Source organism: Talpa occidentalis, unplaced genomic scaffold (assembly GCF_014898055.3).
Source record: "Talpa occidentalis isolate TD23 unplaced genomic scaffold, MPIMG_talOcc4v2.1 talOcc4.16, whole genome shotgun sequence".
Lineage (NCBI taxonomy): Eukaryota > Metazoa > Chordata > Mammalia > Eulipotyphla > Talpidae > Talpa > Talpa occidentalis.
The window spans coordinates 50,514,438-50,658,616 of NW_023601653.1; the positions used below are offsets into that span (position 1 = coordinate 50,514,438).

The 144,179-nt window shown below is 39.5% G+C and overlaps 4 protein-coding genes across 7 annotated transcripts; 2 read left to right on the forward strand and 2 right to left on the reverse strand.

Moving 5' to 3' along the window:
* Positions 1-14,642: 14,642 nt before the first annotated feature.
* MED21 (mediator complex subunit 21) lies at positions 14,643-19,749 on the reverse strand. The gene is made up of 4 exons (XM_037515268.2): positions 19,690-19,749; positions 16,293-16,407; positions 15,723-15,823; positions 14,643-15,114 (listed from the first exon to the last, which is right to left on the reverse strand). Exons 1-4 carry the CDS (start codon positions 19,729-19,731, stop codon positions 14,938-14,940), a joined length of 435 nt encoding a protein of 144 aa, XP_037371165.1. The 5' UTR covers positions 19,732-19,749; the 3' UTR covers positions 14,643-14,937.
* Positions 19,750-22,039: 2,290 nt separating this feature from the next.
* TM7SF3 (transmembrane 7 superfamily member 3) lies at positions 22,040-53,842 on the forward strand. The gene is made up of 12 exons (XM_037514194.2): positions 22,040-22,209; positions 27,839-27,993; positions 31,733-31,883; positions 33,082-33,202; positions 33,892-34,063; positions 39,126-39,303; positions 41,967-42,053; positions 43,473-43,553; positions 45,864-46,016; positions 48,854-48,951; positions 49,486-49,648; positions 51,290-53,842. The coding sequence occupies exons 1-12, from the start codon at positions 22,128-22,130 to the stop codon at positions 51,550-51,552; spliced, it is 1,704 nt and encodes a 567-aa protein (XP_037370091.1). The 5' UTR covers positions 22,040-22,127; the 3' UTR covers positions 51,553-53,842.
* On the reverse strand, positions 53,516-78,579 carry FGFR1OP2 (FGFR1 oncogene partner 2). 3 transcript variants are annotated; one of them, XR_008552242.1, is made up of 7 exons: positions 69,050-70,057; positions 68,134-68,282; positions 65,812-65,929; positions 64,555-64,697; positions 59,415-59,528; positions 55,402-58,071; positions 53,516-54,603 (listed from the first exon to the last, which is right to left on the reverse strand). XR_008552242.1 is itself a non-coding variant. In XM_054696342.1 (7 exons), exons 3-7 carry the CDS (start codon positions 68,266-68,268, stop codon positions 57,934-57,936), a joined length of 648 nt encoding a protein of 215 aa, XP_054552317.1. In that variant the 5' UTR covers positions 68,269-68,282; positions 69,050-69,179; positions 69,759-70,057; the 3' UTR covers positions 53,516-57,933. The 3 variants fall into 3 exon arrangements, 2 of the variants coding, with proteins under 2 accessions (XP_054552317.1, XP_037370092.1); XM_054696342.1 differs by having other exon boundaries at positions 53,516-58,071; positions 69,050-69,179; positions 69,759-70,057; XM_037514195.2 differs by lacking the exon at positions 69,050-70,057 and adding an exon at positions 78,385-78,579 and having other exon boundaries at positions 53,516-58,071.
* A 194-nt stretch (positions 78,580-78,773) lies between these two features.
* On the forward strand, positions 78,774-116,742 carry INTS13 (integrator complex subunit 13). 2 transcript variants are annotated; one of them, XM_037514197.2, is made up of 17 exons: positions 78,774-79,249; positions 80,173-80,408; positions 82,323-82,397; positions 90,512-90,714; positions 91,128-91,208; positions 92,789-92,879; positions 94,663-94,791; positions 96,557-96,641; positions 98,899-98,988; positions 99,126-99,233; positions 100,161-100,339; positions 101,297-101,467; positions 101,737-101,891; positions 102,175-102,405; positions 104,594-104,733; positions 115,397-115,532; positions 116,390-116,742. In XM_037514197.2, exons 2-17 carry the CDS (start codon positions 80,184-80,186, stop codon positions 116,427-116,429), a joined length of 2,139 nt encoding a protein of 712 aa, XP_037370094.1. In that variant the 5' UTR covers positions 78,774-79,249; positions 80,173-80,183; the 3' UTR covers positions 116,430-116,742. The 2 variants fall into 2 exon arrangements, with proteins under 2 accessions (XP_037370094.1, XP_037370095.1); XM_037514198.1 differs by having other exon boundaries at positions 99,144-99,233.
* The last annotated feature ends 27,437 nt before the right edge of the window (positions 116,743-144,179 follow it).

The window sequence follows — 144,179 nt, forward strand, 5'->3', positions numbered from 1 at the left end:
CAGGGTGCAAATGAGAAGGGCCCCCTCAATCTGGGATTGCTCGCGAGGGTTGAGCTCTTGGCAAGAACCGCTGGGTTCTTGGGTTCTGGTCCTCTGGGCTCAGGTTTTCTGGCCAGATGCCGGGGCCGGGATTGCCTTGGGTTGCGCAGCGACTCTACAAACCACTTTCGGCTTTGCCGGCGGCCGCCCTGCTAGGCGCTGACAATGGGGGGCGCTCGAGGGAACTGACGGGTTGTAGCAGGTCCAGGGGGCTTGCTCCGCCCTGGGAGCTTCCTATTGGCGGTGATTTTTTGCCAGCCGTTCCCCAAGAACGCAGGTTCAGCTGAGCTGCAGCTACATCCGCTTTGCATTTATGTCCACACCGCCAGCGTGGGATGCGCGCGCCCAAGCCCCTCCTCAGAGGTGGGCCCCGGCTCCCCGGGACCCCGCCTCCAAACTCTGACAGCTCAGCACCTGCTGAGGAGCACCCGCTCCCCCACTTGGTTGTAGTAATTCCAACCTCTTGACTTAATTCTCTTAACCATAGGGTTAAAGAACAAGTCCCTGCACATGCTCCCTCCAGGACACAGGAGATTTCTCTTTGCACCTTTAAGGTTACCAAGTTGACAACTTCATACTTCGACAATAGTGGCTTATATATTAAATTCTCTTTGCGCAAATAACGGTGTGGTTTCTGTCTTGACCCTGACTGATACAAAGAAAAGGATGAAATCGAGCAATAAAGCATCACAATGACATACATGGTGTTTTTTCAGGCACTGTTTGGACAAGGCGAACAAGCAAACCGCTCAAAAAGAGGGAGCCATCTTCCACCAGCCTCGAGAGTGGGGATTACTGGCCATGGCACACCCAAGAACTAGCTGGCTGAATGGGCAGTCTCTCCTAAGGGACTCCTGGTTGAAGAAAAATCCACCCTAGGCCTTCCCAAAGGGGATATGTCCAGCAGAATCAGGTTATTTGCAGTAATAAACAACCCAGCAATTAGCGATGACAAACAATAAAGCTTCATCTACCTTGTAGGGTCTGGGCTGCCTGAGGCTCCCCTGCAGCTGTCCCATGACTGCTAGAATTGGTTCTTCATTTAGGGACCCCCTGGGGGGGTCACCATTTGGGTGTCATTCCCTCTTCTTGTCTGTTGGCAGTCTTCGGCTGGGAAGAGGCAAGTCACCCAGACTTCATCCTATTGGTCAGAGCAAGTCATAGCGACACAGTCAGCTCTGGTTTTGGGGCCTGAGGTGCAGTTTGGGCAAAGGGTTAACAAAATCTTTCCCTTGCTCTGTAGGAATATGACCTTCAGTTAACTCACTAGCTCTGTTCCTCTGGAATCAGATTACTGTTCAATGTCAACCATGTGCCTCAGCAAGGATGCTTACAATAAAAATGGTCTCTTAAAGGAAACAGTATCTAGGAGAGGCATTATGCAAAATGGATACCCCAGGGATGCTGTGTGCATTCTGAGCGTGGGTGCTTTTTTTTTTTTTTTTTAAGGTTTATTTTTCATAAGATTGCATCTTATAAAGACTGGACTAAAAAAAAAAAAAAGGCTGGACTTAGGAGAAATCAAAATGAGAAGGTTTTGGTTCGTGGTTTTTTTTTTTATTGAAGTGGTTTATAACACAGTGTATGGTTTAGAGGGGCAGGTTCACACCTCCTCAGATGTATGTTCTCAACCAGCCCCACCATTTAAGCACCATAGATAATCCTTTACCCTAAACCATTGTGTCTGCTCCCCACTTCCCACTTCGTGCCCATCCTTTTCTTCCCTCCCCCTCTAGCAGTCTCAATTCTGCAGTCATCTGTCTAGGTTATTTTGGTTACTTTTTTTTTTAAGATTTATTTAATTTATACAAGAACCAGGGTACAGGCCAGATGTGCAGGAGGGTGAGAGGATTCACCAGAAAAAGAGTGGGGAACAGAACAGGCAGACTGACAAAATACACTGCTGAGGGGAGCAGCAGGCGAGACAGGAGAGGTCTGCCTAGCCATGTGGGTTGCTCTGTGGCTGGTGGGCATAGAACCAGCACTGCAGAGGCTGCAGACAGCTTCACAGCGGTGCACTCAACCACCTGTGCCACCAGGGAGGCCCTATTTTGGTTTATTTTTGTCAGTTCCTTTGTGTTTTGTTGTTGTAGACTGTGTTTTCTCTATATTCCATGAGTAAAATCATCCAGTGTTTCTCTTCTCTTTCTGATTTCACTTAGCATCATCTCCAGTTTCATGTGTGTTGTGATAAATGGCAAGAGGAGTTCATCTTTTTTTTTTATAGTTGAGTAATGTTCCATTGTGTATATACACCACATTTTAATCCAAACATTTGCCTTTAAACACTTAGGTTGTTTCCATAACTTGGCTATTGTAAGCAGTACTGCAGTGATTGGAGGGCATAGATTATATTCAGATTAGTAATTTTGCATTCTTCAGGTAGATACCAAGGAGTGGAATTGCTGGGGCATATGGTAGATCTATTATCAATATTTTGAGGAATTCCACACTGTTTTCCATAGGAACTGCCGCATTCCCACCTACACTGTGTGAGGTGCAGCAGGCTGCGCCTCCCATGCTGTCTCTTGACATGGTCCGGGCATTGGGGGAGACTCCCGAGAAGCGGGGAGTTTCTGTGCTCCCCTGAAGAGGGAAAGATGTACTTCCCAGAAGAGGGGAGTTCTTGCACTTCCCAAAGAAGATCTGAACTAGGGAGTCTCCATGGCAATGCCTGCTAAAGCTCTCCTCTTTGTTCTTGGTTAATGCAGAAGTTAGTCATTAATTGGCATGTGAAAACCCAGTTTGGACCTAGATGTTAATTGATTTGTTATTCTTGCACTTGAATTAGTATCATAGAAAGTAAATAATGCAAAAGAGGGGGGGGTGTATGTTTGCACCAGCAGTACATTTCCTGGTGTTTGCAAGAGGTCAATGGTTCGCAGGCCGTGTGGAGGTTAGGAATTTCTAGTTAGGAGTTAGACTTCAGTGGAATTTACTTAAATTTGATGAGTTGTTTCAGACCACTTTGAAGTAATCAATATATTAACTGAGTAAATTGAGTGCTAGGAGATAGATTGATTTTAGTAATTGAATATAGAATAGGAATTTTACACCCACTTTATAACTGGGAAAGTTTAATTGCTGACAAATGTTGTGCTGTCATATATGATTAATCATGTTAGTAAATGAGCTGTACCTAGGAAACTAATTGTTCTTAAGGTTATCAGAGAATTGCTCTTTAGGTGTGAGACCTAGGGAGTCTTTGCATGGTCATGAGAAAATATGCCCCAGCAATTCCACTCCTTGTTCTGCCTTGATGCTTACACTGATGTAAGCTCGCCTTAAGGTATAAATAAAGACCCGCTGAGACCCTCAGCAGGAGATACTTGCACGAAATAAGGTGTCTGTGTCTTCCTCATTCTTACCTCGCTCCACTTCCCCTCAGCCCTCCGAGAGAAAGATAAGAAAGAGAAAAAGGAAACTTTCACCGACTCCGTCCTGTCCTTTCTGAGATCCCTGACACGACTTCTAGCTGGGGCGGGTCTCCAGCAGTGAGGGTTCCTTTCTCTAGGCGTGCCTTGTGGAGATACTAAAAGCGAGGATTCTTGAGTTGTACAAGAGATACTGGCTGCTGTGGGGCATGAGTTCCTTCATCTGACATGGATGGAGCTCATTTTCTTGCTTTTGAGTTGACCCTGGGCTGCTGTGTGGCTTGATGTCCTGCAGAAGAGGCATGTCAGATGCTGTACTGCTGGCTAACTGTGTTTCTTGTCCCATGCTCTTCTGATTCACCTGATGCCAAAGCTGTCTATGGGAGTTTTGTGTGTTTGAAGGCCAAGCTGGACCTGAAAAATACCCCGTGGTGGGTGCTGTGGACAGAATGGCATATTCTCCCACAAGGATGTACGTATGCTCTTCTTGCTGAGAGAGGAGCTGATAATTAGAAGCAGTAATAAATCTGCATAGCAGATTCTCCTACAGGACCCTGGGGCCTCTCAGTGGTCAACAGATTGGTAGAAACTATTGATTAATAGAGGCAAAATGGGGAGAGAAATAGCTTTGTGGCTCAGTGAGATCTCGGAAGACTATAAGTCCTTGTAACTTGAGAGAATGTCAGAAGCCTCATCTGTGAATTTATTATTTTTCATGTCTTTTTATTAAGAAAAAGGATCCTGTGTAACTCAATGACACACAGGAAAGAAGACTGGTTTGTTCAAGTGATTAAAAGGCCAGGGCTGAGGCTCCAACATATGGGACTTGGGTCGCTAAGAGTTTTTGTCCCCATCTCCAATTGTTTCAGCCTCTTGGCTTCATTCCCTCCTCCAGGCAGGGAATTCTGCTCTTCATAGAACAGAGCTGAGTCTTTTATTCATTAATTAATGATTTCATTTAAAAATGTGACTGGGTATTCTCATTATCTTACTTGTCTTGATTGCACTGCACTGTCTCGTTTAGGCTTGATGTTCTGCCATTTTACAGATGGAAGACAGCTCTTTCCAGAGTAGCTGAGGAAAAACAAGACCCTGAGTAACACAAAAATGGTAAGTTCTATGTATGGCGGGGACCAGAGTGAGCACCTTTTCTGTGCTTCTACCTTCATCTAACCCTGTCTTTGCCTTCCCAGGATGCTGCCCTGTCTTTAACTTGTTCACATACTGGCTTGTTTCATAAAGAATATGCACACATTTAGCCTTATTCTGCACTTTGATCCTCAACTAAGACTGAGGTCCCTGGACCAAGTTTGGGATGAGGAGTTTCATGCTGGAGATTCCTCAGAGCGTGATCTCAAGAGATACACTTGTAAGGAAGCGAGGAGGGCAGCACCAGGTAGAAGGAGACGTGATGGTCATGGAGGCCTCAGCTGGCCCTACAGCTTGCTCTGGAGCTGGAGGGGTTCTGTAGAGTTTTCCCAAATTGGGGTAAAGGGTCAGGCTTTTTATATTCCTGCATCAGGCACAGGTGGGATGGTCTGAAACTTCAGATCTGGACAGTGTTCTGTGGCCAAGGGTGAGTTCATGTGAAGGATACAGGTGTGAACCATCAATATAAATTCCCAGCAGGAGGGGAGTACACTGGCTGTGAAGATGGAATCCTGGTGGGAACCACATCCTCTTCTGCAGGCAGACACATTGGTAGTTGGGATAATCCTTTCTTTCCTTTTCTGCTCATTTTTCTGTATCAGAAACAGTCAATGAACTCTTCATTGCTGCCTGGGGAGTCTCGTTATATGGATCTCCTACTTCCTTTTCTTTGGAATTATTCACATATATGCAGTCAGATATTTAGAATTTTCTTTTTTCCCTTATTACTTATGATGTTTCTCTGAAGCTCTGTAAGTCTTTTTCTAAACCTGTCCATTGTTAAAATGCAATTTTTTTTTAAGATTTATTTATTTATACATACAAGAACTGGGGTATAGGCCAGAGGTGTGGGAGGGTGACAGGATTCACCAGAGACAGAGCAGTGCGGACTGAAAACACTGCTGAGGGGAGCAGTGGGCAAGACAGGAGAGATCTGCCGTGCCATGTGGGTATCTCCCTGGCTGGCCGGGGATTGAACCCATGCTGCAGAGGCTGCGGACAGCTTCACACCACTGTGCTCAACCCCTGCACCACTAGGGAGGCCCTAGAATGCAATTCTTTCAAAGCAACTTTCTGACGTAAAACCAATCTTTTCTTTCTTATGGGCTAGACAAAATATTAGACTATTAGTTCCCTCTTGACTTTGTCCACACTCTAAGAATGTTTTAGATAGAGTTCTTAGTTGCAAACAAAAGAAAGCAAATCTAGTTCAGCTAAGGACTGAACTTTCCTTTCCCTTTGGGAAAGGTTAAAGTTTGCGTAATAGGCAAGAAGGCTGAATAGGGCCTTCCTGGTGGCACAGGAGGTTAAGACGCAACCTATGAAGCTGTCCACAACCACTGCAGCATGAGTTAGATCCCCGGCCAGGGAGCTACCCACATGGCACAGCAGACCTCTCCTGACACATCCACTGCTCCCCTCAGCAGTTTATTTCAATCAATTTCTGCCTGTTCTGTTCCCCACTCTGTCTCTGGTGAATTCTCTCACCCCCCACACCTCTGGCCTGCACCCCAGTTCTTGTATGCATAAATAAATCTTTTTTTTTTTAAAGAAGGCTGAATAAACGGATGTACAGGAACCCAGACGGAAAGACTACAACCAAGATCCTATTAAAGGAGCTACCTGCATAGAACGCTGCACTAGCACCAACACTGCTGAACAGCCTGTCTGTGCTCTGGCTCTTCCACCCTGGTCACTCTCTCCCGCCTCCCAACTCATGGTGACTCTGTAGATACAGTGACTTCTCTGCATGATCAGAATGAGCTATTCATTACCTTTCATTTCCATGTTGTGAGTCCTTCATTTCTTATCTCACCCCTTATGATCCTCCTCAAAAATGAAGACATGCTACCAAAACATCAAATGGCCTTTAGAAAAAGATCCAAGAAATGTAAATACCCAAAAAATGACCATTAGAAAAAATATAGGAAATATAAGTGGTATTCCTTTAGCATGATTCATTTCTAGAATGTTGGTGTATGTGGATTCCTACACCACTCTGGTCTCTCTGCAGTTTCTAAATCTCCATTAGGACCACTTTTACATCATCCACCTGCCTCTGTCTTTATCATATTCCAACAGCAATTGTCTGTTTTCATCCTAGACTGTGGTCCTAAGAGTTGTTAAAAATGTGTTCTATGGAGGCAAATAGCTCTTTAGGCACTGTATAGGGAAATGCACCACAAATGACTGCTTTTTGAAAACTTTCAAAGCACAGTAGTGTATTAATGGCTTGGGGGAATCCTAAAGTGAAGAATGGATTACCTTAAATACAGTTTTGACATTCTCATTGGAGTGCTGCGCCATCTATTTGGCTGTTGGGACTTCACATTCTGCTTCCTCTCTGAATCTTAGGGACTGGGAGCCTCACAACATTACCTGGACTCTCATCAGCTGGTTTCTGATTTGGTCCTGATGTGGAAGGCCCTGACACATGGGTGGACAGCAGGGGGAAGACAGAAGCCTCAGTCTCCTGCTTATGCTGAAGCTTCGCAGGCCATTCCCAGCAACTGGCTGTACGGTGTGGGCAACAGCAGCAGAGGACAATGCTCAACTCCAACAGCTGCAGCCATAGCAAATGTGGGACTGTGGCTTCCAGAGTCCAGAACTGTCTCTGGAGTTCCTGGCTGTCTACACAGCTGCTGCAGTGATTGCTACAGCAGCAGGGATACTGGGTGTCCCAGGAGCCTGGTGACAGAGAGCTCATGGGATCGCCTCCCTTTTGCTGCTCCAGCCAGATCTTTGCTTTATTGTCTTCTTATTTCTTATCTGCAGTCTCCAAAATGGCTTTTACATTTTAAAAGGACAGACTTATTAGGAAAAGAAGAAAAAGAGAAGCACCTGCATAGGCACAGGTGGGCAGGGCAGCAACCACTGCTGCTTTGCAAAGGGAAATGTTTATGAAAAGAATGACCTGCAAAGTTACAGGTGGGCAGATCTCCGAAATTACCTTTTTAATGTACTTGTCAGTTGTTCCTATCCTCCCTCCATAATGTAATCTCTGTAAGAGCAAAGAACTTGTCCGGCTTAATCACTGCTGTATTCCAGGGCAGTGCCTGCATACAGTTCAGGTGCAATGAATATTCACTGGATGAATTAACATAAAAATGAACTCTCCCAGTACAGTACAATCAATCGTCCATGTGACTGTGCTGAACCCTCTACAATGTCCTGCCCCACAGAACTCTGAGAAGCCACAATGTCCAGTGTGAGTCACGATTCCTAAGTGTAAGCTTTGGTCCATCAATAGCTACTGAAAATGGCATAGATTTTAATAGTGTGAAGGTAACAGAATGCCATATAGTCGATAGGAAATTAAACTCAGTAATAATGTATGCTTTGTTTACAAAGGTTCAAAGTTCAAGGTTACATATGTATCTGAACTCCCTAAGTCCTCTGAATTTATTAAATGAGGTATAAGACTATGTAAGAGATCAAGCATGTGTAGTGCTGATTGCTTCATTTATAAGAAATGAATACAATTTGCAGATTTTTAGGCTGGAGTACTGGGAAGTACCGTGAGTTTGTAATGAGAAGGCCAGTCACAGGCAGGCTCTGGGTCAATGGACAATTAGCTTCTGAATCTCAGTGTATTCTTAGAGATAATCATATCTACCCTGCAATAACCACCGGGATGCTGTAGACTCAAGAAAAAAAGCAAACCAAGTATAAATAACATTCACTGGTTACTTGCCATTTTACATTTTATTTACATTTTTATTCATACAACCAAATAAATGTTAACTTATTAGTGTTTTTTAGAGAGAATGGTGATGTGACTTAACCAAGGTCATATGACTTGTGAATGATAGAGGTAGGGTTCAAACCCAGAGCCTGTGCACTAAAACAGGCCTAATATCTTCTAAACAGAGTTGCTTAAAGGTGACATGTCAATAATCTTTTGACAAAGTTTTGCAGCAATAATCAGGAGGCTGCACAGTAAGATTGCATGTTTTCTAAGCTCAAATTATGCCTATGGAACCTAAAACCAGTATTTCTTGTATCCTCAGCAGCTACACCTAACTTCCAGCAAAATCATGGGAGTACAATTCAATGCTGAGTTACCCTATATGCCCTGGATTCTGAATAGTGTGCTTTAGTTGGCAACTATTCCTTTGTTTTGATTTAGCCAAACTGAAAAAAAGCTGACAGTGAAATAGCAAAAAATAGAAAAAGCCTTTTTGAATTTTTATGTAATAGCATTGTTAGAAAGAGTAAGTACAAATCAAGTTGTAGCCCATAAATGTAGCTCATAAATGAAGAGGGCCTCAGCCAGGGTTAGGGAGAAATTTCTTCCAGCAGTGCTCTAGGAAAGATAGGCCTTTCATGTACTGCTTTGTGTTACCGGCTGAAGCCTTCAGAACAAGCCACTGTCTCAGGGTAAACACGTCAGGACAGAGTTTTACTCGTCTAAAGTTAAACTGCATATTCTATCTCTTACTGGATTTTTTGTTGCAAAGAACTCACTTTCATTTATTCATTGTGGGTTGAGAAGAATTATTTCAAGATCATAAATCTGACCACTTGTCTGGGGTATTCTTAAATTTCTAGCTCTAACAGAAGAAAATTGTAATTTAAGAATAATCTTTCAATCTTAGGCAATTCTGGGTCCAAAAAAATAAGTAAAATAGGTGTAGACAGTGTGGCAAACTGACAAGGAAATGCTTCACTTCCCTCGCATATAAGCAGTGACTCATGGGATGTAGGAGGGTCTGACATATAGTCAGAATTCTTCTGGCCCTGATAAAACAAGTAAGATAAAATACCAAGTCATAACAGACCTCAACCATAAAGATGTACAAAGAAAAAGAAAAAATGCTTCACATTTTCAATGATGGCACACCTGAAATTTACAGGCAATGATACTTCAATTTAAAAAAATGTAACAAGTTGTTCTATCTGCTTGATCACTATTGATGTGAGTCTCCTCCTTTGTCCCATACTTTGAACCAATCGAGCAAAATAAAGTCAGCTATCATGCTGGCTTATCTTTCTTTTGGGGCACCAATTCTCACTTTTAGGCCGCAAGATAACTTTATATTCTTAAAAATGATGGATGGCACCAAAGAATTATTGTTCATGTGGATTACATCTACCAAAACTGATACATTATTGGATTAAAGTCAAAGGATTAGCTGCACTTACACACCCACTATAAATTTTTTTTTACTTTACATTTAAGTAGCAAATTTCCCTCTTCCCATGTCAGTAAATTGTTCTTGCAAATATTAAGTCTTTTCATTTGATATAAATACATTTTTTAAAAGATTTATTTATTGGGCTTCCCTGGTGGTGCAAGGGGTTAAGACATAACCTATGAAGCTATCCACAGCCTCTGCAGCACGAGTTCAATCCCTGGCCAGGGAGCTACCCACATGGCACAGCAGACATCTCCTGTCTCGCCCATTGCTCCCCTTAGCAGTGTATTTCAGTCATTCTGACTGTTCTGCTCCACACTCTGTCTCTGGTGAATCCTCTCACCCACTGTACCTCTGGCCTGTATCCCAGTTCTTGTATGCATAAACCTTTTAAAAAATGATTTATGCAGGGCCTCCCCAGTGGCGCAGTGGTTGAGCGCTGGGTTGCGAGGCTGCCCACAGCCTCTGCAGCGCCGGTTTGGTCCCCGGCCGCTGGGAGAGGGTCCCACATGGCACACAGACCTCTTTTGCCGCCCGCTGCTCCTCTCAGCAGTGTACTTTGTCACTCTGCCTGCTCTGCTCTCTGCTCTGCTCTGGTGAATTCTCTCACCCTACTGTGCTTCTGACTGTACCCAGTGCTTGTATAAATAAATCTTTAAAAAATATGATTTATGCATACAAGAACTGGGGTGTAGACCAGAGGTGTGCAGGTGAGAGGATTCACCAGAGACAGAATGGGGAGAACAGGTGGATCTACTGAAATACACTGCTGATGGGAGCAGCGGGCGAATCAGGAATGGCCTGCTGTGCCATGTGGGGTAGCTCCCTGGCTGGGGATCGAACTCATGTTGCAGTGGCTGGTGATAGCTAGCGCTATGTCTTTTAACCCCTGCATCACCAGGGAGGCCCTAATTTTATATTTTAAACAAATCGGTCCAAAACTAACTTTTGGAAAGATTTTAAAATAAATCAGTTTTGAGAGATAATTAAATGTTTAGACAGAGTTTTACAAATTTCATCAATCATTTTTGTTAAAAAAAAAAAACCCCAATGCCATAAAGATGGAAATATTTCCAAATACCTACTATCAAAATGACTTCGAAATCTGGAGTTCTTTGAGAATGTACAGCCTATTTTAACTGATTTGTAAATGTACCCCTTCCCTTCAAATGACAGAAGATTAAATGTGGTTTTGGGCCAGTTGTGTTTCTTATTCTCATTTCCATACTGCCAGTTTTGCTGATTCTTAAAGAGTTCAACAAACCTCTATCATATGGTGAGCCATTTCACTACTTAACTATTTATCTAGAGAAATTGAGTGTGTGTTTGTATAAACATGGGCACATTTGCTGCAGTTTTGTGTTAGACAAACACTAGAACCCACCTGACTATTCATCAGCAGGTGATGTGATGAACTATAGTACACCCATGCAGCAGAGTAAGACTCAGCAATTAAGCTAAAATGAATTAAGCTGCATCATGCACCAATCTCAAAATAACTGAGCTGAGTTAAAGAAACCATGCCAAAATCATTCCACTTTCAATTCTGGAAACACAAACTAGAATCAGAAAAGTTTAAAACTAGATAAAACTACAGAGCTTGAAATTTTTTTAACTATATATTTTTAAATTTTTATGTAATTTATTTATATATATTTTACATCATTGTTCACTTTTGTACAGTTTGCTTTCTCCTCTCAGGTGTAGTCCCCATGAATTCCCACCACCAATTCACCCGTGAACCATTGCCAGAGTATGAAATTCTTAATCATGGGTTCAAGACCCATGGCAGGTGGACACATAATTATCAGTTGAGTAGAGGACAAGAGCAGGGGTTGATAAACATCAGTGAGATCAATAGAGGAGCTGGATGCACATATCATCTCCACTTAATGATACATAAACTGAGGGCTAGATGGAGCTGGTCCAAGTGTACTACTCACTTTTGCTGAAGGTCTGTCACCAAGCTCAATTTTCTTTCCAGTAGGCCAGTGGGGTTTCCCCCACAAATGCACATTAGAACTAGTAAGCTGGGGGGCTCTCAGGCCTCTTCATTTTCATTTCTTTGTCTGATTTTAATTTGGAGTGCTTTTTTTTTAAAAAGATTTATTTACGCATACAAGAGCTGGGGTACAGGCCAGAGGTGGGGGGCGGTGTGTGAGAGGATTCACCAGAGACAAAGTAGGGAACAGAACAGGCAGAGTGAGCAAAGCACACTGCTGAGGGGAGCAGCGGGGTGAGTCAGGAGAGGTCTGCTGCGGCATGTGGGTTGCTCCCTGGCTGGTCGGGAATCGAACTTGTGCTGCAGTGGCTGTGGACAGCCTCACAGATTGCATCTTAACACTTGCACCACCAGGGAGGCCCCTGGGGTGCCTTTTTAATTGAGGTCACATTGGTTTACAATACTGTATGATTTAGGGAAATAAGTTCACACCTCTTCTGCACTACCATTTCTTAAAAAGTTGCTCACGTGATTCTAATCTGCAGCTAGAGTTGAACACTGCTTAGACCATGTTCTGGCTGGCCAATCCTCATGGATTGGCCTGAAGCTAAACGTAGCTTCAGAATTTGCAAAGTATAATGAACCCTTGAGCAAAGTGGGGGTTAGGAGTGCTAACACCTCCAGATCTCAGCCATGCCCCATCCCCATAGTTACAACATGACATGATGTGCCAATCATAGTCTCAGCCCTCTGACTCCACAGATTCCACACACCTTGATTCAGTAGAATCCATGCATGTAGAATCTGGGAGATGAAGAGCCAACAGTATTTACTGAAAAATAAACAACCAAGAACTTTGCTAGTGAAACCCTTGTTGTTCGAGGGTAGAATGAACGCCAATCCAACTGGCACCCTCTGAGATGAATGTGTGTGTGTTGGGGGGAGACGGGGTGACATCCTTTTCTTCCAGATGGGTCACAAGATCCAGAAGTTATGACTAACAGCAGGAAAGCCTCCCTACACACTCAGCCCTCTGGCAATCAGCCACTGTTCTTTGGACTACAAGGAAGTCAGTCCCAAAATCACTTCTCCAAGACTCCAAGTCCATGTGAGTGCCTCACACTCACATGGACTGTTCTGAGATTTCCCACCCTGGCAACATAAACACATTTATAGACAGAAATCACTTAAAAGGTGTGATGGAGACGAGACAGGTGAGAGTTGGGGCCTCAGCAACATGTCTTCAGAGGGGATTTCAAAGTCAAGCCCAAGTTGAGTTCATGAGGCACTTTGCATCTAACTTTCTGGCTAGACTTGGGTGACAAATGGCCCACATCAGATCACGTTTGAGTGCTCACTGGCACACAGGCTATCAGAGTGAAGGATCCCTGTTAGAAAGAACTAGGTTGGCAGAGCTATTTTGTTATTGCAATTATCAGGGCAGCTATCATTTTTTTATCAATAATCAGAGAAAAGTAGTCACATTTCAGTGACTTGGTGTCATCGGTTGAAGGTGTAAAAACAATACCCCATACAGTTCATATACTAGGTGATCACACAACCACAACTTCATAAAAGATGAAGGCCCAGGGCAAGGAATCCAGAGTCTCTGGTGTGTTCCTGGCTAGCTTACTTGGAGGAGCATAAGATCTTCATCTTAGGATTGTGGATTTTACCTCCATATTAGATGGACAATTTTTCAGTAGCTGTGGAACATGGAAGCAGGGCGGGGGCCTAGGGGGAGGCCTAGAGAGTGTAGGAGGTTATGGAATGCATCTTGGCATCTGAAGCATTCTCATGAACTCTTTGTAGAGGAAGGTATGACAATAATGAAAATGGGGTTCTGGCCATGATCCCACTTGAAACAGATCCACTAATTCCATGATCCATCAGCACAATCATCTCCCCAAACATTGAACTTTGAGGTGGTAGCTCTTCCATTTTACTTTCTCAACATATAGTACAAGTCAAAAAGTGGAAAAAGTAAAGTGAAAGCACTGAAACCGGCCCTCCCCATTTGCCTCAGCCAAAATAACTAAAAAACAATATTGTGTAGAAGTACGGTAGAGATTAAATTTGCTCTTAAAGACCCAAAAGCTGCAGGTACAACTATCCCTATCATATTACTGTTTCATTCACTAGTCTGGTATCTACCAAACCAGGCAGGTCTTGGAGGATGATGCTGGAATACCACATGTGTGTGATAAACTCATTTACCCTCTATAATAACCCATGAAGTAATTAGTAGTAACACCCTTATTTTTGTAACTACTGAGATATCGCTAACGTGCCCACAAACCTGGCAGGGTGGCACATCAGGCTATAAAGAAAATGCAGTTCAAGATACTGGTGTAAATGCAGCTCAGGAGATTGAACCAGTTTACAATGTAGAATACACCTGAACTCCAGTTTTCTTGAGGAGATACTCAAGGGATTCAAGGAGATCTAAGAGTGTGATATTAAATGGTACTTATAATGCTGACACAAATATTAGCAAATATGTTCTAGTCAGATTAGAATGCAACAATAGACTGAGAGTGTAACAAGATCAGAAGACAGAAACTTAAATAAAAAAGGAGAAGGAACTGACTCAGGAAACATACTTTGCAAATTAAGGAGAAAGACAAAAAATGGCTCATGGAAAGTATAGGAAAAAAAGTTCAAGATGAAAAAACATTCTCTCACAAACTTCTTAGTGTAAACAAATGTGGATATGAACTACAATGGGTTGGAAGTTCTGAAACAGAGGGAATGGTTTCCATAAAACCAACCTCATTTCTTAGCCGGCCACACTAACCATCTTTCTGTTTCTTAAAAGCCAATGGCTTCAGAACATTTCCTTGCTCAAGCTCTGAATTTGAACCATGTCACCTCAAAAAAACCTGAAGGACACCAACCTAAATTGAAATGCCCCATCTCTGCATCTGGCTTGAGGGGTCTTTTGATTTGTAAAAAGACTGTAGAAATATGACAAAAATAAAGATAGAAATTGTCACAATAGACTTTTATATTTTATAGTACATCTGTTTAATTAAATTATGATTGTTGATACAATATCAGCTCAATAATTTTATTCAGATAATTAAAAACGAGGGTCTAACGATGGATTAAAGCTGGTTCAATCCCAACTTTACAATTTTTTATCAAGAGTGAAAATAGAATACTATTAAAAAATACCTAAAAAGATAGCATGTCATAGTGCTGAGAAGTTGGTAAGGCTTACATCTTAATCTGATGCAAAATTTGTAGTGGCACTGAAAGAGTTCCTCAGGCACACAGCAGGCACATTCTGGCACTAGGAATCTGGGAGGGAATGGTTATGGGTGCCACTTCTCGTCTTCAGCTGTGACTGTGCGATGTCAGCAAGTGCACTTTGTATCTTTTCCAGAAGCATGTCCCCTCGATAAACTACATCCTCCAAACATGCAGCAGCTTCGTGATTTTCTTCTTCTAGCTTGTACAAGCTAGCAGCCTTTATAAGACACAGATTTAAAAATCTTTTGAGAAATGTCAAACTTGGAGATTTGTAAGAGTTGAACAGAAACTGTAGTAGAAATCTTTGTTTTTAAGGCTAGATGACTATGCAACCATTGTTGATAGTGATAGATTTTTCAGTCAGATTTTGCAGAAATTCTAAAATTTGATAACCTTTAAGAGTTTTTCCCCATGTGAAATAGTTACAAGAATTAATTTTCCTTCATCTTTGGATGTTTACATGTGACTCACTTCCAAAGTGCTTTTTGGATACCACTACTCTACTCCACATACAGAATGCCACTCTCCTCTTGTTTCCTGCTAGGAAAAGAGCCAAACCGAGAATAATTTGTTATAACTTGAAATTAGACAACTCTCTCTCTCTCTACACAGATAGATGGTAGATAATAATCAATACAGTCTTCAACACACAACAGTATTTCACAATTAATACAACTCCCATTTTAAAATTTAATCTTAAAGTAAAGTAACTTTATTATAACAAAAGGCATCACATCTGCCTCTTTTATTATTACTTTTAAAAATTTATCCACTTTAATTCAAAGTTCTCTGCTGGCAAAGTTCTCAGAGGAAAGAGTTAATTACCTGTAAAGCAGCTGTAGATTCTTCACTGGGTAAGGAATCTATCAAAACATCAATGTCTTTTGCTGTTCGTGCAATCAAGGCTGCAAAGAGCTGGGCATACTCTAAAGAAAGATATTACTAATTTAGGGCATCTGAGAATCTCATGTTTTTAGAAACAGAAATTAAATTTTAAATTAATGAAACCAGAAAACTTTAAAGTTCTTTCTGTACTAGATGTCTAATAATTAAAGTATAATTTTAACACATCAATCCTATTACATGTTTGAGAAGTAGCCATCATATATCTCAAATTGGGAATTACACGTTTACCATTTCATTTACTAAGACAATATGGTGGACACTTGAATAAAGGAATGTGCAAATAGGATGTCTTTCTTATTAAGGCGTTTCAACTAAATTCATACAGAATCCCTTCTAAAGGAATGCCAATGTTATTTGACATAAATTTGACAGAATTATGAGGTGTCATATAAATCAACTTTAAGAAATTAATTTATTACAAACAAAACTTGTAGTAATAGCACAAAGTAATAGGGGTCAAAATAAGACAAACCAAGAAAATTGATTTACCTTCTGTAGGATTAGCTGGTTGATCTTTGTTAATTGCTGTCTGAATATTACTGAAAGAGGCAGGAGGACCACACTGCTGCAACACTCCAATAGCATTACAAAACTGATCTGCAAGCTTGAGGCCAAAAAAATGTATCAGAGTAAGAAAGGATTTAAGAATTTTAATGGCAAAAATCCAGTAAGTTTCTATAATAATATCTCTGAACAAGAGAATAAACAGAAAAGATTAATTTGGGATAAAATATGTAATTCATTATTAATGATTTAATGTTTTAACAATATAAAAGAAACCCAATAGGTTTGGTATCAGTCCAGTGAAACAATTTAAAATAAATACAAAATTATCTTTTTATTCCCAAGAATGATAAGAGAATATATGCTAGTATTTGCTGAAAGCACAAGTAAGTGGGGGGTGTTGGGCAATACAGGGAAGAGCATTTTTAGTGGTAATAAATATCTAAGCATGACTCCAGGTTAAAAAAGGTGTGATTCTTGTGAAAAATACATGTTCCTTTTTTTGAGAACAGAGTAGTTACAAGTAGAAAGAAACACTGGGTAAAAACTGAGACTACAGTGTTTAGAAATGGTTGAAGTTGCAGACTCCTGGTGCTCCCAATGCAATGCTGAAGCAGCTGAGAACACTGAGCAGATCAACTCCTCACCATCTCCAATCTTGAACACACCCATTCTCCCCACCAGCTTCTCTAGACAGTCCTGAGGTCTCTAAACCCAATTCCTTCTTTATCAGCGAATACATTTCTCTACCATTATTTGAATGACAGAACTCAAAGTCAACGGTTTCCTTTAACATCTAATTGTACTGAGAATCTTCTAACTAACCAGACTAACTTTAGACTCTCCTTTCATCTTCAAATTCTGTTAATCCTACACATCTTTCCCTTTTCCTCCCATCGTGACTGCACTTGTCTTAGTTCAACCAATTACCTCACATTACAACAGTTACTAGAAGCTCCTCATGGTTTTCTAGTTCACAATATTATCTTACCCTGCTTAAAAAATATGAGCTCACCCTGACGTGGTCTTCAAGATAAATTTCTAACTTTTCAGGCTGTTTCAAAGCTTTCTATAATCTAAGTCAACTCTACTTGTTTTTCTATTATGTCTTTCCATATATCTGACCAGTGATAAATTTCTGACTATACCGTTCTGTTCACATTTTGCTACTTGTGATGGAGCAATAGCTAGCTGCACAAATATGTATTCTAATTCTGGTTCTAGCAATTTAAGGGTTTTTTTTTTCCTTTCTCATTTTTTAAAAATTTAATTTAATTTTTTTATTTATACAAGCACTGGATATAGTCAGAAAGAATTCACCAGAGCCAGAGTGGGGAACAGAACAGGCAGACTGACGAAATACACTGCTGAGGGGAGCAACAGGTGCGGCAGGAGAGGTCTGTCACACCATGTGGGACCCTTGCGACAGCGGGGATCCAACTTTGCAGCTCAGCGCTCAACCGCTGTGCCACCAGGGGAGGCCCCTTTTAATTTTTTAAAAAAGATTTATTTATGCATACAAAAACTGGGGTACAGGCCAGAGGTGTATGTGTGGGGGGTGAGAGGATTCACCAGAGACTGAGTGGGGAGCAGAACAGGTAGATTGACTAAAATACACTGCTGAAGGGAGTAGTGGGCGATTCAGGAGAGTCTGCTGCACCATGCGGTTGGCTCCCTGGCCCGGGATTGAACTCATGCTGCAGCGGCTGCGGTCAGCTTCATAGGTTGTGTCTTAACCCCTTGCACCACCAGGGAGGCCCTCTTTTCTCATTTTTAACTTGGGAACATTCTCACATTACAGCATTGTTAAGGAATAGAGAAAATTTTTTAAAAATACGCAACAGAGTGGCTACGTGCTGTCCAAAAGCCCTCAAGATCCATTTATTTAACAAACATTTATTGAAAACCTACTCTAAGACAACTATTGTATGTAAGCCTTAGAGAGAAATAAAGAACAAGACATAGTTTCTGCCTTTATGGCGTTGTCAATGTTATATTAATAATTTCAAAAATAGTTACAATTCAGATAAAGGCTAAAAAGGTTCCTTCTAGATTACTCCACATTCCAATTTACTTCCGCACCAGTTCATTATAACGCCCTAACCACACACTGCTTCTGCAATCTTTAAATGTCTCTTGGGCATATGACACCTTTCTGGTACTCTTTATGGAGTACATCTCTTCTGTAAACATGACAGTATTTATGCACACAGCAGCCACTCTTACTAGTTAACCTATAGATTTCTCCTCCAAATCAATTATCAAAATGCCTAACTTAAGGCATGCTGTTATGTATGTTAAAGCTACACATATTCATTTTGTCCTTACTATCCTGGCTACAAGATATGTGTGACTATGCAGCATTTCCCTTAACGAACATTTCTTTCCAGCAGCATATAATAATAAAATTTGATTTTTCAAACCCCCAAAGATTATTTCCCTGAGGGAGCTGGCTGTCCACCCAGGCAAGTCACCATTGGGTAAAATTTATCTTGGTGAATTCATCAACATTGAGGGGCTGGCCCTCTCAGGCTGAAAGCCTCATTTTATGCACATGCCGAAATCAGTTTCTTACAAGTAGATTCACTCTCTTCAAGAACACCCAGACTGATTAATAAGTAGGTATGCCAACCAATTAGCCTCTAAAAGGGGGGGAGGGATGAAAACAACTGGCAAGGGATCAGGTGCTTACATTTTCCTCATTTTCTGTAGCATCTTAACTAGGGCATCAAATTATAAGTAGAATGACAATGAAACTCTAACTACCAACGAAAACTAACTCTTAATAGTAACAAGTATAAGAACCCTTTGGTTGACATATTCTTCCACTTAGCCATCATTGGAAAAATAAATCTATAGGATTAAAGAAAGAGAAGCTCCTTAGAGGACCTGAACCTTCACAGAGAGTGGTCTCTTGGGGAGACATTAAAGACCCACGAGGATGAGAAGATTCACGATCATAACTGATTTATGAGGCGTGGCCAAGAGGCGGAAAGAGATTCTGCAGGAAACCAAGTAGGCTGAAACAATACTTCTCACATCTAAGGACAGGAATCCCATCACCAAGAGGGGAGAGTCACCTCCTGGATGTAAACTCACTGGGGGTGGGGACGTTCCCCTTTTCCCCTTCTCCAACAGAAGAGGGCCCGCAAGCACCACGGACACCATCGCCCCCGCGCAGAGAGGGCACAGGCCCGCGACGCCCAGGGGTGCAAGCGGGGAGACCCCGCTTCTCAGGCTGCAGGCCGCGCTCCTCGGCACTTTCCGCCACATCCGGGTTCAGTCCGCTCCCCACTCCCGGGTTCTGTCTCTCAGCCCCCTTTCCGCCCTGGTTTTGCCTCAGAGAAAAGGAAGACAGAGTCTGGCGAGAGAAACCGCTCACCGAGTTCACCGCATCCTGCAGCTGCGTGAGCCGATCCGCCATGTTCCTTCAACAAGGGGAGGGACGTCGGGGCAGCTGCTTGTGCGCGATTGGGCAGCGCTGGTGCACATCCCAGCCAATCCTAGGGCCATTTTCCTGGAAGGGGTGGAGCCAGGCGGAGCTCCCGCCCCTCGAGAAGGGGGTGGGCGGGCCTTTCCGAAGCGTCCTTTTGGACTAGCTCCACCTTGGGGACTGTCTCAGGAACCACTTGTTTTGGGGGCTAACGGTAGTGCTTTGAGGTTTTCAGGTGTTAAAGTCTATATAGAGACTGTTGGATTCTGCGGTATTTAAAATCATGCCCCCCCACTTGAATTCGTTTTTATTGTTTTAAAGATTGATTTATTTATGCATACAAGAACTGGGGTACAGGCCAGAGATGCGGGGGTTGGGGAGAGAGAGGATTCACCAGAGACAGAGCGGGGAGCAGAACAGGCCGACTGACCGAAATACACTGCTGAGGGGAGCAGCGAGGGAGACAGGAGAGGTCTGCTGCGCCATGTGGGTCACCTCCCTGGCCAGGAATCGAACTTGCGCTGCAGTGGCTGCGAGCAGCTTCATAGGTTGCATGTCAACCCTTTGCACCACCAGGGATGCCCATGTATTCGTTTTTAAACTCGGTCTTGAAAACATCTTGTTTTGCTTCCCAGGTAGATGGTGCGGCACAGAAGTCTCAATACCAACTTTAACATCCACAGATTTAAATTAAAATTTAAGTGATGTAACAACGATAAACTGCAGCGATTCCATAGGTGTAAATCAATTGTATTTTTTTCAGAGACTATAGAGATTGATTTCATTCACTTAGTAAATGTCGCGTTAGCACATCTCACAACATAGTCCCTCACTTGGCGGATGTTGGGGGCGGGGAGGAGAGTGAATAAAATCAGAGAAAAAGGAAGAGGGAAAGTTTGAACGAAAAAACGTCACTTTATTTCAAGCCAAATTTAAACACATATGTTATTATTCCTATATCAAAAAGAACTGCTAAGCAAATAAATCTTTCCGGTTTCCTACTAAAGAGTCTTGGTGCAGTAAATAATTATTTACTGGCGCAGTAAATAATCCAATTGTAAATTGTAAATAACAAGTTTGCTTCCCTAATAAGCATACCTAAAGGAGGTGACATTCTAACATTGTAGGACCACTGGCCAGTTTGATTGATGTCCAACTGGCCAGGCTGATTGATCTCCCAGGCCAACCTCGGATATCTACAATTTTCCCCCTTTTGTCAAGAACCTTTGTGATCACTGACCGATGTTATCAATGTATGATGGTTATGTATAAAAGAGACCCTTTGTCTCTATGTGGGTGCTCAGACCTTACAGGACTGCCCAGGTCTGAGTCCTCATGCCTGTGTAATAAAGCTTCTCCTGACCGCACCATTCCTGAAGTACCGCTTATTCTTCCCCTGCCAGGGTAAAAGGCTAGAACTAATTCTGCAACATCAGCATCATAAATATTAAAATAGGAAATTCCTGGTGAACAGAATACAGGTGAACAGAAAAAAATCAAACTCTAGAAAAAATTTTTTTTAATTCACCAAGCAGCCCAGGACTACTGGGTTCTGTGCCTTCTGCGTTGCTTTGGTTTTGAAGGGGCAACTCCAATTGGACGCTGCTGTGTGCTCTAATTCTGAGTGTGGGCTTGCTGGTGAAGCTGAGAAAGGAGAGATGCAAGGGGAGCTTGGAGACGTTAGGCCGCAACAGACTCTAACCGTGGTTTTCGCAAAGGAGAAACAAAAAAGCGCAAGGGGTTGAGCACCGCACTATGAAGCAATAGCAGCCTCTGCAGCAGGAGTTCGACCCCCTGCCACCCAGGGAGCAACCCACGTGGCGCAGCAGACCTCTCCTGTCTTGGCACGGCTCCCCTCAGCAATGCATTTCAGTCAGTCTGCCTGTTCTGCTCCCCACTCTGTCTCTGGTGAATCCTCTCACCCCCTGCATCTCTGGCTTGTACCCCAGCTCTTGTGTGCATAAATAAATAAAATAATCCTTTTTTAAAAAAGGAAATAAAAAACCGAGAAGTACACGTTGCATCAGTGAACTAGCTAGAACGTCTAGGTGCCTGCGCTAGGGTGGGGCGGTGTAGGGAGGCCGGCCCCTCTGGACACGCCCCTCGCCCCGGACACGCCCCTCGCCCCGGACACGCCTTCCGCTCACCTGGTCACGCCCCCACGACCCGCGTGCTGACGTCAAGGGGCGTGGCGTGGCGTGCAGTCCTGACGCGAAAGGGGACCTGCCTTGGGGCTTGTTGAGCCGCTGGCTGGCAGGGGCGCGAGGCGTGCACCTGGTGGGCCATGGCGCGCGGGGCCGGGGCCCCAGGGTAGCGTTCTGGAGGTGGCGGGGTCCCGCGCGCACCCTCTCGGGCCCTGCAGTCGGGCGTGCGGGATCCCGGCCGCCATGGGGCGGCTCGGGCTCCTTGTCCTAGCGGTGCTGGCGTCGGAGCTGGGCATGGCTGGTGCCGCCGGGAACTCCAGCGAAGGTAAGGTCGGGGGCGGCTTAGTGCCGCGGCCCGGAGCGGCTTTCACATGTCTTGCAAGGGCAGAATCTACCCTGGGGTCTGTGCACCTAGAGTTCAGAAGCTTCTAGAGTGCGTCAGGGTCCTTTCCTGCAGAAGGAAATTCCCATCTCTCCGTCTCCTAATTCAGCAGGGGAAATGGGAAGAGATTAGTAACTCCTGGGCACACCCGTTACGGGCTCCCTTCGGGAGCAGCCATGTTAGTGGGTTTGATTTAACGCCCAGAGCATCCCTTTGCTGCCAAGTGGTGTGTGTGAGCCTCTGCGCAGCGAGGCTCTGGGCAGAACCCGGGGCTTTGGGATTTAGGGCCCTCCGGGCTGCAGCGGATGTTCATACTCCGAAATCCAAATACATTTCAAATTGTTACTGTTCTGCAGAGCTTGAGAGGAAAAGTGAACGTAGACTAGGACTTGACATCGTAGGTTATGAGCCTGGAGAATGGGTTTGAGCACTAGTTCGTGGTTTGTTACTGTCGAATTGTAAAAAGCATTAATTCTGTAGGCTGACGGTCATGTGTTTTTCCGTGAGCTTAAGCACATTCCTAGTTTTGTTTTACGCTTAAAAGACCAGATGCAGTTCTGAAACATAATATTTTCTGAATAATATGATTGTGCTCCTAAGTGCTTATCTTTGAAAAGCTTTTTGCAAACTGAACCGTAGAATCATTGACTTAAGGCTAAAGCTGAAAGGGCAGTTTTATGTTTACAGAAGAAAAAAAAAAAAAGGTCCTTGTTTATGGCCGGGCGCTTACAGTGGAGTTTGCCTGGTGCGTGCTTTCACAGCAGCGTTATCTAATCCTCTCTCTTATCAGATGGTTAGCTTCCTCATTTCACAGAGGAGGAAACTGAGGGCAAGATCATGCTTATTTCTAATTCTGTGTTTGAGCACTTAATATCTAGAAATTTTTACACAAAAGTCAATTTTTCTAATAATTTGAGAACGCAACTCAAATTACTAGTTTTCAGATACTGTTTCTTGACCGTGATTGTGCCCACCATAGATATGGTGGAATAAAAATTAAAAGGGGGGATTGCAACAGGGTGGTCCCCAGGAAAGGGGGAGGTTCCCTGCCCCACCCAAGGGAGGGTGGAGCTGAGCAGGGAGAGGAGAAGCTGGAGAAGAGACTGAGGAAGAAAGCAGGATGGAGCCAGGAGACCTGGAGGAGGTGCATGGAATCTAGAGACACGTAAAGAAACTGCGCTTGTCTTTTGGTCGTGGACTGGGTGACACAGATGTGGGTGAGACCTGTGGGGAGGTGACAATGGCAGCTTTTATCTTGATGTTGATTTTGCTCTTTTCCTTCCGGGCTTGTCCGGTTGTTTGTGACCCTTTTCTGTGGGTCCCCACTGGAAGATGCTTTAGACTTGTAGCAGGCTTTGGGGCCTTGTTCTGGGCCGATCCCATATGGATGGACTTTTACCCACGAGGGGACGGGTAACTTTGGGTGCTTCATTTAGAAACTAGACTCTTTGCCTTTCCTGTATTGTTTCCTAGTTTTATTAAAGATCCTTCCCATTAGTCTCATGTGTTTTGTGTTGATGCGGCGGATGGCCGAACCCATTTAGAATAGGCAGGTTTGCGGGGTTTGGGCTGCCCCTCTCCCTGTCCTATAACAATTGCAGCACTGCTATCTCCTCATTATTCTTTTTGCCTCGCTTTAGCAATCTTGTGCTGTATGGAAATGTGGGAACTTAATGCTCGTGATAGTAAAAACTGACATTCTCAACGTTTGTCAGGTTAAATGCATGAAGAAACTAAGAAAACCTTGGCTTAAGACTTGCAGGATCATCCTGCAAAATGGCTGAATTTCTATGGAAGGATTCTGATAACTACAAACGGAAGAAATCGAGCAACTGCTGTAATTTAGGAGGATTTACCCATCTTTAGCTAACTTGCATAATATTGAAGTGGTTTGAAAGCTCAGTGAATCTTGGAGGTTAGCTGACCCAGTTGCCGGAATGTCTGATGTGACCAGCAGGGATAGGAGAGAAATCTCACATGCAAACTGTTTTCCTTTGTCTTGGAGCCCCTGTTCTCTTTCCATCCTTGGCTATTTCAGATTTTTACTCACTAATTCACATGGAATTACATAGTTGAGTCCAGTGTCACTTAGGCCTGCTAAGGTGTGTGCCATTGATAGAGCTTTCAGTAAGAGAGCAGATCAAGAGTATGTGAAGAAATATGAAACACCTGTTTTTGCATTTCCTTTCAGCTCTTAGGGTAAGGAAAATGAATAAAAGACACATGAGAAACTAGCCGGTTGTTGGCAGACCTGCCCAAGCAACTGAGCTCTTCTTGTTTTCCTATTCCATCACACAAGCAATGGAGGCCCAATAATAAAAAGGAAGAGTTAGAACAGTGTAAGGTTGCAAGTTTAGGAACTCATTGGGAAGGGGGTGGGCAAGTATAGGGTTGGGCAGCTCTTTTAATGGAATTACTAGAAAGAAAAAGTGACTGTGTGGAAATGGAAGAAGGGCATGCAAATTAGAAAAAGAGACCCCTACTGTGTGTCAGAGCACAAAAAATATTTGTGTCAGAAAAGAGGAGAGAAGAGCAATAGCTTGTGTAAGACCTGGCTCCCTGTTAGCCATTTGCCCTGTAATCTTTTTGTTTTGTTTTGTTTTTTTAAGATTTATTTATTTATACAAGAACCGGGGTACAGGCCAGATGTGCGGGAGGGTGAGAGGATTCATCAGAGACAGAGCAGGGAACAGAACAGGCATACTGACGAAATACACTGCTGAGGAGAGCAATGGGCGAGACAGGAGAGGTCTGCTTCACCATGTGGGATTCTTGCCGGCCGGCCAGCGGGGATTGAACCCATACTGCAGAGGCTGCGGACAGCTTCACAGTGTGGCGCTCAACCTCCTGCGCAACCAGGGAGGCCCAAATTTTTTTTTTTTAAGGTTTATTTATTTATGCATACAAGAACTGGGGTACAGGCCAGAAGTATGGGGAGTGAGAGGATTCACCAGAGACAGCGTGGGGAACAGAACAGGCGGATTGATGAAGTACACTGCTGAGGGGAGCAGCGGGCCAGTCAGGAGAGGTCTGCTGTGTGCCATGTGGGTAGTTCCCTGGCTGGCCAGTGATCAAACTCGTGCTGCAGAGGCTGCAGACAGCTTCATAGGTTGCGTCTTAACCCCTTGTGCCACCAGGGAAGCCCTGCTCTGTAATCTCTTGATGTTCTTCCTGTTTCCCTCCTACTCCCCAAATCATAAGATCTCATTATGCCTCATAAAATATTTCTAAAGAATCCTTTTCCAAATGACTTAGAGGTGAAGTTAAGTTCCTGCTAACTTCTTCAAGATATATTTTGGATACAAGTCTTCTTTTGCCAGGTCTGTTTTTAGGAGTAGAACTTTGAAATGCAATTTCTGTCAGGCTGGACTGTTAAAAGTTGTCTTTTTAACTTTCAGTATTTTTCCTTCTCATTCTATAGAAACTTCTTTCCCACCTTGATACATACAGTGAATGTTCTGGGCATTTGTACTTGTTAGTCCTCTTCCTTCCTTCCACTCTTTTATTTGTAGGACTGTACTGAATATCTACCTGACTTCTTATTTTAATAAGAAGGTGAGACTGAAACCCTGGAAATTTCATGGAAGTTACTAGTGATACTTATTGTGTGTCATTGGACAGTTTACAGAGCTTTCCCCAGTTTGTTAGATACTTGGAGTACTTTGCAAACTAGTTCTTGCCACCCTACCAGGAAGGTACTAGGCCTAGAAGAAATCAGTGACTTGCCTGAAGACACAAAGTTCAACCGTCATTTGCTAAACATTCACCCTGAGTTAACTAGGTGATTGGCCCTGCGGTAGGAATGTCAGGGATCAGACCACAACTGGCTTGGTTGTAATCTTCTATGAATACTGTTCTATAAAAACTGTGAAATGGCGATTGGCCAGCCAGGGTATAACATTCACGAAGTATTGTCACACAGAAGTTAGGTTAATAGTAACTAAGAATGGCTCTCATTCATCTTCTTCATCAAGCATTGTGTTAGGAATTCTTAAACCTGGATATTAGAATAATCTTTAGAATTTTTTTAAAAGGCTTATTGGTGAAGAGACAGCTAGAGAGTGAAATTTAAAAAGAAAAGGTAATTTTGCAGTAGCCCCAAGGAACATTAAATAGTGATGACTATAATGGGATATGTAAAGGCCTCTACCGAGCAAACTATACAATGTTTTTATGATAAATTGAGAAACAATGTATTTCTATTTCTCTGGTCCTGTCTCTCCTGACTGTCTTTTTAAAGCCCTGAAAAGCTTTGGTTCTTCAAGTATATCTGATTGGTGGTTTATTTTCACTTCCATGTGGGAAGGTTAAGAAAACGGAAGGTTAAGCAAACTTTATGACCAAGAGTTAATGCGTTCATAACTTCCTTGTCTTCCAGGACTTTTTCATTCAAGGCCCATGGGATGGGACATTGACAAAAGTTTAGTTTCTAAGATGTACTGCAGGGCAAATCTAAGTGGTAATTGTCTTGGATAACCTTAGAATTTGCTTGTGCCATTTTTGACACGATACCTGGTAGGCAGAGTGAGTAGTCCAATAACACTTAAACATTTACGGAGTAGGAAGAATGGGGGGAAAGGAAACAACTTAAAAACTGAACAGGTAGGGCCTCCCCGGTGGCACAGCGGTTGAGCGCTGGGTTGCGAAGCTGCCCGCAGCCTCTGGGGCGCCGGTTCGATCCCCGGCTGCTCCCTGGCCACCGGAGAAGGGTCCCACATGGCATGCAGACCTCTCCTGCCGCCCGCTGCTCCCCTCAGCAGTGTACTTCGGTCCTTCTGCCTGCTCTGCTTCCCTAACTGGCTCTGGTGAATTCTCTCACCCTCCCGCGCTTCTGACTGTACCCAGTACTTGTATAAACAAAAAACAAACAAACAAATAAATAAATAAAAAACATGCCTCTATTAAAAAAAAAAAACAAAACTGAACAGGTAAACTAGAAAAGGCAGGAAACAAACTGTGCGCTTTGGAAAGCGAAGTATGGAAACCCCCTTAATTCCTGGGAAAACAAACTAATATTGCTCTTTGGCAGACTTTGTGGATATTTTTAAGGCTTGATTGGTGGAGGATTGATGGCGCAAAGTAAGGGACAATTCATGAAATGTTTTTAGTGCCATTTATGGAGAACTAGCAATAGTTTTATATATAATGTGGTTTCCAGTTCAAGATAATCTTGGTGGTGGGACAGTCTGAAAAATGAAAAAGTGTTTTTCTTCAAAATTCCCCACATTTTCCAGCTTCACTACCTGGATTCTATTAGCAATGCCCTAATATTCTCACCTCCATTCAGCTGGAGCTTTATTCCATATAGAATTAAAATGTCTTTCTGCTTACATAAATAGGAATGACACCATTTTCATTTAGAACTATTAAAATTTTCTCCGGATTTTTAGAAATCAAATTGTAACTACCAATAACTTTTTTTCTATCAATTTTACAATAAAAAATATTAAATGAAGATTAGATAATATAACTGGGGTTCTTATGAGGATTGCATTAGTACCTTCATGTATGTGATGTCTACAAGTTGATATTAGAGGATAATGGTTTTAATGAAACATTTCTCCTTTTGTAGGTATTCTTGAGTTTTCTGTGGGAAGATTTAGCTACTTCGAGCTCAGCAGGCCCTTTCCAAAGGAAGCTATTCTGCGTCATATTTCCAGCAATGTGACTTTTCTTATTTTCCAAATACATTCACAGTATCAGAATACAACCATTTCTTTTTCTAAGGTAAGTACAAAAAATTCCATATTTCTGGGTCTTGTATTTAGTATAAACATTGCAATTTGATGTCCCTTTATGCTTGAATTTATATCTTAAAGGAAAATTTTGTCAAGGTAATGGAGAGTAGCTAAGAGACTAGTGTTTTCGAGCCTTTCTTGAGCATGGTGACTTCTGGTTGAAGAGGGGGTGATAGGCTGCTGAGCTGTAGGGGAGAGCAGGGCGTCCTCTGCCTCCTTTTCTTATACTAATAGGTTGTTAATGGTTTTTACCAATTTAATAGCACTCCATCCTTGTTCTGCCATTTAGATGTTCAAGTTTACTAAGACCACTGTGGGATCAGCTTTTTCTTTGGAGTCTTAGGGAAACAAACACTCAGGTCCTCCACCCCTGTGCTGGACTTTAGCAGCTCATCATTGCTGGACCTCTTTCCCCACCCTCAGCTTGGGGAGATTTGCAAATGCTCTCTGGATTAGCTTAAGCTAAGAATCTGCCATTTATCTTAACCTTTTACAAATCTATTTATATGTAGCCTATATGACCCCACCCCCAGGCTAATAAATGTATTTTGCTTTGTATGAAGTAGTGCTTCTTTTATTTGTCCTCAGATGATCTTATAATATTTTGGAATTTGCTGTATATTGTATAGGCATCGGTCATATTATTGTCAAACTAAGCATTTTGTATTTATTTCTGTCTCCTGTCCCTACCATGGTTTTAAAATTCTGTGTGTGTGTGTGTGTCTGTGTCCATATCCATTTCATAGACTAGAAGTGAAAAGTCTGACCTTTTTGTCTAGGCTCTTTGCAGGCAGAGCAAAAAAGCAAAGCATGTTTAATCTCACAGCTATCTTCAAAGCAAGAAATATGCCCATTCCTCAGAGGAAGCCAAATATTTTCTGGCACAAAATTAAAAAAGAAACTTCTTTTTTAGGCTTTTACCCAGGAGACATGGGGAAATTGTGCATGGATTTCCTTGTTATTAATATCACAGCAAAGACGACATTCAAAGGAAGCGATAGAATGGAGAAAAAGTCGGGTATATTTATTGCTTTCTTATGCATAAGTCCAGTCATTCTTAAGCTCCTGGTGCCACAGACTTTGGGTCCACTGAAATCTCTGGACTCTATCCATGGATGCAGCTGTACTATTTCATGGGGACTTCTGGGGCCCCTGGGCAGGAACTCCTATATTTAATTTTACATCTGGAGAAACGGAACTTGGAGGAAGTGAAGGCAATGTAACTTCCGTGACAAGTGGCCTAGACCATGTCTTAGGTCTAAATTTTCATGCAGAAAGAATCTTAGTTATTAAACGTGGCACTTTGGGTTTTCTGGATCATCGGGACAGTTGATTCTTTTTGTTTTTTTTCTCATCCCTTATATCCACTTCTCCCTCTCCCCTCCCCCTTCCTCATAACCTCAGACCCCTCAAGGATGTTAATTGATGTTCACTGGTTTTTTGAAGTGTTCTACATTATTGAATTGTCTGCTATGTAAATGCATTTATCTTTATCATCCCAACTTACTTTGCTGCACATAAATTTTCTTATATTCTTTCCATTTTGTTGAAAATGTCTGCATTTCATCCTTTCTTATGGCTGTGTAATGTTCCATGGTGTGAGCAGACCACATTTTCTTGATCCAGTCCATTGCTGGACATTTAGGCTGTGTTCATGCCTTGGCTATTACAAGTAATGCTGCTGTGGACATTGAGGAACATGTGGGGTTTTGTGTTGATGATTTCATATTCTTTAGATAGATGCCCCAATATAGGATTGCTGGGTTATACAGTGTTTCCATTTTTAGTTTTTTTAAGGTAATTGCATATTGCTTTCTACAATGACTGCACCAGTTCACATTCAGTGTAATAGGGATCCTTTTTTCTAAATCCACAACACTTCTTATGGGAGGCATTTTTAATATGGGCCCTTCTCAGGGGTGTGGGATGATATATCTCACTGTGACTTTAATCTGCATCTCTTATTAGAAGCGACGATGAACATATTTTTACACGTCTTTTGGCCTTCTGGTGAATTGTCTGTTCATTTCTGCTGCCTGTTTATTAATCTGATTTTTTTTAATTGTTGAATTGTATGGGTTTTTTTTTTTTAAGATTTATTTATCCATACAAGAACTGGGGTACAGGCCAGCGGTGTGGGGGGGGTGAGAGGATTCACCAGAGACAGAGTGGAGAGCAGAACAGGCAGATATACTGAAATACACTGCTGAGGGGAGCAGTGGGGGAGACAGGAGAGGTCTGCTGCTCCACATGGGTCACCTCCCTGGCCGAGGATTGAACTTATGCTGCAGTGGCTGCGGATAGCTTCATAGTGCTGTGTCTTAAAACCTTGCGCCACCAACAAGGCCGCAGAATTGTATGTTTTTTAATCTATGTTGGATATTGATCCCTTATCAGTTATATATTGTGTAAATATTTTGTCCCTTTCAATAGAGTGTCATTTTAATCATCTTGTGTTTTCTTTTGCTGTGTAGCTTTTTATTTATTTTTTTTTTTTTAAAGAGTTGAGGACTTTTTTTTTTTTTTAAAGATTTATTTATTTATTTATACAAGCACTGGGTACAGTCAGAAGTGCGGGAGGGTGAGAGAATTCACCAGAGCCAGAGCGGGGAGCAGAGAGGCAGAAGGACCGAAGTACACTGCTGAGGGGAGCAGCGGGCGGCAGGAGAGGTCTGCGCGCCATGTGGGACCCTCCTCCGGTGGCTGGAGAGCAGCTGGGAATCAAACCAGCGCTGCAGAGGCTGCGGGCAGCTTGGCAACCCAGCGCTCAACTGCTGCGCCACTGGGAGGCCCTGCTGTGTAGCTTTTTAACTTGAAATAATCCCAACTGTTTATTTTTGTTTTCAGTTCCCTTGCCATAGCGGTCTTGTCACCCAAAATACCTTTATCGCTAATATCATGGAATATATTGCCAATTTTTTTTCTATGTGTTTTATTTTTGCAAGTCTTATATCTATGTCTGTAATCCATATGGAGTTTATTTTTGTGTATGGGATTAGTGAGTGATCCAGCTTCATTCTTCTGTATGTGGCTTTACAATTTTCCCAGCACCCAGATAGAATGTGGGTCATTCTCCCTTATGTTTGTTGAATTGAAACCCATCTCACCCTTTTTTTTTTTCCCATTTCCTTAGTTTAAAGAAGAAATTCTGAAACTTTAACTTTTTAAGCATTTCATTATTCCAAAATGTTTCCAAGTTTATGGGTTTAGGGATTGGGAGAGCAGAAGAGTATGAGAAAGGATTAGGAAGGGCAGGAAGTGGGGAGCAAGTGCCCGCAGTCTTGTTCGTGGTGATGGCTTCACAGGTCTCTACATATAGCAGAACTTAGCACATGGCACACTTAACTTGTAGTGTAACATATGCCAGGTAAGGCTCAGTTTTTAAAAATGATTTCTGAAAATTGAGCTCCTTGGGAGCAGGAACTAAGTGTTGGTCTGGGAGTCTTTATTATTTGACATAGGAAATGTTAATTTGGGGGGATTGAACAGTTTGGGAATCTCTTTGCACCCACCCACTATTCCTGATCAAAGAGCGTATATTTGAAATGTCCGTGTGTCGCGCACGCACACACACACAGAGAGGTGACAGAAACTCCAGTATCTAAGGGAGGGCTGTGTTTATTCCTTTTTGTTTGGGGAGATCCTTTAGGACATAGCATACAAGGTAAGTTCTGGAATTTAAATATTTTGCTTCCTATTCATGATGACTCTCTTTTTCTTTACTACAGACTCTCCTTCCCAACACTTCCAGCACAGGCACTGACAAAGGACTGGTTTTCATTCTTAGACCAGAGCAGAGTATGTGCACTTGGCATTTGGAGACTCTCGATGCTGAGCCTGTCCACAATTTAGCCATTGCACTGTCCTACTCAAAGAGAGGTAACCTTTCTGTCTTCAACTCCTTGTTACTCTCCATACGTGGGGCTTGTTCATGAAAATTTAGGGAAAGCTATTATCCTATTGACAGTGTTTATTACAAATATAGTTTATTGCATCAGAAAGGTTTTTACAGCAAGGAAGTCAGGGAATTGTTAGTATGGTAATTGAAAGTCCAGGTAGGAGCTAGGAGAATACATTTTTTGTTTGAAAAACATTGAAGGAGCCCATAGAGAAGCAGTAACAGAAAGGCAAGACACAGACCTTAATGCTTTAGTTGGTTACTCTAGGCAGAGGCAGCAGTAAGGTTCAGTCAAGAAGGTATGGAAAAAGAATGGAGTTTGGGGGGAATGGTGAGCAGTGGGGGAGACTGGCGCTGGAGCCCAAGTGCCTGTGCACACTTGGAGGTTTGCACTCTGTTGTGAAGTCGGCTCAGAGGATGCATAGGGAGTTGGTAAGCAGAGACATGAGGCCATAGATTTCATGTCTTAGAAAAATAACTAGAAGCTGTAGGGTGAGTAGATTGGAGAAGGCATTGCTGAGCTGGGACTTGGGGGGTGAAATGGGGATGGAGAAGAGGGGCTGGATTGGAACTGTTTTGAAACTGTTTTGACCAGTGTGTCCTGTGTGGGAAGCACAGGTTTCCATTAGGGGTCTTAGATCCCTGAATCCAATAAAAACCTCTCTCTCCTTAGAAAATACGCACACCCAGTATTTAGTATACAGTTTCAGGGTATACCTGGAGTTCCTCCTTGGAGCCCAGCTTATGAACCTCTGTCTCCTCTCACCTTTCTAAATCTAGAGCAGAGCTTGGCAAAGCACAGTCCCTGAGTCAAGCCCACTCACTGCCTGTCTTATACATCGAGTCTTATTAGAATCCAGCCATGCCTGTTCCTTTGTCTGTATTGTCATGTATTGTCCATGGCCTCCTCCCTGCCAGAGACCAGCAGGTCACCAACCTGAAACATTCCCTAGCTTGCCCTTTATAGGAAGGCTTTGCTGACCCCTCTTCCAGAGCCCTTCACCTCAGGGAACTTGACCACTTTTAACCTCAGTCCATGAGGTAGTATAAAACTAGAAGCTGTATATTTATATTTGTTAAACTTCTGTATGGGAAGGTCTTACATATACTCTGTGTTTCTGCATGCATTTTGAGTAGGTAAGAATTCTTTGCTGATTAACTTCCATATTTTTCATCCAGATCCTATCCCCGGAGGCTGCAATTTGGAGTTTGATTTAGATATTGATCCCAACATTTACCTGGAATATAATTTCTTTGAAACAACGATTAAATTTGCCCCAGCAAACCTAGGCTATGCGAGGTACGTCCATCTCCCACGCCCTCAACTTACTTTTAAGGCCAGCCTGACTAGCTGTTGTGCAGATTCAATGAACACTCTCGAAAACCTTAGTTCTTATTAGTAAAATTGAGTTCCTTTTTTTAAAAAAAAAAAAAAGATTTGTCTTATTTATTTATGCATACAAGAGCTGGAGTCTAGGCCAGAGGTGTAGAGGGTGAGAGGATTCACCAGAGACTAAGTGGGGAGCAAAACAGGTATATCCACTGAAATACACTGCTGAGGGCGAGACAGTGAAATACACTGCTGAGGGTGAGCAGCGGGCGAGACAGGAGAGGTCTGCTGCGCCATGTGAGTTAGATCCCTGGCTGGGGATCGAGCTCAGGCCACAGCGGTGATAGTATGCTAGCGCTGAGACTTAGCCCCTACGCCACCAGGTAGATCTCCTAATCATAATAGTCTTAGGAAGAAAAGGCATTCGTTCCTACCTTTAGGGAGGCTACCTGAAAGTTACCACAGTTAATGACTTGCCCATGTGCACCCAGCTAGCAATGGCAACACTGGTAGTGGACTTGAGGCCTGACTGACACAAGCACCTGGCTCTTTAACTATAGTGCCTCTCATTGGGTGACTTTTCTTGGCCGTGCATTAAGCTCTTGGTTCCTTTTGGACTTACTCCACCATTGATGCTTAGTTTTGTTGGTTGACTTTAGAGGCGCAGATCCTCCACTGTGTGACGTTGGGATGGGCCCGGACTCTCGGTGGAGGCTACGGTATGATGTCTTCCAATACTTTCTACCCGAGAAAGATCTCACACAGAAGGGCTTGCTACAACATCTGCAGAAGATGGCCACAGTGCCTGAGGTGACTGCCAGTGGTGTCAAGGTAAATCCAATTCTTGTGTGACCAGATTAGAGCCCCTTCTTAAGACCCGAGAAGGGGAGAAGCTCCCAGGAGCTAGTTCTTCACTGTACTCTTGTTCTTCCTGGGACCATCACTTACTCCCTTTCATTTTATTTTCATCTTGGGAGTCTTTTCTAGTGATAACTCAAGATGCTGTTGACCTTTGAGGAAATGTATGTCAGGTTTGTTACATTTTAGTCATAGTCGCTTACGTGATCAGCTGCTCTTGAGGTATGGATGGAAGCAGTGGTCATCTTTTATCTATTTCCATAACTTGTTAGATACAAGTTTTTGCAAAGGTTATGTTTTTGTTTTTAAAGATTTATTTATTTATTTATTTATACAAGCACTGGGTACAGTCAGAAGTGCGGGAGGGTGAGAGAATTCACCAGAGCCAGAGCGGGGAGCAGAGCAGGCAGAAGGACTGAAGTACACTGCTGAGGGGAGCAGCGGGCGGCAGGAGAGGTCTGCGCACCATGTGGGACCCTCCTCCGGTGGCTGGAGAGCAGCTGGGAATCAAACCAGCGCTGCAGAGGCTGCGGGCAGCTTGGCAACCCAGCGCTCAACCGCTGCACCACTGGGGAGGCCCACAAAGGTTATGTTTTGAGACAAGATAATGAGAAACTTTTTAAGGATAATCATATTGACATTAACATTTGTACTCTAACTCAAATTTTCTCTGAGCTTTTGAAACTGTAGAAATTCTTACTACTCTGCCTGTGGGCTCTGAGCCAGCAGCATTAGCATTGCCCGGGGCTTTGTCAGAGTTGCAGACTCTTAGGCGCCTCTCCAGACCTTCTGAATCAGAATTGGCATTTTATGAGATCCCCCAGGTGACTCCTATGCATGTTAAATTGTGACTCACTGCTACACATCCTTTTTTTGTGTGCGGAAGTAGGATGTTATCTTGTGTCTCAAAAGGCGCTGACAGCTATCTCATATGAGATGAAACTGTCCTGCAGGCAAGTGGTGGGGGAAAGGGTGGTGTGTCTGGACTGCTCTGACTCTTCTTGGGAGATCTCCAGATTATGTGGAAAGAAGCTGTTGGAGCAGGGTCTCTTGATGCTGCTAGGGGCATGGGCTGCCGCAGAGCAAGACATCGTTGTGTGGTGTCACCTAGCGTGGCACTGTGCCGTGTGGCGAGGGACCTCGGACCAGAAAGCTCAGTCTGATTGTTCATAACTTAGGAGGCTGATGGAAATATCTGTTGGTTACATTTTGGGGTAGGAAATTTTCAAGACCATTTTGACACTTGATCTTAGCCAAAAGGCCGGGAAGCGATTCAAGACCATTTTTATTCTCAGGAAGAATGTAAGAACTCCCTTCACAGGGCCTTCTTAGTTTACTGTTCAGCTTTTAGTTAAGTGTCAGAATGTGCCAGTAAGGCAAGACTCAGTGACCGAAGAGGCCAGGCCAAGGCGACCCTCAAGCGGGTTTGAAGGGGCTCGTACTGTCCAACTTTGGGGGAGTTCAGTGATCAGAAAGACTAACGATCAATGACAGTGTTGACTAAGTAGAAACATGACTATCCTGATACTGAAAAAAGAAAGAAAAAGGAAATTTCTCAGTTGTTGCCATTTGGAGAAGATTTTTACACCAAGTTACTTATGAAAATTGATAATTAAGATTGGATTGATTCTGCCTTTTGTGAAGGAGGTAGTGAGCCAAAATGTTTCCTTTTTTAATTAATTATTTTAAAAATATATATTTTACATCATTCTTCCTTTTTGTACAATATATGCTTCCTCCTCTTGATACCGGAATTGTCAGGCCTAGTCTCCCAGCCAGGAACAGATCCCAGGCTGCAGGGCAGCGCTGAGTCCCAGCCACTAGACCCCCACGGGTTGGTGTCTCACGAAGCCGCAGCAGGAACTTCGCAGACGCTCAGGCAAGCAAGCGAGAAGAGGCAGTTTGTTTATAAAAAGAAAAAGTTTATTGAGGAGAAAAAGAACAGAAATAAAGTGGGACTCCCAGGCCAGGGAACCAGGCCTGGGACGGGCAAGGAAGCCAAAGTGGAGTCGTGTCTCAGGGAATATATACCTTTTTTCCCTCATTATTCTAAAGCTCCACCAGTCTCTTTGTGATTGGTTGGTTCTCATCTGTCTCACTTAATTTGCTACTGAGTGGGGGATCTTCACATTCCTAATCCAACAGCTTTCTCTTTCCCCATTTGTTGCATCTTTAAATTTATGGCCCAGTCTTCTGGATGGGCATCCCTGCTTTGAAGTTAAACAGCTGCCCTTCTAATGTGTCCATAAATTAAACCACTCTCCATTTCTCCAATCTCCGCCTCCCTTTACCACCTGAAGGAAACCAGGACTAGCATTAACAATGTTGTCCTTGGTCCTGGGATGTTTGTTTTTCCTAGTGGAATGGGTTACTTTCCCTTGGTTGTCCTTATCTCTGAAGCCTCCCTAAATTCTTCAGAGGTCCCCTCCTGCACTGTCCCTAAAACTGCATAATTCCTAGCTTGCCCTGTGTCTCATTCTCAGGTGGAGTCCCTGTAAAATTCCACCACCAATTCACTGTGCACCATCACCATAGTCCCTTGTGCTCTTCCCTCCCTGTTTTGATCCCTTTCCTTCCCCCTCCCCTGCAGAATGTCTCTGATTTATAGTTGCCTGTTAATTTTGCCAAAACTCTTCTTTACAAAGGAAAGCAAACTATTAACTCTAGAAAGAACAATAGAAAGTCACCTCTTTTGTTGCTGTCAGTGAAATAATTCAGTTGATTTCTTATTTATTTATTTATTTATACAAGCACTGGGTACAGTCAGAAGTATGGGAGGGTGAGAGAATTCACCAGAGCCAGAGCGGGGAGCAGAGCAGGCAGAAGGACTGAAGTACACTGCTGAGGGGAGCAGCCGGCAGCAGGAGAGGTCTGTGCGCCATGCGGGACCCTCCCCAGGTGGCCGGGGAGCAGCTGGGGATCGAACCAGCCCTGCAGAGGCTGCGGGCAGCTTCCCAACCCAGCGCTCAACCGCTGCGCCACCGGGGAGGCCCAATTCAGTTGATTTCAAGTAACTAAATCATGTGAAAAATAGTTGAGGTCAGGATAGTACCTAGATGCCTAAATAGTACCCTTGGAGTAATTCTTTTTTTTTTTTCTTTTCTTTTTTTTTAAGATTTACTTACTTATGTATACAAGAGCTGGGGTGTAGGCCAGAGGGGTGGGGAGGTCAGTGAGGGAGATGAGAGGATTCAGCAGAGACAGTGGGGAGCAGAACAGGCAGATCCACTGAAATACACTGCTGAGGGGAGCAGTGGGTGAGATAGGAGAGGTCTGCTGCGCCATATGGGTCACCTCCTTGGCCAGCCAAAGTGCTGCAGTTGCTGGCGATAGCTTGATAGTGCTATCTTTAACCCCTGCGCCACCAGGGAGGCACCGCCTTGGAGTAATTCTAACTGCAAAAGTAAAATTGCTTTCAGAGTGGAGCTGTTCATGTTCTCCCCATTATACAGGTGACAAGTGAGTGTCTCCAATGGTGTGCAGGCCCATCATGCATGCCTGGGGATGCAGGCTGACCTGGTCATCATCACCTATGGGCTTTCATCTGAATTCAGTCCTCAGGAGTCCCTGTTCACAGGAAATACAGATTTAAATAGCATAATCTGACACGTTGTGAGATATTCTTATATTAAACAATTGCCCTTAGTCTCCTCTGAAGTGGGTGGGAGATCTTGCTGAGAAGGATTGTTCTGGAATACAGAGCTTGGAGATGAAGACCAGGATGGGACATGGTTGGACTTTAAGGGGGAGAAAGGCCATAAAAGACATTTGGAAGAATATGAATATGTGTATTGGGTAATAAGAAATTATTAACTTTCTTGGGTGAGCTAAGGTATCATGGGTAAGCAGAACATTCTACTCAGTGCCCTATGACTCAGTGTTTTAGGTAGGCACTCAGCTTTGGCATCCCCAGAGAACTTGCTAGAAAAGCAGAATCTCAACTGCCCTTTGAGCAACAGAATCGGAGTCTGAATTTCACCCAACTCCACCAGTGACTCATATGCACATGAAGTTTGTGAGGCACTGTCTTAGGACACATACATTGCACTGTTCAGAAGGGAAATGTCATGATACCTGTAACTTATTTAAAATTGTTCATCAGGAAAAAAAAAAAAAACAGAGATGGGAGTGAAAAGGAGGAAGGGATAGAAAAGCAAGTATAGTAAAATATTAACTGCTGTTAAATCTCAAGGGGTGGAATTTAGTCTACTTGTATTTTTATTTTGACATTTCTGTAAGGTTGACTGTTTGGTAATACAAACCTGGGAGAATAAGAGATAATGTTAGTATTTTATTGAACTTGGCCAATCCTTGGTCCAGAAAACATTTTTGAAGACTAAGTAATATATTTCTAGGTAGTAGAAGAGGCTTGTACTTATTTACTCTTGAAATGCTAATATTTAATTGAATTTTCTGTTAGTAGGAACACATCGATATATTAGGGCTATACAGGGCTTGTTTGTTCTGTTGTATGTATGACCCTTCTGAAAAATAATCTGGAAGAGGGAATTTTTGAAGTTAGGACTATTGCACAATACAACTTCATGTTTTCTTATTTTCTAAATAAGACAGAATGTGCAAGCACTCATGGGATGTTCCCAGTCTTGGTTGGCTAACCGTCCAGCTAGCAGTAATAGCTAATACTTGTTGGCCAGCTACTTTGGGACAGGCATGGTGCTAAGTACCAGAAAAGTAGTGATCCGTATAAATATTGCATCTGCTCTCATCTAGCAGATGAGAAAAGATGTTTCGCTTTGTCCTGACTAGCCTTTACACATTATTTTTTTTAACAATCATTTCAGTTATTAATGTTTAATACTCTAAAAGAACTTTAGAAGCAATTTGTGTAAGAGCTTGTTGCACATACAAGCTATAGGATGATCTTTTGACAAAGTCAAATGGGTTGGTGTATCTTTGAAGTAAGAATTATAATTTGAGTATTTCAATTTAAGACACATGGAGGTGGGATATGATAGAATAGCTTATTTGTTTCTTAAAAATCTAAACACTAATTATCCATTATTTTTGGCTTCAGGTGGCTACCCTAACAGCTAATGACAAGACAAGTGTTTCCTTCTCTTCCCTGCGGGGCCAAGGTGTCATTTATAATGTCATAGTCTGGGACCCACTTCTCAATACATCTGCTGCTTACATTCCTGCACACACATATGCCTGCAGTTTTGTGACATCAGAGGGTAACTGTTCTTCCCTTGGTGAGTATGTGGATTTGAACTTTGAAAAATTCTTCTTTGGCTTTGCAGATCTACATCAACTAATACGAATTTAAGAGTATTAAAATATGCGTTAGTCCAGTCTGAATTCATTCATTCAACCAATGCCTTTGGAGCAGTTCCTGTTCCACCACTGAGACAGTGAAAACTTACAGAGGAAATACCTGCCCTCCTGGAGCTTAGGTTTTAGTAGGGGAGATGAGACAGACAAGAAAAGCACATGTATCTAACTGATATGTCTTTCCCGGAACAGTTCCTCCTCCTGCTTTCTTTCAGTCTCCCCTTTGTCCTCACTGTCCCCCAAGTTACTGCATGTTTTGTCTCTGGGTTATGTGTCACGTGGACGCTGCCCTAGTCTCTGGTGTTCCTTGCAAAGTGTTTTCTCCTGAAGCTTCTTAATCCCTAGATAGGGGATTCTGTGTGGTTCTTCTGTGCAGTGGCATGTCCTGCCCATGGTGACCTGCACATGTCACTTTGTATCGTGTTGGGTCACCTTGCTGTCTCTGTGATGGTACTTGATAAAAGTTTACACTTGATCTTCTTTTGAAACAGTTATCATGGAACAGCAAGTTACCACAGGCCTGAACTCAGCAGAAAGTGGCATTTTATTTTTGGTTTCATCACTCTGTTGGCTCCTCATTCTTACAAGCATTGATATGTTAGCCTGTATTATACCTTGCACATTCTGGCCTTCTGGCCTATGTTCCTTACTGAAAGGCAGGTTTTCCTGGACTCTGTATCTGAGAGCTGAAGTAACTTATGTATTTAGATGTATAGGTTTATAACTTTGCACGTGAAATTATATAGGTTTTTCGTTTTTAGTTCACATATTATTTTGTGTTTATCTCGCATCAGTCGTGATGGTAGTGAATTCAGTGAGTATATTTTACTTTTCAGAATGCTGTATCTCTATATATTTAAGCTTGTGGCAAAACACAGGATTTGGATTCTTTGACTCATGAGGCATATTGTGCTTTATTGTTCATTGTAACACTGTACTTTTCCCCACAGCAATATATAATGGATAAGATATGTAGTAATTTGTTTGATTTATAGTGTAATACATTCTCTTTTACTTTAATATGTGTATGTATATTTAATTTTATCATGGAAAATTTTACTGACCCTCCATATACCAATTATTCAACCTTAATATTGATTCATAGTCATTGTCTTAAACATATACTTTGTTGTCTTTACCTCCTTGCCCTCCTTTTTCACTGTATTCTTTCAAAGCAAATCCCTGACAGTCATTTTGTTCCCAGAAATTCAATGTGTTTATCTTAAAGAGAAGCCCTGTTTTAAAAAACTTAAATAAGGGACCAGGAAAATGAATAACTATAAGAAAGTGAAAATCAAAATCAACAAAAAACTATGAACCAGAGACACTTTTTGGGGGTGGGGGGTGGGAGGGGAGGGATTGGGGTCAAAATGGGGGGGTTGCAATTGTATGGGGAATATAAAAATAAAATTTATTATTAAAAAAAAATAAAATACAAAAAAAAAAAAATGTAACTGGGGCCTCCCTGGTGGTGCAGGGGTTAAAGTCTCAGTGCTATCAAGCTATCACCAGACACTGTGGGACGAGTTTGAGCCCCGGCCAGGGAGCTGACCCACATGGGGCGGCAGACCTGTCTTATCTCGCCCGCTGCCCCCCTCAGCAGTGTATTTCAGTAGATCCACCTGTTCTGTTCCCCACTTGGTCTCTGGTGAATCCTCTCACTCTCTATACTTCTGTCCTTCACCTTAGTTCTTCTGTGCATAATAAATAAAATAAATATTAAAAAATATATATATAACCATGGTATCATTAACACAGATTTCAATTAAAAATACTAGCATTCCTTACTGGCATCAGATCAAAATATGGTCTTACATTTCCCTGTCATCATCCCAATTGTTTTTCCTTTTCTTTTGGTTTCAGTCAGGCTTCAAATGAGGTTTGTATATATGGTTTTTAGTTGGTGTGTTTCTCTTCAATCTATTTTTTTGTTAAAATTCATTTTTTGGGTTTTTTTTAAGATTTATTTATTTATTTATACAAGCACTGGGTACAGTCAGAAGCGCTGGAAGGTGAAAGAACTCACCAGAGCCAGAGCGGGGAATAGAACAGGCAGACTGAAACACACTGCTGAGGGGAGCAGCGGGCTAGACAAGAGAGGTCTGTCGCACCATGTGGAACCCTTGCCGGCGACCGGGGATCGAACAGGTGCTGCAGAGGCTGCAGGCAGCTTCACAGCCCAGCATTCAACTGCTGCGCCATCAGGGGAGGCCCGTTAAATTTCTTAATCCATAGTTCCCCCACCCTTTGCTCCCTTTTTTTTCTTGCAGTCTATTTTGTGAAGAAACAGAAAGGTTTTAGACACACATGCTCTCCTCTTTCCCACTTCCTCTCCCCAGTACCTGTCACAGCATAGCTTCTTATCTTTCTCAGGAAGCACATACCCTCTGTTTTCTGTTTTTGCTATAGCAGCAGCCATTGATATTCCTATTCCTATCGGTCAGGGTGTTTAAAAAATAAATTTGTGATGTCCTTGTGTGGAACAAATCAGTCAGTTCATTTTGCATTTGTCATGTAACTGTATTGTATTAAATATACAGCCTCAAGATGGATGTATTAGCCACTGTCTTTTTGTTACTTTTAGGAAGAGTATCTACCAAAGTATTGTTCACTCTTTTTGCCCTCCTTGGTCTGTTCATCTGTTTCTTTGGACACAGATTCTGGAAAACAGGTAATATGTCTGGTGTGGTTGCTGGTCACTCACTTTGTGGTCTTCTTTCTTAAATGCTGCTGGGGAACTTCTTACCTGTAAGGAGTGTGTAAGGAATAAGCAGTTGCTTATTCCATTCTTTTTACAGATTTGTGGCTAGGTTCTTTCAGTAAAGATTCTGCTGAGTCTCTCTGCATTTTAATTTTTTCTTTTCTCTCCATAGGGTAAACTCCGCTTATTAAAAGGGAGTAAAGTTAGGTGGGTGCAGCAGATTCTTGATTGCTACATGTGCTAGTTGACTTAAGGTCACTCAGCTTAGAAATCAGAACATCTGTGTGACTAGCATGTAAATTTTGGTGATGGCGATTGGTGTGCTTTTACATAAACCAGGCTGCAGATGTCTGTACAGGCAGCTTGAAATGTCTGCTTAGTCATAGGAGTTCCCACGTAAAACAGGAACCCACAATCCCACTGTATGGAACTTGGGGAGCAGAGAATAAATTATGCTCTCTGAATTGATTTGATTTGTTTGTGCTGCCTTTTAGATTATTAATGTTTGCAATTACTAAAAATATCCTTTTTAATTCATTAACCAGAAGCATCAAGGAAGAGTGAACTAGTCCTCATCTCGCAAAACCCTGTAAACTTGCTTTAATAAAATGGTGTAGCAGCACCTTTCCTCCTTTCTCTCCATTACTACTCTTTTTTTCTTGGTTAATTGAGAAGGAAATATTGTAAAGAATATTTATTTCCTCAAAATCTAGAATGATTCTACAATAAAGGACTTAATTGCTAAACTGTGGGCAATGGATGAAGACAGTGGTGATTGTTTATCCCAAATAGGAAAGAATGAATTAAAAGAAGATTCTGTAGTCATGTCACATTTTGCTTGGAATATTATATACATAATTTTATATTTTATATATATCTGTGTATGTATTTGTGTATATGTATATATTTTAATCTTAAAGTTCCTTGGATTTTAACAAATGAATACACTAGTGGAAATACAACTCAATTCAAAACACTTGAATTGCATTGTGGTATCTCTGCAACATTCTCTGTTGCAGAAGCCGTCCTCAATCTTGATACATGTTCAAAAGTTGTTTTACTCTAACAAATTGGAGTTTAGTGTGTAATTTCAGCTCACATGCAATGACAAAAGTACTAGTCTCCTTTTAAGTAGGAAGAATAAATGTATTAGGACGATTTTTGAAGTTAACAGTAACTTTTGTAACAATTGAAATTCACCCCATACAAGAAAATGTAGTCTATCAATCCTTTAATATTGTATTCTTTTAAATAATTTTCTTCTCCAAATGCCCTAATGTGTATAACCTGGGAGCTTAAGCATATAACTATTTAAATTGCATTGTAAAAAAGAATACCTGACTATGGCTTGTGTTTGCTTCCCTCCTGCTCCTGGTGGTTTGCTGCTAGAATTATTTTTTATGGGCTTTATCATCGTGGGAGTCTTCTTTTATATCCTGATTACAAGACTGACCCCTATTGAATATGATGGTAAGTGGAAACAGTGTTGTTTGGGTGTTCAGAAAGGAAGATGCACCTCTCTTTCTGTCCATTTGGGATCATGTAATGTCCTATCATGTGGGCAGAATAACAGGCCACCTATGAACTAAGCATCTTTTCTAAACTGCTTATTCAGACTGTTTGTGTTGTTGGCTGAGCACTAGCCAGATGACCAGACCAAGTGGGTAGAGTATTTAGTTACTTGAATAAGAGATGAAGGCATCTCTCCCACAGTAGTGTCCTCCCTTCCTAAAGGGATTCGCATTGATAGGAATCTTGGTATGTTGACAAAATCATGGCCATTCCAGTACAGTATAGCTTCATGGCCAGATTATTATCAGAATCTGTCTTCTTGAGTTCTCTGAAAACAGAAATAAAAGAGAATCTAATCCTGCATATACCAAGCAAGGATTTACTCAAGCTGGTGCAACTCAGCATATGGGAATCAGCATCAGGGAGGGTCTACAGGCTGCTCCCAGAGAAAAGGTTGGAGGCTCCATCTAAGCAGTTTGAACCCAGCATTATTAAGGGGCTGGGTCCTTTCTTGACTCTTTTTTCCATGAGGTCATTCCATCTCTAAAGTCTGATCTCATGCCTGTGACCTCTTGCTGTGACATAATGGATCCTATATCATTAGCTTAGAGGATGGTTTACTTAGAGGGTTTATTAGTGGTGAAAACTTGATTTCATCTAGAGTGAGTGTGGGGGGTGGGGTGGGATTCCTTCTTAGAGACAGGGACAGTCACTATCAGCGTGTGGGTACATGACCTGCCTTGAATCTTCAGTGCAGAAGCTGTTGCTTTCTCCTTTATGGCCTTTTCTCCTTGGACGGCCTCAGCCTGAGTTCATGTTCATCATGGAGTTTCTCACAACTTGCAGGGACCCTGTCTCCTGCCTAACACAAGATCATGCCTAGACAGGGGTCTTATGGCCGAGCACCCCCGTGGTGGGGATTTTATTATGTCAGTGTTGTTCATGGACTAGAGGTAAGGTTAGCTTAGGGTGCGTCCTCTCTCTGCATATTCGTTGGATTGAGAGTCTGACTGTTAATCAGATAACTCTGAACTAGCTCTCAGGGTCTCTCCTGGTGATGCAAGTTTGCTTTGTAAGCCTTCTGGGTAACAAGTCCTCCTCTGGGTTTTACTTTGCATGGTGAGTTGCTTGGTGCTTAGGGAAATGAGATGCCACTTTAATGATAAACCTGTGTTCCCCTAGGTGATAGATTGAAGATAGGACACTTACACAAATCAAAATGTTAAGATTTTTCTTTACCTTTAAAACAGTTGCTGCTTTGTCACTTTTTTATTTTTTTTTAAAGATTTATTTATTTATGCATACAAGAGCTGAGGTACAGGCCAGAGATGTGGAGGTGGAGGGTGAGAGTGTTCACCAGAGACAGAGCAGGGAGCAGAACAGGCAGACGGACTGAAAGCACTCTTGAGGGGAGCAGCCGGTAAGACAGGAGAGGTCTGCTGCACCATGCAGGTGTCTCCCTGGCTAGGCTAGGATCCAACTTATGCTGCAGAGGCTGCGGATTGCTTCATAGTGCAGTGCTTAACCCCTTGCGCCACCAGGGAGACCCCTGCTTTGTCACTTTTAACAGAATGTTGTTACTTCTTCCTCATGCCCAGCTTAGAGGTCATGCCAAGTGTCAGGAAGCAAATAAAATCATCCTCATCCCATGCCTTTTGGATATAGCTAGGCTCACAGATAATCAAATGAGCATCAGACAGATTGATAAGAGAAAAAGCCATAGAGACGTTTAATAATAACTGGGGTGCCTCCTGTAGACACATGATACCCCGGGGGAATGAGTCCCTCTCCATGTGGCTTTAAGTGCCATCTTAAATAGCTTGGCTGAGATTGGGGAGGTTAGGGAAGGGGGGGGTCATTCAGGGTGTATACTGGAAAAATCAAATGTACTCCTGCCTTTCCCTTGGCCAAGAGACAAGGATTTGGCCTTTCTGGTCTAGACTTCCAGAGAGCAGTGTTAGAGACAAGCTTCAAAAGTAGCCTCCACTCAACCTCGAGACGCCCTCCCTGAAATTTTCTCTTACCAGATAAGTTTTGGGGTGGCAGACTTTTGCTCCCTTCCTCAAGTCACGCCTTCACTAGTCCCAGGGAGGGTCTCTTGGTCTTCATGAGTCAGACATGGTCCCTCCCTGGAGCGGGCCTCTCCAGCAGTTTCCCACCACCCCCATAGCCCATGCCTGGCCAGCAGCAAGGCCTGGCGGGCTGTGCTCACTGTGCTGTCTCTGGCTGCACCTAATGACAGGCCACCTTCTCTTCTCCCTCGTGCAGTTCGTCTGATCCTGACGGCAGTGGCTGGCAGCATTGGTGGGATTTGCCTGGTGGCTGCCTGGTGGCGATTTGGGATCCTCCTGCCCTGCATGCTATGTGTGGGCCTAGTGCTGGGCTCCCTGACGTCCTCGGTGACCTTCTTCACTCCACTGGGTATGGCCACTCCCATGTGTGTGTTGGGTTCGTTGTTTTAAAAAGACCTTGTTTGGGCTCTTTGGGTACAAAGGCTGCCTCGTAGGGATTTGGGTGGTGGGGTGGTGCTGTGTTCCTGCCTTCTGTACAGAGTTGTGCACTGAGGATGTGGCCTTGTTGGGCAGGGCCATGCAGATAAGAGTCCCTGTGCCCCAAGATGGTAGACTGTCTCTAGAGGTAGCTTTCTGTTGTTTCTTGTGGTGTGCGGGGGTGTGTGTGTGTGTGTGTGTGTGTGTGGGTGTGTGTGTGTGTGTGTGTGTGTGTGTGTACTGAAGGAAGAAAAGTGGATTCCGAATCATTCCAGAACAGGAGTTCTGTGTTCAGGTGGATCTTAAGCAGAAACTCATTACATCCCACAGATAATTCTGTCACTGCTGTGATGGCAACAGAGCTGGGGGACCTCTGCTTCATTCCTGGTCTCTCATGTACTCCTCATTTCCACTCCCAGCCCAGCCTGAACACCTGTGTCCCTCAGTACCTACAGTAGTCACCCTCAGCCAGTACACGGGATGGTTCTGGGGATGTTTTAGTAAGCAGTTCTGTTTCTTTTTTTTTTTAGCAGTTCTGTTTCTGATTAACTTGCTGTGCACTTACGAAGTTAACTTGCTGGTTGTTGCCAGAAATACAAAAAAAAAAAAAAAAAAAAAAAGGAGTATCTACATTTCAGGGCACTCTTCTGAGGTCTTATAGTGATATCATTAGTTCTTAAACTAGACTGTTAGATTAAATGGATGCAGGTGGTAGATACAGAAGAGCCTATCAGTGCCAGAACGCGCAGGATATAACAGTCACTGATGCTAAAAATTTGAGACCACAGGATCACCCGTAGCTCACTGACCATGCCCAGACCCGTGGTTCTGACTTCAGCAAAGCTATGGCCAAGCTGGGTCCCACTGGCCCTGGGGTTGCCAAGCTATGTTAAGACTTGTTTAGACTCCTGGTCTTAGTCTGGAAGTGCTAAGTCAGATGTTACTCCTCTCATGTTAATACATAGAGAATAGAATGATGATAGGTTAGAATTTTTAATAAAGGTGCCTTTGATGAATAGATTGTGCATAAATTATGAAGTGAGACAAAAAATAAAGAGATCTGTGTATTCTGGCTTTCACTAGTACCCTCATTAGCTTAGCACCTCAGACAAAGTACTGAAGCTGTTTCATCATCTGTAAAACTCATAGGGCGGAAGGTAGGAGAAAAAGAGATGAAGAGAAAGCCTTCGTAATTTCCACCTTCTTAAAAGCCTAGACCATTTGTCTAAATGTGACAAACTACTCCTGCTGGTAAGAATAACTTAGTATATTCCCTTTATATGTCCATTTGCTTAATGTTAACAAAAATTCAACTGAGTTAATGTTAGAGATCAGTTGTATTTTATGAAGCTATTTATGAATTGGGCCACCATCCCATCTAGGAAGTGGAAAGGTCTTTGTAGGTAGAAGGGCAAGAGAAGGAAAGGGGGAGTTATTTTTAGCTTGGTTCACCTCCATGTGGGGGATGGAGAAGGGTCTTAAGGCATGTTACTGCCTTTGGGGAATGGAAAAGATGACCTAGTTGGTGCTGACCAGGTGGATTTCCTTGCTGGAGGAGGCTGAAACCACACGGGACTGAAGCTGCAGTTAGGTTAGGCGTTCCTGTTTGGTGGGTTTCACACAAGTGCCTCCATTTTACATTATCCTATGAATCAGGATAGTCAGGGTGAGTGTCTCCTGAAGGATGGTGGATGCAAATCCTTGTTATTAAGCAGTAAAATAGGAAAAATATTTGACCGGTCTCCAATACAATTAAGTAAGTACTGTTTCACGCTATTATGTGGCTGGCAGAGAGCTTACATCCTAAAAGGGCCAGTCTCCCATGCCTGCACTGTAACTACTATTTCCAATCCTGGGTTCTTTAAAGTTATTTTTTAAAGCCACTGGTGTATTTTTGACAATATCATTAAAACTAGAGAATTTGCTCCATAAATCCCCTGACTGGCAGCTTGTTACAATTCACATTCAGAGAAAATGGGGTCATTCAGAAGATCCTCTGACTACAAACCTCCCACTGAGTCCAGGACTTAGGGGGTCTTAAGATAGAGGACTGAATGATGGTATCAATATTAAATAATTGTCAGGCTTATGTTCTGCTATTTAAACTCAGTTTCTAAATTGGAGTTCTATTTGTCCTGGGCCACCCCAGGAAATGCCAAACTCAAGTGTCCAGCACCAGCAGAAAGGTTTGGTGTGAGCAGGTAAGAGCATTCCTGTCTTTCCTGGTGCAGGAGGCGGTCCTGTCCCTCCCATGGCCAGTGATGGGCTGAGGTCAACATCTACTAGATGATTCTCGCTGTTTATATTGGTGGGAGTTCAGAGGTTAACTGTGAATGCCATTTACTTGTGTGTTTTTTTTGCAGTACAAAATCATAGAATTATGGAAATCTAGTGCTAGAAAGGGTAATGTGGAGCTTGCAGGGTTGTGGTTTCATCTCATTTATCGATTAAAAAACTCAACCAAGGGTTACAGAGCTAGTGCATAATGGAAGCACCTGGATGAGTCCAGCTTCTTCCAAATTATCCTGGTAATAAATGAAAAGCACTTACTTACTGGATTTCCTTCCCAGCCCCACTAAATTCTATGACACACCGTTCAAAGGGGATCATATTGACAGGTGAAAAAAGTGAAAATTCATTTCTATTTGCCAGTATGTTCCCTGGTTGTTACCTTAAACCTTGGATGTGTGTCTGTGTTCAGATCTCGAGAAAATGAAACTTAGCTTTGTAAATCTGCTGTTTACTCTGGATTTCTTTTTGCCTTTCCAGGAAACCTGAAGATTTTTCATGATGACAGCGTCTTCTGGGTGACCTTCTCTTGTATAGCTGTCCTCATTCCTGTAGTTTTTATGGGCTGCCTGAGAGTAGTAAGTGTTCCTCAGCTTATTTAGATTTATTAATTCCTTTGCCCTGGCTCTTCAGTGGATCACTCATTTACAAGTTTTATTCACTAGGGAAGGCTGTACAATCATCTGTATCAATAACTGACTCAAGAGAAAATTTGCATTATGTTGATCACTCAGGTGTGACAGCTTGTCAGTGTCCATGTGCCGGGAAGGCGGGGGCTTGCTTGCGGTGATGCAGCCTCCTAGGGGAGCATTAATTGCAGCCTGCTCTAGAAAAATGGTTCTTCGGGTTATTAGACTTTATTGTTGGAGTTCTTTCACAAGGAAGGCACTGGCTACGACCTTATTATAATGCAGACTGTTTTCAGAATTCACTAGGGCCGTCAAAAGTGTTTCTCAGTTTATCTTCTCAGGTAAACATCGTTTACCCCTAAGCCTTGTTCCCCTTCCATGTGCCCAGAGGGGACAGAAGTGATTCCCAGTGATTGAGGCCAGAGTGAGGAGAGTGAGAAATTGTCCACCAGTGATGACGCCTGAACTCTTCACTCTCCACAGCTGAACATACTGGCCTGTGGGCTCATTGGTTCCCATTCTGTGATCTTGGCCTCTGACTGTTACGTGTACACCAGCTTTTCTTACATCACTTTGAATGTGCTCAGGAGAGCTCTCCATGCAGATTTCAGCAAAGCTTTCACAACTGTGCCTTTTCAAACCAATGGTAAGACTCAGAATGAGAGTGGGAGTCGGGCGGGAAGGTTTGACCCCAGGGCTGACAGAAGCACTGCAAAACAGTAGAGGATGTTCTCCATATGGATGCCATTATAGCCCTCTGCTAATGGTTGCTCATGATCATAGGAATAAAGAATCTACACTCAAATAAGGTAGTTGTGTTATGGGCAAAGGTTCTAAAAAAAATTTGTCACTAGGTCAGAACCTCTCTCACTGGTTCTGGGTCCAGTCACCCATGGCTTCAAATACAAATACAAACAAAAGGGTCTTTGGTGCAGAAAAAGAAAAAAAAATTAACAGTGGAGAGAGAGGGAGAAGGTTGAGTTACCAAATTGATGGTATGAGGTGGAGTTGGCAGCTACAGGAGGCAGCAGGGTGCAGCAGAAGCTGCTGCTGCTGAGGTGGAGAGGGCAGCCCCCCAACTTTGGGGGCTGGGGCAGATTCTGCAGTTGCTCCAAGGGAGCCTGTGTGCATCGTTCCCAAATTTTAAAGGCTTCCAAGATGGCTGTTTTCCTAGCAGCCTCCTCAGGATGGGGACAGTGGTGGGAGGGTGGGGGTGGGGCAGAGTTCAGACCAGTGTGCTGTGCAGGTGTTGTCCAGCCTTGGTGGTGTCTGGGAGTCAGAGTTGGGCCCGTGATCTACAAAAGCCACTCCAACAGTTGGAGTTCATACTTGTAAAAATCTACTAAATTTCTAAACCAGGACCTCTTCAGCTTACCTGGTTAATTCCCAGTTGTGAGAAAAATGTTGAAATTAAAACTGTTTGGCAGCCTATGGTTGAGAGTGGCATGAGGAATGAGAATGACAACCTGATTTTTAAATTACTCCTTTTTTTCCTCCTTGAATGAAGCATGTGCCTTAACTGAAAGGGAGAGTGGCTTTCAGTCAGTAAATGTTTTACTTCCTCAATTGTGAGATTCTACCATTAAAGATTTTGCATTAATTTTTTGAAGGAAAAAAAGACTAAACTAAATTAAGCATGATTCCAAGATGTGTTGTTTTCAGAACTGCTAGAATACAGGGGACAAGTGTATCTTAAGAGTTGAAGATGTAGAAGTAGTCTTGATTGTTAGGAACATTTAAGGGCAAGTCCTCCCCCTCCTGTCTTGAGACTTACCCCCTAGAGAAGCGGGTAATGCTGGACACCTTGAAATCCATGTTTCTGGTTGCCAAGCCTTTTACTTGAAGTTGGGTACAGTTTGTTGACTCCCACCATGCACTTGTGTGCCCTGCTGTAGGAGTGGGTAGGCCCATTAAGAGTGGGCTGGGGAAGAAGGAGAGCTTTGTAGTATTGGATACTCCAGGATCTGTGTTCATGTGCAAGGTATGATTACATACTTCACTCCCCTTTGGAAAAACACAACATATCAAGATTGTGAGCACCGGTCATGTAACATCAGACCACCATAGACCCAAATGACCAAATGACATCTTTGGACTTGCAGATACTTGTGGTGAGACGTTCTTATTCTGAAATGTTAAGACTTCTTACTCTGGCTTGTAAGTGAGCAAACACGCATGTTTGGACAGACTCACCAGAAAGTCTATTACTGAGAAAGGATGACACAGGTGTAGGCTATGTGTTAGCTCTATGTGAGCCTTTAAAATTTTGCTTTTCTCCTGTTTTTAGATTGTATTATGCTGGCTGTGTGGGGGATGCTGGCTGTGAGCGGGATTACGTTACAGATTCGCAGAGAACGGGGACAGCCTGATTTTCCTCCCCACCCATACAAGTTATGGAAGCGAGAAAGGGAGCGCAGGGTGACCAACATTCTGGATCCCAGCTACCATATCCCTCCTTTTCGAGAGAGGCTCTACAGCCGGTTAACCCAGATCAAAGAGCTCTTCCAGAAGGAGCAGCCCGCTGGAGAAAGAACACCTCTGCTTCTTTAGGTGCCACAGGGTGTGGTGAGCGTGATGTGGAAGAACACCCCAAGTGCTGCCTCCGTGGGTGTCATGCCCAGCTGCTTCAGTAACCCCCATTGCCAGTCTAAGAAGAAATCAGACTTGCGATCTGTGCTGTGCACACTAGTACTGGGTCTTGATGGACTTGTGGTAAGGGTCCACCAGGGTCATCAGGAGAATTCTAGGTGAGACTGAGGAAAATGGCCCAGAAGTTAATGGTAGAGAGGCTTTCTCTTTTTTGCAAACATCTGAGAAAGTTCCTTTTGGTTTACAAGTACATAACCAACTTATTCCATTAAATAGATACACTAAAAAAAAATAATAAATGATTTTCCTGTAAGGCCCTGGTGTTCTTTTTATAACTCTGTAAACAAGAGTTTTTTTACCTAAGTTTGTCTAAACCTGGGGTACTGGGAGGCAGGGGGTGGTTTTAAGTGTTACTGTAGCTTTAGTTACCACTGTGTGTGGGTGTAGAAGTTTGATAACCAGGCCATTGAACTTAAGAGCACAAAAGGAGAACTAACATTGTCTTACTAAAAAGCAATCTGAGGACTTACATCTTTTTTAGTATCATTATCAAAAAGATAGTCTTTTATCCTTTGGTGGTTAAAATTTGCCACATCAATAATTTTTAAGTGTGTAGTTCAGTAGGTACCCCGTTTTTTGGTTCTTTAAAATGGTAATCTAAATAGCTAATTTATTCTAGTTATTTGAAAATAGGCCTCTTTTTACTGATAATAGAATTTGTCATGATTTATTTATGTTCCACACAATGACCTCTGTTCTTTGTCTATCAAGGCTTTTCAAGACAGTGTAGCCAGCTGGATGCTAAGCTAGAGTAGATCAAATACGGATTATTCTGGTTTTGGAAAACAAATTGGTTCCTACTTTGTATTTGCATTAACAAGGAAGCCTTTTAAAAAATTTGCATTTCCTAGTTCTTTCTGCTAAATTTGTTATTAGCATTGATATACAGGTTTTTAAAAATGTCTTTGTAAAGCCTTTGTACCACCTGTTTTAAAATAGTAAGAAGGGGGTCACAAAGGATTCAGGTGCTCACGGAGCTCCTTTAATAGGAGTTTGGATTGTAGGAGGTGTACACTCAGTTTTGACCTTCTTCCCTGGGCACCCTACTATGCCCTGTTCTCCCTTTGGAGCCCTCTGAACGGTCAGCTACTGCAGAGTCTCCCCTTGGACTTTCCAGCTGGTGAGGGACATGTCTAAGTGATGATACTGAGGTTGGTTCTGCTCGTTATACCCCCACTCATGAATTAACCACTATTTTAATGATGCTGCTTTTAAGAATTTTTGCAAAGTACGGTCCATTTTCGAAGTTTTAAGTAACCAGAACTCTTTTAACTTGCTTATAAAAGTGTGGGTGGGGGGCCTCCCGTGGTGGCGCAGGCGGTTGAGCACCACGCTGTGAAACTGTCCATAGCCTCTGCAGCGGCAGTTCGATCCCGGCCGGCCAGCAAAGGTCCCACATGGCGTGGCAGACCTCTCCTGTCTCGCCCGCTGCTCCCCTCAGCAGTATTTAGTCAGTCTGCCTGTTCTGTTCCCTGCTGTCTCTGGTGAATCATCTCACCCTCCTGTGCATCTGGCCTGTACCCCAGTTCTTGTATAAAATTAAAAAATCTTTAAAAAAAAAAAAAAAAAAAAGCATGGGTAGGGACTCCCTGGTGGCGCAGGGGTTAAAGTCTCAGCACTATCAAGCTATCAGCAGCCACTGCAGCATGAGTTCGATGCCCGGCCAGGGAGCTGACCCACGTGGTGCAGCAGACCTCTCCTGTCTCTCCTGCTGCTCCCCTTGGCAGTGTATTTTGGTAGATCAGCCTGTTCTGTTCCCACTCTGTCTCTGGTGAATCTTCTCACCCCCTGCACTTCTTGCCTACACCCAAGCTCTTGTATGCATAAATAAATATTTAAAAAAATGGGCAGACTGAAACAAAAACTATCAGAGGAAATAACAATCATTTTTATTTTTAAAAATTACATATAAGTGTTCATTTACTATTTATTTTGTAATTCTGTTTATATAACTTCAGTAACACTTAACCTTGAAGAAAAAAGTATTGGCTTTTTAAGAAAACAATTCACTAATAGGGATTCTGACTTCTGCCATAGTTTGGTATATTCTAACAGATGAAATGTTTGTGGGTTATTTTTTAAACTATTAAAAATGCACTGCCAGTCAAGTTTGTCAGGGGAAATATGGGTTGTTTTTTGGGAGGGGGGATATGATTTGTAAGTAGTAAAAAGATAGTTGTAAAAATTAATAAATTATCTATTTTGAAAAAACGCTAGTCTCAAATTTATTACCTCATATGCTCCATTGCAGTAAGACATGAGATATCAATTTTCATAGCTATGAAAACAATGACTTAATCTGGAAAATTCAGCTCATTAAAAAAATCAGTTTAAAAGGATGTGAAATAATGGGAAATGAAGGAAAACTGGGGCACTGTATTAAAATTTACATCAACTCTTGGAAGGAAAGGTGGTGGCTTCTAGTGGATTAGTATTGTTGTCATGACTTCAACTGTCACATTGAAGAAAAGTATTGTTATTACCAGAAAATTAAGTTATATTGGTCTTTAGATGCTTTGGTTCTGATTAACCTGATGGCTACCAGCTTGCTTCCTCTCTTCAGAAAAACAAGTCATCTTGCTTGCTATTATCTGAAGGTTTTTCAACAGGAGAATCTTCCACCCTACAAGTAGAGTTATTCAGCTTTTCTCCCCAAATAGTTATTTCCTGATTTCCTTCATCCTCTTGCATTCTGTATGTCTATAGTCTGCATGACACTAGCAATAAATACCTTACAAACCCAGAGATAAGTCTTTAAATAAACCTATTCTAGGTAAGTCAACATACAAGAAATTTCACTTACTGCCCTACCAGATTTAACCTGAAAGGACTGACAGCTGACAAATCTGCAGCACTTTCAAGCAGCGAAGAGCTACCCCTACTCACCTTCAACTGTATATACAGACAAAGGTAATGTGCTCAGGCTGGGCATGCACAAGGCTGGGCTTGTCCCTGAGGGAAAAGATCTTAGTAAGTGCTGATGCAACCAATTTTCAACTTTGTGATTTTACACAAAATCCAAAAGTAGCCTTTCTATCAATGTGATTCTGAAGTATAGGGCATAAACTATGTATGGATATTTAATGCAGCATTGATTTGGATGCACAAAAACTGTAAATTTGAATATCAACAGGGGAAGTGACTGAATAAATTATGTCATTTATACAATGACATATACAAAAGACTTTGGTTTCCTATAAAAGAAACCAATTGGCTAATGTATATAAACAAAGGAACTAGTTGAAAGTAAATGTGTCGTACCTTGTATGTAGATTTTCACAGTTGTGTGTGCAAGTTAACAAGCTTTTCATTATATAAATTTAATGTACTTAGGTATGTCTTTCCTTCCTGCTGCTAGACTCTTCAAGTCACAATATGTAATGAACTATATTGAGTAGTCATCAATGATTTAAGATTAACTAAATTTAATTAAACTGTTTGCTGTGGCCCACAGAAATGTCTTTGGAGAATTAACTCCAACAGCAAGGGCAACTAAAGCAACAATCAATAAATGGGATGATGTTAAAATAAAATGCTTCTGTAGTAAAAGAAACCACCACAAAATGAAACAAAAACTACTTATTAGAAGATAGTTGCTCATCATACGTCTCACAGATCACTAATAAGCACATGAAAAAATGCTCCAATTCACTAATTATTGAGAAAATGCAAATCAAACCTACAATGAGTTATCAATTTACACCTGTGAAAATGTTCTATTGTAAAGAGAACCTAGAAGCAAGTACTCACTGTTGATGGAATGTAAATTGATGCAGCCTCTATGGCAATGGTATGGATACTCTTAAAAATCTAAAATGCAAATACCATATGACCCAGGAAAACTTCTCTGAGGTATTTATCCAGAATATGTAGAAGTATGGGCTTCAAACAACAAAAACATCCTCAGAGATGTGGAGGCCTGAAGTCTGAAATCCAGCAGGATCGGTCCCATCTGGAAGTTCTGAAGAAGAATCTACAGATTCTGGTGGCACCTCATAATCCTTAGGGTTCCATGGTTTGTAAAACTCTGAATTTTGCCTTCACTGGCTTTCCTGTGTGTGTTTCAAATCTCCTTTATAAAAGCACTAGACATTGGACTTAGAGCCTTCCCTAAGACACTCCTGACATTTCATCTGCAACAACCCTTGTTCCAAACATGGCCACATTAAGAGGTACAGTAGATTAGGATCTGTACATACTTTTGGTAGTAAACTGTTCAATCCATTACAGATGATAAAAAGAGTTTCATGACCAGCAATAAGTTGCTGGTTAACTCCTGAGAGAAACAGACAGTAGCTGATCCAAGTGCTAGTTGCACTAAATACTTGTTACCACTTACCACTAACTGTTTTGTAAGATAGAAAACCCTAAAAATTAATGTAAGGAAAAAACATAAGTATTGTTTTCAACCTGGAAACCATACCAATTTTAACCACTCATCTTTATTGATAAAATAGGCTCCTTTGCAGTTCATATTATCTGACACAAATTTAAGGAAGGTTCTGCTTAAAAAAAAAAAAAAGTATGGGATGGAAAACTTACACAACAGTGTCTTTAAATACCAAGACCTTAAAATCATATCGAAGCAAGAAGACCAACAATAAATTAACTGGTTACAAAAATAATTATTTATCAAGTAATATTTTTATAATAAAGCTGCCTAAATGACTTGCCTCACACTTAAATCTCAATTGGTGTGGCTTATGTTTTTTAATTCTGACTTGGGATAGAAACTATATGAATGAATATGCCATCAAACTAAGGGATATATCTCCTAACACCAATAGAAAAGCAAGAACTGTCATTTACTTATAAAATATCAATTAAGGCCTCTGAATGAGAAAAGAAATGTAATGTTTGGGCCTTTAGCCCTTTCTATTCAGTCAGCCCCATCAACCCCACTTACCCCAAACCTTAGAAAAATTCCTTAAGTGAAAAGTAGTTTTGAATTTTACCAATATATGAAATTATACATAAAAGTTACCATATGAAGTAAGTTATTTAACAAATTACATACTCAAAAGTAAAGATTTCTATTGTGCTGATTTTTCTATGTATTTAATATAAGTGAATAAATTTTATTGTATTTGATATTCCTTTTATACTTCTATACTCACCAGAAAATAAGAAAAATTTTAGGTTTCAATTGATGTTAAAAGCATATTTCTGTTATGGTGACTTTAAAAAATTGACATACAAGATGTGATATTTTACAAAAAACACAAATACTTCTAAATTCATATTTTTTTGCCCTATTGACTTAAAGGCCGAGAAAAATCCTACAGGTTATGAGGATCGGCTGGAGTGTAAGAATAGATCAAGAAAATTTTTTTTGAAATTTTAATTTACCTTTCCTGTATCTCCTAAGAGTAACTACTTTTTTTAAAAAGGGGGCCTATAAGCCAGAGGAATTACCAATTTACTTCAAAATTACCACACCTAACTTTCTATTTCAAACATTTCAACTCTGTTAGCTTAGCTACATACTGTCCTGACAGATCAACCAAAGATATAAAACCTCATTTTCATTATTAGAACTGAAACCTTTTCTTTCAAAGGAGTAGTTTAACCTACTACATGTCTGTTAAAAGATCTTTCTTAGAAAGTAGTATTCCTTCTCTTTCATTCCTGAAATCATATTTCATATATTTAAACAAGTTATGGACAATTGTTAACTGAGATATTTATGGCAAGTTAGCTCAAATTACTTCTTTTGTTTATGGTACATACAAAACATCCCTGCAGTCTTTAAAACTGAATTTTCTTTGACAAAAATTTAACGGGAAAGTAGACAGGCAATCATTAAAGCTTGAAGCCTCATGTATATCATGCTATTTGTTAACCTTGACACCAGACAGGGAGGGTAAAATTTAGTGAGCACCCTCCATCTACAAAATTGTAGCTAAACTTGTATTCTTTAACAGGAATAATCTTATGAATTCTCAAATGTTTACTAGGAATAGTCATTTATCCAAGTATTATCCAGGAAGCCAACAATACTGCTAAAAGTGCTTGATAGGTTCAGCAACCACCCACTGCAAAAACCTCAAATTGTTCGCCAGTTAACGAAGTAAGGCTTAGTTTTAACTTTTCAGTATGTTTAGGAATAAAGCCTGTGACCATTAACTATGCAGTTTTTTGTTGCTATCTCTTAAAAATGTGATTGCCAGTACACTACATAATACAAAAAACTAAAAAGGGTAGCATGAGACGGAGTTTTCTGCTCATTCATTCAATTGGTCGGCCAGTCCCAGTGAAGTCTGGAGTCTTCCAGGAAGCTCTTCAGTTCTTCCTCAGACTCAGATCACTGCTGGTCACTAATGCTGACAAAGAAGTACTTTCTGACACGTCATCTTTTTTCAGATTCAAAAATGATTCTCGAGTTATTTGAAGGATCTCTCTCAAGCCTTTGTTTTCTTGCTGTAAAGGTAAACAAAAACAAAGATGCAGTCACCAAGAGCTACAAAAGTACACATATATCCTAAGAAAGCCAAACACACGAAGATATGAGGCAGAAATGTGTTAGACAATACATGCAGTTGACAACTGGAATCCACAAATTCCTTAAGGAATCATGTTCAACATCTTCCATCAAAGCTTATTTAAGCAGGTGTGATTGTAGATGGAAATTCAGGAAGTACACTTTTTTTAATTTTACAATCACGGTATAGATGAAGAAAGTAACATCTAGGATCATATACACTCAGAAAGCCTGTGAATAACCCTGGAACTAGAACCACAGTATTTTAGTACTCACTACTTTTCATGAAAACATGCAATGCAGACAAGCCATCTGGTTTGCTTGCCTCACTGGAATTTGAGACATAAAGGCTGGTTGGGTAGGCTGGTATTTTTCACAGGGAAAGTAAATGACAAACTCTAGCATTGGTAAACAATCTCTTTCCCATACCCGCCCCCCCCTTAGTTATTGTAAAAAATTCAGACATTTAAAAATGACTTTTCATAAATTACTCTCTACAATCCTGTCTTCAAGTCTTACACTCTAAGTTTCAGTGGCTTTAAGGAGGGATCATTAGTGGTCTGTCAGCGCACACTCAATGTTACCTGAATATACATGAGCCCAAACTTTTTTCTCCGTGTAGCGGCTCTGGTGTTACAGTGGCAGAGTAACTATTTTAGAGACTAAAATAGTATTACCTGCCCCTTTACTGAAAGTATGCGTACTCCTGGTAAAAAGAGCGTGAGCACTGTATTTTTCGAGGTAGGAATCTGTCTTGGTGATCTATAACTAATTTTCCCTTCATGGCTTCAAAGCAAAACTTCTAAAGTACAAAAATCATTTGTACTGATCTGGATTATTCATCAATGACTAATGTATGTGTAGTTAATGACTAATGACTAATGTAGTTAATGGTCACTACAAGATAAAGGACAATGAGACAAAAGCTTTTATACTTCCCAGAAAAATACTGATGCCCAAGGAATATTAGTGGATTAAAATATTTTGCCTGCATCATGTTGAGCTCTAATGAATGAAGGTATTTTTTTAAATTACTAAATTGAAGATTTATCTAATAACAGAAGGAATATAAAACCAAATATCAGTTTTTGCAATTACTGGCATAAGTTACTACTGATCCTATACTCATGAGTACTATATATCAATGGGCTTGCATTATACAACCCTAAAACCAGTTCCCAGATTATGAATAAGAACATTACCAATAATCCAGAAAAGGGTATTTTCTGGCATAAATTTTAGTATAGACAGTTTTAAACTACACTTGCCATCTAAAACTTACCTCAAGTTGAAATATGCGCTCCTGTTCCTTGCAGCCCTGTTGTTCATCAATTTCAATGGCTTTCCTCATCACTGCTGCCATTTCTGTTATCTGGTCGACGTGAGCTTGCAGTTCCTGAAAAAGATAAGAGGAAAGCTGCAAATCAGTGAAATACTTTATTGTTTTTATTTTTGAGTCCTCTCCTTTTAATAGATCCTGAGTGATCACTGAGTATGAATGTAACATTCTTACTACCATTTAACACGCAGATAACATCTAGCAGATACTGATGAGGTGGTAGGCTGGCCACCAGCACACTTCTGAAATCAGAACAGGAACAAAGGACAAGTAGCACAATGTAACTGAACCTGCTAACAAGCAGAGCACTGTATTTCACATCCCTCTCACCACAAATGATCTGCAACTTTTCCTTTTTTGTACCCACATGTGCTATGGATCAGAGCAATGGGAAAGATAAAAACTGCTGACATGTTTCCCTCCCTGAAGTCTTCATGATGTACAAACTTCTTATGGGTTATCCACGCCTATGAATTGGTCTCAAACCAATCCAGAACTTTTCTAGACTAATAATCCCCCTTGTGAGCAGGAACTGTATCTTCTTTATATATATGCCTATTATTTAATGTCTGATACACAACAGCTAATATTGAATAAAATGAAGTGTTCTGCACCTAAGTATTAAAATATGGTCTTCTGGCAAATTGTTCAAATACAGTATCAATAAAGAGACCCACATTTGTCTGGCATAGCTAACAGCATACATTTCTTCCAATCTCATCATCCTTTTTTGTACAATGTGCCAGACACTATGTAAGCTGGTAGGAAAATGAAGCCTGTTGACAGTTTCCCTGACTGCAAGGCGCTTACAGTCAAATGAAAGGCAGACAAAATGGCTTAAAATCAACAGCATCTTAAGAATAAGCACTTTTTCTATGAATAGCTCCTATAGTTCATTTTCTCTGGCCAAAACCTAAATATAAAAGCAAACATTAACTCTCTTAGTTTTAGGTAATTTATCTGTAAAAAGGATTTAAATAGGATCCCTAAAAACTCTACAAAACTACTAAGCTATGGGAAAATATGAAGAAAAAAATGGGAGTACCTCTAGTAAATAACACATTTAATATCTTCTTAAGCAACAAAAATGCAGCCCCTTATGTTAATGGGAAAACCTAACAATGATAGTACACAGGAAGGAGACAAAATAAAGACTAATCTGTGTTAACACAGGGCTATTTAAATTTCAACTAATTTAAATCAAATAATTTTTTAAAATATACATTTCAGCCCCTCGTTGTACTAGTGACACTTCAGGTGACCCATAGGTGTGTGGCTGATGGCTTTCATATTGGACAGCATAGATCAACATTTTCACCATTTTGGAAAACTCTACTGGATATCCCTGGATTAGACTGTGGTAGCAAGAATGCTATCAAGACAAAAATCATATTCTGCAATATTTAATGAAGGGAACATAATGTTTAAAAGCAAGTTAAGTATAGATAATTGCAGTAGCAAACTAAGGACAATGAGTAAGCTTTCAATGCCACCAGCTTCCCTAGTTTATGACATGGTGTCCTATGGCACTAACCTAGAAATCAAAAGACTACACACGGAGCAGATAATTTGTCTCTAAAAGGAAGAAAACAACATGTTTTCAGGACAGGGTCTATTCTAATAGTATCATCATGAGAAGAAATACCCAATACTTTGGACAAAACACTATTTTTATAGATCCAGTTCACAGACAGTTCACTCTTTACAATTAAATCTTTAGGATTTTATGTTTAGATCTTTTAATGGGTACTAGAGACCAAAACCTGAGCTTTCAAAACTGTCATAAAGGAAAGAAGTGTCAGCAACATGATCCTTGAAGTGCCTTTCATCTGTAATTTCTGTTTAGGTTTATTAAAACTTTACTCAATAAAGACCTACCACGCTTAAATTAAAAAAGACAGTTAAGACATAATGCAGGGGCCTCCCTGGTGGTGCAAGGCATAAGACACAGTATTATGACGCTACCTGTATCCAATGCAGCACAAATTCGATCCCCAGCCAGGGAGCTACCCAAATGATGCAGCAGACCTCTCCTGTAGTGCTGGCTGCTCCCCTCAGCAGTGTATTTCAGTCAATCTGTCTATTCTGTTCCCCACTCTATCTCTGGTGAATTCTCTCACCACCCCCCACACCTCTGGCCTATACCCCAGTTCTTGTATGCATAAAATAAATAAATCTTATTTAAAAAAAAAAAAGACATAATGCAGAGTATACTGTGATACTTAATCATAACACGAAAGGAAAGATTTCTTGGCAAAGTCAAAAATAGGAATTAAAACAGTATCAAAAATAGGAATTAAAACAGTACATTAAACAGTCGAACAAAATTTTTATGAAATTGGATTAAAATTACTGTCAAGAAAATATTTTTGAAGTCCAGAAAAGAGAATAATTGTTTAAAGCTAACTAAAATTTTGCAGTAACAATAGGAGTAATAAAATGAAAAGCTGGCCTCATCAATTTTTAAGCCCTGCAATTATCTATCAGGCTGTGTATGCTACAATAGAGAATTAACGACAGATAAATACACTGAATATTTTCTGCATGGCTCCCAAAAACATTATTTGAGCCATTTATTTGATTTACTTTGGGAGAAAACTTCAATGTGAAAGAACTTTTTATAATGGTGCCCCCCTTCCATCCACACCCCAAAAGTCGACTGTTTTATTTAGTGTACATTCTGATTTGCTTCCAAGTGCCTCCTCTCCAGTCCATGTTGAGGTGCTTCAAGGATGCGTCGAGATGCATCAAGGAAGAATCCTTCGGGTCAATCTGTAGTATAGAGTCATTATAATGTTAATACGGACATTATCCGTAATTTAAAAACTGAATGAGTGTTAGTTCATGCGTGTTAGCCAACTGTTTGAAATGTTTGTTTTTTTAAGATTTCCAAAAAGGCATCTGTTCAAAAATAATGAAAATTAGTATTTAGATGAAAATGAGCTCTTATCAAGCTTTTCATTGTTTTTTTAAAATGTGTGTTCAAAAACTAGCTGAGGGCAACATTCTATGCCACAATAGTCTCAAAAGGGTCTCATCTCAAAAATGCTGTCATGTGTAACTCATTACCCTAAATGTGTTATCAAATGCTTGCTATGTTTTGGGCATATAAGAACACCAGTACCTAAACACTATGTGGAATCTCAGATTTCTGCACCTTATTCAACAAGTTTTTCTATTCAACCACTTCTGCTTACTAACCCCTCCCCACCAATAATTAAAAGCTGAATTTAGATAGATTTTCTTTCTTTCCTTGAGTTGGGTTCCCAGACTCTCCTCATGAGAACTAATCACCTTTCCCTGGCAATATTTAATATTCCGCTAGTAATTCCGGTCTCTTGTTTTAGGATATACCACATCCTAACTTACATTATTAGCTTGGTTTGCATCACTATTTCCCATTGCATCGCAAGCTCCTATGGTGGAGTAATGGAACGTAATCATTGGTTCATCTTATTATTAATAATAACTAACCAGTGCAAGTATTAATGTTTATTGTGTTGAAATGTCTCCTTTTTGGGAAAAATCAAAACCACAAACATTAAATGTATTAGTTAGAATTAATAACAAGCAACTGAACAGTCATTTTATGGAAGGCAAGGATCAGCACTAAGATGAAGAATTCAATCTCATAATGAAAAAAGATGATTTACAGCTATTTTAAGACAAAGCTAATTAATAAAACAGCTCCACTGAATGGCAAAATTTAATGTGTTTTCAAAAACTTTTGCTTCTCTCATAGCTGCTACCAGTTGGGATTAGAAAGCTGCAGTATCTTTATTATAAGTATGTTTTCGTCAAGGTATATTTCTCCTTATAGCTTAACAAATGTATTTTTTAGGTTTTTAAACCTAAAGGGCCCTTGAAATTTCTCAAGATTACATTTATTTTACCAATATTTTTAAGTCAATTAATCATTGCACCTAAAAAACCCCACTCTTTGTTACATGCTTAAATTTAATGCTTTTTTAATGACTTATGAGTAGTAGATACATTTTATAGTCAAAAGATTGTCAATGAAATATTTACGGTTATCCTTTTGGTTAGATCAACAGCATAATTAGGTAAATTAAATCCATATATTTATTACATTATTATTTGGCACAGGTGTCATTACTAACTTCTTAATATGTAAATTGTTATAAGAAAAGCTCTATACTAGGTATTTAATTTTAAAAGAATAATTTAAAAATAGCTACAAGTACCAAGATAGAAGGAATATTTTAAAGAAACTAAAATTATTTTAAAAATTGAGAAAGAGAAAAACATCGTATAACAATCAGTTTCTTAAATATTAGTTATAATGGTTCATGATTATCCTATGTAGCAAATTATCCAATATAGATAATATAGGCTAGATAATAGCTTAATTATCAAAATCTTTTCTAATATTTTCACATCAGCAGTTAAAATAAACTCAGTTTAAAATAAAATATAAATGAGAAAAGACTGTCTTCACAGCAGTTGTAGCAAACACGGGACATACACAAAAGGAACATACATGGGGGTAACGATTAGTAGGATGGACAGCAGGAAAAATACTATTTCTAATGTTAACTGATGTTATTTGGTGGGAAAAGGGCAAAATTATAATAGGTTGGTTCTTTTCTTCTCCCCTACCCCGTAGTTTTTCCATTCTATTCAGCATTATTTATAGTCTGAAAGAATTAGCCTCATTCAGAAAGTAAACTTAAAGACAAATCTAAATTTAGTTGCTTTCGTATTTTTATATAAATTTTCAGCATTTCAACTCTTGTATTTGTAACAGATGTCAATACACAGATCAAAAGAAGTATTTCCTAAAAGTAGATAACCTGATAAAATTAACTTTGAATTGAAGAGACTTACCTTCGCATCCCAAATAAACTTTATTTTTTGAAAGCATATTAAAACTACTAGGGAACAATGGGAGTTAGAAGAATAAACTAAATAGAAAATGATTTATAACAGGAAATTTTAAAAAAGAAACAGCCAAAAAGACATAAGATGAAGTATTCAGTATATGTTAAATATCTGTGCTTTTTTTTAAGTTTAACCAATTATCCCTCTTTTCATTTCAAATTATATTTACAGAATGGATTACCTTTGAGTGCTGCTCTTTTAACTTCAATATTATACCCGGATCATCTTTTTTGCTAGCCATTAGCAATCTAAACATTTGCTCTCGATATTTGCTCATTATAATTTCCAAGGCAGATTGGTGTTCTTCTAGAGATGTACGTAATTCTATCAAGAATAACAGTACATATTATTCAAATACATTAAAGATGAACAAAATAGTCTCTTCCACATTCATTTTTTAAAAAGCAACTTACAAAGAAGGTATTTTTAAAAGAAAACATGATGTGTAAAAATCTAGCCAGCAGAAACAAAGGATACCAGGGGAAGGTCAATTTGGTAGTGGGAAAGCAGCTAGAACTTTGGTGGTGAGTATGGTGAGGTATTTGCACATACCTAGGTACGTAGCCATATTATTGAAACTTACATAATATTGTAAATCAATAGTAAGTAAAACTTCACTAAAAGTAAAGGAAATAAATGACACCAAATAGATTCCTATATTAGTTTTTTAAATGACCATTTAAATCATTTTTTCAGAATCATTTAAACAAACACTGAACAACAATTAAGTATCACACAATGCTCTATATTAGCAATATTAAAAGACCATGGATCTGAAGAGTCAAGGAGAGAAAACAAATACAAAAAGGATTATAATACAACACATTAGTGAAGAGTGGTACTCTACTCAAATACATAGGAAGACAAGTGTGTGGAGAAAAGAAAATGGGAAAGCATCACAGAAGTATAGTACTGAGTAAACTTTTATTTCTTGAGTTGAAAACTTAAGGAAAGGAAAATTTCTTGAAGCAGGAAGGTATGAAAGTGGATGGCAAGAGCCAAAGTTTCATGGAGAAGAAAACTATGGGAGGAAGATGGAAAAGGTGTGGAATTCACTTTGAAGGTCCATGAATAAGAAAATAAGAACACAACAGAAATTCTTAAACAAAAGAATAAAAATGTGACAGGATGTTTTTGAAAACTCAATATGATGCCTGTGTTGAACATGAATTGGAGGAGGAAAAGACACTGGGAAGAGGAGACCAGTTAGGAGAGTTTAAGCAAGAGGCTAAGAATACCAAAGCAAGGAACGCAGAAGTAGACAGGATAAAGAACAAAAGTAGGATTTATGTTTATGGAGCAGAATGAAATTAATTTCAAAAATTAGCTTTAGTGGGCTATTTTCCCATTTTTGAAACTATTAATTGGTCTCTAGTCAATGGTACAGTAGTAGATTGAAGTTCTTTTGATGTGCTAGACATAGAATAGTATCTCTTGCCTTTGTTCTCCTGCTGTAATTCTCTGATTTGTCTGTTTTCTTGCTGGATTCCCATAACTAATGTGGATCGTGGTCGATGTCTTGCAACTTCATTAAGTTCTTGAATTTCTTCCTGATACTAATGAAAAGATTAAACAGAACATGTGGAAAGAAAATGTTTGAAAAGCATATCTCTCACTTGCTCGCTCGCTCGCTCTATCTGCATACATGCGTAACAAGGTTTCCAGAATAAAGAACAATTCAACAATATGAATAATATGAAAATTAACTTAAAAATGGGTAAACAAGTTCTGGGAATCTAATGTACAGCACAGCGGTAAATAATGGTAAATAATATTGTATTAGATGCATGAAAGTTGCTGAGGTGGTGGTGGTGTTAACTAATCTTACTGCGGTAATCATTTCATAATATGTACATGTTATCAAATCATCAGGTTGTACACACTAAACTTACAAAATGTTCTATGTCAATTTTGTCAATTTTTTCCTATCAATAAAATTGGGTGGGGGGAAACAGGCAAAAGGCTTTCAAGAGCCATTTTTCTAAAGAAGATACACAAATGGTCAATAAGCATATGAAGAAATGTTTAACTGTCTCAGGGAAATTCAATACAATAGTAAGATACAACTTCACAATCACTAGAATGAAGTTGTTTAAAAAAAAAAAAAAACACCAAGTAATAGCAAGTGTTGAAGACATTGTAATCCTCACATATTGTGGATTGGAATATAAAATGGTATAGTTGTTTTGGAAAACAGTCTAGAGGTCTTCAATCATACCACCTAGCAAGTCCACTCCTAGGTATACTTCCAATGGAACTGAAAATATATATCCATACAGAAACTTGTACACAGATTTTGTAGTAGTATTCATAAAGCCAATAAGTAGAAACAATCCATTGTGCACCAACTGATGAATAGATAAATGTGCTGCATCCACACAATGAAATAACACTTATCAATAAAAATTAAAGCACTAATACATGCTACAACATATTGATGATTCCATTCACATGAAATGTCCAAAATACACAATTCTATATACAGGTAAGTGGTTTCCAAGGGCTGGGAGAAGGGAGAGCCAGGAGTGACAGCTATTGGAAGTGGGCTCTTGGGATGATGAAAATGTTGGAGAACTAGATAGTGGTTATGGCTGTACAACATGTCAATAAAAACTCAATGAACTATACATTTCAAAAAGGTAAATTTATGGTATGTGAATTACATTTCAATAACAAAAAGTACATGTGCAAAAGAAATACAAAATTATTATATTTCAAATAAATGGAATCTAACTTTACAATTGCACTCCTTTATTTTCAAGGCATTTTTGAAAGAGCCACTTAGTATAATGAATGTTATTCATTATAACATTCCTGGTTTGTTATTTAGTTGTCTAACTATGCTGGTAGGGGTACCGGGGGAGGGACTTTTTAACAACTCCGCATAAGATAGATGTTCTGAGTCAAGCTCTATAGTTAGGGAGGTATAAAATCTGCTCAGGGTAACAGTTGCAAAGCAAAGTAAGTACACTTGTTTCATTATTTCTGAATGTTAAAAGCAGTATTCCAGGGTTACTTCCTTTAAAAAGTTGAATTTCAAGAGACTAGAGTGAATATACATTTCCCCCTACCGATTTCCATCACAGTATCAGAGTGTTTATAACTCCTAGAATTGAAAATTTTTATCAGAAGAGGACTTAAAATGGCAGCTGAACTTCATGGTCCACTGGAAAAAAATATATATGCATATATCATTATATATAAGGGTATATATAAGGGTGAGGAGAACAAGTGAAGCCCTTTCATTTCTTCTTTAAGTGGCAGCATTAAATGAAAAAAGCACAAACGCAAATGAAGTTAAGTACACAAGGTGTAAGCCACTTATTGTCCTGCATTGTTTTCAAAACTAATTTGATATTAAATAGCATCACCTAAGTAGCTCTGCAAAGAAAATATATAAATATTTTTACTCAATAAAATGAGAGCAAAATACATGTGAATATTGTAAAAGATACTACCTGAATCTAGACCTAATAAATTCATATACTTTCTAAACTCAAATGTGCATCTGTCAGAAAAATGTGATCAAGCTTTCAGGTTTTAGAAAATATATTTACATATCTATAACCCAAGCATGACAATATCACATTCTACTCTAAAATAAAACTGAAACAAGTGAAGCTACTTGAAAATTTTAGAGAACACTGAAAAAAAAAAAAACCTGAACACCAATTAAGTAGGAGTATGCGATCAAGCAATACATAAATGTCAATGACCCCATTTTTAAATGGGATCAACAAAAAAAGGGAAAAGCTCAAACCTGCTTCATGGCTTCTACCCGTTTGTTCAGAGCTGTGGTTTGCTCGATCAGGGACTCTGCTGCCTCGTCATGGTCTTTCAATCTTTCCACAAGAGCTTTGGCATCAGCAAGTGCCTTTTCAATTGTGCAACTCATTTCTAAAGGAATACCTATAAATAACATTAAAATCAAGACTCAAAACAAAGCCAGCATATCATCTTATCTTAGTTTCCTCTTAACGCAGATACACTTTGTAAGTTATATTTACTACAGGATTGGTCACTGTCTGGAGAGAGGAAACATCTAAGAACAGTTTTGTTTCAGTAAGGATGGCACAAACCTAAAAGTGAATTTATAATATTAAAAAAAAAATAGAACACATATAAATTATTTGCAGACATAATCAGAGTATATTCAAAACACCCTGAATTTATGGTGGGAAACAGTATATATCCATTTAATACAATTAATATTGTATAGGAGCTATGCTCTTTTTGAGAGCACTCCCTATTTTATATTGTGGGAAAGGTCACCTGATTACTCTGTACTCTGAGGTTAATGACTGCAGGTCTCTGATCATGGGACCCCATTCACAGACTCACCGTATGACCAGCCAAGAGGTCTCTATGTGTCATGCTATTTCAAGGTGTCTACCTTCTGGAGGAAGGTCTGCTTTTTACTTAAGGTTCCATTATGATCCTAATTCTTACACTTTCTCCTTAGAAAGTGGCAAAAAAAGTTTTGGTTTAGAATGACATTGAGTATTATGAGAATCTTTTAATATGTTAAAAATCAATAAATAAAATATTTAAAAGGTGCTCATAAAACTAGGAGACAACATATGAAACAGTTAACAGCTCTTTTAGTTCAAATGTCAGAGCTATTAAAATAAAACATTTTTAAATAATCTCAGAAAAATTAACTTTCTGATACTTACCATCCTTGAATTTTTCTTTCTTCTATTTTTCTTTCTTCTGAAAAACCTCTCCCTCAGGGTTTTTCAAAAATTAAAATCACTCTAAAGTTACAAGGCTAGCAGCTATGTCTATGGAAGTTAAATTAAAATTCTGGTATAAGCCAAGTTAAGGGGTATAGTTAAGAATTTTCATCAGCTTGAGGAAGACATAAATTTGCTACCAAATGGCAGACTTTGCTAGATACAACTGCACTGGGCTACAGATCTGTACCAACTATTTCAATTACTAGCCCTTCAGATACAGAAAAAAGCAGCAAGTTGATTTAAATAACCCAACTGTGTAACACTAAAAGAAAACTAAAAGTACAACACATCAGTTTTAGCAGGTTTGCATTCAAGGTTATATTTAACAAAGATTCAAAATTACAACTAAACAAAGATGAAAAACATAGACTTCAGAAAACAATGAAACAGTATTCTTGTTTCTATCCAACAGTTGAAGCAAAGAGTCAATTAGTCTATTATTAGATACTGGCTCAAACCTGAATATTAAATGAAAATAAATTAAGCCATAAAACTGGCAATTAAGAAAATATTTGCCATAATGATCAGACATTACCAAGAAGCTGTAAGAATTAAACAAGCTGGAAATGAATATAATTTCTGGCTGTCTAGATAAAACCACCACAAGAGTTATCTTCTAAGATTTCAGAGGTTTAGATAAGGGTACTTGAAAATATGATAAGCATTAATGGAGCCAATGTCCCACACTGGCTTAAAACACCAAAGGCCCCAGATGCTCCAAGGCGACCACAGAATCCACTGCCTGTCCTTCCTCTAAACTTCCAAGGGGAACTATCTAAAAATTGCACATGGACAATAACACAGTGTTCTTATTTAAATGGATGTCACTATGCTCTCATGAATTCTAATTCCATAGAACAGCAGATCCTTTAGAATAAAATTTTAAAGTCATCCATAAAGCAAAAATAAGGGGTGGGGGAAGGAGTTGGGGGTGAGAGAAGGGAGATAAAATGACTTGTAAAAAATAAAAATGAAAAAAAAAAATTTGTCTTAGAGCAAAACTGACAGGTTGTAACAGATGGTAAAAGGAAGAAAAAAAATTGAAAGCCAAGTGAAAATTGTTAAAGACTTGAGAGAAAAAGTTTATCTTGGTTAGTAGAATAGATACAAGTACTAGGAATCTCTAACAGTACTAGGTCCCAAGCTATAAATGATATTGTTAGGACCACTATCAGAAGAATTTTTTTTTATACTTTATAACATCTACAAATTTAGTAGTTAGGATATTTCCAACTAGAATGCACTAAGACTCCTACATATGATGAGACGTTGGTGATCTACATATGAGAATACAGACACTGTGTAGAATTCAAGAAGTTACCCACACCCCCATGGAAAAAAAAAAAGCTATGCTCCCATAACCCTCTGGACAAAAAAATCTGCAGACACCGACCAATTAACTGTTTAACAGAATCCTAAATCCAGATGGCATCTTTATAGATAATCACAAACCTTTCTTTTTGAAATATGAAAAGGTTAAACCTTGTTCTGCAGATATTAACTTGACAACATGGCATAAAAAACACACTGGTGATTAAATCCTATGTCTTAATTCAATAGCCAAGGCTTAGCCTACTTACTTGAGCAATCACAGGCCTCAACTAAATTAGTTAAACCATCTCCAGAGTTTATACTATGTCTATATAGTAAATCTCCATTACTAAAAAGGCATTCCAATAAGCATAACTGAAAAATTGTGAGATCTTATTACTTTATCCTTTTTCTATTACCACCACTGATTTAACACTTTTACTTGAGACAACACCATACCTGCTGAAAGATAATCTCATGATTTTATTTCCCTAATCTCATGATTTTATTTCCCTAACATATTTCCTTATATTCAAGCTAAAAACAAAACTTTTGAACTTTCTAGTACCAAAGTGGACTATACCATTTGTTAATGAGTTTTACAAGAAACCTAAAAATGATAAAACCAGGTTTGATATATGATAGATACTTCAGTCATGCTGGTAAAATTCAACTTCTTACCAAAGCCAAACTGATTAAATGACTTAAATGTGGTCTTCTAACATAAAAAATTTGCTAAAATAAAAGAGTAAACGTACACTAATAACTGCACTGTTTTTGGAATAATTCATGTCCTTGAAATGCGCTAAAGAAGTTCCTCAGATATTCCTTAATAAAACAATAAAATTTGAAGTATAGTTTCTACAAAATGTGTACCACTTTCATACCACTGTAATAGCAAAAAAAATCATAAGACAAACTATACTTTTAAGTATACTATAAACAGATGGCTTGGACCAAATGCCCTCATTTATGCAAGGGCTTCACATAAAACAACAATAAAATTTTAACAAATCCATGGATAAGCATAGATCACACCATAGATACAAAATCTAGCCTGCCAAATTCTGAAAAGAATGATGGGATGATTAAATTGTAAAATCCATGAGGGTAGAGCCTCCCTAGTGGCACAAGCGGTTAAGACTCAATGCTATCAGGCCACTGCAGCATGAGTTCCATCCCTGGCCAGTGAGTTAACCCAAATGGCGAAGCAGAACTCTTCTGTCTTGCCTACTGCTCCCCTCCGCAGTGTATTTCACTAGATCAGTCTGTTCTGCTCTCCACTCTGTGTCTGGTAAATCCGCTCACCCCCTGTACCTGTGGCTGACAACCCAGTTTTTCTATGCATAACTAAAAATAAATCTTCAAAAAAAAAATCGATGAGGGTAAGAGCTGACACAATCAGAGTGGCTTCCAGATAGCAGCAGGTAAAACCTCAAGTGAACACTAACAACTCTATGGAAACATCTCACTCCAGTAGGAAAAGATCAACAATAATATTAAACACAGATGGGAAATTTTCTCGGATAGCAGGAAGCATAGCCCAGTGCATGCCTTATTTGTAAATAAGTTAACCTGGAAAAATTATAAAGGTGAAGTAAGGAATAAAACCATTCCTAAAATTTAAAAGAACTGCAACCACACAAATTATATTCTTTGACGATAATGGAATCAAACCAAATAAAAAAGAAATTGTTCAAACATTAATAATAATAATCCATTAACCAACACATTAATAATAATAATCCATGAGTCAAAAAAGAAGTCCTTTTTGGAAATTAGGAAATATTTTGATAAAAGTAAGAAAATTCAAGAATCAAAATTTTGCCATGCATGTAATACAGTTCTTTGAAGGAAACTTCTATCACTAAATGCTTATATATAGGAAATTAGAAAGATCTCAAATCAATTATCTAAGCCTCAATTTTATGAACAGCAAAATAAATCCAAAGTAAATAAATATAGCAGCAGTAAAAGAGCAGAAAATCATTAACACTGAAATAAGGAAGCAACACAGAATAAATTTTAAATCAAACATTAGTTCTTTGAAAAAACAGATAAAACTGACAGATCTCCAGCAAACCTGACCACCACCACCAACAACAACCAAAGAAGGACATCAAGAAGACCTAAATTACCAATGTCAGGAATGAAAAAAGGGATACCAAAAAATCTATATCATTGTCAATTTTAAATTCATTAAAATTCAATAAAATCAGCTCAAAATCTACCATTTTAATGGCAGATTCTGCCAAACTTTTAAAGAAAAAAATAGCAATCTACATTACCTCTTTGAGAAAACAGAATACTTCTAACTCATAAAATGATGTCAACAGTACTGACACCAAAAGCAGAAAAACAGCCCAAAAGAAAAAAAGAAAAACCACAGCTATCCCTCATGAACATAAATACAAAAACACTCAAGAAAACACTAGTGACTGAAATTCAGTGACATAATATGACTATACCATAGCCAAGTAGGTTTTATCTCAGAATTGAAGGCTGTTTCAATTTAAAATCAATTGATCACGTGAAAAAACTCAACATCCTTTCATAACAAAAACTTCTGTAAACCAGAAATAGAAGATGTTCCTCACTGAGAAAGGGCATTTCCAAAATACCTACAGGGAACATCATATTTAGACTGAATGCTTTCTCTCTAAAAAAGGAACAAGGCAAGGAGGTCCCCAATCATCACTCATTTAACTAACACCATACTGGTACAATCAAGCAAAAAATAGAAATAAAAGGCATTCAGATTGGAAAAGAAAGAAAGCAGATCTTATTCACAGTCAACAAGCTGTCTATGTAGAAATTCTCTAAGCATCCACAAAAGAGCTCCTGTAACTAATATGTGACTTCACAATGTCATAGGATACAAGGTGAATATACAAAAGTCAATGCTTTTCATATATTCATCTAGCAATGAACAAATGGAACCAAAAATTTTAAAAATATGTTTGTGATAGTTAAAAATATATGTTCAGGATACATACACCAATAATTACAAAATGCTAATATAAGAATCGGAAGTGAGCCTGAATCAATGGAGAAACGTACCATGCTAATAGATTAGAAGTTTCACCACAGTAGGGATGTCAGTTATCCACAAATGATCTACAGATTTTAATGTAATTTCCAATCAAGCATAGCATGATTTTTTGTAGAAACTGTAAAATTAATTCTAAAATTTCCATAGAAATACAAACAAATTAGGATAGCTAATACAATTCTAAAACAAAGTTGGGAAACCAGACTACCAAATTTTAAGACTTCCTATAAAGGTACAGCAACCTAGACAGTGTGGATTTGGCAGACAATCAGATAGGGTGGATGAGTGTGGTATGGCCACAGAACCATGGTTAACTGATTTTTGAACAAAATGCAAAGGCAAATCAAAGGAGGAAAGTCAATCTTTTCAACAAAAAGTATCAGCTACATGTCAAAAAATTAACCAGTATTAATCTCATGCTTACATAAAAACCAACTCAAAATGGATATAGACCTAAATGTAAATGAAAATTAACAAACATTTCTGCAACAAAAAAAAAAAGGAGAAAATCCTGTGATCTGGGTTGGGCAAAGATGTTTCAGGCATTTCTCAAAAGTTTGATTCATAGGAGAAAAATAAATTGGACTTCATCAAATTAGAAACTTTTGCCCTTGGAAAGACGCTATTCAGACAGTCTGAAAAGAGACTGGGAGAAAATACTTGCAATCAATATCTGACAAAGGACTTGTATTTATAATACATAACAAAACTCTTTAACAGTAAGGAAATAATTCACTTCAAAAACTGAACAGAGGACTTTAATACTTAACCATAAAGATATATAAATGGCAAATAAGCCCATGACAAATCCAGTATCAATATCCAATAAAGAAATGCAATTAAAACCATGATGATATATATATTACACCTCTATTAAAATGTCTAAAATGATAAACGAAGAGTTAGCAAGGATGCAGAGCAACTTAAATTCAACAATGCTGATAAGAATGCAAAAGGTTATGGCTACTTTGGAAATGGTTTGGCAGTTTCCTACTAAGTTAAAGACACAGGTACCATATGACCCAGTAATACCACTGCTGGGCACTTACCATAAAGGAGTAGATAAAAGAAGTGCAGTTCCTACAACAGTGGGAAAATTAGTATTGGTACAAGCAACAACACAGATGACTCTCAAAGGCATTTTGCTGAGTGAAAGAAGAGAGTATAAAGAGGTTACATAAAGTTTCCATTTACCTGGCACTATCAAAGGACAAAACTATACTGACAGGTAAGAGATCAGGGGCTGTCCAGAGTTAGGAGTGGGATAAGTGTACGCCATAAAAAGGTCAGTTTTATAATGTATTACTTTACAATGACAAAAAAATCATTCCCTGTCGCCAAGGTTTTTCCCTTTGTCTTTAATTCACCTGATGTTTACTTGCATGGATGGTGTAAGGAAAGTATCTAATTATATTTTCTCATGAGGATGACTTATTAACTCATTCTCTGCCCACTGAATTTTAATGCCACATTTGCTGTGCTTTTTCAATAAATGAATGGGTGTGTTTCTATGCTATTACATCTCCGGATCCACTTATCTATGTCTACATCAATACCACCTGCCTCAACAGCTACAGCTATAAAAAACAAAAACAAAAACAAAAAAAAACTCTTGCTATCTGACAGAGCAAGCCATATTTTTCTTCTTTTTCAAAACTGCCTTTCCTATTCTTAACCTTCTCTCCAACCTAATTCAATCTTAAATGGCCTTTAGAACACTCTGGAGAAAAAACAAACTTCCAGGTAATAATTTAAATTCCCTCAAACTGTTGGTAGTTACTGAACTTGAGGAGTGAATATTACTTTACTTCATCTTTTGGGCAACAGGACAAGTAAAACTCCCATTTTATCAGTAAGGAAACAGACCAAGGTAAGGAACTTAATGACAGCACCACTCACCAAGGAAGGAGCCAAGCTAGTACCAGAAATAGAACTTCTGATCCCCAGTCTAATGTTCTACTCAGGAGCCAAGAAGGCCCTGATCCCCACGGCCCTATTTGCTTTTGCTTATATAAAAGCCATCTCAGGCTCTGTGTCCCCGGGTGGAAAAACAGCAAATCTCCTGACTCTACTCCACCAGGACTTCCAATCACATTTCTAATCAGCAATAGAAAATAAATGGAAGAGTAAATGAAGAAGAATGGAAAAATAACATCTCAAATATTAATAAAAGACTGCATCCATTTTAAACAGGCCTTACAGTTAATTACAAGATCAATGAATACCAACTGACAGGTTTTTTGAGAGAGCGCATCAAACCCTAACCACTAGACAACCAGCAAAAGCTTTTAGAAATTACAATTAGCATTCCCTTTTAAAAAACACTCTCTAGATTGCATAATTACATACTAGTATCAAAATGAACTATATTTAAAATGTTTTGTAACTATATATAAAAGCATACCTATTCAGAGAAAGGAATTATAAGCAGCAGGTAATTCAAAGTTAGTAATTTTATTAGCACTTCAGAAAAAGCATGGCCTAGTTTCTGAGACTCTGCATGTTCATTTCCTGTATGTGAAACCACAGAAAAGTTTAAAATATTTTATAAAATACATTTTATCTTGCCACTTTTTTGAAAAAACATTGTGCTTTTCACTTTTTTTGGCTGGTAAATGGAGTGGGAGGAAGATTATTTCCCACACTCTGTTAGCAAGTTTTAAATTTTAAAAAATAGACTTCAGTAAAAAAATTAAATTCATCTTGGTTATCTGCCCATTTTTATAGTTTTTATTTTACTGTTCATTTTGTGTTAGCAAGTGACAGTGCACTTACATTATGTTCTATAGGTAGGTCTAAATTACAGGTGAAAAATTATAAAATTAGGTTTCCCCACTCCTTTCCCCACCTCGTGCATTAGCCACATTCTCGCCCACTTTACCATCCAAAGACATTCACAGTCAGACTCCTGGCAGAAGGTTCAGAACATTGTGCTGCTGAAAAAAGAGAAACCACCACCCACCCAAGACAGCAAATGCCAGCTGTTTTAGTTTGAGAGCTGAGTGAAGGAAAATGTAAAGAAATTCAGTAATTCTTCCTTCTCTGAGTTAGCCACAAAGCCACTAACCCATAGTTCAATCTATACAGAGATGTTGTGACCCTTGATATACAATGGATGTTTCTTTAAATACTAACATTTAATTAAAAAATTGTATTGGCAGGTGCCTCTGATGTTAACTATATTAACTGACATACGAGGAAATAGAAAATAGAAAGCATAGACATGGCTTTCTTAGAAACAATCTAAAGCGATTAAGAAAGAATGCATGTAAATTATATAGAAAATTAAATGCCTTGTACAGACAGAGCACAAAATCTGAAAGCATATAACATTTTCACTGTCTTTAAAAATGAAAGAATAAGAAGTCACCTTATGGGGAAAAAATGAATTTTTTTTAATTGTACGGAAGAGCACTGCAAAGTAAGAACATAAAAGAATTTTTTTTTTAATTACACACTTTATCTTAGGGTTGTGACTAAATAAAAGTCGCACATACATCTATGGTCAAAAAGGTATGGCAAATCAAGTAGAAACTAAGCTCATTTAAACCAGTTATTTCTAAACTATGGGTCAAGAAGCTGTTGAAAGAGTGGCACATATGTACATTCACCAACCATGGTACACAGTCTAAAACATTCCTAACAATCATGTATCCCACTGCTGGGTTTTTTATTTGTTTTTGCTGTTTTGCATAATCTTACCAAATACTAAGAGTACAATAACTTCTGTGATAGAGTATAAACAGGTCAGGAGTCTCTTAGCTAATAATATGAAATTCTATGATTTTAAAGATACTAAGGAGTCCTATGGAGAATCTTCAGAATTACATATGTGTGTACACACACGAGTCTGAATTAGCTATGTTACGCTGCACTAGCTTTTGTTACAAAGATGAGTAAGACATGATTGCAGACTCAAGTTCAAATTGGCTGGAGACATAGCATGAACAAATAACACAACCAACCAATAAATACAGCAGAACTGTTTCGACTGCTTTGGAAGGACAGTGAAAATATCAGCGTCACCTGGGGAGTCTGAGAAGACAATGATCTATGAAGAGAATCTTAAGGAGTAAAAAAAAAAGTATTCCAGACAGATGGCACAGCACATACAAAGGCACACAGTTGTGAAAGTTTCAAATGTTTTGGGAAAAAAAAAACAGTAGTCTGAATGAGAGAATATTAAGATATTTGGAGGAAAGGCAAGTTGAGACGAAAAGGGTAGACTGGATTGGAGCAGTGAGAAAAAGATCCTGAATGATATGCTTAAGAAAGAGGACTTAATGCTGTCAGCCTTCCGGTTCTTGAACATTTTTAAGAAAAGGAGTGATATCAACATGCCTGTATTTCAGAGTAACTGTATGGAAAGAAGATGGTGGAGAAACCAGCTGGGAAGAGTGGGCAGATGCCATCATTCCAGGGAAAGAAGAAAAGCTGCAGTGAGAGTGGAAAAAGGCAGAATCAAGAATGACCCGGAGGTTTCCAGTTTGGAAAGGAGGGTGGACAGAGGCACCGGAGTCGGGGCAGGGCTGGGCTACGCAAAGTCGGAGCCGGGCTACGGAGAGAAGAAAGGCAGCAAGGAAACCTCCTCCGAGGGCAGTTACAGAGAGCAAGGGCCTCCGTCAAGACCCCGTGGAGAGAGCAGCAATGATCGGGGGAGCAGTTTCAGAAAACAGGGGATGCCCGTCCAGGTCCCCAAGTCAAAGGGTCCATCTTCCTCCCGGCTGAGCTCCGGGTGGGTCAGGCTGGAAGAAAACAGGTGCTGAAGGCGGGTCCCCGGGGATGGGGGTTTTCTATGAAACTTTCGGCACCCGCGTCCCGGGAAGAGCAGCCCGGGCCGGGTCGGGGGGCGGCCTGGGGGGAAAGCCCCCGACGCGCCCAGGGCGCGGGTCCCGGGTCGGTCACTTACTCTGGCCTCCGTCCCTCGCAGCCGTCAGCCGTGGCCTCCGCGAACGGGACCTCGCTACGCAAGGGAGGAGACGCCCCTCAGCTCTTCAGCGGGCAGAAGCAGAGACCGGCAGCGGCAGCGGCGACACGGCTGGGGGAACCAGCGCGGGGCAGCCCCATCCCGGGCCCGGGGAGCGCCTCCTCTACAGCCTCCGAGCCGACCGCCCCTAGCGCCCCAGCCTCGCGAGACTTCCGTCCTCTGGCTCCCGTGGGGGCGGGCCTCTCCGAGCGACCGGCCGCCCGTAGCTGACATGCGCGAGCGGTAGGGGCGTGTCCCTCCTCAGCCCCTCCCATTGAGGCACGCTCATGCTCTCGCCAGTCTCTCAAATCTCGCGATTTTTGCCAGGGGGAACCGACTAGTGTGGAGAGCTCGAGAACGGGAGCGCGGGTGGGAGGGCCTGGCGCTAGGGGACCGCGGCTGGCTTATCCCGTGCTGTGGTTGGTACTTCGCCCTCGGGTCGCCCGGATCAATCTTGCCAATGGGTGACTGGGACAATTCAGCGGGTAGAAAATCTTGAGGGCCTGAGGATTTTCCTAGGCTCCGCCCTCTTCCTGTTCGGCGACCTGGGCGTCTGGACCACCGAGGGGGAAGGGCAGCTTGCGCTGCCGTGGGGAGCGCTCTGCGCATGCGCGCGCGCGCTTCTGCATTTAGGAAGCCTGGGGAGCAGCGGTGTGCAGGGAGATGAGCGGGGCAGGCGCAGTGCTCTGTCTCTGCTACCTGACATTCCTGGCTGTACGCTGACCCTCCCCGCCCAGCCAGCAGCCCCTTCCCGAGAGGCTGTGGTCTATAGCCTCTGTTGGTTTTCACGGCAGGACCAGGCACGAAAGTAAGCGAACCTCGATCCTGAGGTCTTCCCTCTCCACTCACCTTGTACTCTCCACCCCCACCCTCCAGCAGAGTGTGTCTGGGTTTCTCAGAGAAGTTTTGCATGAAGGGAAAATGCGTTTGAAAGCTGGAATAGCCGGATCGTTAAAAGTCAGTTCCTTCGATGATCACTTTTACTCTGCTAACCTTACGGTTTTCGAATGTGGGTTGTTTTTTCAGTAGAGGATTTTATTAGCGAGGCGAGGGAGTCTTGATGGAAAAAAGTTCTAAAAGTTCCTTCTTTCCAGCTGTGTGATGACAGCGACTATGTTTTTGTGTTCTAAAGCATAAATGACTGATGTTTCTAAAGCTGAGGGAGAGAATGAAGTTGGGGTCCTTATCCTAATGCGGTTAGCCTTAATTAAGTTGTGGGCTTTTCCTTGTGCAGTCACTCTTTACTGTGAATTCTTTCCCATCCCCACCTTTTCTGAAGCCTCTAAGGCTTTGGGAGGAGGAAGCCGGAAAATGGTAGCTTGGCTTGATTTGGGGGTTGATTTATATGTGATTGATGTCTATTAGTGGGCACTATTAAAGTATTTGGAGTATTTGTTGCTTGTTATGTAAGAGAGTCAAATACATTTATATGTAAAAATGTTTTCTTTTGACAATTTTAAGTTATTTAAAAGCAGACCAATATGTGTGAACTGTAATTTTGTCTGTGCCAGGTAGAGTGAGAATTAATCTGCTGTAGCTCATTCATTGAATTGATAGTTACTTTCTCATCATAATCTCATTAAATCTTGTGCTTTGTTAAATGCAGTTCTTTGAAGACTGATTACTCATGTCCCTACCAATTCTTGAGGAAAAGACGCACTTTTTAGAAATAATTTAGACTATTAAATGTTACATGTAAGACACTTGGCTAATATGTTTTTCCCCTTACAGCTTGAAACAAAATGAAGATTTTTTCTGAATCTCATAAAACAGTGTTTGTTGTGGATCATTGCCCTTACATGGCAGAGTCTTGCAGACAGCATGTCGAGTTTGATATGCTGGTGAAGAATAGGACCCAAGGAATCATCCCATTGGCCCCCATATCTAAATCATTGTGGACTTGCTCAGTAGAATCATCTATGGAATATTGTAGAATAATGTATGATATATTTCCTTTTAAAAAGCTGGTGAGTGTGAAGTACAAGTAAAATTGTGATGGGGGAGTTATCCAACTGCCTGAATATATTGTTTTATATATGAATTTGCTATAGATTTGACTTACAATAGTTTGTTTACTACATTAAAAAGGAAACTGTGTAGCACTCCCCTTTGGGATTAACACATTACGTGCGTTTAATTGGGGCCAACAACAGCGACAATTATGGAGCACTTCCCTGTACCAGGAATGTTCCAAAATGCCTCCTATGTATTAATTCACAGTGGTCCTATGAAGTAGATGTTGTAATTAATGGGGACATTATATATTCAAAATATATAATTGCCACTGTGGAACAGATACTGACCGTGTTGTTAATATCTGTTACCAGCCAAAGAGAAGTGATGTTGGTTGTCAGCCATATGTTCATTTGACTATCAGCCTTATTTATTACTGCCAGGTCGAGGTGCAGAAATTCACTTAAAGAGAAGAAAATTGTTTTGAGTCACACAATTCCTTAGCAGCACAAATTAAGTGACTTGTTAGGTATATTAATGTATGTGTAGTACAATGCTACAGGATTTGACCGTATTAAAAGGAAGACGCTTAAGAATGCTAAGTGGAAATTGTTTTTATCAATAAAAAGAAATTAGGAAGTTGATAGAATTTCCAAGTATGAAGATTGTCTTCAGGTTTCAGAATCTCAGGTAGTTTATTTTGAGAAAGTCATTTGGTTACCACAAATGGGTGATTTGCTTTCTGTCTCATTTGCTGCAGCCCTAGCCAGTTCTTAGACAAGGTAGGGACAGTAAGAGTGAACACACAGAGTTGTTGTTAAACATTCAGATATATTCCCAAATAAAATACAAGCTGCTTTTTAACCCCTGTTAATGTAATATATGTGTAATGAGAAGAAACTTACATATTGATTCAGGACACTAGCTTTCAGTCTGTGACCTTAATTCTGTTACTTAATCTCTCCAAGTCTCAGTTTCCTCCTATGTCAGCATAACACGTACTTCCTATGATTGTTGTAAGATTTCAGTGAGAGAACATAAAGTAGCAGTAAAATAATACCAATGTCAGTAAACCTTAAAAGAAGACCAGTTATTAAACTTAAGGGAAATAACTATTTCTTGAATGTTAAGAAGAGATCATACATCAAGGAGAAAGAATCTTACTCGATTCTCAAAAGAAGCATAAATCTTACCCTTCACCCAAAAGGGAGTATAGTCAACATTAGATATATTTTCCGATATTTTTTTGTCATTATCATCTCACTTGATAGAGTTTTCTGCTTGCATTTTACTTTAAAATTTAGAATAAAGTCCAAAGTGTTGCTTTGACTTTCAGTGCCCTATAGGAGAAGACTATTGCCTTTTTTCTAACTACTCCTCTGCCCACTCTGATCTTCACCCCTTTGAGGCTATACTTTTAGAGATGTTTACATTTGCTGTTTGCTGTACCTGGGATCTTCCAGCCTCAGTGCTTTCCCGGTCTCGTTTCTTCTGGTTATTTTGTGTACCCCTCAGTTGCCAATTCCCTAAAGAGCCCTGCCCTGACCGCCCACTCTGAAGGAGCAAACTAGCTTCTTTCCCAAGGCATCTGGTGCTCTTCAAAATGGTCTTGATCATTTATTGCTTTGTTTGTGTCTTCGCGGCAGGGCCTTCTATCTTACCACAGCCCCATGGCCCTAGCCTTCCCTGCATTTTCAGTGGCAGAACTGTTCTGTTCATCCCTGTCTGCCGTGTCCCCAGTGCCAAGAACAGCACCTGGCATGTACTAGGCTTTCTGTCATTGGAAAATGAATGAATCAGTCAGCAAAACAGTGCTAGAAATGCAGGTTATTGTTTATTTATTTTTAGAAACTGCATGTTATTTTAAAATATAATGTGGCTAAGGGGAATTGAAGTTGAATGCTAATTATTCCTTTGAAATCTTTTAGGTGAATTTCATCGTAAGTGACTCTGGAGCACATGTTTTAAATTCTTGGACTCAGGAAGACCAAAATTTGCAGGAGGTATGGTTAGGTTTCGAGCTGTGGCCATTTCAGAAAATTACCTGAATGTGATAATACTTTCCTTAAAAATGATTTAAAATATATATTATCAGTGTAGTTTTAAAACACCAACTAATACTGAAAGAAAAACAGCTATCTCTGTTCCAGTGTTTTCGTAATTCCTAGAAGCAAACTTTTCTCTTAAGCTCCACTAGTTTCCACTTCCATATTTTTAAAGAACACATTTTTACTATTTGTGGCATTGTTGATTTATCTGTCATTATTGTTGATAAGGATTTATTCTTTATCTTCTCCCTTACACATGTCACTGTGTCTGTCTCCTTCCTCCCTCCCCCATTTTCTCATTATTGATAAATCAGAATTTTTGGTTAATTCAAAATTCCATGTGTGCATTGAAATGTCTGCATACTTTGTTATTCACAGGTACGCCAAGTAGTGTAGTGATCATTAGCATTGTTGTTATTTCTATTCTTGTGCAACTATTTGCTTATTCCTGGAACTTATAATTGACCTTTTTTATAGCTTAATTTGCTTAGTTTTCTGTGTATATGCTGATGGTTTTCCTATGTCTTTATAAAACTTCTCAATATCTTTATCATAAATGTGTCAGAAATTTAGCAGTATCATTTGTTTCTTGGCATGTAGCATTCCACCCCAGTCGGAACTGACTGCTTTCTAGGCTTGGTGCACTGTTCTCTATTTTTCACATCCCATTTTTTTTCTTTTTCTTCGTGTAATCTCTTGTTTCTGTAGCGCCTAATATCCAGAATCCCTATGCCTTACCTTACGCTGTATTGATAGTTGGAATATAGAAATCTCAGTTTGGAAATAATTGTTTCCTCAAAATTCTGAGGGCACTGCTGCACTGTTTCATATCTTCCAGTGTTGTTGAGAAGTCTAATATAATTTCTTCTTCATTATTTCTCTCTGAAAATTTAGAAAAACTAAAGAATATTTTTCCCCTTTTATATTAATATATTACTCAATAGTGTGCATTGGTGCTGGTTTTTTTCATCCATTGTGTGAGGCTTTCTAGTCCTCAGGACAGTTTCCTATGTTTAGTAATGCTGTGTGTCTTTCTAGAATCCCTTTTAGTGGGATGTTATATCTCCTGGATTAAATTCCTTATTTTTCTCATTGTCCTCATTGTTGTACATTCTGAGCCATTTTACCCATTTCCTCTTAACCTTTAAATGGAATGTCTTAGTTGTATTTTTAATTTTTTTTTTTAAGATTTATTTATTTATGCATACAAGAGCCAGGGTGCAGGCCAGAGGTGTGGGGGGTGAGAGGATTCACCAGAGCGGGGAACAGAACAAGCAGATAGACCAAAGTACACTGCTGAGGGGAGCAGCAGGCGAGTCAGGAGAGGCCCGCTGCGCCATGAGGATTGCTCCCTGGCCGGCCGGGGATCAAACTCATGCTGCAGAGGCTTCCGGGTGGCTTCATAGGTTGCATTGTAACCCCTTGCGCCACCTGGGATGCCCTGTATTTATAATTTCTAAACACTCTTCTGCTCTAATTATATCCATTCGTTAATAGTAGTCAGTAATTTTTAAAATTTTTAATATTTTCTACAATTTTTTTTAAAAAGATTTATTTATTTATGCATACAAGAGCTAGGGTACAGGCCAGAGGCGCAGGCGGTAAGAGGATTCACCAGAGACAGAGTGGGGAACAGAACAGGCAGATTGACCAAAGTACACTGCTGAGGGGAGCAGCAGATGAGTCAGGAGAGGTCTACTGTGCCATGTGGGTAGCTCCCTGGCAGGCTGGGAATCAAACTTGTGCTGTAGTGGCTGCGGCTAGCTTCATAGGTTGCCTCTTAACCCTTGCGCCACCAGGGAGGCCCCTACAATGTTTATTCCAGTATTTTTAATACTCCCTTTTTTTTTTTTAAAGATTTATTTTATTTTTATTTATTTAATTATTTATACAAGCATTGGGTACAGTCAGAAGCGCAGGAGGGTGAGAGAATCCGCCAGAGCAAGGAGCAGAGCAGACAGAAGGACCGAAGTGCACTGCTGCGGGGAGCAGCGGGCGGCAGGAGAGGTCTGCATGCCATGTAGGACCCTCCTGCGGTGGCCGGGTAGCAGCCGGGGATCGAACTGGCGCTGCAGAGGCTGCGTGCAGCTTCGCAACCCAACACTCAACCGCTGTGCCACCGGGGAGGCCCTAATACTCCTTCTTAACCTCAGAAGTCTCACATGTTTATTCATGTTCACTAGTACTTGCTTTGTTGAATCATTCTCTCTGTAAACACCTAGTATTTGTCTTTGTTAGTCTGACTTGGTTTACTGCTACTCCTTCCAGTTTGCTGTAAATGGCAGCAATTCATCTTTCCTTAGGGTTGAATGATATTTTATAGTGTGGATAGACCACATCTTAATCTAGTCTTCTATCAGTGGGCACTTAGGTGGTCTCCACATTTTAGCTATTATTGTAAATAATGCTGCACTAAACAATGTAAAACATAAAATTTTTCGAGTTGATAATTTCATGTTATTTAGATAAATGCCCCAGAGTGGAATTGCTAGTCTGTGCGCTATTTCCTTTTTCAGTTTTTTAAGGTATATGCAGATGACTCTCCCAAATGACTGCACCAGTTGCATATTCCCACCAATAATGTAATAGCATTCCTTTTTCTCCACATCCTTTACAGCACTTGTTGTTGGGGGTCTTTTTAATATGTGCCTTTCTCACAGGTATGAGATTGATAACTCACTGTGGTTTTCACGAGCATCTGTCATAAAAAGTGGTGATGCTCTTTGTGTCTACGCAACCATCTTCTTCTCCCTTTCTTCTAATAAATCTAACCCTTTTGTATATTAAAAAAAATTGATGATGAATAATTATGTCCATTTTGTCATGTATTTGTTTTATGGGTATAATTTTTTAATCTGAAGGCTTATTATAGGTAAAATTATAGTTGAACTTTTCTTCTCCCTCTGTTTTCAGAGTTCTTTTCAGATTAAGGCTATTCTTAAATGCCTGCTAATATTTGGTTGTGTGACCTTATTTAGAAGTAAGGCACCAAGCACATTAGAAGGGCTGCATCTCGTGTGGTAGGTATTGCTGAGTAGACTTCACTTTGGCTTAAGCTACATTCACTGGGGGACCTCCAGATATCAGAATTGGCAGCTCACCTCTCTAGGACTATTCAGGGTCTCTGGCAAAGAACTTTCGCTCTTCTACTTGTGTGCTATAAATAAAGGGGATTTTCAGCCTTCTGGGAGCCAGGGCAGAGGATGGGTGCTAACATTCAATAGGCAGATTTCTGCTCAATTTTTTTGGTTTTGGTCAAGTACTGTGCTTTCTGAACTAGTAGTGATTAGCTGCTTGTTACTATTTAAATTTAAATTACTTAAAATCAAGTACAGTAAAAATCCACTTTCTCAGTACCAGAGCTAGTAATGACACATAGATAGTGCCTCTATATTGGACAGCACAAAAGGAGAACATCTCCACCCTCACACAAGGTTCCACTGGGCGATGCTGGTTTGGTGTCTTAGTCACTCTCCACCATGCTTTGTGGTTTCTGTACTTGGTACCTTTCATTCAATTCCTCATGGAATTTCATTGTGAACGGGAGTCAGAGGCGCTATGGTGAGGAGGGGATAGAAAATCACTTACGAGGATGGAGTGGTAGTAAGATCTGCAAGTCAAGTACTTCTTGAAAGACTTCAAACCACCCATAACCTCACCCTGGTTTCTGTGGCACTAGATGCCTTCTTGTCCTGGAGGACATATCATCTCACTTTCTCTCCCCTGTAGGGGTAGATTTCACCTTAGTCCTAGTAAGTTCATTATATTCTTACATCCATGCCATTGAATGGAATGGAATGAGTTTTTTGTTGTCTCTTCCATTCTCTTCATCTTTGTGTTTATTGTTTACGTCCCTTTACCTTTGACTAATGGTTTTTTTTTTTTAAAGACTTATTCATACAAAGCTGGGGTACAGGCCAGAGTTGTGGGGGGGTGAAAGGATTCACTAGAGACAGAGTGGGAAACAGAACAGGCAGATTGACCGAAGTACACTGCTGAGGGGAGCAGCAGGTGAGTCAGGAGGAGACGTCTGCTGTGCCATGTGGGTAGCTCCCTGGCTGGGGATTGAACTCGTGCTACAGCCACCAGGGAGGCCCTGGCTAATGTTTTTTTAATTTAAATACCTTAAAAAGAATTAAATGCCTTCATTAACAGTTTTAGTGGAGTTCTAGGAGAGAACAGAAATAGATCTACACTTAAACCCATCAAGTTCATGTTTTTAAACCATTGTTTGTCTAAGGGTATTCAGTTTGTGGTAGATTATGGTTTTATTATTTAGTTGGACAGACTTTAATTTGCAAGGTTTTTCACTGGTGAATATGAACATGAGAGATTGGCAATAGTGAAATGTTTGAATACATTATTTGAATTATTTAATAATTAAATATTTCTGTTAGTGGATATTCTTTAGTGGAAATAATCCCATCTAAATGTGTTTTAAATGGAACACTTTATTTATTTATAGAAAGATTAATTTATGTATTTATTTATTTATACAAGCACTGGTTATAGTCAGAAGCGCGGGAGGGTGAGAGAATTCACCAGAGCCAGAGCAGGGAACAGAACAGGCAGACTGACGAAATACACTGCTGAGGGGAGCAGCAGGCGCCGAAGGGGAGGTCTGCACGCCATGTGGGACCCTCGCTGGCGGCCAGGGATTGAACCTGCGCTGCAGAGGCTGTGGGCAGCTTCACAGCCCAGCGCTCAACTGCTGCGCCACCAGAGGAGGCCCTTGAGTAGGTTTTTATTGGTTTGCCTATTGCATTTATATCACTCTAGAATGTTCTTTATTCTTTCATTACTTGAAAAAATATTATTAAGATTGCATACATTCCCCCTCTGTTGTCTTTTTGAAATGGCAGGTTTTCTGCTTTGCTTCTTTCAAGAGGTACTGTGAAAGAAGCTTGAAGCCTCTGTAGTTGTGTATGAATAAAAGTAAGTACACATTTGCATAGCTCTTCCTGCTGCACCTCTGCAGTGCAGTGAAGGTGTTTATTTGATAATGGCAGGTGTTTGGTTATAAGAGGAATTGCTGCTTCCCTCTCTTTTTTAAGGTGAAGGTACTTCACTCACTGCTTTTAAATTGTGAACAGAAGGGGAAACTACCCTGTGAGGCAACTTTATGGCAAATCACTGGTGTTTAAGATCGTATAAAATAATCAACGTTTTATATGAATTATGTATAATCATGTATGTTAACATATTTAATATCTAGCTTTAGCTGTCTTTTTCACACCTTTCCCTAGTATTGTGAATAATCATGACTAACAAGTGAAGTGAATTGATTGAAGAATGAGCTAGAAGGATTGTAGACATTTTTTGCTTCAACTCCTTCACCTTGTAGGTGAAGGAACTGAGACCCACAGGGGCCAAAAGGTGTTTGTCTTAGGTAACTTTGATTACAGTACACAACTATCCTATCCATCTTAAATATTATTGCCAAAATTGTTAGATTTCAGCAGTTTGGTCTTGTTTTTGTTGGTCAAATTAAATCAAGTTTGGAAAGTATCCTACATTAGTGTGGCATCGTTTCTATTATTTTCACTTCAGACTAGGACAAGGTTTAGGACAGAATGACCAGCATCATACTGTGATAAATGTAGAGCCAGAGCTTTAGTCCCTATCCATTAGATTCCAGAAGTTCAGCTTGCTTTCTCTTGCTTTACCTGACCACAATAGCCATCCCCTAAAAAGCTAATTTTTATGGTGGTTTTCCTCCTGTGTACTAGGGACTTCATATAGTCTTTCATACAAAGCATTTTTTAATTTCTTTTTTGAAACTTTTTATAAATAGGGAAAACCTGTGTGCTTTAAAAATAAAATGTACAGGGCCTCCCCTGGTGGCGCAGCGGTAGAGCGCCGGGCTGCGAAGCTGCCCACAGCCTCTGCAGTGCCTGTTCCATCCCCTGCCACCGGCGAGGGTCCCACATAGCGTGCAGACCTCTCCTGCTGCGCCCGCTGCTCCCCTCAGCAGTGTATTTCGTCAGTCTGCCTGTTCTGTTCCCTGCTCTGGCTCTGGCGAATTCTCTCACCCTCCTGTGCTTCTGACTGTACCCAGTGCTTGTATAAATAAATAAATCTTTTAAAAAAAAATGTACATAGACATATACATGTATACATACGTAATCATCTCCATACCAATGTGTATGTATAAATATAAAGCAAGCCTTAGGACACTTCCCCCTCATTCCCTATCCAGTGAGCACTATATTAGCATCTCCTCACACCACTATGGGGGCTAAGTGTGCATCTCCTACCCGCCCAGCCTTCAGTGAAGCTGAAGTGGGCATATTTAACCACAGATGTTGGCAAACATGACAAATTAGGACTTTCTTCTCCTTTGGAGAGCAGGGTAACCAGCACCTCACTGTTTATCCCGACCAGCAGTAGCTATTTCTGGGTCCTTCCAGAGTATCTTCATGCATATACAAAGCAGAGTTCCCTTACTTAATTCTTTTTCAAGGTAGTTTTGACTGTTCTGGGTCCCTTGCAATTCCATAGAATTTTAGAAACAGCTTGCTGATTTCTGCAAAGAAGTCAGCTGAGACTCTGACAGGTTTTGTTTAATCCGAAGTTCAGTTTGTATAATTTTGCCATTTTAACAATAGTAAATCTTCCAATCCATGAACATGTTTTTTAATTCATTTAATTTTTAATTTATTTCAACAATGAATGTTTTGCATTTTTCAGAGCACATGAATTGCATTTCTTTTGTTAAATTTATTCCCAAGTATTTTCTCTTTTTGGTGCTGTTATAAATGAAATTGTTTTCTAAATTACACTTTGGGGTTTATTTTAAGTGTATATAAATACAGTTCTTTTTTTTTTTAAAGATTTATTTATACAAGAACTGGGGTACAGTCAGAAGTGCGGGGGGATTGAGAGAATTCACCAAAGACAGAGCAGGGAACAGAACAGGCAGACGGACCGAATACACTGCTGAGGGGAGCAGTGGGCAAGGCAGGAGAGATCTGCCGTGCCATGTGGGTTTCTTCCTGGCCGGCTGGGAATCAAACCAGTGCTGCAGAGGTTGCGGATAGCTTCACAGTGCGGCACTCAACCCGCTGCACCACCAGGGAGACCTTATGGTTCATTTTTGTCCATTGACACATACTCTGCAACTTTGCTGAGCTTGCTTATATTTCTAATTGTTCTTTACCGGGTTCCTTAAGATTTTCTACATATAAAATCATGTCATCTGCAACATAGCGATAGTTGTACTTCTTCCTTTTTAATAAGATGCCTTTTATTTCTTTTTCTTTCCTAATTACCCTGGTTAGCACCTTAGATACTGTTGAAAAGAAGGGGTGAGAGTGGATATCCTTCCTCTGCTCCTGATCTTAGCAGGAACACATCCAGTCTTCACCATTAAGCATGGTGTTATTGTTTAGGTCTTTTCTAGATGCTTTTTATGTGCTTGAGAAGTTCTCTTCTGTTTCTATTTTGTTGAGTGTTTTTCTCATGAAAGGTCTTCAGTTATTTCAAATGTTTTTACTGTGTTTGTGGAGACGGTCATGTGAATAAAATATTTTTTCATGAGTATGATATTTACATTAACTGATTTTCACATATTAAATCAACGTTGCATTCCTGAGATAAGTCCCAGTTGGTCATAGTATATAATTCTTATTATGTGTTGCTGGATTTAGTTTGCTAGTATTTTACTGAGGACAGCTGTATCCATATTTATAAGTTATGTTAGTCCACAGTTTTATTTTCTTGTGATGACTTTGACTTGTGCATACTTTTTTATACTTTTTTTAAAGATTTATTTATTATTTATGCATACCAAAACTGGGGTACAGGCCAAAGGTGTGGGGATGAGAGGATTCACCAGAGACAGAGTGGGGAACAGAACAGGCAGATTGACTGAAATACATTGCTGAGGGAAGCAGTGGGTAAGACAGGAGAGGTCTGCTGCACCATGCGGGTACCTCCCTGGCCCGGGATCGGACTTGTGCTGCAGTGGCTGCAGGCAGCCCCATAGGCTGCGTCTTAACCTTTTGCACCACCAGGGAGGCCCTTGTGCATACTGTTTTGTCAACATAACTGTTTTTCCTTTTTCTTAGCTAATGGCAGCGTTAGCTGCTGTTGGACCTCCTAACCCACGGGCAGATCCAGAATGTTGCAGTATTTTGCACGGACTGGTTGCAGCAGTGGAAACCCTTTGTAAAATCACAGAATATCAACATGAGGCTCGTACTCTATTAATGGAGAATGCAGAACGTGTTGGAAATAGAGGACGGATAATCTGCATTACTAATGCAAAAAGGTGAGATGCTGTTCATAGTAATCCTTTCGTTGACAGAATTTATAGTCCTTTTACAATTTTATTTTAAAAAACAAGACCAAAAAAAAAAAAGACCAAAAAAAAAAAACAAGATCAACATGTGGGCATTTAAGCATATCCCAAATAACCTTTCTAATATTAAAAGTGTGTTTAGCCTATTCTAAAATACTCTTCCCAATGAAAACTGTTTAGTGCATTGTCATCTTGTAGGTCGCTCTGCTTTGTTCTCACTAGTCTTTCAGCTGGTTGTTTGGTATTGTGCATCAGCATCTGAAGATAGTCCTTACTGAAGTGATTTTAATTGTCTAAAACAGCATCCTGCAGTTGGATCGCATGTAAAGTTTTTTCTCTTCCTGTTTCCTCCTTGAAATTTGTTTTATCTTTTTATGTCACAGTGATAGTCATGTGAGAATGCTTGAGGACTGTGTCCAGGAGACAATTCACGAGCACAACAAGCTTGCTGCAAATTCGGATCAGTGAGTATAGACTATGAGTGAAGTACACAAGCTGTTTACTAGTCGTAGGTACTCATTATTGTTATCACCTATACTTTTAATAGAATTGTAGCATTCCCTTGAATCCTCTGCTCAAGCCAAACATGAGTAAAAAATATTTAACGTTTTCACTAGAAACATTTTTCCCATTTTCTCTTTCACTTTACGATTTTACTTTTTTCCCCACAGGAAAGGTGATCTGAAGGTTAAAACAGTACATTTAGAATGCACGTTTGTTGGCTTGCTCATTTTCTGTGTTACAGATTTGTAAATGGGCAACTTGTTGGAGGTATTATCCAGTAATATCAACTCAAAACATAATACCTTGTAGTAAATGACTTTTGATTGCCTTAATGCAGAATTTTGCTGACACAGTAAGATGTTGTGTTCCATGCATGAAGTTTTTAAAAAGAAAAAAGAGAGCATTAAGGGCATGTTTGGGGCACCTGCATCGTGGAGTCTATATTGGATCAAACTCTTACTAATTTGCTTATGTGGATTTTTGGTGGTGTTAATGAGTAGGATTATTCTAAGAAAAGCATGCCATGGTAGGAGTGAACTGTCATTTCTTCTCTCAAACAGTGTAGTTAGGAAGATTATAATATCTACTTAGATATATATAGAGAAAGCAAGTATAGCTAATAGGTAGTGAATCTAGGTTCAGGATATGTAAGTGTTTAAGTGAATAGTACTTCTCTTTCAACTTTTCTGTAGATTTGAAAATTCCAAAATAAAAGTTGGTGGAAATTTTTAGTGTTACAAATCTTATGTTCTTAGAAATAGTCAATTCCAAATAATGGTTAATGTTAATATGATTTTGCCCTTAAAAATATGAGTTGATAAAAATTAATACATAATAATTTTCTCTTTGGCACTTATTTATTTTTTTAAAGATTCATTTATTTATTTATACAAGCATTGGGTACAGTCAAAAGCGCGGGAGGGTGAGAGAATTCACCAGAGCCAGAGCAGGGAACAGAACAGGCAGAGTGACGAAACACACTGCTGAGGGGAGCAGCGGGCGAGACCGGAAAGGTCTGTCGTGCCATGTGGGACTCTCGCCGGCAGCCGGGGATGGAACCGGCGCTGCAGAAGATACAGGCAGCTTTGCTGCCCAGCAGTCAACCGCCGTGCCACCTGGGAGGCCCTCTTTGGCACTTATTTACTGAAAATTATGCTTGATTATAAAAATTTTCCTTTTCTCTTTCAAACACAGGAAATTGTAAAATTAATGTGAATTATTCATGAAATATTCATATAAGCAAGGCAAAATACAGTCTTCCTAAGTATTTAGCTTATGTGTTAACAGTAGCATCTGATTGTTACAGACTATTCTAGTATATTCTAGTATATTAAACATGTAATAATTTACCTTCCTGAATCTTTTTTTTTTTTTTTTGTGGGACCCTCACCCTTGGCCGGGGAACGAACCGGCGTCACAGAGGCTGAGGGCAGCCTCGCAGACCAGCGCTTAACTGCTGCGCCACCAGGGGAGGCCCACCTTCCTAAATTCTTTACATCAAATACATTGTTACATTTTAAGTGAAAAGTTTTTCTTTCAGTCTCATGCAGATTCAAAAGTGTGAGCTGGTATTGATCCATACCTACCCTGTTGGTGAAGACAGCCTTGTATCTGATCGTCCTAAAAAAGAGGTAATGGGAAGAATTAATGGAAGAAAAAAATCATTGTTATAACAAGAAATGCTGAAAAGGTTTATTGTTGAAATGACCATATTGCCAGCATTTTCTGCCAAGAACGTATTTAGTGGGTGGTTTTTTTTTTTTTTTTTTTTTTTTTTTTGGTGTTTTTTTTTTTTTTAATTTAAAAAACAGGTTTATTAGAGGGACAGAAAAGTAAAGTACATTTATGTAGACACAAGCGGGCAGGAAGAGCTGCCCCAAAGGGACAGGCGTACTGAGAGAGGCCTGCATGGTTGCAGGTGGGTGGCCTTGAGAAGAGCTGCCTCTGCTGAGGGAGGTCAATGAAGAGAGTCCCGGAATGGTACAGGTCACAGGCAGGCAGGAGGCTGCCGCCCTGCAGAAGCATCTGCAGTCACAGGTGGGCAGATGGAGTGCTGCCATATTTAGTATTTTGCAAAGCAACCTGTAAGGCAGAACACCTAGGTTGGTTCTTTACATTATAACTGTGGATTTTAAAGTGTTTTCTCTTTTGCTTGCCTACTGACAATTGTTTATTTTTATTAAATGCATTATAAAACTATATACAGTTTATACTGCTCCTTAAATTTCAAGTAGTTTAATGTATTTCAGTTGCTTTGATGACTTATATCAAAATCTTTTCCCCCCTCATTAGAATAGCAGTGCACTCTATCACAGTAATATAATCTAATAAGGGCCTCTCTTGGTGGCGCAGCGGTTGAGCGCTGGGCTCCAAGGCTGCCCACAGTCTCTGCAGCCCGGTTCATTCCCCGGCCACTAGCAGGGGTCCCACAAAAAAAAAAAATTATAATCTAATAAAAATTCATTTTACCCATCCATATGCGGCAGAAACTAATTTCCAGCCTTGGTCTTACTTTTTAATAAATTTGAACAGTTTTAAAGGAAAAGATAAGGCTGCTGATTATTACGTTTTTATACAATATTCTCCATCAATGATTTTTGTTTAGAAATATGAATGTATTTATTTGTTCATATTAAATGTTTTCGTTGATGTGTTCTGATTTTTTATTTAGCGTTATTAAGTGTTCTACCTTAGTCTATAAATTTTTTGTAATGAAGCGATTTTTTTTAGGTCATTATCCTTGTGTTTTTAGATGATTTTCTGTGTAAGGTCCCTTTTTACTTTTTTCCGCCTCTTTTGATAATGTGCCAGGATGTTGGTTTCACTTCTTTGATAACTAAAAAATTTCTTTAAATATAATTTCCCTGGAATAAGTAAAATTTTCTATTACCTCGTAGCAAATGGCTTGATTGCCGTAATGCAGTTTTTTGGTGACACAGTAAGATGTTTGCGGCAGTTTCCACCATCTTTGTAACAAGCAGTCTTTTTCTGCAGGAGTTTGTCCTCTACACAAAATGAGCTATTTTTCTACAGTATTTTTATGGGCCACTTAATATCTATTTTGCATATAGATAAACATAAATTGAAATTGTAAGTTAAAAAGGATATTTAGGTCAAAGACCTCCTCTTTAAGTTCAAGAGGACAGGGACTTTGCCTGTTCGCTGCTGTTTCTTCCAAACCCTCACACACAAGTTTTGGCATACAATATAGTAAGTTCTGCTTCATAGGTATCTGTTGAATAAAAAATTATTGTTAAAATAAGTATCATGGTTAATTAATGAACCTGTTTATTTTTCCAAATTCTAAAAATTAAAAATGCTTAACTTTTATGGGTTGAAATAAAATATTTTGCACTAGGTTGCAGTGTATTAATGTTTTATGGGTTTTGTTTTGTTTTTTATACTTTTCTGTAGTTGTCCCCAGTTTTAACCAGTGAAGTTCATAGTGTCCGTGCAGGACGGCATCTTGCTACCAAATTAAATATTTTAGTACAGCAGCATTTCGACTTGGCTTCAACTACTATTACAAATATTCCAATGAAGGTAGGCAGTTCTTTTTCCTGTTATTATGGATGATTCTGCTTTGCTTTTTAAATATTTGTTTGATGTATATTACTATTTTAATTGAACCTTAACTTTTTCTTCCCATATCATATTTTCTGTTTTGCTAGCCCACATTCAATGTCTTTGACCAGGTCAGTAAAACTGAAAAGCAACAAGAAAGGATCACAGAACAAAATGCCATTTTTTTTTCTAATAAAAAGAGTCCATTATCAGCTTTTTTGTAATTTAATTATGTTTTCATTATTTTCATCAAAATATAATATTTCTCTTAAATTACTTTTTCTGTGATTCTTTTCTGACAGTGTGTTATTAGATTTTACTTACTTTGATTATTCTAGTGCATCTTTATTTCTTATATTTTCATTCTTGGCCACTTGGTATAAAGGTGTTTGTAAATTATAGATCTAACTAGAGGCAAATAGCTCGAGGCTGGAAGGAATTTTATACTTGAACTAAAAAACCATTGATGTGCATCTTATGATTTTTTACTAATGGGTTTTTAAAGGACTCTTTCACTATCTGTTCATTTTCATTTTTTATTTTAAGATTTATTTATTTATGCATAGAACAGCTGGGGTGTAAACCAGAGGTGCGGGGACCGGGGGTGGGGGGGGGGTGGAGTGGTGAGAGGATTCACCAGAGACAGAGTGGGGAGCAGAAAGGCATATGTACTGAAATACACTGCTGAGGGGAGCAGTGGGTGAGACAGGAGAGGTCTTCTGTGCCATGTGGTTTAGCTCCCTGACCAGGGATCAGACTTGTGCTGCAGTGGCTGTGGATAGCTTCCTAGTACTGAGACTTAACCCTTTGCGCCACTGGGAGGCCCCCATTTTCATTTTGAAGTTGTTTAGGACTGACACACTGCCTGGCCCATCATAAGTTTTAAATGTTCTTCTACTGAGTGGAGTTAAATTCAGTTTTATTGATTATGTTAAAAATATAAAATAGCCACTAAAAATTCAAATTCACTTTTTATAAGTCTGATTTCACTTTTCCCCACAATATCATGAATACTAAATTGCATGAGCAATATTATCTTTTCATTATTAATTTCTTCCTAATTCCATTGGCTGGCTCTAATAGAAATTAATAGGCCAACCCAACAGAACAGTTTAGACATAGAAGCATTAAAAAGCAATATGGCACAGTAGGTCTGCTTTAATTGTGTAAAATTTCATGGTTACAAGAAAAATACTTTGAAAGTGACAGGTAGCTTGCTTTACAAATTTGACCAGATTTGTGTGCTGCTGCTGTAAATAAATAGTGTTGAAGTTCTTACTTTTTAGTGAAAACAAGTTACTAAACTTGTTTAGTTTGTATTTGCTACTTTATGTAATTGGTGTTTGCTAATTTATAGTAGGTATTTAAAGATGCTCTTTCCTCCTTTAAACAACTATTTCCCTTTAAACCTACATAAACTATTTCAATTACATATTTTTATAAAAAATGTATTGGCAAAAAAATGCATTTGAAGTAAAAAAAAATTTCTGGATTAGTCATAGGTGTTAATGTAAAAAAAATTGTTCAATACTTTATTACCTATATGTAGCCTGTAATTTTTTTATAGAGGTCACATTGCTGTAGAAACTATTGCATCTTTAAATAGATTAACTTCTGAGCAGACTGTTCTATTATTATAGCTAGTTATTGATGGATGTGTTTGATTTTAAGCAAAAGCAAAGTGATTAATTAATTTAAATATTTTGGAAATGAAGAAACCAATTTTTTTAAATTTTGCTTTAAGGAAGAACAACATGCTAACACATCTGCCAATTATGATGTGGAGCTACTTCATCACAAAGATGCACATGTAGATTTTCTGAAAAGTGGTAAGTATGAGACATGGGAAAGGATTATTTTATAAGATCTAACATATGTGAAAGCATACTAACAGCTTTGAGGGGGTTTTTAATAAACAAGATTAGCTTTAATTTATCCCTTTACAAGTTTATATAATAATATCATCTATTAGTGGCCTATAGTTTTCTATAGACTTAACTTCGGATAAGACTAGGCTAATGGAACAAAGACCAGAGAAGATAGTTACTACATTTAGGAGATAGATTCTCTTTTGCGGCAAATCACCCTGGAAAAGGAAGAGAACAGGAATAATTATAGACTTACGGTTTGCATGGATAAAAATCAGTTGTTTTGTAATTTAGTTACTTTCCTCCTCTAAAATTATTTGACTTAGGTAGGTCGAATCTCCAAAACTGATTTCTGCAACTGTATATAGGCATGGTTTAGGGAAGAAGATTCTGGAATTAGGAGGTAACAAATTTCCGTCCAAGCTTTGTCTCCGACCAGCAAATATCTGGACTGTGGTTTGCACACTTAAAAATTAAAGATGCTGATTTGAGGAATTGTAATTCCATCCATTCCTGAAATTCAGTGAAGTTGCCTTTAACTTTTCATATTTGGTTAAACTCTTGAGAATATTTTCTATGTTACTTGATGCTGTCAGAATTAAATGGTTGACTTGGATCATCTTGTATATATCTTTCCTGAAGTTAATACCATGAACCAATCAAAGCGTTTGTTACTTGTATCAAGAACCTTGGAATTAACCTAATATTAATTCCTAATAGAAAAACTATAATGATAAGTGTATATACTATTATTTAACAGATGAATACAGAGACCTTGGTTTTGAAAATGTCATGTATAGACATTACGAAGAACCTGAGACAATAACAACTTTTAAGATATTTCTAAAACTTAGAAAATGTATTAAAAGTAATCTTTATAACAAACATATCTCTAAATAGTTGTTGATTTGAGTTAGAGCTACATGTATGACACATGGACACCCTGTGTTAAATGCCGTGGTGTCATAGGAACAGCACTGGGGGAACACGGCCTTGTATTTGTTGAAGCCTCTGCATTAGGCAAGCTTTCCACAGGAGGGCACAGTGGTACTGGACTTTGATGAGGACATATACATGAGCCCAGATATCGTCCTTCAGCTCCAGATCCATATATCTTATTGCCTGATTATATCTATTCCATCTCTCTCAGACACCTGAGCTTTGCCCCTGAATGGTCTTCTCATTTTCCCTCTGAGTGGCCTATTGTCTCTCCAGCTCTCAAGGCAGAAATCTCAATCATCTTTGAGACATTTTCTGTCATTCTTATCTAAACCATTGTCACCTTTTCTTATTTTATCTACTAAATGTCTCTCAAGTCCATCCATATCTGCATTTTTAACACTTTACTATCTCCCTAATCCAGCCCATTCTTTTACTTCCCATCAGTTGGTAGCCTCCTAATGGTCTGTCTCTACCCACTCTTGACTTGCTGGCTAGAATAGCTTGCAGAATGCTCATCAGCCTAAACCCTCTAATGATTTTCTTGCTCTAAGGGGAAAGACAGAACTGTTTAGATGTCTCATAAGGCCCTAAAATTTTTGTAAGATCTAAAACTATTCACACCCACTCCTGCCACAATATCTTAGCTTCTGTTTTTATCTTTGTCAGAATACTGTTTTCCTTCATTGCTTTAGTTAATTTCTACACATATTTTCATTTTTCACAGAAACCTTTTCTGATGCCTCAGAAAAGGTCAAGCCTTTTTGTATAGCCGCTCATAGCACTGTATATTTTTTTGAAATTTTGTCAACTTTATAGTTTTTGCATTTGTTCATTATTGTTTTATTAACATCTGTTTACTCTAGATGCTATTTAGGCAAAAATGCTCACTATGACATCTTACTTATTTACTTCCTAGATTCCTCATTTCATGTTTCTTCTAATAGATTTTAGGATTTAGTATAATTAGGTGTTCATTTATCTTTCTTTGAGTACATAACCATGTTATTTTATCATTTAATGGTGTCAGAAGGGAGCAGTTAGTTATAGATGCTTGAAATTAAAAAAGTGTTTGCTATTTAACTGACTTACAATTGTTAAATATTTTAATTATCGCTAGTATCTAAACTCTATTTGATTTTTTTTAAGAGACTTTAAAGATATTCACCAAAAAATATTTTCTCTCTAGAGTTTTAGACTCTTGGAATTCTTAGGTAAATACTTTGAAGTTTGTGATCTATTTCGTTACATTGCTTTTTTTTCTGACTTATTTTTAAAGGTGATACCCATCTAGGAGGCAGCAATAGAGAAGGCTCATTTAAAGAAACAATAACATTGAAGTGGTGCACACCCAGAACAAATAACATTGGTAGGTATTTGATAATTAAAGAGAAACGAATAAATACAAAGGTTCCTAAAGTATTCTGAGCGTATCATTAATTAACAGAGCAAGTTATTTTTCCTCTTTTAATTGTGGAAATATTCCTTTATAATCTTTCAAATCAGTTTTTTCTTCTATTTCAGAATTACATTATTGCACTGGCGCTTATCGAATTTCACCTGTAGATGTAAATAGTAGACCTTCCTCCTGCCTTACTAATTTTCTTCTAAATGGTAACTTTTATCATTTAATTGTTCTGACTGAGATTATTACCAGTGAAAATCTAAACTCTGGAGTGCTTTCTTCAATAAAGGCTAGCTGTTTTATTTCCCAAAAACTGATTGAAAGTTACTTAATAATAAACATCATTGGGTAGTTGACTGTTGTATCTAAGTAAATGTCAGTTAACTTATTTTTAAGTATTTTTATTTAAAAATTTGATCATTGCTGTGTAAGTTGATCCATATAGACCATTTTTCTTGGCCTATTGAATTTTAAATTACAAAGAACTTTCTCTTGAATACTGTAACTTTATTAGAAATAAACGTGATATTGTTAGATTGCATTTATTAAACCTAAATTCTAATAGCTGCTTTGGTGATTCTTATGAATTTAAATTTTGTAAATGGAATCCAGTTAACACAAAGGAAAGCTACAGAATTTAGGTCATGCGTCTGAATCACATGGTATAATATAGAAAGCATAGTGTATATCATAATGTTAGTTTCTCTTTTGTACTAAGCACAATTTGATTAGCAGGCTATGTGAAGTCCAGATTAAATTATCACTCAATAATGTGACATAAGAAGTAGTTACAGTAGCAGTGATGATCCAAGGTTTTATAATGTCAGGGTTTTCCAATAGTTGTCTCATTATTTTTCTTGCTGGCCAGGGGAATAATTTTATATGAACTTGTAATTTTTCACTCAATTAGTGAAAATATAATCAGACATTATATACCAGACCAGTATACTTACTTGAAAAAACTGCAGTGACTAAGAGAAAGCTAAGGCTAAAATGCTGACTTTCATGACTTGAACTGTACATTTATTAAATTAGCAATGCTGGTTAAATATGAGAATTAATAAAATGAAAAATATAGACATAAATCTTAAGGGAAAAAAGATAACCGGTTTGAATTTCATTCTTGCTTTTGACAGGTCGTTCTGTTTTATTGGAACAACCACGAAAGTCAGGTTCCAAAGTCATTAGTCATATGCTTAGTAGCCATGGAGGAGAGATTTTTTTGCACGTCCTTAGCAGTTCTCGATCCATTCTAGAAGATCCACCTTCAATTAGTGAAGGATGTGGAGGAAGAGTTACAGACTACCGGATTACAGTAAGACTATATGAATTTTATGTTTTGAGTCCCTCATCAGTCAGCAAATAGTTATTGAATATCATTAACTGCTAAGGTGTGTGACTAAAAGAGGTGTGGAGAAGTTGATTATTATTGTTTTGATGAGGTGAATTTCCCGCAGTGCTTGCCCAGGCAAGCTCTTTCTCACTACATTGTAGTCTTTACATTGTTCTTCAGAATATGTACTGAGATGAATCTGGAATGCATTGATACTCTGGAATTATGGCAAAGAATGGAAATTGGGTTTAAACAAATATTTTAGGTGGAACTTTATTTCTAGTCACTTCAGTGGCAAACCAAAATATTTGAATATTTGGATTGCTGCTACTTTGAACTAACACAAATTATTTAAAGGTACCTAAAAGGAAATTGTACCTATTTTTGGTAGAATTTCTTTTACTCTGATTTTAATTTTTCGTATCTCCTTCCCTCTTTTTTATTCAATATTTTTTGGTTGTCTGCTGTTGAGGTGGCTGTGGAATTACATGTGATTGATTTATACAAATATACTTTGTAAGCTCCAGGTGTTAATTACCTATAATTTCTTCATTTAAAGAAAAGCCACTGTAACATTTTGATGTTATGTCAGGGTAGTTTTGAAGTAATCAAATTACTGTTAGAATGTAATCAACTCATTCTTTTATCTGTATATTATAGAAAAGTATTAAATTACAGAATTGAAGGAAAATGAGTAATCTTTAATTTTTAAAGGTGGAAAGAACCATGAGTGCATTTCTGTTTGAGCTTTCTTCATTCCTGTGTATAAAGGATGATAGGTTTATTGCTCAAAAAGAAGGGGAAAAAATTAGTGGGAGAGGGCTGTTAGAGAAAATACATGGTTGCATATCACGGGACGTCAGGGGCAAACTTTACATGTAATGCACATTGCAGCATTAGAAAACAGTTTCTAATTTTATCTTATTTGGTTATTATTAGGATTTTGGTGAATTTATGAGGGAAAACAGATTAACTCCTTTTCTAGACCCCAGATATAAAATCGACGGAAGTCTTGAGATCCCTTTGGAACGAGCAAAAGATCAGTTAGAAAAACACACCCGTTACTGGCCTATGATTATTTCACAAACCACCATTTTTAACATGCAAGCGGTAAGTGTTAAATAGTTTTCTTCTAGATTAGTCATATACTCTACCAGTTTTCCTTCTCAATTAGTTATGTATTCTTTACTGATACCATTTCTCAAGCAAAGAATGAACTCTATGAGTTTGCTAGAGTTAAAGAATTAGTAATAGAAAATTGAAGTGATGGCTATAGATCTCGCCATAGTGATGTTTAAAATGAGCTGATACTTATCCTAGATGCTTTAATATTTGATTTTGAAGACAGATTTTCTTTCTTTTTTTTTTTAAACTAACAGGTAGTTCCATTAGCCAGTGTTATTGTGAAAGAAGCTTTGACTGAAGAAGATGTGCTGAACTGTCAAAAAACAATATATAACTTAGTGGATATGGAAAGAAAAAATGATCCACTACCTATTTCTACAGTTGGTACAAGAGGAAAAGGCCCTAAAAGGTAGTTTTTTAATTCTTTCTCTGCATATCACATTTACTTGGTACATATTGTTTTTTAAGCTAACTTATTCCATATATAAATTATTTGTTTGTGGGTGTGTGTATATATGAGATAAAAGAGACAGAATGGCAGAATTGGATACATGGTAACTTGGAATAGTTGTACTAACTGTTGAGTAAGAGAAAAAATGTTATGTTTAAGTATGTCCTTTATTTTCCCAGTAGTTAATAACACTTTAATAATACTTCAAGAATTTTTCTAAGAATGTTATTTTAATTTTCAGAGATGAACAATATCGAATCATGTGGAATGAATTAGAAACCCTTGTCAGAGCCCATATCAACAACTCAGATAAACATCAGAAAGTCTTGGAATGTCTGATGGCGTGTAGGAGCAAACCCCCAGAAGAAGAAGAACGGAAGAAACGAGGAAGAAAGAGGGAGGACAAAGAGGATAAGTCAGAGAAAGCAGTGAAAGATTATGAGCAGGAGAAATCCTGGCCAGATTCCGAGAGGTAACTGGTTGATATTTACACAGCTCCCTGGTGCTTGTTGGCACATCACATTCTATACATCGCACTTTCCAGTGTTCTACCACTTTTTCATGCTAGTTCACATGTGTGTGTTTATTTTATAACTGCATTTTTTTAGTCTAAAAGATCTTTATTGGGCTTAAAGAGAATTTTTATATTCTTAAATTTTTATGAATTTATTTATTAATGTGGGTTTTTTTTAGTTATGGGGCACAGATAGTGCTTAACTTTTTCCTGTGTCTAAAAATCATGTTTGGTGTATTTACTTTATGTACTATGACTATCAAAGATACCGTTCCAGTCCTTTGTTCAGTAAGTATTTTTTGAATGCTGATCTATGCCAGGCATTTGGCCTAAGATCCCTGCCTTGGAAGAATGTGTAGTGTTGTGGTAGAGATGGACACGTAAGTAAGTGAGTAGAGCAAAGTGTAGAAGATGTTGTTATAAAAAAACAGGGTGCTCTTGAGTGCTGTGAGGAAGAACATAGTCCTAATTTTGAGAAACTTCCTCAATAGTACACTCTTTTGTCTTAGTTTACATAGTGATTAGAGAGAACATAAAAGATAATAAAGGCCTATCATATCAGCTGACCTTTACTTCCTTGCCAGAAATCAGACCAAAAATAAAAGGTAAACATTATAATGGCAATGTAGTATGTTCCTTAAAAACATAACAGAGCTTATGGTATAAAATTTGAAACGTGACAAGAACAAATAGTTATCCATTGTCTGCTTTCAAAAAATGATCAATCATGGAGATTTTTTTCATACATATCTATATCCACTCCCCTCTCCATCACCACTGTTTACTTCCCACACAAGAGTGGTTTGAAACTAATTCTGGAAATCACATCATTTCACCCATTAATAGGTAGAACACTTTCATTCTCTGGCATTAGAATTTCACATCCCCTTAGGGCCACTGAGCTTTTGACTCTGTAAGAAGAGAAAAGTATTCTCATTCAGATCCCACTGATCTTCAAGTATATATTTATATCTTTTGTAAGTGTTTCAGATGGAAAGAGTTCCTGATGAAACTCAAAAGTCTGGAGTTAAGATCCTGAATTGTGGGATATAAATACATTTTCACATAAAGTAAAGGACAAAGCATAATACTTTGTTTTTAAGATTTATTTATTTATTTATACAAGAACCCCGGGGTACAGGCCAGATGTGCGGGAGGGTGAGAGGATTCACCAGAGACAGAGTGGGGAGCAGAACAGGCAGACTGACGAAATATACTGCTGAGGGGAGCAGCAGGTGAGATAGGAGAGGTCTGCTTCGCCATGTGGGACCTTCGCCGGCTGGCTGGGATTGAACTAGCGCTGCAGAGGCTACAGACAGCTTCACAGCTCTGCGTTCAACCGCCTGCTCCACCAGGAGAGGTCAGGATAATACATTTCTTAATCTTATTTGTCACTTAAAATAGTATATTGGTCATGTCTTTAAAAGTTAAGATTGGGGGCCTCCCTGGTGGTGACGGCCTCGAAGCAACCCCCATGCTGAGCAGACCTCTCCTGTCTCGTCTGCTGCTCCCCTCAACAGTGTATTTCGTCAGTCTGCCTGTTCTGTTCCCCACTCTGTCTCTGGTGAATCCTCTCACCTTCCTGCACATCTGCCCTGTACACCAGTTCTTTATAAATAAAATACATCTTTAAAAAAAAAAAAATGGACACTCATAGCAGGAATCTAGAAAACTTAAATAAGGGACCAGGAAAAAGAATAACTATAACAAAGAAAATATCAAAATCAACAAACAACTATGAACCGGAGACACACTATGGGGGGTTGGGGGGCGGGGAAAGGAGGGATTGGGGTCAAAATAAAGGGGTTGTAGTTGTATGGGGAATATAAAAATAAAATTTAAATTAAAAAATGGAAAAGAGCCACTTTTTTCATTTTAACTTACCAAATTTCACCTTTTTTTTCATATTTTACCAATAACCACATTACTGGATTACTACATTACTATGATGAAGGAAAGTGAAAACTTGGGTTTAATTCATTAAGTTCTCTTACATCATTTTAGATTGAGATTTAGCGTCTGATTAGTTCCTAGGTTTAATTTGTAGAGCAGCTGTTTTTTAAGACTTCTTGTATATCTAGTCTAGTTTAATTATTGAATCTTTTAGATTTCTGAAAGTGTGAATATTTATTTGTCCCTCAAAAAGATTAAAAGGTATCTTAGAACGTGGAAAAGAAGAATTGGCTGAGGCTGAGATTATAAAAGATTCACCTGATTCGCCAGAGCCTCCAAACAAAAAACCCCTTATTGACATGGATGAAGCTCCACCAGTAGAGAAATCAAAAGGTAAGGCCGAATTGTAACTAGTTGTTAAAAAAGTTCCAATTTAGTTGTGTTTTGGTACAGTGTACTGTGCATATAAGAAAGCTGCTAACTGGTTGTAAGTGTTCTTTAAGGGAGTGTTTGTAGTCTTGGAAACTGCCAGCAGTATTTATATTTGACAAATATATTTGTCAGCATTAAATCAAAAGTAGTGTCATACCTTCATTAATGAAGCCTTTGTAAAATAAAACTTACTATAAAGGACTATAAAATTTAATTGTAAATTTGAATCTCTTTATGTTACCAGCACTACACTAAGTGCTAGGTTATTGAAGACTAACTTTTCTCTAAGCTAATAATGAATTTAGGAAAAAATCGAATGCCCATTTTTTGATGTATTAAGTGTGCCAAATGAGTTTGACTGAAGGTATTATAAGTAATATTTTCATTGTAAAGCCTCCTATCTCTTATTTATAAATTGAAAAGCTTAATTTCCTCTTGAAAGAATTCTGAGCATCAAGAATATGATTTGATCTTGGGAGTGCCTGAAGATATTGAAGGCCTTAATTATCCTGAAGGTACTCGATTTAGTCTTTTAGGATAAATGGGGAATGCTGTGGCAAAGTACTGTGATTTGTTGCCACTATGTCTCTTACAGCAGTAAACCCTCAGAGCTGGCCAGAATATATAGGCAGCTCATCCTAGGCATGTATATATTGTAGTGTGTGTATTGTCATACATTCTGTACTTCACTGATTTCTTTCTTTTTAGTCCAGAGGTCTTTTGTTTGTCTTTTTAACCCTCTCATGCCATGAATTCATAGGGACTGGGTTCCAGCAGCTCAGGCTCTTTCCCATTGGTTCTCACACGAGCTTTTAGGGAGGGCAGGCTGGCGCTTCAGTTCAACCCAAGTACTTTTACCGCTTTGGTTCCTTTTCTTTCTGATCATTCTTCACACATTTCAGGACATCTCAGCTCTTCGATTGCTTAATGTGTTCAATATGAACACTTGATTCTTTGAGCAGGTATTCTGCCCTTTCCTTGTTTGTTTACAGCACTGCCAACTGCAGGCTGGGTCACACTGTCTACTTCCTGTTATGTTGTGGTGACATTTGTACACAGTCCTCTTTCAACACTGCCCACTCCCCTGATGCCTACAACATCACTTTTCTCATCCATGTGCATGTCTTGGCCAAAGGAACAACTCCACATTTTCCAAAAGGCCTAGAAAATATAAAGCAGGTGCCTCTCCTCTTTCCCTGTGTTGGTCATTTTGGCAGTTTACTGGAACATGCTGGTACCAGCCAGTTCTCTGATGTCTGAAATGAGAGACAAGGGTGATTTTATCATGTTTGCCTTTCAGGCATTTCACAGGGTGCTGGAAAATGATAGGATTTAAATAAATGTCTATTGATAAAGTATTTTTTGTGCTTCCATTGCCTCCCAGGATTACTACAGTGGTATCACTCATAGTACTGCAATGACAGTGCTTTTTAACACTTTCTCTCTATTTGTCTGCAACATTCTAAAGGCAGTGACTTTTTTTTATATCTATTGTAATGTCACTATCATCCAATGGCCCATAGTAGTCATTAAGTTATTATTTGTTGAATGAATGAATAAATAAATGAATATAACTTAAGGCAGTTTATAAATCCATACAGACCATGATCTCCATTTTGTTAAAATGTTTCTTTCGTGAAATATCAGCTATAATTTTTTTTAAAGATTTATTTATTTATGCGCACAAGAGCTGGGGTACAGGCCAGAGATGGGGGCGGATGAAAGGATTCATCAGAGACAGATTGGGGAGCAGAACAGGCAGACTGACTGAAATACACTGCTGAGGGGAGCAGCGGGAGAGGCAGGAGAGGTCTGCTGCACCATGTGGGTTGCTCCCTGGTGGGCCGGGGATTGAACTCGTGCTGCAGAGGCTGTGGATTGCTGCATAGTGTGGTGCTTGACCCCTTGTGCCACCAGGAAGGCCCATCAGCTATAACTGAAATAAATATATCCTGTTGCTCTTCATCCTGGAAACTTTCTGTAGAATGGCCCATATGAGAAGCAACTTATTACACACCAGGATTGACCCTTGCAAAATTTCACTGGAAACTGATTCTTGAAACTTATTTCTTACTCTATTTTACAAGCTAAGTTGCACATCTCCCCTATCAGCAACTTACAAGCTAAGTTGCATCTTTTATTAATATCTGTTTCACCTGCTTTAGAAAATGATTTCCCAGGACTCTCTAAAGTGAAATTTATGCCTGCTGCATACTCTTCATGTAAGATTGGGCTGTTTCGAACATGGCCTTTAGATTTGGTGAAAATCTATCAGTTGCCTCTGTGTGATGCATTAACAGAAAAACCAAACTGTGCACAAAATGTATATAATTTAAGAACAGTGATATTATGCATGATTTGATATCCTTGTTGTTTTCTGAACTTCAGTGAACAGATTTTAGAATAAAAGAAAAAACTTATTTTTTTAAAACGTTTTTTGTTTTTTAATTATTTTCTTATATCGTTAATTTTTGTACAATATTTGCTTTCTCCCTCAGGCGTTATCCCCATAGTTCTCACATGTCTTTTCTTTTTTATATTTTTTACATCATTTTTCATTTTTGCACAATGAATACATTTTCGTTTTGGTTATAGTCCTATACAATTCTCACCACCCTTGTTTTGAATTCTCCCAAATATCTCTCTATGTTTTTAAATTTTATATAGTGTAGAACAGCTCCACCACCCAGAAGAGCCTTGTACCCCTTTGTAGTCATCCCTCATAACCACTTATGTTTTCTTTTCCTATAATTATGCCATTTTCAGAGTTTAATATAAATAAAATCAAGTATGCTAACTTTTGAATTTGGTTTATTTCACATAGCATGTTGCATTTGTGATTCATTTGTGTTGTGTTTATCAGTTGCTTTTTTTTACCCTCTATGTGTAGACAACTTTATTAGAAACTGCTAGAGCTTGTTTCTCCAAAGTGGCAGCTGTAGATTGCACATTCCATCAGCAGTAATGAGAGTTATGGTCCTGCATCTGACAGAACTTTTAATTGTTGGGATTGTTTTTTTTCTCTCTTCTAATAGCTATGTAGTAGTATTTCATTGTGGGTTTGATTTTATTTCTCTCCTAAGTATGATAATAAATCTCTTCATTTGTTTATTTGCCATCTACGTAAGTCGTCTTTTATGAAGGGTCCCGGCAAATAGTTTGCTTATTTTTAACTTGTGTGTGTTTTTTATTGTTGAATTTTGAGAATTCTTTTTTTTTTTTTTTTTTTTTTACAGTAGAATTTCAGTTCTTTTTAATACAGTTATTTCTTTTTTTTTTTTTTTTAAATATTAAATTTTATTTTTATATTCCCCCATACAATTGCAAATGCCCCATTCTGACCCCAATCCTTCCCCTCCCGCCCCCCACCCCCCAAAAAGTGTCTCTGGTTCATAGTTTTTTGTTGATTTTGATTTTCACTTTACTTTCTTATATTCATTTTCCTGGTCCCTTATTTAAGTTTTCTAGATTCCTGCTATGAGTGAGACCATCCGGTATTTTTCTTTTTCTTTTTGGCTTATTTCACTGAGCATGATCCCTTCCAGTGCCATCCATGTTGCTGCAAATTGCATGTGTTTATCTTTTTTGAATGCTGAGTAATATTCCATGGTATATATGTACCACATCTTCTTGATCCAGTCATCTATTTTTGGGCATTTGGGTTGTTTCCAAAGCTTAGCTATTGTAAACAGTGCTGCTATAAACATAGGAGTGCAGGTGCTCTTTGGAATTGATGTTTCTGTGTCCTTTGGGTAAATACCTAGGAGTGGAATTGCTGGATCATATGGAAGCTCTATGTTTAGTAGGTCCAGAAATCTCCACACAGCTCTCCATAGTGGTTGGACCAGTTTGCACTCCCACCAGCAGTGCACAAGAGTTCCTTTTTCTCCACATCCTCGCCAACATTTGTTGTTGCTAGTTTTTTCAATATGTGCCATTCTCACTGGTGTGAGATGGTATCTCATGGTAGTTTTGATTTGCATTTCCCTGATTACAAGTGATGTTGAACATTTTTTCATATGTCTGTTGGCCATTTGCATTTCCTCTTCAGAGAAGTTTCTTTTTAGCTCTTCTGCCCATTTTTTGACTGGATTATTTTCTTTGTTGTTGCTAAGTCTCATCAGCTCTTTGCAGATTTTTGTGATCAGTCCTTTATCATTAGTGTTGGGTGCAAAAATGTTCTCCCAGTTGGTGGGGTTTCTCTTTGTTTTTGTTATTGTCTCTTTTGCTGTGCAGAAGCTCTTTAATTTGATGTAGTCCCAGCTGTTTATCTTTCTCTTCACTATCACTGCTTTGGGTGATGTGTCTGTAAAGATGTCTTTGATGTGCAAATCCCGTAGTGTTTCGCCTATATTTCCTTCTATGTATTTTATGGTTTCAGGTCTTATGTCTAGTTCTTTAATCCATTTTGAGTTGATTTTTGTGTATGGTGTGAGGTAGTGGTCAAGCTTCATTCTTTTGCATGTAGCGACCCAGTTTTCCCAGCACCATTTATTGAACAAACTTTCTTTGCTCCAATGCATAGTCTTTGCTCCTTTGTCAAAGATTAGTTGACCATAAATCTGTGGGTTTATTTCTGGATTTTCTATTCGATTCCATTGGTCTATATGTTTGTTCTTGTTCCAATACCATGCAGTTTTGATGATTATGGCTTTGTAGTATAGTTTGAAGTCTGGGAGTGTGATGCCTCCATTTCCTTCTTTTTTTTTTTCAGGAGAGCTTTGGCTATTCGGGGTTTTTGGTGATTCCATATGAATTTCATCAATAATTGTTCTATTTCTTTGAAGAATGCCATTGAGATTTTGATTGGAATAGCATTGAATCTGTATATTGCTTTTGGTAGGATGGCCATTTTAATAATGTTTATTCTTCCAATCCATGAGCAGGGGATGTCTTTCCATTTCTTTGTGTCTTCTTCTATTTCTTTTAACAGTGTTTTATAGTTTTCTTTGTATAGGTCCTTTACCTCTTTTGTTAGATTTATTCCCAAATATTTGATTTTTTTTGTTTCGATAATAAAAGGGGTGGTTTTTTTGATTTCTTCTTCTTCAGATTTATTGTTTGTGTATAGGAAGGCTACTGACTTTTGCGTGTTGATTTTGTATCCTGCCACTTTACTGAATTGATTGATGAGTTGAATTAGTTTTTCTGTGGAGATTTTGGGGTTCTCTATGTATATTATCATATCATCTGCAAATAGTGATAGTTTGACTTCTTCTTTTCCTATTTGGATTCCTTGGATGTCTTTCTCTTGTCTTATTGCTCTGGCTAGGACTTCCAGTATTATATTGAAAAGCAGTGGTGAGAGTGGACATCCTTGTCTTGTTCCAGATCTTAATGGAATTGCTTTCAGCTTTTCACCATTGAGAATGATACTGGCTGTTGGCTTGTCATAGATGGCCTTTATGATGTTGAGGTATGTTCCTTGTATCCCAAGAATTTCAAGGGCTTTTATCATGAATGGGTGTTGCACTTTGTCGAAAGCTTTCTCAGCATCTATTGATATTATCATATGGTTTTTATATTTCTTTTTGTTGATGTGTTGGATAACGTTGATTGATTTTCGGATGTTAAACCATCCTTGTGCCCCTGGAATGAATCCAACTTGGTCGTGGTGAATTATCTTATGGATACATTGTTGGATTCTGATAGCTAAAATTTTATTGAGGATTTTTGCATCAGTGTTCATTAGGGAGATTGGCCTATAGTTTTCCTTTTTTGTGTTGTCCTTATTCGGTTTTGGTATTAGTGTAATATTGGCTTCATAGAACGTGTTTGGTATTGTCCCTTCCTTCTCAATTTTTTGGAAGAGTTTGTGAAGGATAGGCACTAATTCGTCTCTGAATGTTTGGTAGAATTCATTTGTAAATCCATCAGGTCCTGGGCTTTTGTTTTTGGGGAGGTTTTTAATTACCATTTCAATTTCGCTGCTTGTAATTGGTCTGTTTAGGTGTTCTATTTCTTCTTTATCTAGCTTTGGGTGATTGTAGAGTTGTAGGAATTTGTCCATCTCCTCTAGATTGTTGAACTTGTTTCCATATAACTGTTCATAGTAGTTACTCATTATTCTTTTGATTTCTGCTGTGTCCGTTGTGATTTCTCCTCTTTCATTTATGATTCTGTGTATTTGTGCTTTCTCCCTTTTTTCCTTTGTGAGCCTGGCTAGGGGTTTGTCTATTTTATTGATTTTTTCAAAGAACCAGCTCTTGGTTTCATTGATCTTTTGGATTGTTTTTTTAGTTTCAATTTCATTTATTTCTGCTTTGGTTTTTATTATTTCTTTTCTTCTACTGGTTCTGGGGTTTTTTTGTTGTTCTTTTTCTAGATCTTTGAGCTTCGAGATGAGGTTGTTTCTTTGAGTTCTTTCTTGTTTTTTGATGTGAGCTTCTATTGCTATATATTTTCCTCTTATTACTGCTTTTGCTGCATCCCATACATTTAGGATATTGGTGTCCTCCTTGTCATTCAATTCAAAGAATTTTTTAATTTCTTCTTTGATCTCCTCGTTAGTCCAGTGGTCTTCCAGTAGTGTGGCTTTTAATCTCCATGAGGTAGGATAGTTCCTTGCCTTCTTTTTATGATTTATTTCTAGTTTGATGCCTTCGTGGTCAGAAAAGATGGTTGGTATGATTTCAATCTTGGTGTATCTGTTGATGTTTGTCTTGTGCCCCAGTATGTGATCGATCCTGGAGAATGATCCGTGTGCGCTTGAGAAAAATGTGTACTCCGTTTTTTTTGGGTTTAGTGTTCTATAGATGTCTGTTAAGCCCAAATGCTCTAGGTCCTTATTTAGAGCTTTAGTTTCTTTACTTATTTTTTGTCTTGTTGATCTATCCATTGTTGATAGTGGTGTGTTGAAGTCTCCCACTACATATGTGTTTTCTCTGATGTCTGTTTTCAGAGAGGACAACAGTTGTCTGATATATTTTGGTGCTCTTTCGTTTGGTGAGTATATGTTAATGAGTGTTATTTCTTCTTGAAGTATTGTCCCCTTAATCATAATGTAGTGACCATTGGGGTCTCTTTTTATTTTTTTGAGTTTGAAGTCTGTTTTATCTGATATAAGTATAGCTGTTCCTGCTTTCTTTTTTGGCCCATTTGCTTGTAGGATTGTTTTCCATCCTTTGACTTTGAGCCTATTTTTATCTTTTGTAGCTAAATGTGTTTCCTGGAGACAGCAAAAGGTTGGGTTTTGTTTCTTAATCCAGGCTGCAACTCTGTGTCTTTTTATTGAAGAGTTTAGTCCATTTACATTTAGAGTTAATATTGATATGTTAGCATCTGTATTTGCCATTATGTTTGTCTTTCCTTTGATTTTATTTATTTATTCTTTTAATAACTTTTTTTTTTTGGTCTTCTTTCGTTGTTATTCGTCACTCTGAGGTTCTGGCTTTAGGATTCCTTGTAGTATTTTTTGGAGTGGGGGTTTAGTCGCAATGAAATTCCGGAGTTTCTCTTTGTCTGGGAAGGTCCATATTCTTTCTTCATGGAGGAAAGAGAGCTTTGCGGGATAGAGTATTCTTGGTTGGCATCTGTTTTCTTGGAGTCTGTTGACTATGTCCTTCCACTCTCTCCTTGCCCGTAGTGTTTCTTCAGAGAAGTCTGATGTCAGCCTGATTGGTTTTCCTTTGAATGTTATCTGTTTCTTCCCTCTTGTCAGCTTCATTATTTTTTCCTTGTCCTGGATTCTTGGGAGCTTTACTATTATGTGTCTTGCTGTGTTTTTCCTTTCGTCGTGGAAGTTTGGTGTTCTTCTTGCTTCTTGTATATCAATTTTCAGCTCCTTCTTCTCATTTGGGAAGTTCTCTTCAATTATATCCATGAATATTTTCTCTGTTCCTACATCTCTCTCCTCTCCTTCTGGAATTCCTATAACTCTTATATTTCCTTTCCTCATGGAGTCAGATAGTTCCCGAAGTCTTTCTTCATTCTTTTTCCTTCGTACTTCTCTTTCCTTTTCTGTTTTGGTTCTTTTTATTTCTGTGTCTTCAAGATTACTTATTCGTTCTTCCATTTCATCTATTCTGCTTTCATTGCTTTTCCCAGAGTTCTTTAGTTCCTCCATTAATTCTTTGATCTCCTGCATTTCTCTTACTTCCCTCTTTAGGGACTCAATTTCCTTCTTCTGATCTATCACTTTTTTAATCATGGCAATTTTAAATTCTCTTTCTGGAAGGCTCAGAAGTTCTTCCAAGTTGCTGTCGTTGCAATCTGGGGAGTGGTTTTCTTTTTGTGGTGTGCTTCTTTCCTGAGGAGTTGTTAGGTTGCACGTGGTTCTTCTACTCCCTACTGTCTGTTTTCTAATTTGTCGTATGCGTTGGGACACTGTGTTGCTCGGACTGACTGACATCTTGGGTGAACTTCTCCGCTCCCCTCTGGCTCTTCCAGGAGCCATCTCTGTCTTCTGGGGGAGCTTTCTGCTGGTTTTAGGCAGTTTTTACTGAAGAAATGTCCCTGTTCTCAAATGGCGAAGCGGGATGCAGTCCCTGCGCCTCCGGTTTCAGGCACACTCTTCTGCGCACCCGGTCTGCCCCGGACGTGGGTGCCTGCTCCCTCTGTGGGCTCAGACTGCTGGTCGGAAGGGGCCTGGCATGGAATAACTTCCCGGCTGGCCACTGGGTCCTCCAGAAACCTTCTGCCCTTTTCAAGCAGTCTTAAGAAATGTCCTGTTTTATAGGGTGTTAGTGACTTTTTTTTTTTCCTGGTCGCTAGGTGGCGCCAGAGATCTCTCCTATTGTCCTTGGGGGACTGTTTTTCGCCTCCCCCCACCCCGTGGTACAGAGAACAGAGCGGGAATGGTAGGGTACACCTCAACAGCTTTGGGGTGCTGTGTCTGCCTTGTGCCCCACCGTCGTGGAGAAACCACGCCCCGAATTTTCGTGCCCCGGGTCTCAGTTCAAAGCCCTCAGTTCCAGGACGCGGGCTGTAGCCCAGTTCAGTGGCGCGGGAATGGCGCCTTTTGCACCGCTCCCGTGCCTGGGCGCCTGGTTCCTGTTCACTCAGGGAGGGACCTTCACGTCAGTGAGGACCTCCACGCGTCTCCCCGCAAGCCTAGGTCGTCTCCCCGCAAGCCTAGGTCGCAGGCGCGGGGACCTGGGCAGCTGCGATCCTGATCTGCACTTGCTTTTCAAGCGCGCCGAGCGCGCCGCGTTTCCACGCCAGCTTACCGGCAGCCCGGGCTGTGTGCGCGTCTCCCGGGGTCTTTGTTCTTCTCTAATGGCGCCAGGAGCCGTTCGCTCACCGCCGCGGCGGATCCTGCAGGGTTCGCCTCAGCTCCCGTTCACGGGGTGTGGTGGCTGCAATAGTTCCTTTCCGCTCACAGTCCCGCTTGCTGCGTCCTTTGTTCTTGTGGGCCGTTTTGGTTTGTTGTTTCCTCCTCTCTGCCGGTCGGAGAGTGCCGCCTCTGTGGGCGGGGGAGGGGAGCCGAATTTTGAGAATTCTTTATTCTAGATCCAAATCTACAATTTGCATGTGTTTTCCCCCAGCTTGTGGCTTGTCTTAACAATGACTTTGCACACAGAAATTTCTAATTTTATTGAAGTCCCGTATACAGATGATTTCTTTTTTGATTGTGTGTTTGGTATGGTATGTTACAAATGTTGACATCACCTGAAGTCACAAAGATGTTTTCCTGTTTCCTTTTAGGAGTTGTATAGTTTTAGATTGTATATTTAAGCCATGAAGCAGTTTGAATTTTTTTTTTTACCTTGTATGGGTCAATGTTAATATTTTTGTGTATAATGTCCTAGTTTTTCCAACAGCATTAGTGGAAAAGACTGTCTTTTCTTCATTGAATTGCCTTTGTATCTTTGCCAGGAATCAACTGATTGCATATGTGGCAGTATGTTCCTAAGTTCACTTGTATGTTCCTTTGGTCTATGTATCTGTCCCTTTTGCCATTAGAAATGCCATGATCACTGCAAGTACAGTCTTCAGGTAGCAATAGTCCTCTAACTTTTTCTACTTTTCAAAATTGTTATGATGATTTTTGGTTTTTTGCCTTTTCACATTGTGCAATAATGAGGTAACATAACAGGCCTGATGCTATTCTCAGTAAAAAAGTCTGTTAGCAAGTTTGACTCTTGGCTGGCATCTGAAAACTTGGCTTTTGAAACAGTCCCTAAATGACCACATTATTTGAATTATATCTGAACTTTCTTTATGGAATCTAGAATTAGTGAGACAGAGAATGCCTATAAGTAGAAATCCTGGAGTCTTGAGTTTCAAATGGGCTTTTATGTCAGGACTCCTGGCTGAATTTTTGCTGCTGGAGGGAGTAAGCACTCTCTGTGAACCCACGCTGGAGGGAAGCAGGGGAAGCCTGTAGCAGAATTCCTGTGGTCTTTGTCTCTTTTATCCTGACTGATCTCACATTGTATCCTTACTGTGGTGTGATTGAGATTCCTTAGTGATTCTTAGTTGTGATTGTAAGTTTATCTGTAGTCCTTTGAGCCCTTCCAGCCCATCACTGAACTAGCAGATGATCTCATGCACATTTTAGAAGAAAGAATCATGTTAGTACTTAAATTATATAAAATGACGAATAAAATTAAAGGTAAATTTGTAAATTTTGAAATAATGAGTTAGTCTACTTTTTTTTCTCTTCTTTCAAATAAAACACCAGGGCCAGTGTCCTTATTATCTTTATGGAGTAATAGAATCAATACTGCCAACTCCAGAAAACATCAGGAATTTGCTGGACGTTTGAACTCTGTAAATAACAGAGCTGAGTTATATCAACATCTCAAAGAAGAAAATGGGTTTGTATTATTTACAGTAGAAATTAATTTTGTTAATTATCATTTTTATAAGTTTTAAAAAATAATAAACATTGTTGTGTTCCACTTTTTATTGCTAATACAAACTGATACATATTACCTATAAAAAGAGAACAGTAAACTTTGATTCGTGGTTGCTTGTGAAAGACATGATTACATTGATTGTAAGCTTGAATGTTTTTACTCTTTGAAGCATTTTTCTTCAATACTCAGTATATAGCTTACAGAGAAAAATCACAGTAAAAACTTAGTATGCTACATGGAATAAAACATTTATGGGGAAACTATTTCCCTACTCACTAATTGATTTTATTTATTTGTTGTATGTATTTTATTTATTTGTTATATATATTATAATATATTGCTAAGATAATGTTGGTTAAAACACTATATATGTATTAGGGGTATAGATTCATATCCCTAACAACTTAGGACTGTTGACTTTAATTACATAAATCTCAGGTGTGATTATTTTACCTTTTTTTTTTTTAGAACAAATTCTCTTAAAAATGTATTGATAATGAAAATTCTTTTTTTTAGTGGAAAAAGGAATCAGTCCTTGATTACATGAAAGATTTTTTTTCCCCCCTTAGTTTTGCTTGAAGAGGGATAGTGAAAAAAGTAAAAACAGTGATCTTTGACATGAAACCCAGGAAAGTCATCCTCTCTGGGCCTCAATTTTCCCTTATTGGCAAAGTGAGGAAGTTCAGCTTACCAGAGGAACCCTAACTTTGTATGACTGTAAATTTTAATTTCATGTGAAAGTTTAAGAGAAAAAAATGTGGATACTTAATGGGTGTTTTATTTTACCTATTCATTTTTGTCCTCCTATTTTTCAGAATGGAATCTACAGAAAATGGAAAAGCCAGCCGGCAGTGAAGAGTGACTTGAAGCACTAAATTTAGTATATTGCATAAATATTTTGGGCAGAATTTGATATAAGTACTTTTACAGCAAGATTGTATAGTTATGTTGCCTGGACTGGTTTTTACATTTTTTAAATATTTCAACTTTATCTTTTTTGTATAAATTGTAAAATTGGCACATATGTCAAAGATATAAATTTGAGATTTGTCCTCCCAAATCAACACAAATTTATTTTATGGTAAAAGGGTATTCCGTCTGGAAATGTTTTTAAAAAAATTCTTAGGCTTCTCTTTGCCAAATAAAATAATTAAAAATAACAAATACAAATACTGGAGTATTCCTTTAGGAAAAAGATATCCAATCACTGATTACTCATAGACATTTTTAAGAATTTTATCAGAATTAGGTGAGATTTGTAGCAGTAATTTAAAATTTTGCCTATTATAGCACATATATGTAGTGCTTTTATTTAAAAAAATGGTTTTTTGGGGGGGTTTGTATTATAAGTTATTCTGTGTGTGTGTTGTCCATTTAAAAGCAAACTTTTCAGATGGTGTAAATTTATATTTTCCTATCTTGGATAATGTTACTTTTTTTTTTCCGCTAAAAATTCACTGTCCACTGACTTTTAATGTGGAGAGAAAAGCATAGAGAAGATTACCCAAATCACAGATTTAGGAGAAAGGAAAATTACTAAGTTATTTGTTCTTATTCCTGAAATACAATCTTGGTCTTATCTTTCAGAAATGTCATGATTACATGGATTCATGGTTGGTGATCTACTTGTATTTCTTTATTAGAAAGATGTTAAGTGCTAATTCTAGGCTTGTCATTTTTCATCAAGTGTTTATGAGAGGAGGGAAAAATCTCTAACTGCTGTTTTCAATAAGAAAAAACAACTGATGTTGAAACATGGATTCTGTAGCAGGTTTCCTTGTCTCTCCAGTGAAATGCACTTCTTTCATTTACCAACTCCTGTCTCATTCTGCCTTTACATCTGCCCGCTCCCGTAAGCTAGAGCCATTTTTATTCGTTACCACTGTGTTTAAATATACACCTACAGAAGTCAGACACAGCATGATCAGCCTAATTACCACCTTAGACTGCAGCATTTAAAGAGCTGTAACCCAATACTAAATTACTGGGTTGTATTTACTTCCGAAGGGGTTCTGTCTGACTTTTTGTACCTTATTCTTGATACCCATTTTTCAACTTGTGCCCAGTTGAAATCCTGGGCTTATTTCTTGATCCAAAAATCTTCCTTCCCAGCCCATCTTTAGATAGGTATTTTAGATAAATACATTTTTATTCCCAATTTTATACTTTTCCCATGTGTTTAGGTCATGCTAACTGTCATGTAGACAGTTTGATCTACATTTCAATTTAGGTACTGTTTTTTTAAACTAACTCACCATTCACTTTCTATATTATTCTGTGTTGTTGGGTGTTAAGATTCTATGTCTCCTGTCTTGCCCACTGCTCCCCTCAGCAGTGGGTCATTCTTACATGCTGAATTAGATGTATTTTAAGCACCTAAAATCAAGCCCTCCTCCTGAGAGTGTCATACTATGGTTGGCCTTAGTATGAGATACTTATTACTGTCTTAGTGAAGTAACCATTGTAGACAAAAATGGAAGGATGACTGTTAGTTGTTGCTTCTTTTAAAACAGAATCCATATTAAGGGTTTACTGGTTAAAGCTAGTAGATAACATTTAAATTAAAATTTTTATCACCCATCCAACACTGGAATCAGCTCACATCCAAATTTAATGGCTGCAGGAATCAAAGATACCCTTGAGATAACAGGTACACTTTCAATTATATTAAAAGATTCAGACATCATGATAGCTAAAGATGTTCCCTGTTTTTGTTACCCACTCCCCAACAACAAAAAATTGACGTTTATCTATGGACAAAAATGTTTTTGAGAGAGCTGTGGTATCCAGCGTTGTATGTCAAGTTCCTGGGAAGACACCCATCTTTGCATTGAGTGACAGACAATCTCAGTCCCAGATGTGGACTCTACAATGACCTGTGAATCAATTCCAGCCCCTCTTGGCCATACTCCCAAAGCCCTTGGAAACATTTTAGACAGTCGCCCACAGACAAGAGAGATTTTGTGGAAATTCAGAAGAATTTTGAGACGTTTTAGATTACCATTGGAGGAAAAAAATAACAAGCATCGGAGTAAGAGAAACAGCTTGACTACGCACAATCTTCTACTCCAAGATGGCACAGCATATAAGGGACCAAGAGAGATCTTGGCCCATCGTTTCTCTCACAAAAAGAGAGTGTGGGGGTATATACATGGCTTCTCCAGATGAGTGGGACACTGCCAAGAGTCATTTCTTTCTTGCCCCTTCTAAAGTACTGAGTCATATAAGCTCCATGACTCCGATCAGAATGAAGCAAGAGAGCTGCAGATAGGACGCAAGACCAAAGTCATGGACTTAAGACTTCAAAATAGCTGTTTCAAGGAAACTCAAATGCCAACATAGAAAGATGGTGCAATGCAATCAGGAAAACAATACAGGAACAAAATGAGAAGTTTAGCAGAGAGAAAGTCATTTTAAAAACATTGAAATGATTACAATGAAAAATGGGAAATGCTATAGAGAACATCAACATAATAGAAGAAAATCTGTGAAGAAAGTGCCTTTGAAATTAGAGAACAGGGCCTCCCTGGTGATGCAAGGGGTTAATTAAGTCTCAGCACTACGAAGCCCCACCAGTTCAATCTCCAGCCAGGGAGCTAACCCGCATGGTGCAGCAGACGTCTCCTGTCTTGCCCGCTGCTCCCCTCAGCAGTGTATTTCAGTCGAACCACCTGTTCTGTTCTCCACTCTGTCGCTGGTGAATCCTCTCATCTCCCCGCACCTCTGGCCTACACCCCAGCTCTTATATGCATAAATAAATCATAAAAAAATTGAAACAGGGTCTCCCTGGTGGCGCAAGGGGTTAAGCTCCGCACTATGAGGCAATCCACAGCCACTGCAGCACAAGTTCAATCCCCAGCTGGCCAAGGAGAAACCCACGTGGTGCAGCAACCTCTCCTGACTCGCTCGCTGCTCCCCTCAGCAGTGTACTTCAGTCAATCTGCCTGTTAGGTTCCCCACTATCTCTGGTGAATCTTCCCCCCCCCATCTATGGCCTGTATCCCAACTCTTGTATGCATAAATAAATAAATCTTTAAAAAAAAAAAAGCAAAAGGAAAAAAGTCAAGAAAGTAGGTGTTTATATATAGAATACAGGTTTATATAGTAGGTGTTCTATAGGATACCATCACAAGAAACAAATTGTGAATTTCTGTAGTTCCAGAAGGGGAAGAGAAAGAGAAGGGACAGAAAAGTGTTGTCCAAGAATAATGGCTGACAACTTCTCAAGTCTAGGGGAGTTTTGGATATCCAAGTTCATAAAGCTCATGTTACTAAGCAAAGAGGTCTTCTATGAGACACATTATCGTTGAAGTGAAACGAAAACTTTTTGAAGTGTAAAAAGAAAACTTGTAGAAAAGGCTTATAGCTTTCCATTGAGCCCCCAAGGCTTGGCAGAAACCTTACAGGCTGAGAGTGTGATGATATATTACAAGTGTTTGAGAGCAAAAGCTACCAAATGAGAACAGGGTGGCCATACTTACAAAACAGACTTTAAGCCACAGACAGACAAAGTAGGTCATTAAACATTGATAAAGGGGTCTGCCAGCCAAAAGAGTAATTGTAAATATATGCACGCAAAATTGGACCAGCTAAATATATTAAGCAAATACTGACTGATAGAAGGGAGAAGGAGGCAACAATACATTAATTTCAATAATAGATAAGTTATCCAGGCAGAAAATCAAGAAGATATTGGGTGGGAAGCATACTTTACACCAAATGGACCTAATACACAGAACATTCCAACAGTAGCAGGATACATGAAACAAGTCTTGGCAAATTTCAGAAGACTGGAAGCATAACATGTTATCTTTTCTGGCCACAATGGTTTAAAACTAGAAATCAGTAACAAAGGAAAACTGGAATCAACACAAAAACGTGTAAATTAACACTTTCCTGAACAACTAATGTGTCAATAAATCCAAAAGCAAATTCAAAAAATACTGAAACAAATGAAAATAGAAGCAATATACCAAAAACTTGTGGTATGCTGCAAAAGAGGGAAGTTTGTATATATAAAAACCTACAATAAGAAAAAGATTTCTACACTTCACAGAACTAGGGGATAAAAACCAAACTTGTTAAAAGTTCACGTTAGCCCAAAGTCAGCAAAAGGAAAGAAACAGCAAAGATCCAAGCTGAAATAGGGACCAGAAAAAACAGCAGAAACGAGTATCAAAATTAACCTAAAACATCATCAAAAAAGATAAAATAGACAAATCTATCTTGACTACGGAAAAGTGAAGACTCAAAACTATAAATGAAAAAGGATGTCTTATAATTGATAACAGAAATGCAATGAATGATAGACTAATCAAAAGAATTTTGTGCCAACAAATTGGACAATCTGGAAAAAACAGGCAAGTTTCTAGAAACAACCTCCAGGGACTGAATCATGAAGAAATAGAAAATCCAAGCAGACCAATAATGAGTAAGGAAATTGAATCAGTTGTCAAAAACCTTCCAACAAATACCTCATGGTTTCACTGGTAAATCTTCCCAACATTAAAGAATACTAATTCTCAAACCTCTCCAAAAAATTGAAGGAATATTCACATGTCCTATGAAGTCAGCCCTGATAACAAATCATTAAGAAACCTATATTTGGCAAATATAGATGCAAAAATTCTCACAAAATGTAAGCAAACCAAATGCAATATAGCACATTAAAAGGCATCATTCATGATGAAGCTGCAATTAACCCCGGGAGGCCAGGAAATCAATAAATGTGATACACAAGTCAATTCCTGTGGAATCTGATGCTACTTCAGGGTGAATGGTGTTAGAATTGAATTGAATCACAGGACACCCATTGGGTCAGAACTGCTTGTTGGTGTGGACTCTCAGCTCCCATGCCCAAAACACACATTGGAATTGGGTGCAGAACACTTTTAACATCAAATTTATTTACCAGGTTCAAGGACAGTCCTTGGGAATCATGTTTAAAGGGGGGAAGAGAAAGAAAAGAAAGGTCAAAGGCAGGAATCAATATGTGCCTTTCTTGCACATCCCAGAGGGGTCCAGCAGCATTGTTCTGGCTTCCCTCTTAACTGAAGGGGAAACTTAGATAATTTCTGGAGCTCTCATCTACAAAAGAAGGCTACCCTCAAACCCCTTGTTGTAGGAGCCCCCTTAGGTGACCCTAACTTTGACTCCCAAATGGGAGATTTCATCTGCTGAGGGGAAATGAAGACATCCAAGTCCTAAACGTGGAGAGAACCTGGGGGAACTAAGCTGGCAATTCAGCACTGGTTGTCATCAACAACCTGACTGAATCATTGTCATATTGCCCAGAACGTGGACCAGCGTGTGCTGAACTTTGCTGGCTACTTCACTCCACAGCCTTCACTAACCAGATCCAGGCAGTTCCACCAGCCCTGGCTTCTAGTGGCTCCTTATGCCGCCAACCTCACACAAAGTCTTACATCAGCCGCCAGCCTTTGCTCGGAGTCACACAGACTCTGCATGTGTGGACGTCCTCTCTGCCGCCTCAGCAGTGCCCATGTGGGCGGGGGCGGGCAGGCGTGAGCCCTGCAGGAGGTCAGGCCTGGCTCCTCTGGGGCAGAGCAGCAGGGAGTTAGAAAGGGGAGTGCAGGTCGCTGCTGAAAAGGCTGTGAGAAGAGCAATATCCCAGTGCTGCCCTGGAGTCAGCCTAGCGTTTCCTGCTACACAAACTGAGGTGTCAGCCCTGAAGGGCGAGAGGGAGCCCTCGGTGCCCCCAGGCAGTTCCTACTGAGGCCCAGGGGCTACCCCTTCCCCCAATCCCCTGCGCAGGCCACCAGCTGCAGCAGCCTCTGAGGGGTCTTGGCTGTTCCACAGACTCTCAAACAGAAAATGAACAGTTTGTAGAAAGGAAGAAGGGCGCCACACGGAGCTGCAGAAATGTCCAGAAGACTGGAGAAAGCCAAGTGAAGGAGATGCCAATGGAGACTGGTAATTTTTCCAAAAACCAATTTCCACGGGATGGCGGGAGTAGAAACCAAATCGCAGTGAATCAAATGCGGCTTGAATGAAATTAGGAGAGTAAGTGCCAGTGGCTGCTGTTTCAGATGTGTGGTGGCAAAGATGGCTTTGCCTGTGAGGAGAGCTTGAGATGAAAACAGCCTTGAGGGAAGGTTTGCTGTTACTCTTGATATCCTTTTCACAAGTCAGTGTGATGAGCTTTTGAGTGAAAGGTCAAAGGAGAAGTAACGACTGGACAATTCTTTGCTTATAGACAATAGAACATGAAGCTGTTGCAGAAGATAGTAGATGTTGTTAGGTTATCCCGTGTCTTTATGCCAAAGGCTTTCATAGGTTGGGTTGTCAGTTGACAGCATTAGGAGTTGCTGATGCCTATAGTGCAACAACTTTCCATAAGTCCATTTCTGACTTGTTAGTAGGGTGGTCTGAATCTATAATTAACTCTGTGGGACTCCACGGGGAAATAAGTGATTAGAATTAATACAGTTAGAGGGAGGCTATATCTTTTGACAATTTGATTCAATAGTTTATTTTACTTAATTTCTAGAACAGTTGGTCCTATTTCTCATATAGTTGTTGATGTATTCAGAGTTCTGATAGTATTACTTTTCCTCTGGCTAATGAGATTCATTTCATAATGAAGTGGGAGTTGATGTTTTGGCATTTGGAGGCATCGCATTTTCTCTGTAAGCTTGATTTGAGAAGACAGGGATATCTCTCTCCATATTGAAATGAAGGTGGAACTTCACACTCCAGGATAGGTGGTTTTGGGGGTGTCTTAACTGGTGTATTTCTTTTTTGTTTAAGATTTATTTTATTTATACAAGATTAGGGGTACAGTCCAGATGCGTGGGAGGGTGAGAGGATCTACCAGAGACAGAGCAGGGAACAGAACAGGCAGACTGACGAAATACACTACTGAGGGGAGCAGCGGGAGAGACAGGAGAGGTCTGCTCGCCATGTGGGTTGCTCAGAGTCCAGCGGGGATCGAACCGGCACTGCAGAGGCTGTGGACAGCTTCACAGCGCTGCGCTCAACCACCTGCACCACCAGCGAGGCCCAACTTGTGCATTTCTTGAGCTGTATTACATAAGGTTCTCCCTTGAAACACCAGGGGGTGGAGTACTTCTACTATTCGCCATAATAGCTACAGCATTCATAGGGCACGTTTTACCATGGGGTCAAATATCCTTTTGAGGTGCAACGGTAATTACAAATTTACTGGGAACAATATGTATCTTACAGTTCTTACAGAAACGGTTTGTGGCGCATTTTGCTGTTATCATCATCAGTTATATCATAACAAAGTTAGAAATTTCTGATCCAGGGACTACTGTCTATGTTGGATGAGGCTACAATTCTGTTTTCTATTAATGACAATTATATGGCTTCAGAATAAGGCAGATTCTACTATGTGTCATTTTCAACTATGCCAGTTTTGTATTCTGGTAACATAGAATATGCAAAGTTTGGGTGGACGTGTCCACCAGGCCTTCTTAGTTTAAACATCACCTCCTGAATTCTTCTATTGGAAAAATGTCAGAGTGTTGCCATTGGCTAGAAACAAGACTTTGTCACATCAGGATGTGAGTAGATGCTGATGTCAGGCTACTTAATACAATTTGTTCAGAGCTACTGGGGTTTAGCTAGTCAGGGAGTTTATTAAAAAACGAACCAATCCTCTCTCCATTACAAGTGAGCAGAAACTCTTGTTTGTGCACAGAGCATAGCAGGGATGCTTCTGGACAGTTTCAGTTCAGTGGTGAAAAGCATCTTAGCAGCCAGGCCCCCAGAACTGGTGGCACAAAAAATGAATCTTGATGGAAATATTGAAAATCCAGGTCTAAGTTTAGCCATATGGTACTGATGAGTTACATTCAATTGCAGCCAGTTTTCTGGGTTGGAAGGATATTCATTTACTGGAATTGCAAGCATCAAGTAAATTGAGTTGCCATCTTTCTGATCATGAAATGTGTTCAGAGGGATTAGGGAATTTGGTCTGTGCCCAGTAGTGACTGTTATCACTTAAATTGGATTAACAACCATTGGAAGTGTGTTGAAGTGACCTAGAAGGAACAAACAAGAAACACATTTTAATAAATGAAGATTTTTATTTAAATATTTATGTTACCTTTTAAAAAACATTCTAGTGAGTGTTACCACGTACTTCATTTTTTAAATTTTTATTGAACAACTTTGCATTGTAACATTATATAGGTTTCAAGTGTGCATCATCATAAATCATCATCTGTATGTAGTACATTATATTCATAATTAAAAGTTCAGTTCTTTCCTTTATCATATAGTTAACCCCTTGTTGCCCTATTTACCTATCCCCTACTTCCTTCCTTTCTGGCGAACACTAGTTTGTCTTTGAGTCTAAAAGTCTATTTTTGCTTTATGTAGCTCATTTGTTGTTTGGTTTCTTTATATACCCCAGTTGAGTGAAATGTTTGCCTGTCTCTGTTTCACAAAAGATATCCTCTAGGTCCATCCATGTTGTTGCTAATGGCAACATTTCTTTTTTTATAGCTGAGTACTATTCCACTGTGCACATATACTACATCTCTTTTTCTCCACTCTTCTGTTGAAAGGCACTTAGGTTGCTTCTAACTCTTGGCTATTGTGAATAATGCTGTAAACATGGGGGTGCAGATTTGTCTTCAAGTTAATGTTTTTGTATTTGTTTCAGGTTGTTTTCATGGTTGAGTTGTTTCTTCCATATTCCCTTTTCCTGATTTGTATAAGAAAGTGGGAAAGCATTATTGATACCCAGTAGGTATATGTTTGCATTTGTGGTTCCTCTTGTATTTGGCTACCACATCACTCCAGAGAGTAGTCAAAGGAGCTGACTCCTTTCATCTCTGTTTTTAAGCCTTAGATTTGAAGACACTTCCTCCATACAATCAAGGATCAGTTTTATCCATTTCAAGTTCTGTCTGTCCTTCTTCTCCCCTCTTCTCTCCCCTTTTTACCTCTCCTCTCTTCGTCCCTTCTTTATCTTTCTCCTTATCCTTACTGGTGGATTTTGCATTCTAACCTTGATGCTGTATCTGCTTATTTATTGAGTTTGTTTAGTTTCCAAATTTTCTAATCCTTTCAGCCTTAAAACTCAGTGTGGAAGAAAATATTGAAATCAGCTCATTACTAGTATCAAATAACCAAGTCTGGGTGAGGGGCTTCAGAAAAGCAGTATTTTAGCAATGGCCCATATTCTTAAACTCTCTCTGTGTGTGTGGTGTGTGTGTGTGTGTGACTGAAAGCTTAACAGGGCAAAATTTTAAAGCTTAGAACATAAAAGTTGTGTAAGTAATTGAACAAAGTTAGTAATGAACTAATGCTCTACTTTTGATGAACACATTAAAATCTCAAAGAGACTAGAAAACAATTCATTCTCTGCATAGGTACAGTGGGGGGCTGTCTGAGAAGACTAGGTGACTGGTTATCTCAAGAACGAGCACTTGGTGCAACAGAACAAAGGCAGGAGACTTTAGATGTGGGGCGCACAGGGTGGGAAAGAGGAGGTGTGTCATGCCACTGGGGGAGAAAAACTCACAATGAATGAAGGGGGGGCACTTGATGAACAGAAAGCCTATTTTAAAGTGAGACTACATAGTTGATAGGACTGATTAACAGCCTATATTCTAACTACCAGGGAGATTGCTTTCTACCCTATTTCAAACAGGCTCAAGTTTCCTTGTTGATAGAATTGCTTACCTGGGTGTGGCATGACCTCAGTCTTCTGAGATTGAGAATGGGGAACACTGTGGGAATCTTTGTTGCTTGAAGCAATTCATGTTAAAGGAAAGACAAACTAGTTGTAACTTGTCTAACTACAGTTTCTGGAAACACTGTAGTGAATCCAATGAAGTGGTGAGAAATTCTTTAATTTAGATGTTTAATTCAAATATGGGAAATCCTCCAGAATTAAAAATCATCTACAACATTCAAGTGGGTTCTATATGAAATAAGTGCTAAGAGAATCTATCTCATACCTGGTATATACTTCAAAGAAGAGATGATTGAAAAGAAATGAGAACAGCTGGCATTTCATGAACACGTACCATATGCCAGGCACTGTGCTAAATGCATACTTTATTCTATCTTCACAACAAATACACTGGGATAATTATCCTCAATTTATAAATTATGGAAGTGAAATAATAAAGTTAAGTAGCTACCCAAGGCATACAAATAGTATATCATAGAATTAGATTTTAATGCCTTGTCATCAACAGTGAGTTGTTATTCCCAATACTGTCTCTGTTTGCAATATATCATGAGATGAAATAAGCTGAACAAAAGAACATGGTCTTAACTTTAATATTAAAGACTGAGCTTGTTAGTAAGCATAGATGATTCATGTGTTTCTGAGAAAATTCCGGAAGAATTACTATATAGAGCATAGTTTGTGCAATAGCTTGAAGTTCCTTCCAGGTTTGTGAATCTTTGACAAATGTGTATATTTTATTTAATGTGTAAAGGGAGGGCATAGGTTGGATATATATATATATATATATATATATATATATATATATTTGTGTGTGTGTGTCTGTGTGTGTGTATGTTGTATGTATGTGTGCATATATACACATTGCTATTGACTTCTTGCATAATAAATAATATAGCCTTCATTTTTCCTCCTCCTAAAAATCACTATGTTCCTTGTAAAAGTATTGGAAAGTACTGAAAATATATAGAAAAGAAAATCAGCACTCATACTTAGTGCACTGATAACTAGGCACTTCATTTTAATCTTAATATTTTATTTTATTTTATTTTTTTAAAGATTTATTTATTTATCTATACAAGCACTGGACATAGTCAGAAGCGCGGGAGGGTGAAAGAATTCACCAGATCCAGAGTGGGGAACAGAACAGGCAGACTGACGAAGTACACTGCTGAGGGAAGCAGCAGGCGCAGCAAGAGAGGTCTGCGTGCCATGTGGGACCCTCGCTGGTGGCCGGGGATAGAACCGGCACTGCAGAGGCCGCAGGCAGCTTCACAACCCAGTGATCAACTGCTGCACCACCAGGGAGGCCCTTAATCTTAATATTTTAAACAACACTAGTTGGCTGCTTTTCTTTTCCATGTAAAGATTCACTTAAAACTATAGCACATAGGAAATGAGGCAGCTACTACAGTCTTACCTTGCCTATTGTTTAAGTCAGAAATAGTCCCATATCTTATCAGTAAGTTTGGGGTGGGGTTGTGGGTGACTTGTCACCATTCACTAGAATCCAGGTTAAATATTGTGTTGCCTGGCAAAGGTTTGCTAATTCTTAAGAACTCTCTAGAGGCTAACTCTGCAGTACCTGAGTATCATTCAGGTCACCCAAATGTATTTGGGCAGCTCAGGGAGGGATGATTCAGACAAATCGCATAACTGTGTAAATGATGAGGTCTCCTTAGAGCAAGGTTGTTTTCACAGTCACATCACACAATAGCCTTCCTCTAAGAGGCAGCTGGTAAAGCAGGTAATTTTCCCAGGGCCAAAGAGTTGAGTTAGATGTACTACATCATACACATTTTGTATTTATGTTCATGTCAAGAGGCGAAACTGTGGCTGTAGGAAAGGGCACTACATGAATCTGCAGAGAAACTTGAGGAATCTGACGTGAGATTGTGTTCACGATGGTGCTTCTGCTTTTAGCTGGTTTGATGAGGGCAGTGGCCTGAACCCCAGGGGAAGTGGGAGGCTGCTAAGATCTCCCTTGCTGGACCGGAAGGTGTGGAGAGTCTGTTGCCTGACCCTGCATAGTTCCCAGGACTGGAACAGAGCCACTCAGGTTGCTGAGAAATGTTAATCATTGAAGATAATCCTTTTGCTGGTGTGGCCAGATCCTGTAATTCTTCCCCAGAGATTGAGGACCCAAGAAAACAAGAATACCTGGGTAAGGCATGGAGTGCTGTGAAGACCCAGCTTGACTAATTGATTCTGAGCCATCAGATAAAACAGGGCACTTCTCTATTTTTGTTATGTGGATTAGGGTGTGGCCCTTTATTTCCCTCTCTGTAGAGTCTTGTTTTTTTCTAACAATATTGATACTGTGGAAGGTCTTCTCTGAAGGAAGTGAAAATCTGTGAATGAAGTATCTGTTAATACCACAGAAGGAATGAACTCAGGAAAAGCAAAAGGATGTTCAAGGTTTGTTAAGACCCTTCCTTTTAGGAGTTCTGTGATACTGCTGAGGGCAGCAGCTTTGTATTGTCACACGTCTTAGTGTATTTGGGATAAAGTGAGATCAGTAATAGGAGTGATTGGTTTTGAGGCAGCAAATAAACTGGGGATTTATTTAATACCTCTGCGTTAGGTATCCAGTGATAAGCTGGGAATTGACAATGCTCAGGTATCCAGGGGACCTCAGGTAGTAATACCAAATATTGTACAGTGTGGATTAATGCTTTTAAAAAATATTTTTTATTTTTATATAGTCCTTCACATCACACATAGTATTCTCACATACATACACCCTTTCTTTATTTTCTTTTTTAAAAGATTTATTTATTTATGCATACAAGATCTGGGGCACAGGCCAGAGATGCAGGGGGTGAGAGGACTCACCAGAGACAGAGCGGGGAACAGAACAGGCAGAGTGACTGAAATACACTGCTGAGAGCCTCCCCTGGTGGCGCAGGCGGTTGAGTGCCATGCTGTGAAGCTGTCAGCAGCCTGCAGCGCCAGTTCGATCTCAGGTGGCGGGTGAGGGTCCCACATGGCGCGGCGGACCTCTCCTGCCATGCCCGCTGCTCCCCTCAGCAGTGTATTTCAGCCAGTCTGCCTGTTCTGTTCCCCGCTCTGTCTCTGGTGAATCCTCTCACCCTCCCACACATATAGCCTGTACCCCGGTTCTTGTATAAAATAAATAAATTAATCTTTAAAAAAAAAAAGAAGCAACTCTGAAATACACTGCTGAGGGGAGCAGCAGGAGAGTCAGGAGAGGTCTGCCGCACCATGTGGGTTGCTCCCTGGCTGGCAGGGGATCAAACACATGCTGCAGAGGTTGGGTATCGCTTCTCAGTACAGTGCTTAACTCCTTGCGCCACCAGGAAGGCCCTCACATACACCCTTTCATTGCTACCTCCAATAACTAGGCAGGGAGGGAGGCAATAACTAGGAGGCAATTATTATCATCCCTACTTCTAGTTTGTAGATGGAATAACTGAGTTTGATGTGGCTAGGAGCCCAAAGTCACGGAGTAAGTGCCTGACCAAAATCCAACTGTTCTGACTTCAAACGGGAAGGCAGGGATTTCAGTGGAAAAGTTACAAATGTTTTGGAGATAGAAAGTTTCAATCCAGTAGTCACAAAGACTAGTTATATAATTTTGAGTTATTTAATGATCTGAGCTTCAGACTCTTCAAGTAGAAATGGGAAGAATATTTACCTTGCAGAGATATTCTGAGTATCAGCTGATAGAAAACACTCTGGAGTTTCCGGCACAACAGCCATCCAGTCTGCTGTGCCTTTCTGGTTCCTTTCTTTCTCATTCCTGGTGACCTTTCCTATCATTCCCTTCCCCTGTCCTTCTCTTTCTTCTACATCTTTTCCTTCCTTGCATCTTACCTTTTCTCTGCTTTTGTCTGTTTCTTTATCTTACACCAACTCCTCTCAGGTGGAAGTACTGGCTGGTACTTCGTGCAGTTTCCAGCACTAAAAGTCCTTTTTCAAGTAATATGCTATCACTAGGCTTTAGTTCTGACTTGGGGATCCTGAGACCAGGTTGGAAGAAGAGCATGGCTTTTCTAGATAGAAATCCAAATAATAACTAACCAATTGAGAAAGACTCAGGCATAAAAGGTCCTAAGCTGAAGCTTACTGTAGGAATGGCCAGGCATGCCAGACCAAAAAATGAAGTGTAAAAAGTTTAAGAATAATTCCAGGTATTTCAAGAAAAGGAGAACAGTATTTGTTTTTAGGGTGAAATGCATATATATTCTGCTTTTAATGCATACTGAAGGCTCCATGTCTTCCCTCCGACTCCAAGACTTTCAAATGCAGAAACTGCCATGGAGACCTCCTTACATTTCAAGATCCAGGCTCAGCAAACCTCTCCATTCATCTTGATTTATATATGTTATTGTGCTCACTGTTAGTGCATATGTGACACCATATTATAATTTTTTTTATTATTATTTGTTACATTTCTACACACCCTACTGGACTACTAGGCTGAGTTTTTGGCAGCAACTTACTCCTATTATCTCCTACTCTAAGCTCAGAGACCTGGCAAGTAGTAGGCACCCACCAACTGAAGAAATGAAGGAAAGAATGAAAAAAGATGCAATGCTCTTTGTGCACTTTGTGAGTCAGGTAGGAGTTATTATTGGTCAGAAGTATAATTTTCACAGTTTTGCATAAAAATTCCTTTAGAAGCTGAAAGCAACTTTCTTGAGCAACTTCAATATTTTAGATGAGGAATATTTTAGATAAATGACATGACTATTTCCACACTGGAAAATGATTTGAGGGAAATAAATCCTGAAGATGTAAATTATTAAACTTGTAGAACTGCCTTTGAATCTAGTTTTTAATGGATAGTATGTGAACATAGTACAAAACACACACGTTGCCTTTTGTTTCCCCTCCTCCTGTTACCATAATGCCAGTCTCGCTTCCCTTGGCTAATAAAAGGGAACAGAGTTTGAGAAGAAGGAAAGTTCTCTAATCTGTTGACACATTGAACACAGCAGCAGACTGCTGTCTGAAAGACCACCATCCTGCCCTTTGGCAGAGGGCAGGGGTATTTATCCAGAGTCACAAGGGTGTAGAAGGGGAGAGTGGACAAGGGTCAGCATGTCCATCCTTGCAACACAAGTGTCTGGAGGATTTGTTTGATGCCAGGTTGATTTCGCTGTCACCTGGCGGTCAGCAATACCAATGTTGCATTCACCTCTGAATGTAAGAAAACAAAGTTTCTTAAGCCTGGAGGCAAGATAAAGAAAGGAAATGGGAGACCTTATCTGGTGGGACCTTATCTCGTGGAGACATGCACCTTGTTGCTGTATCACTCCTGGTTGCCCAGTCTCCCAGCTTCTCTCCTTTACTGTTACCATAAAATGCAGATGTAGTCTGCGCACAAGGCATGCCTGTGTATGGGAAGCCACTTTTTAAAAAGAAAAGACTACTTTTAAAAAGATTTATTTATTTATACAAGCACTAGGGTACAGGCCTGAGGCATGGGAGGGTGAGAGGATTCACCAGAGACAGAGCAGGGAGCAGAACAGGCAGAAGGACTGAAATACTCTGCTGAGGGGAGCAGCGGGTGAGACAGAGGTCTGCTGCGCCATGTGGGAATCTCCCTGGCTGGCCAGGAATCGAACCGGCACTGCAGAGCCTATGGACAGCTTCACAACGCTGCGCTCAACCGCTATGCCACCGGGGAGGCCCAAGACTATTTTCAATTAGTGCACAACCCATGAGTATGTAATTAAACGGCATGAGAAATTTTAGTTTGCAGACTTTCGTTTCTTTTGGGAGGTTGTTTTCCAACTCAAAGTGAAATGCTGCCCCTTGTAATGGTCCCCTGTTCTCACCCTCTCTTCAATAGAAGGTTTCACTTCTTCAGTTCCCACCCTTGGTCTTTGGACCAACCTGGGAAGCTAAGCACCAGGCACAGCTTCCCCAGTGCTTTAGGACACTGGGAGAAGGAATCAACCTTATTTCCCTTACTTTATTCCTAGCGATTATATGAAGGATGAAGATGACGGAGGCACTTAGTGTTTTCCGAGAACAAAGATCCCCAAATATTAGTACCATAGTTAGGCGATATCTTCTAAGAGCAACCCTTGCAAGGTCTTGATGGGAGAATTACATGCCAGCTATCTTGGGAGTCTGACATCATGAACCAGTGTAACCTGTTTAGTAGCACGTAAAGAAAGTTTGGATTTGCTTTTAGGAAGACATTTCAAATTTGTTTTTCTCTGTCACTGTGGCAGAGCATTGGCACCAAGAGTTAAATATTTTTGTTGAGTATGTGAACATACTGTAAAATTTCCTAACGACACTCCTCACCCTCTACCTAAGCAGGCAAGAGAGCAAAGCCATATTTCTAGACTTCAGATCTGAACAAGCTCCAACCTATCACTTATACAAGAATTCTGTTGCCTGAAGATAGTGGGGTCATCACACCACTGATGACCAAGGAGCCAGATAAAGAAGATTTAGCAATGAGTACCCAACCACCGCCTCTCTGCTGTGCATTCTTAAGAAAGAAAAAAGTAAATCTTTCCTTGCTCTCCTTCAGGATCAGAATTATCTTCAGGTATGGGCATCTGAGAACTGGAAACCCTTCCTATCAAGAATAACTACATTCTTAATGGCAATGATTCATTATATCTACTTGTATTTTTAAATATTTTTTAATGCATACAAGAATTGGGGTGTAGGCCAGAGGTGCAGGGGGTAAGAGGATTCACCAGAGACAGAGTGGGGAGTAGAACAGGCAGCTCTACTGAAGTACACTGCTGAGGGGAGCAGCGGGCAAGACCAGTGAGGTCTGCTATGCTATGTATGTTAGCTCACTGGCCAGGGATGGAACTTGTGCTGCAGTGGCTGGTCAGAGCTTGATAGTGCTGAGACTTTAACCCCTGTGCCACCAGGGAGGCCCTCGAGTCCTTACTTTATCTTTTTTTTTTTTAAAGATTTATTTATTTATGCATACAAGAACTGGGGTACAGGTCAGAGGTGTAGGGGGTGAGATGATTCACCAGAGACAGAGTGGGGAGCACAACAGGCAAATTAACTGAAATACACTGCTGAGGGGAGCAGCGGGCAAGCCAGGAGAGGTCTGCTGTGCCATGTGGGTCACTCTCTGGCTGGCTGAGGATTGAACTCATGTTCAGTGACTGTGGATATCTTCATAGGTTGCATCTTAACCCTTGCACCACCAGTGAGGCCTAAGTCCTGACTTTATCTAATACACTTTTAGCTTAACTATCACTGAGACTTTATTTCCAGTTAACAAGTGAAAATGTCAAGTTAAATGTCAAGTTAAAGATTTCTTAAACCTTAAAAACACATCCCTTCATCTCAGGCTTATAAAATCCTTATGAAAAACACAAACTTTGAGTTGAAATCACAAAATAATCATTAAACTCATTAAAATACATGGCTAAGCATTTCATTTAAATTTTGATACTGAACCTTAGCAATTGCTTAATATGACTGATAGTTAAGGCTTATGTCTAAAAAAAAACCCTGTATTCTATTAAATTCAAGCACTAAACTGCTTTTTTCTCCAGTCTAGGTTCTTTATAGTAGATTGTTATTTATTGGCTTCTAGAAATACTTCTATTTGCTTGATTTGTGCTCTGTATTACCTACCTGTAAGTTAGTATGTGGAGCAACTTGGAAAAATATGAGTCTTGTTTTTCTCTAACATCTGTAAGAACACAATGCTGAACAGATAGGTCAGAGATACTTAGGTGCTTACCTGAGGCCAACTTATTTTCATTTGGAAGATATATGGAGAAATCAGGTAAGAGAATAATTTCCCCATGATATAGGAACACCTATATCATGGCATACCATGGAGAAGCTGGGTCTATTCACATGGATATAAGTGGTCACAGTCAGGAGGTTCCTGGAGCAGATGTCAGCATCTAAAGATTGGGTGTTGGGCCTCCCCGGTGGCGCAGCGGTTGAGCACTGGGTTGCGAAGCTGCCCACAGTCTCTGCAGCGCCGGTTCGATCCCCGGCTGCTCCCCAGCCACCGGAGGAGGGTCCCGCATGGCGCGCAGACCTCTCCTGCCGCCGGCTTCTCCCCTCAGCAGTGTACTTCGGTCCTCTGCCTGCTCTGTTCCCTGCTCTGGCTCTGGTGAATTCTCTCACCCTCCCGCGCTTCTGACTGTACCCAGTGCATGTATAAACAAACCATCAAACAAACAAACAAATAAATAAATAAACATGCCTCTATAAAAAAAAATTAAAATAATAAAAAAAATTTAAAAAAAAATAATAAAGATTGGGTGTCTCTGAAACTCTTCTGTTTCAATTCAGGGATCCTTGGGTGCCAGTGACAACTATCCTGAGTATTTTTTCCCTTTTTATATATAGCCAGTATTTATTTTTTTAAAGATACCGGTGTTTTAATCTAAAGAGTAATAACAATGAGGGCCTCCCCTGGTGGTGCAGCAGTTGAGCGCTGGGCTGCGAAGCTGCCTGCAACCTCTGCAGTGCCGATTCTATCCCTGGCGAGGGTCCCACATGGCGGGCAGACCTCTCCTGCTGTGCCCGCTGCTCCCCTCAGCAGTGTACTACATAAGTCTGCCTGTTCTGTTCCCCGCTCTGGCTCTGGTGAATTCTCTCACCTTCCCGCGCTTCTGACTGTACCCAGTGCTTGTATAAATAAATAAAAAAATCTTTAAAAAAAACAAAAGAGTAATACAATGAGTAAATTCTGTTCACTTTTTTTTTAATAGAGGCATGTTTATTTATTTATTTGTTTGTTTGTTTGTTTATACAAGCACTGGGTACAGTCAGAAGCGCGGGAGGGTGAGAGAATTCACCAGAGCCAGAGCGGGGAGCAGAGCAGGCAGAAGGACCAAAGGACACTGCTGAGGGGAGCAGCGGGCGGCAGGAGAGGTCTGTGCGCCATGTGGGACCCTCCTCCGGTGGCTGGGGAGTGACTGGGGAGCAGCTGGGGATGGAACCGGAGCCGCAGAGGCTGCGGTCAGCTTTGCAACCCAGCGCTCAACCGCTGCGCCACTGGGGAGGCCCCACTTTTTTTTTTAATGTAATTTGAACCGAACTATATTGAACTAAAATGGCCACTGACCCATTTATCTTCTGATATAACTTAGACAAATCCCCAGAGCATTTGACTGAGGTGCTTTTTCTCTGGAGTTAGTTCCACTTGGGAGATCACTTTGCCGAAACTCAAATGGCTTAAACACAAAAGCACAATATCTGAGCCCAAAGTACTCCTTAGGAGGGGGAGACAGCTTGTATCTATCTTCAGAGCAACAGTAAAGGTTTAGAATCCTTTTGTGTTCATCTATCACTCTCATCAAGGAATGGAGAATTTAAAAAATTTCTGCTCTCTTGAAACATCATAGCTCTGTGCTGACTATAATGTGAGTAAAAGAGGGAGACCAATGATACATTTTGAAGTAGTTTCTGCCTTTCATGGCTTCTTTAAGTGATTATGCTTCTTCATTCTTGTGTACCTAGAGATTAAAATGTGACTTTAAAAGATGAAATGGGCCTCCCCTGGTGGCGCAGCAGTTGAGCGCTGGGCTGCGAAGCTGCCCACAGGCTCTGCAGCACTGGTTCGATCCCCGGCTGCTCCCCGGCCACAGGAGGAGGGTCCCACATGGCGCGCAGACCTCTCCTGCCGCCCGCTGCTCCACTCAGCAGTGTACTTCGGTCCTTCTGCCTGTTCTGCTCCCCGCTCTGGCTCTGGTGAATCCTCTCACCCTCCCGTGCTTCTGACTGTACCTAGTGCTTGTATCAATCAATAAATAAATCTTTAAAAAAATAAAAATAAAAGATGAAATAAGGTAGCGATACAGTAAACTATATGTATGTGTATTTATTTATTAAACACAAAACAAAGTCAATGAAAAGCCCTCCCAAGAGACAGCCACATCCCCATTTCATCTGGGTCCCTATCATAGAGAGTAGGGGTTTCTGCCTTCTTAGCCTCCCTATTCCTCTTTCGGGCATAATAACTTCCTTTTAGGCGACCTCATCATGATCTGATGTAGCTGCCGACCACAGTCACCCCTCTCTCTGGCCAAAAGGTGGACAAAGACTCAGGCCTGGCCATCCATGCCTCTCACTACAAGGACCAGCAGGTTTGGGTCAGAAAACCACACTGGGCTTTTCTGAGGCTGCTTCTGTTTCCTGGGAATTTTATGTGGAAATGCTGGGACATGAATCTCTCCTCCTCTAAGCTTGCTATACTCCCTGTGCTCCTATCACTCTTTCTCTTTCCAACTCGATTCCAGTCCTTTCCCAGTGCCCCACCCAGCCTCATCTGGTTTCCGTGACTTGCTATGGACAGGCTCTCTGGCAGTGCCCTGTAGCCCCCGATGCCCTATGCAGTTGTTGCCCCTCAGGTCCTGGACCTCCTCTGATGCCAATGGGTTGCTGTGGCTTTTCTTCTTCGTGCAGAGCACCAGGTTAAGCTTCACCCTAGAGGGCATGGCCGAGACCCTGCTGTGTTGTGTGTGCAGGGGGCAGCCGTTGACAATGCTCCAGCCACATACTGTCCTCGGTGACCTTGAAGCAGTATCCAGGTCCTGTTGACCACCTGGTCATGATCCTCCCAACACTGAAGCCACATATTCCAGACCCCTGCGTGCGTGGCTCTTGGGCTCTCTCTGTACCCGCCCACCAGCTGTGTCAGGAGGGTGTTTCCTGGCAGTTGGTGGCAGTGGACCAGGTGACACACAAACTTCCCTGCCATCTCGTGGGTGGCAACCGCACTATCGCTAATGCGGTCCAAACCCAGCCTGTGGGCCCTCCTCCGACTTTTCCCTTTATCAGTCACTCATACAGCCTGAAGGCACCTTTTATACCTACTCCAGTTTAAATTCTTTATTTAAAACCTCTGTTTAAATTACTGTGTTTTTTCTGTTTCCTGACTGAACCCAGATGCATCCACCTTTTGTTTTTTTAGCCTTAATTTTAGATTCTGTGATTTACTTGGTACTTTTCTAAGTCTGTGTTATATTTGCTTTATTATTCTACCTTCAACCTCTGTGTAAAATGGAGATGCAGTGCTTGTGTTCCCAGCTATGACACATATGAAAGAGTATAGAAACTATAGCCTGATATTTTGTGTTTTTTGTGCTTATTTATCTATTAGTGCTTCCTTATTTTTGCTGGATTTTCTTTAGTCTCACCTTTTTTCTGAACATTTCTGAGATTGGTTCTCAACTTTTGCCTCCTCTCTGTATCTTACCATCTCATATATTCAATTCCATCCTGTCTCTTGCAGGGAATTCTAGGGTCATGTCTCTATTATTATCTTTTATTATTCCCTGCTATCTCTGTGCTGGAAGATTAAGTTCTAAATTTTTAATTTGATCGGCAAACCTCTCTACTAATGACCGTACTTAAAATGAGTCTCATCTTCTGTCTATCCAAACTACAGTTCCACACCACAGTCACCCTTCTCTGCTTTATTATTTTCTCCTTAGCATTTAATGTTATGCATTTTACCTACTTATATTTTGTCTACCAAAGAAGAAAGTAAGTTTATTGAGGGTGGAGATTTTTGTCTGTCTTGTTCATTGTTGTTTCCCCACTGCATGTAGTAAGCACTTAAAAATTATCTTTGGGCTTTCCTGGTGGCGCAAGGGGTTAAGATGCAACCTATGCAGCTGTCCACAGATACTGCGGCATGAGTTCGATCCCCTGCCAGGGAGCTACCTACATGGCGCAGCAGACCTCTCCTGTCGCGCCTGCTGCAGTGTATTTCAGTAGATCTGCCTGTTCTGTTCCCCACTCTGTCTCTGTTGGATCCTCTCACCCCTGCACCTCTGGCCTGTACCCCAGTTCTTGTATGCATAAATAAATAAATCTTTAAAAAATAATATCTTCTAAATGAATGGATAATGTAAATGGCTTAGCTTAGCATTGGCATGGCCTAAGTATTCATGCAATATTAAATGTTATTGTAAAATATGCTAATATTTTATAAGATATTTAGCAGTTATGAAATATATTGTATTCATTATCTTGTTATTTCAACTATGCTAGATACTTAATGCAAACTTTCTTCAGGACCAATCTGTGAATCTTCAGTAGACAAATCCCAACGCACTTCTCACACCAGTGATGAACAACTTTTTCCTATAGCAATTTACCCGAGGGATAAAATATGCTCTTCTGTAGAGTGGCTCAATATATTGTATTCATTATCTATATTTGTTCATTATCTATATTTGTTCATTATCTATATTTGTTCTCTTTGGGTAAAGATAGAGTTTCAACCAGTGTCTCAGCATGCAGGTATGAAGATATGGTTTGTGAATGAGTTTTAGTCTCCCAGGGAATTATTTGTGTCTCCATCAAAGTGTAAGGCTCATTTCCTATCAAGGACCACTGGCCTGCGTTGTTTCTTAATCAAATGTGTGTTGTTTTAAAATTCCCCCCCCCCATTATTTAAATTCTCATGTCTCAGCCTTTTTTTTTTTTAAATAATAAATTTTATTTTTATATTCCCCATCATGTCTCAGCCTTTTAAATGGGAATGCATTAGAAAGAAGTCAGTGAGTCTACCATTTCTTGACAGTCTCCCCTGCTCACAAATCCTGGTTGTGTATGTTATAAAATCACATGTGTACGGTACACATAACAAATATGTGTATGTTAGAAAATCAGGAAATATTAAAGTGATTCTTGGTTTCACTTGGAATTTGCAAACAAAATTTAAGAATACCGTGTACCTTAATATCTGTTGCCCAATGCTCCCCTCCCCCGTTTTCTACCCCAAGGGAGTCCTTGGTCTTGTGCCTCACACTTAATTTTGAAAAATCAAGTTTATACCTAACAGTCAAAGCTGTAAAACTTATAGAAGAAAACTTCTATAGTTAGCTAGGAATGAAAGAATACAAAGGATTATTTAATGTTTTAAGTATTTTGGGTCTTTGGAAATTTAGTAATGTTTTTGTGGCCAGAAATACACCATAGGAGCCTAATTCTTATTTATATCAATTAGCCTATAGTGAAACAGGTTTTGTTACCATTTTGCTTAAAGACAAAATTTCTAAGAACCTACAACGTTAAGTGAGTACTTACCTTATCTTTCTGGGACCCATTGGAAAAATCCCTTAAATCTCTGAATCTCAGAGGGTCTGACTAGACATTCTTTGTGGTTCCTTTGCGCTGTTGCATTTTAGAATTTTGTTGTGGTGAGTGTCAGGGACAATACTAAAGAGAATCATCTCCCTTGTGGTAATCTTAAAAGAATTAACAGAAGTAACTTTCCTTGCTTATTTGACTCTCAAGAGGGCAGGAAGTGCTTCCGTGAGTTCAGAGGCTTGAGAGACTGAACACTTCAAATGCCATGCTATGATACTCACTGCTAAAGAAATTCTAAAGCAGATATACAGGGTAGATTGAGAATATGTGGCTGAGTTGTTATGAGCTACTCTCTGTTTAAACCTGTGGGGACTTACTTTGTTTCTATTCCTTGCAACAATTGCAAGCAAATAGAATTTAATTAAGGCAAGCTTTGCCTGAGCTTTAGATCCTGTATTCCTTTTGGTGAACAGGATGATCCCATACTTTCAAAGTCTTAATTTCAAATACTGTTCATCTGTAAGATCTAAAACCATGCCAATTAAAACATTTATGACTAGAGAATTCAAGTAGCTTTGAGCTTATAAGGATTAGCGGTTGCTTCTTTTCTTTCTTGAAAACTTTAGCATCACATAGATGTTGCGTGCAAAGGTTGCTTAGTAACTGCTTATTTATAGTGACTATGGGGAGGACTCTTTAGACTAATTCTGAAACTAGAAAATTCAGGGAAAACACAAACATTGAATCATTTATTTCATTGATTGTCAGTTGTTGTTGTTTTTTAATAGATTTTCTGCCTTTCTATGTTCTTATGTTTAGAAAATCTGCTTTAAACAGTTGGGTTTTAAAAAACCCAGTCTGACACCTTGCTTCATATTAATGTGGAAAATAAAATACAGTTTCATGTATCATGGTCATTGAAATATTTGGATTGTAATAAGTTATGTCCTTTTTCTTTTTTTAAAGATTTATTTATTTATGCATACAAGAGCTGGGGTGTAGGCCAGAGGTGCGGGGGGTAAGAGGATTCACCCAAGACAGAGTGGGGAGCAGAACAGGTGGATCGACTGAAATACACTGCTGAGGGGAGCAGCAGTCCAGACAGAAGAGGTCTTCTGTGCCATGTGGGTAGCTCCCTGCCTGGCCTGGGATCAAACATGTGCTGCAGAGACTGCGGATAGCTTCATAGTGCTGTGCTTCACCCCTTGTGCCACCAGAGAGGCCCAATGTCCTTTTTCTCTGTTACCTTTTCTGCCTCCCCTCTTCAAATTCATTTGCCTCTCAAATGCATTGAGTTTCTCTCCCCGTTCTAATCTGATTTTTAAACTATACTAAATTAGAAATTAGTGTGTTCTGATATTTTATTGTGATGGTTGTTAGACTATTTTGATTTAATGCTTATCAGTTTACATTTATTTGTTATTTTTACCTTCCAAAAATTCAGATCTTACAAAGTTTTAATTTTGACCAGTTTATAAGCAACTTAAATGGTGTTTTAGGCCAATCAGCACCATTTATTTGTATTATACTATAAGAGGCATAATCACTTATCATAATTAATGTTACTTTATTTTGCCCACATACTACCAATGTCTTTGTTGACTGTTTCTTTTGTAACTGTGTCCTTATTTTAAAGTTTCTTTTTGAGCTCTTTTTCTCTGTTTTTGTTTGTCTGATAATTATTTTTCCTCCTTTTTTAAAAAAGTTATAAACTAGTAGATTGACAGGTGTCAATCTGTCATATTGTCATATTTTTCTCAGCATATTGAAGATATTATTATTCTGTATTTCATTGTCACTGTTGAAAAGTCAGTGTTAGCTTCATTGTTAGGCCATTGTGGCTAATTATATCTTTTCTGTGCATGCTTTTGATGTTAAAAAAAAATCTTTTGGTGCTTTGCAGTGTGATTAGATATGGGTTTTCCATGCATTCTGTTTGTTTTTTTTTTTTTTTTTAGACTAATTTTTTTTTAATTTTTTTTTTTAATAGAGGCATGTTTTATTTATTTATTTGTTTGTTTGTTTGTTTTGTTTATACATGCACTGGGTACAGTCAGAAGCACAGGAGGGTGAGAGAATTCACCAGAGCCAGAGCGGGGAGCAGAGCAGGCAGAAGGACCGAAGTACACTGCTGAGGGGAGCAGCGGGCGGCAGGAGAGGTCTGCGCGCCATGTGGGACCCTCCTCCGGTGGCCGGGGAGCAGCCGGGGATGGAACGGCGCCGCAGAGGCCGCGGGCAGCTTCGCAACCCAGCGCTTAACCTCTGCGCCACCGGGGAGGCCCCATTCTGTTTGTTTTGCTTGGTTTGATTTTCCTGGATCTTTGCCTTTTAACAGTTCTGGAAAAGTCCCAGTCATTGTCTTGACTATTCTGTTACTCTGTTATCTTGATTATATCTTCCTTATTCTATATTTTAACTTCTAGTTCATCTCTCTCTGGGACATTCTGAATTTCCTTAGCTCTTTATTCCAGCTCTCAAATTCTCTCTTCAGCTATAGCTAACCTCCCACAACTCCTGTTCTTATTGACTCAAGTTTTGAAATTCTTTTTTCTTTTTAAAATGTGTTCATCTTTAGAGTCTTGTGTCCTTCATTCATATTATGAATTTTTACTTTTATTTCTGTAAGTATGCTAAATATAGTTATTTTACATTGTGTGTCTGATAATTCCATCATCAGAAGCTTTTGGGATCTTTTTTGCCTTGTTGTTTCTGCCACCTCTTAGTCAGGATTCCTTCTTCCTGTGTTTTTATGATATTTAACTATTAGTTACTTCTTTCCCTTGGCTTTCTATTTATGGGAGTTTTTGACTCATGTATTTATTTTCTTCTGCAAACATCTAAGGGGCATCACCACTTTGAGCAATATCTTTAGCTTTGGGGGGAATTTTGGCTATAAATTCCCATGCTAACTGTTATTTCCTGTCAGAGAAGGATTTCTTGGGTTTTACTTTTTCTGTCTCTTAGGAGTCTGAAAAAAAATTTCCCCCAACTTTTCTTTTTTCCTATTTGGAAGAGCTTTTAGGATATTAAATATGCCCACTACTAAAAGCAGAATAGTCTTGTAAAATTCCAGGTTGAATGGGGCAGATTATTCTTTTGTCAGTAGTATTTCTTCTTTAACACAAAAAACCCAGTGACTAAAACAAAAATCACAAAATTTGGGGAAAACTTACTAGAAAAAGTAAATGAAAATGTATTACAAGATCTGGGAGTTCTAACCATTACTTTAGTGTTATCTGTGACACATAAGACCTGATGCTCTCTGGTTTCAGCATTTACTATACTCAGGATCTGTGTCATCAACTTTGAAATGTCAAATGTGAGTTTTAAAGGACACTCAGATGAAATCCCTCCTCATCACTTAAAGTTTGTAAACAGATTATACTGACTTAAGGATCAATCCAGTGTTTGTGCTTGATGCTGGATGGGAAGGTGAAATGCCAGGTGTGCTGAGCCAACACCCAGAAAAAAACACTCCTTTCTTCCTTTTTTTTTTTTTTTTTAATTTTGACTTGCTTAGTTGCCCTGGGGTCAGAAACAGGTATTATTTTCTGAGAACATTTCTGAAAAGGAGTTCACTTGGAAATTCATGTGAACCAACTACTCTGAATGCAGAGAGTAAGACTTTAACAATGTATTCCCAGCAAAAGGCAAATAACTGTATCCTTGTTTTGACTTTTATGAAATGTGATGAGGCTGGTGTCAACAGCATGTTTAAAAGAGCATGCTAGAAATCATCTCTACAGAATGAAAGAGATATGGAAAGGGAGAAAGAAATGATGATAAAAATAATTATTTGACCCTTTTTGACCTTTCACAAATGTTTCAAATACATAATATATCAAGAAAAGGTGTTCAGTAAATGAAACATTTGGTACATTTGCCTAACATATGTAACCCTTAGATAAAAGTGGGAAAAGAAAATGAACAAAAAACTAGATTGGAATTAAGAATTAAATTTTATTTTATATTTTACTTTTTCTGAAATTTTTATTTATTTTCCATTTAGCACACACAAATGTTTCATAAAATAGCTTGAGTTGTTATATATCCAAAAATTTAAAAACTCACTAATATTTGGTTTCTTTTTTTTTTAAAGATTTATTTATTTATGCATACAAGAACTGGGGTACAGGCCAGAGGTGGGGGGGTAAGAGAATTCACCAGAGACAGAGTGGGGAACAGAACAGGCAGATTGACTGAAATACATTGCTGAGGGGAGCAGATGGAGAGTCAAGAGAGGTCTGCTGCGCCATGTGGGCTGCTCCCTGGCCAGCCGAGGATCGAACTTGTGCTGCAGAGGCTGTGGACAGCTTCAGAGGTTGCGTCTCAACCCCTTGCACCACCAGGGAGGCCCTGATATTTGGTTTCTTAAAAAAATCAAAAGATCCACCATATGATCCAGCTATTCCACTCCTAGGAATCTACCCAAAAAACACAAAAACACTAATTTGAAAGGAAAGCTGTACTCCTATGTTTATTTCAGCACTATTTACAATAGACATGGAAACAACCTCAACTCCCCAGAAAAATGAAGAGATTGAAAAGTTGTGGTATATATACACAATGGAATACTACTCTGTGATCAAAAAATATAAACTCATGCCATTTATGGCAACATGGATGGAGCTGAAAAGGATTATGCTAAATGAAATAAGTCATAAGGAAAAAGATAAATATTGGATGGTTTCACTTATATATGGAATATAGAGAAACTGAACAAAAGGTCAAAAAGAAAAGAAGCCAAAACTTGCAAGCTAACTGTAGAGCAGAGGCATACAGCAAGTGAGGGGGAAGGGGAGGAAGAGCACAAGGGCCTATGGTGATGGATCACAGGTACCATGGTGGTGGGAGAACGATGGGACTACACCTGAGGGGAGAAACCA

What these genes read in the sequence shown, in the direction of transcription:
- INTS13 (XM_037514197.2), top strand. Translation starts at nt 80,184, where the DNA reads ATGAAGATTTTTTCTGAATCTCATAAAACAGTGTTTGTTGTGGATCAT. An exon ending in TTACAAATATTCCAATGAAG is followed by an intron (nt 94,792 to 96,556) that starts GTAGGCAGTTCT and finishes TTTTGCTTTAAG; the next exon opens with GAAGAACAACATGCTAACAC. An exon ending in TTACAGACTACCGGATTACA is followed by an intron (nt 100,340 to 101,296) that starts GTAAGACTATAT and finishes GGTTATTATTAG; the next exon opens with GATTTTGGTGAATTTATGAG.
- FGFR1OP2 (XM_037514195.2), bottom strand. Translation starts at nt 68,268, where the DNA reads ATGAGTTGCACAATTGAAAAGGCACTTGCTGATGCCAAAGCTCTTGTG. An exon ending in TAAAAGAGCAGCACTCAAAG is followed by an intron (nt 59,529 to 64,554) that starts GTAATCCATTCT and finishes TATCTTTTTCAG; the next exon opens with GAACTGCAAGCTCACGTCGA. An exon ending in AGCGCATATTTCAACTTGAG is followed by an intron (nt 58,072 to 59,414) that starts GTAAGTTTTAGA and finishes TTACCTTTACAG; the next exon opens with CAAGAAAACAAAGGCTTGAG.
- MED21 (XM_037515268.2), bottom strand. Translation starts at nt 19,731, where the DNA reads ATGGCGGATCGGCTCACGCAGCTGCAGGATGCGGTGAACTCG. An exon ending in TGCAGGATGCGGTGAACTCG is followed by an intron (nt 16,408 to 19,689) that starts GTGAGCGGTTTC and finishes TTTGGCCTCAAG; the next exon opens with CTTGCAGATCAGTTTTGTAA. An exon ending in AATCTACAGCTGCTTTACAG is followed by an intron (nt 15,115 to 15,722) that starts GTAATTAACTCT and finishes TGTCTTATAAAG; the next exon opens with GCTGCTAGCTTGTACAAGCT.
- TM7SF3 (XM_037514194.2), top strand. Translation starts at nt 22,128, where the DNA reads ATGGGGCGGCTCGGGCTCCTTGTCCTAGCGGTGCTGGCGTCGGAGCTG. An exon ending in GACCTTCTTCACTCCACTGG is followed by an intron (nt 46,017 to 48,853) that starts GTATGGCCACTC and finishes TTGCCTTTCCAG; the next exon opens with GAAACCTGAAGATTTTTCAT. An exon ending in TGTGCCTTTTCAAACCAATG is followed by an intron (nt 49,649 to 51,289) that starts GTAAGACTCAGA and finishes TCCTGTTTTTAG; the next exon opens with ATTGTATTATGCTGGCTGTG.